General features: G+C 44.4%; 4 protein-coding genes across 11 annotated transcripts; 1 reads left to right on the forward strand and 3 right to left on the reverse strand.

Moving 5' to 3' along the window:
* Positions 1 to 16,232: 16,232 nt before the first annotated feature.
* LOC121298823 (zinc finger protein 664-like) lies at positions 16,233 to 34,690 on the reverse strand. Of its 2 annotated transcripts, none has more exons than XM_041226065.1 (3): positions 34,505 to 34,690; positions 25,649 to 26,156; positions 16,233 to 17,224 (listed from the first exon to the last, which is right to left on the reverse strand). In XM_041226065.1, exons 2-3 carry the CDS (start codon positions 26,112 to 26,114, stop codon positions 16,506 to 16,508), a joined length of 1,185 nt encoding a protein of 394 aa, XP_041081999.1. In that variant the 5' UTR covers positions 26,115 to 26,156; positions 34,505 to 34,690; the 3' UTR covers positions 16,233 to 16,505. The 2 variants fall into 2 exon arrangements, with proteins under 2 accessions (XP_041081999.1, XP_041081997.1); XM_041226063.1 differs by having other exon boundaries at positions 25,649 to 26,159.
* An 18,725-nt stretch (positions 34,691 to 53,415) lies between these two features.
* Positions 53,416 to 92,527, reverse strand: LOC121298840 (ral guanine nucleotide dissociation stimulator-like 2). Its single transcript, XM_041226091.1, has 18 exons — positions 92,277 to 92,527; positions 75,640 to 75,753; positions 75,107 to 75,288; positions 74,259 to 74,330; positions 72,758 to 72,948; positions 71,911 to 72,035; positions 71,291 to 71,506; positions 65,293 to 65,396; positions 64,984 to 65,068; positions 63,399 to 63,443; positions 63,012 to 63,116; positions 60,832 to 60,864; positions 58,679 to 58,800; positions 57,671 to 57,763; positions 57,247 to 57,415; positions 55,297 to 55,536; positions 54,166 to 54,280; positions 53,416 to 53,870 (listed from the first exon to the last, which is right to left on the reverse strand). The coding sequence occupies exons 1-18, from the start codon at positions 92,442 to 92,444 to the stop codon at positions 53,692 to 53,694; spliced, it is 2,358 nt and encodes a 785-aa protein (XP_041082025.1). The 5' UTR covers positions 92,445 to 92,527; the 3' UTR covers positions 53,416 to 53,691.
* Positions 92,528 to 102,480: 9,953 nt separating this feature from the next.
* LOC121298820 (tapasin-like) lies at positions 102,481 to 114,867 on the reverse strand. Of its 6 annotated transcripts, none has more exons than XM_041226056.1 (10): positions 114,796 to 114,867; positions 114,172 to 114,323; positions 112,503 to 112,688; positions 111,882 to 112,130; positions 111,178 to 111,543; positions 110,428 to 110,745; positions 110,136 to 110,237; positions 105,021 to 105,046; positions 104,792 to 104,840; positions 102,481 to 103,474 (listed from the first exon to the last, which is right to left on the reverse strand). In XM_041226056.1, exons 2-9 carry the CDS (start codon positions 114,233 to 114,235, stop codon positions 104,826 to 104,828), a joined length of 1,326 nt encoding a protein of 441 aa, XP_041081990.1. In that variant the 5' UTR covers positions 114,236 to 114,323; positions 114,796 to 114,867; the 3' UTR covers positions 102,481 to 103,474; positions 104,792 to 104,825. The 6 variants fall into 6 exon arrangements, with proteins under 6 accessions (XP_041081990.1, XP_041081991.1, XP_041081989.1 ...); XM_041226057.1 differs by having other exon boundaries at positions 114,172 to 114,326; positions 114,796 to 114,859; XM_041226055.1 differs by lacking the exon at positions 114,796 to 114,867 and having other exon boundaries at positions 114,172 to 114,763.
* Positions 114,868 to 114,986: 119 nt separating this feature from the next.
* LOC121298834 (vesicle-trafficking protein SEC22b-like) lies at positions 114,987 to 121,284 on the forward strand. Of its 2 annotated transcripts, none has more exons than XM_041226083.1 (5): positions 114,987 to 115,270; positions 116,697 to 116,806; positions 119,578 to 119,829; positions 119,925 to 120,071; positions 120,655 to 120,767. In XM_041226083.1, the coding sequence occupies exons 1-5, from the start codon at positions 115,196 to 115,198 to the stop codon at positions 120,674 to 120,676; spliced, it is 606 nt and encodes a 201-aa protein (XP_041082017.1). In that variant the 5' UTR covers positions 114,987 to 115,195; the 3' UTR covers positions 120,677 to 120,767. The 2 variants fall into 2 exon arrangements, with proteins under 2 accessions (XP_041082017.1, XP_041082016.1); XM_041226082.1 differs by having other exon boundaries at positions 114,989 to 115,270; positions 119,578 to 119,738; positions 120,655 to 121,284.
* Positions 121,285 to 135,091: the final 13,807 nt, after the last annotated feature.

Here is a 135,091-nt window from a genome sequence, read left to right on the forward strand (position 1 = left end):
CAAAAATAGCACACGGCACGTGAGGCCAAAATAAACAGACAAACAAAACGAATAGACACTGACAAAACACAGGGTGGACGAACGCTACACAAAACAATTGAGATTTATAATTACGCTTCTCTCTCTCTCTCCCCCCCGTTCTCCACTCCCAAATCACACAACCGCGAGTGGGTGAAAACATGCTGCTTTTATGCAGCTGTACCGAGACTCGACCTCTAATCAATCAATCGTTCTATTGGAGTCTCGGTTCAACTGCACGTGAATTAATAAAGTGCAATTCCCCGTGCTCACATATTACATTTTACTTGCACGGGAAGTGCTGTGCAATTCTCGTGCCTAAATACAAATATATATTTTAAACACTCATGTTACACAGACCCGTTTATATCCCGTGTATCAATGACTATACACCAACATTTTAACACACCACATGCAACATATAACAGAAAATACACACAGTGGTGGGCACTTTGTCACAGTCACTTTGAATAAATGTGCCTAAATAAATTAATAAAATAAAAATCGTTACACTTTCAAATTCTAAGAAGTTACAAGCTTACAAGTGCCATTAATCAATTTTATTCATGTTAGTTCAACTCAGAGTTAGTACTCATCCTCTGGATTGCTCAGAACTGCCAGTCGATCCACTTTGCAGAGGAATGTCGGCTTTTACACACATTTTGTTCTTTGGCAGTTATAACACTGAAATGATCCAAACACTGTGGTCTGTTTCAGTGTTTGATGGCCCTGCTGTTTTGGCTTCCTCTTGTTTGCAATTCCTTTCATTCAATGTATGTTTAGCACTTCCCATGTGTTTTACAATGGTCTGCTTACGAGTGTAATTTACAGCCTTGCTGCATCAAGTACAAAACAACATATTACCATTGACCTGAAATTTGCCCTTGCCAAACTCACTGATCCAAAACTTTAAGGGTGATTGTTATTGTTTTCAGCATCTTTGAACAGCTCTGGATACTGAATGAAGTAAATTGAAGCCTCATTCAACACTGAACTTGAATACCAGAAGTTGTTTTTTTGACAGGTATGTTTATGCAAATTTAAAAGAAAGCAGCCTGTGTTTATATATGATGTGTATTGCTTTGCTTGATATCAAACAGAAAAAGCCTTGTATGTTTTTTGTCCCTCCCCGAAGTGTAAAACAAAAAAAGTCCGACAACATAGAAAATCCAAGTTTTTCCTTGTTATAAAAGAAATTAATTTCCATGTTATTCCTCAGCAAAAGGATTCCTAGGATCCCTGCTCAACAGTAATTATTTTTAGCAGGAATCTAAAGCCAAATGCATACCGTTAGTTTTTATTGACGTTACAGTGACACTGAAATCAAATTTCAATTACAGTTCAGTGAAGTGCAGTGAAGTATTATAAATGTAAAAGTACTGTGCATTTTCTTGACAGTACGGTTGCAAGTGGACTTTTAAAAAGTATACATTGCAAATGAACTGCAGTTGAAATGTTCAGGTCGCAGCTGCTGAGCTCATTTCTCAGGGCTGTGTCTCTCATACCCCTTTCACATAGACGAGTTATGACAGCTCACAACCGGCACTGATGTGGCATTACCTATACCGTCAGAGCCGTCATATTTTATGCCATCTCTAAAGCACCTCGCGAGGAGGTTCAGAGACGGCACTGAACTGCCTCCACTGCTCTGTAAAAGGCTATGCTGGTGTCGTAACCAACACTGTCTCTGCGTATGTCAGTGCCTCCTGGAGGCATTATAATATGGAACTAACCTGTCTGATCGTGCCTCCCGTATGATAGTGCTACCGAATGCATTATAATAGGGAGGCACTATACTACCTGATGCTGCCTCCTGTAGGATAGTGCTGATTTATGCACTGTATTCATTTTATCATATAATAAATATCTTAAGTAGAGGTCTGCAATATAGTTTTCTCTTTTTTTTTTTTTGAGACACTCAACACCTTAATTTAAAAAAATAAGCAAGCAGTGCCATGGCTGAGTTAGCGCTGAATATGCATCTCCTTACTCCTCATCTTTCTCTACTTGTACCTAATATATTGAGGGCTTCAGGTTTTTGTCGTGCTTAACTACTCCCCTTTTAAAATGAGCATAAGCACTAAGTAATGCGTTTTGGTTTCTGAATTAAAACGGAGAAATTTGTTAATTGTGAAATTAATTTGAAGACCAAAAACCACCGAAAACCAAAAGTTCTAAGTAAGTGTGTGTGTGCCCGTGCATTTGTAACTCTCAACACAGAGTGGAGAGAAGTGTCTTGGAGAAAATTAGAGGTAGTCCGTTTTTATCTATTTGTTTTTTGAAAGAAAAAAACTGAATGTACATTAAAAAAAATGCAAAAGCAGCACAGATCGAAAGATCAGTCCATTAATTTTCCCAAAAAACACTACAGTACTGCCTCCAGGGTTGCCAACTATTTTTACAAAAACCCGCCCACTTCTTACCCACCAAATCAGGAGTGTAAGTTATGACATCACAATCCCAGCTGATGTTGTCCCCATTGTAACAAACAGCAACTACACAATTTGCGATTGTAACTTTGTGTTTTATGTGCTTAATTACCTGGGATCCTAGGAATCTGTTTGCTGCAGACACAGCTTGTCAGTGCTGTCTGATAATTTTTTGTTTTACACTTACAAAAAACATACAAGGCTTTTTTGGTTGTTTGATAACCAAATCAATACATCTCTCACATATAATCAATACACCCATCATATATAATCATCTACACAGGCAATTGTGCTTTAACTTTAGTACACATACATGTCCAATAAAAATGCTTCTGGAGTACAGAGGTCAAGGTTAAAACGCAGCTGCAGTTTACTTCAGTCCAGTGCGCTTTTACTACTCAACAAGCTGTTTAAAGATGCCGAATACGATAAAAATCACTCCTAAATATCGGGTCAATGAGTTTGGCAATAGCCATCCAGGTGACAAAGACTAACCCGAGATAAACTAATATAAATACTATTTGTTGGTTTTTATTTTATTAAAGACGACCATCACTACATTGGGTATGGGATATTCCTTCTCTTCGGATAGGTATTGCTGAGCTCTCTACAACAGAGCTGCCGATAGGCCCCTTCCTGGGATGACACACTGTCCTGTCCACCGCGGGAATAAAACCGTCACCTAAAGGAAGCTCTTCCTCTTTTTCCATCAAACCCATGAGGGCGATCGAAGGGACATCGCGGGCGGTGCTCATCTTCTCTTTCAGGGAACCAGGGTTACAGTAAGTAACCTAACATTCCCTTTCAATTCGAAGGTGACCACCACTACATTAGGGATGGGATAATGTATACCAAAGCTGTCGCAAGGAAGAAAGAACGGCAGCATATGAGGGATGCACAACACTGTCCAGCCCAGAGGTTAGCGGTGTGAACTTACACCCTTAATGAACCTTTTGTCCACAAAAGGCAAGGCAGGGTCTACCACATTAAGGCAGTAGAACCTGGAGAAAGTATGCAGTGTAGCCCAGCCAGCTGCAGTACAAATATCAGACATCAAGGCACCTTTGAAAAGGGCCCAAGATGTAGCCAAACCTCTAGTGGAGCGTGCGGCTACCTTACCAGGAGAAGGCAAGCCAGCAGAACAACTGACACTGCTTAGAAAGGGGCTGTCCTAGGGTCCGTGTTCTGTGACAGACAAAGAGCTGGTCAGACTGACACTGCGCTCTTGTCCAATGCACGTAGCATCTCAATGCCTGTACTGGGCAGAGGAAATTCAATCTCTCATCCTCCATCAAAGCAAACGGAGGTGGATGAAAGGACTCCTGTTCCACAGATTGATTAATGTGGAAGGCTGTAATCACCTTGGGGAGGAAAGCAGGGTTGGTCTTCCCAAATATGCATGCAGGAGCTGTGCACAGACAATGCCTGCAGCTCACAGATCCGCTTAGCGGAGGTGATAGCCAAGAGGAAGACTGTCTTCACAGACAGATACTTCAGCTCTATGGAATGTAAGGGCTCAAATGGGGCCTTCGTAAGAGCCGCTAATCCAATATTAACCCTTTGCAGTCCTATGTCGGACCAGGTCCGACATTACAATTTTCCCTTTACAGTCTAATGTCGGACCCTGTCCGACATCATTGAGAAGACGTAAAGCACAGGTCTCTAGTCGTTTTTTCTCCGAAAAAAGCTGAGAAAACCACAAAGGGGCTTGTGAGCAATAGCCTTAGCAGCTGCGCCATACAGAGATAAAGCAAACAAACAAACGAGGTAGCTGCTTCTGCATCCAGCACTCAAAGAATATCAGACATTTGCAGAGCTTTTTGAGATGTTACAGTAATAAAATAATGACTTAGATCGCATTAATGAGAAGTTTGATGATAAAACGAGTGATCAGGAGAGGATTTATCAGTACGCACGTCTATAAAGAGGTATGTGAAAATTCAGTGAACACGGGGTGGGTTTGGCTGGAGATGCAGTACTGATGTTGCTTACAATTGCAATGCCCTTTAAACCGGTTTTACTTGGTGGAAAAAATATATTTTAAACAGTGCGTGTAAAATAAACAGCTTGTGTGAAAATAAATTGGACCTGACGTGCCTGACAGGCGTGAATAAATGGACCGCAGAAGGGTTAAGGCACCATTCGGGGAGAACAGTCCTCCTAGGAGGGCGTAATCACGGTGTGCCTTTAAGAAAATGGGTAGCCAGAAGTAGACCCAGCTGAATGGCCTATGTAGCTGCGGCCATCAGACCCAATAGCTTCTAACACAATCTAAGGGTGACCATCGATCCCTGTTGAAACAGGGAGAGGCAACCCTGGATAGCTGCAACTCTGTTGTCTGACAGGTATGCGCGCATCATAGTGGAGTCCAGCCGGAGCCCCAAGTACGTAGTGCAATGCACTGGTGTAAGCTAACTCTTTGCATCGTTTATGGTGAGGCCCAGCCCAACCAGATGCTGTCACAACTGCCGTGTGGGCCAGTGCTCCCCTCTCGTGACTCGGAACAGATCAACCAGTTATTACTTTACTACTTATTATTACTCCGATCCCCTGCAGCCGCAAGGGAGCCAGGATAGCGTCCACACACTCTAAAAAAGTACGCATAGCTAGGGAGAGGCAGCACAGAAACTCGTACACGCTTCCTTGAAAGGAAAAGCTTAGATACTTTCTGTGCTCTGGATGAATGGGAACATGAAAGTATGCATCCCGTAAGTCCACGATGGAAAACCAGTCGCCCGTCCGGACAGACTGGAGGATGTGACGGTGCGTCAGCATTCGGAACAACCTTTTTTTTAAGAACCCGTTTAGGAGCCTCAGGTCTAAGATGGGGAGAAAGCTGCCTTCTTTCTTGGGTACCAGAAAGTATCTCGAGTAGTACCCTTCTCTGCGGGAGATGGGGTCTACGAGATGATTGGCTTGCTTGCACAGCAAGGCGGCCAATTCTTTCTTAAGGTAGAGGGTCTGTCATGAAAGTATTTGCGAAACCTTGAAAGGAAGGAGGTCCAAAGCGGAACTGAAGCGCATAGCCGTTTTGCTTGGTGGTGAGCACCCAGGAGCCTGAGGTGCAAGCGCTCCAGTACTGCAGCTGTTGTGCCGAAAAGGGGGTCTGAGGCTGCCAGACTTTAGAGGCCCTGCTCGGGCTTCTGAGGCTTGGGCTGGACAGTTGAGTGTTTAGGGCGTTGGCCCTGAAAACACCTCCTGTGACATTGGTGTGTGGACTGGCCACTTCCTGCGTTCCCTCTGCCTGCCGATGTGCCCAGGTCACCCAGCAGAGCTTTGGGGACTGGAACTGTTCTGGTGACAGTTCCAGTCTGGGGAGCTCGCCAGGGGCTCAACCTACCCCCATGCAAAGGCACGGGGTGGGAGCAACACGGCCACTTGACGGGACACCTTGAGTTCCCAGTGGGATTTTTGCAATATGTCCTCCACAGCTTGTCGAAAAGTATGTCCTGCGGAGCCAAGCAGCGCAGCCTTATCCGCAACAGGAACCGAAGCATGCACACATTTTATATATATATATATATATATATATATATATATCGGAATATATATCGGATTGGCCCACTCAGGTGGAAAAGGCCTGTGGAGAATCTTGTATATAAATGACTGATGAGCAACAAATTGTGTTCTCTAACATTGTACACATATACCATTTTGTGAGTGAACAGATTGTCTTATTCACAGTGAATTGTGAAGCAGTCAATAACAACAACATTGGCGTCACACAGGTCAAGTTTTGGTAGGGGTACCACATTTTGACGAACCACTTTCTGCACCAACACCGGTTTTCAGCCACTTCCTGTAGCGTGACACTAAATATCGTTTGTAAAAATGACACAAAGCAACAGCGTCTATATCACTTAAGTTTATGGCACCTGCAGTGAAAAAAAAACAAAAAACAAAACAGTGACAGACGTGTTTATTTCTCAATTCAATGCGATTTCATTTAGTTTATATTCAATATGAATCTTCAATTTTACATTTCGTACAGTAGCTGCTCAGCTCAGTTCAGTTCGGGCGGGATTTAGCCCAGACATTATGAGAGCAGCGAAAGGTTGCAGGCATCCGAGCTCACCAGGGCAAACCACATCAACAAGCACTGAAATTACAAGCTACCCACGGCGAGAACATCACATACCTGCGCAGCACAAAAATCACTGACCGTGCAGAAGAACCCGTGGCTAACATTAATATAGCAGCAGGCAGAGGCTTCCTGTCCCGTTAGATTTTTTGTCACAGGTCTGAGTTGGAATGGAAATTGAATCGGCCTTGTTGAGGAGGCCCGCCATGGCTTGTTCATTCTGGCTGTGCCACACCACTGCGTCTCAAACAACGAAACATACATTTAAAAACAAAACGGAACTTACTTTGTTAATATTATTATCGTCCACGTCTTGTCAACTGATGCGCAACAAAATGTTAAATAAATAAAAAAAACAACTCTGCAGACAACCGGGTTTTTTTTTGTTTGTTTTGTTTTCTCTGGCGTTTTTGTTGTTGTTGTTATTCTCTGTGAAAAGACACTGAGTTATGACACTGGCCCGGTTTTGGGGATGGAACCGCTTAACAGTCTAGCGTTCTGATTTGTTGTTGTATATCGGAAGAATATGACGTCACCACGAGTGTGTGTGTGTGTGTGTGTGTGTGTGTGTGTGTGTGTGTGTGTGTGTGTGTGTGTGTGTGCGTGAGTGTGTGTGTGTGTGTGGGAGAGAGATTTTGAATTTATTAGCACTGTAATTCAATTGGGCTAGCAACGTGCAGGATGTATATATCTATAATCATTTGCGTGATTTATTTTAATTGCTATATATTAATACAGATAAATCAATACCCACAGCAGAGGTGCTGAACATGATCAATGTAGTTTTAGAAAACAGTTATTTTACATTTGTTGATAAAAATTACAAACAAAACGATGGTACAGCAATAGGATCTAAATTAGGAATGCATTTTGCCAGTACATGCATGGGGAAATGGGAAGAACAATTACTTCAGAAAATCAGGACGAGAACCTTTAGAATACATTCGGTTTGTAGATGATATTTTTGGGGTTTGGACACATGGAGAAGAATCTCTTCCAGTTTCATAAAATGGCAAACGAAATACACAGTAATATTAAGGTGGACCTTCGATGGACAAGAAAATAAATATAATTCTTAGATACCGTAGTAAAACTGGAAGAAGGTTCAATTGAGACTGACCTCTTCTATAAACCTACTGACATGCACCAGTATTTACACATGTCCTCTACACATCCAATACACACTAAAAGGGCAATCCCAAAGGGGCTAGGAATAAGAATACGAAGAATATGCTCGTAAGAAAGTGACTATGTAAAACAAAGACATGTACTAAAAACAAAGAGGATACAAAGAAGGAATTATAGAGACAGTTAAGAAAAGTGGATAAACTAAAAAGAGATGATCTACTAGATTATAAAAATAGAGATAAAAAGGTCAAGAGAGTCCCATTAGTAATGACGCACGCTAAACTTTTGCCCAATATTTCTAAGATAGTTTGGAAACACTTGCGTATTCTACATAATTCAGAAAAAAAGTGTTTCTTAAGGCCCCAGTTGTAGCATTCAAAAGAGAAGCTAAGTTCGGTGATATTCTAGTTCACAGTAAACATAAAAGAATAATTGACAGAATAGGTTCTACAAATACTTGCACTAGTACATGTAAAGTCTGTAAATACATAGACAAAAGTAGAAATATAATTAAACATAAGAACACCACATATCCACTAAAAACTAATACCTACTGTAAAAATAGCAATGTTGTTTATGGAATATCCTGTGAAAAATGTGATGAAATAAAATATGTTGGAGAGACTGGAACAACTTTATATAAAATAATTCAGAACAATCATCAGAAAAGAATGAACTTATTAATTCCAATAAATATATAAAAGTTAAAAATAATTAAATAAACAAAAATAATTCAAAAGTTGTGTATGCTGATGCGCTGGGGAGACCATATCAAGGCTGATTCTCAGAGCCAGCATTGCATGATAATATAAAATAAGTTTATATAAAATAACTTTAATTAGAATTAATATAGATTTAAAGATATAAGTAAAAGTGAAGTCACATATAGAACACCATTACATCATGTAAGAATAAATCATGGATTTGAATATAAACAATAACAAGTAGTTGTCATGCTGTCAAACACCTATAAATACCTCCAATGTTTTGATTCAAACACAGGCTCCCTTGAAAAAGATATGTACAACATATCGAAACGTTGGGCAGCTGGCTCTTTGAGCTAATATATATATATATATATATATATATATATATATATATATATATATATATATATATATATATATATATATATATCCTGCCCACTATTACAGTTTTATTACAGGATACATTAGTTTATGTCCAATGTAATTTAATCACAGTTTTAAGGCTACGTCTAAAATTCTGACCCACTCTGCTGTTTGGAATTCAGCCCAGTTTATGGGATGTTCTGCTCTTACAGATGACAGCCCAGTTTCTAGATCTTGCTCAGTTTACCATAATGTACAACAGAACTGGATCATGAATTCAATTAAGAGCAATCCTTAGTACATGAATGAAAGTTAATATATTTTTGACTCTGAAATTAAATTTAAATGTTTATTAACAAAAAAGCTTATGTCTTTATTATAATGAAGAAACTACATTGCACTGATTACATATGACTATATTGCACTGATGATGTAGATATCTTTCTGCCTGGTGTTGATTGCTGAAGTGTAATGCTGGCTCCGGGGATCAAACACACTGCGGTCTCCCCAGCGCATCAGCATGACAACCGTCTGGATTGAGCTAAGTAACGTACTTCTCTGGGGTCTTCAAGTGGGCACCTTCCGTCCTTGGTGTTTTGTCGACTAGCCCACGACATCTCAAGAGGGCTCGACAGTGATTCTGACAAATCAGCATTACCCCCCTCCACCCCCCCCTCCACTATATATATATATATATATATATATATATATATATATATATATATATATATATATATACAGTGCCTTGCAAAAGTATTCAGACCCCTGACCAATTCTCTCATATTACTGAATTACAAATGGTACATTGAAATTTCGTTCAGTTTGATATTTTATTTTAAAACACTTAAACTCAAAATCAATTATTGTAAGGTGACATTGGTTTTATGTTGACATTGGTTTTATGTACGCTTGTGGACCGCAATTTTCAAATAGTGCCACAGATTCTCAATGGGATTGAGATCAGGACTTTGACTGGGCCACTGTAGGACATTCACCTTTTTGTTCTTGAGCCACTCCAATGTTGCTTTGGCCTTGTGCTTGGGATCATTGTCCTGCTGAAAGGTAAATTTCCTCCCAAGCTTCAGTTTTTTAGCGGACTGAAGCAGATTCTCTTGCAGTATTTTCCTGTATTTTGCTCCATCCATTCTTCCTTCAATTGTAAAAGGATGCCCAGTCCCTGCTGATGAGAAGCATCCCCACAGCATAATGATGCCACCACCATACTTCACTGTAGGGATGGTGTGTCTTGAGGCATGGGCAGTGTTAGGTTTGTGCCACACACAGCGCTTTGAGTTTTGGCCAAAAAGCTCTATCTTGGTCTCATCTGACCAAGGTTAGGGTTAGGGTAAGGGTTAGGGTTAGGGTTAGGCAAAAAGCTCTAGCTTGGTCTCATCTGACCACAAAACCTTTTCCCACATCGCAGCTGGGTCACTCTCATGCTTTCTGGCAAACTCCAGACGTGCTTTCAGATGGTACTTTTGGAGTAACGGCTTCTTTCTTGCCACCCTCCCATACAGGCCAGTGTTATGCAGAGCTCTTGATATGGTTGACTGGTGCACCATTACTCCACTCCCAGCCATTGAACTCTGTAGCTCCTTGTGACAAAGTGCCTGCCCCTGTGTATATTATCTGTTATGTGTTGCGTGTGGTGTGTTTAAATGTTGGTGTATAGACATTGGTACATGGGATATAAACGGGTCTGTGTAACACGAGTGTTTAAAATGTATATGTGTATTTAGGCACGAGGATTGCACAGCACTTCACGTGCAAGTAAAATGTAGTAATATGTGAGCACGGGGAATTGCACTTTACTAATTCACGTGCTGGGATTCAAGTGAATAATTAATTGGTAATTGAATCCCAGCACAACAGTATATATAGATGCACGTTGTCACATACTCGCGGTTGGGTGTTCGGTGAGTGGAGAATGGGATTGGAGACGGAGGAAATAATAATAATAATAATAATAATAATAATAATAATAATAATAATAATAATAATAATAATAATATTAACGTAAAGTATCTGTTCACCATATTTTTGTTTAGTATTAGTCCGTTTTTGTTTGTCTTTGTTTTGGCGACGTGTGCCATGTCCTGTGTTTGTGTTTGTTTACACAACCTTTTTATTTTCTGTTCTGTTTATTAAATGCTGAGCGAAACATTCGCTCAGCTCCATCAAACCACACCTCTCTGTCATTCATTCCTTTTCCTGGTTCTGACACCGCCCACTTCGGCTGTCTTTGTGGCAGTGCCTGGGTGGTGTGATGCATCTTCCACTTCCTGATTATTGATCCAACTGTGCTCACTGGGATATCCAAACACTTGGATATTATTTTGTACCCTTTCCCTAATCTATGCATTTGTATTAATTTATCTCTAACTTCTGTAGAATGCTCTTTGGTCTTCATTTTCCTTCAGATTCACAGCCTTACCAATGATCCTTCAACAGTGGGGTTATTATCCAGAAAATGTGACAGCAACTTTAATGGTTCACAGGTGGAGGCCAATGGTAAGGTAATTGTGTCCTCGTTAAGGCAATATCTTTCATCGGTGCAAACTGGGAGCTTCCACAGCACAGGGGTTGAATACTTATGCAAGCAAGATATTTCAGTTTTTTTTTCTTTTCCTTATATTTCCCAATATAAAACCAATGTCATCTGACAATTGAATAGTTTCGGTGTTTTAAAATAAAATATCGAACAGAACGCAATTTCAATGTACCATTTGTAATTCGGTAATATGAGAGAATTGGTTTGGGGTCTAAATACTTTTGCAAGCCACTGTATATATGTAGTGCTGAGAGTTTGTGAAGCCCTTATGATTTTCACATATTTCAAACCTAAAGTGTTGTTAGATCTTAATATAAGTCCTAATAATAGATAATCTAATTAAACAAATGACACAAACATGATACTTTTTCAACATTTATTTATCCACAAATGATTCAACATTCAACATCCATGTGTGAAAAAGTATGTGAACCTTTAGATTCAGTAACTGGTGGCACCTCCTTCAGCAGCAATGAGTTCAACTAAGCGTTTCTTGTAACTGTTGGTCAGTCTCTCATATTGGTTTTGAGGAATTTTGTCCCATTCCTTCTTACAGAACTGCTTCAACTCTGTGACATTTGAGGGCTTCCTTGCATGGACAGCTTGCTTCAGGTCCTGCCACACCATTTCGATGGGGTTTAGGTCCGGACTTTGACTAGGCCATTCTAAAACATGGAATTTCTTCTTCTGCAGCCATTCTTTTGAAGATCTCCTTGTGTGTTTTGGATCATTGTCTTGCTGCATGACCCACTTGTGGTTCAGCTTCAGCTCACGGATGGATGGCCTGACATTCTCCTCTAGAATCTTCTGATACAATGCAGGATTCATGGCTATGTCAATGATGGCAAGCTGTCCAGGTCCTGAGATGGCAAAATAGCCCCAAACCATCACACTCCCACCACCATGCTTGACAATTGGGATGAGGGTCTTCTGTTTGAATGCAGTGTTTGATTTTTCACCAAACATAACATTTCTGATTGAGGCCAAAAAGCTCTACCTTTCACTCGTCTGTCCAGAGAACATTGTTCCAGAAGTCTTGTGGATCATCTATGTGCTTTTTGGCGAACTTCAGACAGGCAACAACTACCTGCCTGACAGTGGATTGGTGGAGCCCCAAATCCTTAGAAATGGTTTTGTAACCCTTTCTAGACTGATGAGCATCAATAACTGTTTTTCTGAGGTACTCAGAGATTTCTTTTGATCGTGGCATGACGTGTTTCCACACACCTGTATGGTGAAGACCAAACTCACAAAGTTTCTGATCTTTATATAGGGTGGGGCCTCCCGAACTCACCTCTGAAGATCTACTTAATTATTTAAACACCTGATTCTAATTATACCCTTAACTGAGCTGATAAAACCAGGGGTTCACTTACTTTTTCACATACCTTCAATCTTATTTACTCATTGTTTGTCTAATTCATACATTGTTTTGTTTCAAAAGACACGGAATTGGTTAATATAAACCCTATTAGATATTTAAGAAAAGCATGGTTTTGATTCAAAAAAGCTATAATGGTAAAACTATGGAATTTCCATAATTATCATTGGGGTTGACAAACTTTTTCTCGGCACTGCGTAAGTTTAAACACAAGCAGGAATAAAACATTTAAAGCAAGAAGGATTCAGTGTGGTTATGTACACATGCAAGCAGGATTCAGTGTGGTTCCATACACTTATAATCAGAATTCCTGCACATTATATACAGTGACGGTGTTTAGCAGTGTCTGTTGTGTTGGTTGAAAATAACATTGCATTTTTGTTTCAACAAGTTCAGTGTGGAAGTAGTTTTAATTGCATTTAGTATTAAGGTTTAAGTTACTTAATCATGTACATCAATGTTGAAATGGTTCTGATGTTTGTAGTTGTTGTTTTCAAATACACACAATATCATCAGTTAAAGTCTTACCTTGTTTCAATTGTTCAAAAGTAGCATTGTTTGTCTTTTTAACCTTAACAAAGTGTTATGCTGTATTAAACATTTTTACTTCTGGTTTGCATGTAGATATTTTTTATCCAAACAAATAGTATTTTACTTAAATCTTAGAGTCTTTGAAACGCCACTCTGGAGATGTGGTCGCTGTTGAAAAACAAAGTTGAAGTGTAGCTGGTCTTCGTAACACAGAGTTGCAGTTGGATGTAGATTCAACATCTTTGGAGGAAGTCGGCATTACGGTGCTGAATGGAGCCCCATTCCAGCATCGGCTCTGAGGTCACTTCATTGTGAGACAAGTCTGGATCCAAGATAAAGATCCCAAGAGAACGACTTCATGCTTGCTTCTACAGGCTTGAAACATACATCAATAGATAGGGGAGGGACTGACATTCACTTCCTGGTAGTTTTTTTTCCCTGTAACAGGACATTTGCAGCGTAAAGGAGTATCTCCTCGAAAGTGTCCTGAGGGCATCAGATGATTCAAGGGCATTTGACATTTACTCCCACCTTTCTCTTCCAGAGCTCAGCAACTCTACGAAATCAAGCTGTCCCTAACCCAACCCCAACCCTAACTTTAAAGAGCCCCTGACCTAAAACCTAACCCTTACCCAATACCTAACCATAAACTTCACCATTAAGAATCATCTGATGCCCTCAGGATACTTTCTAGGGATATTCCTGTGTGCTGCGGGCTTGGTGTCTAAAGGGCGGAGACAGTTTACAGCAGTCCAGAAGAGACAAAACATCACAGGAAGTTGTTTAGAGCGAATAAAAAAAGATGGAAAGATAACTGACCTATAATTATATTAGAGCATTTATTCTATCATGTGTTTTAATAGATATGTTTTTTTTAAAACATTTATAAATATCAAGAAAGGAGTGGATGTAAGCATACACTATTTCATCAGCTAAATGTATCAGGTAGGTTTCTTTCCCTATTACTGATAATAATGAAATGAGTAACTATTATTTTGAGAAAATAAATAGAGAGTAGCGTCCATTATTGCTTATAAAGTCCCTGACAATAAACATGTAGTATGTAACTGCAACCACTGTGAAACAATGTCTTGTAGCATCAATATTTTTCAACAAAACATTCAGGAAGTATTGCAAGGTCCCTCGGGTCATACGTATCTCTAAACAGAATACATAATAAAAATTACTAAAAAAACAAAACAAAAAAAAACTAACAAAAACAATTACGTTGAAAAAAAGGCAAAAAGTTTATATGATTTCTGAAGTACTTTATAATGTTCTCCATAGGACACCCTTTCAAGATGTTTCTGTAAAAAATAGATTTTTAGTGAGTTTTTATAGGAAGAGAGTCAACTAAAGCCAAAAACACCTGGTCCTGAGGGAGCATCCCACTAAAAAATGCTTGGTCCTGAAAGAGTTAAAGAAAAATAATCAAATAATTATTTTCACTTTAAACTTCATTCAAACACAATAAATATTTCAATTTTATTGAGACAATATAATAAACAACTACAAGATTAGTTATTACGTGTGATTCTAAAATCAGTTAAATTGTGACTCGCACTACATTTGAGCCATAGTTTCAGTCATTTCAAAGGAGAGTGTCACAGCACCTTGTATCCACCAGGTGTCGCATTTCTTAACCCTTTATAGGAAGAAAGTTGTAGATTGGCTTTCAGACAGACATTCTTAATTAAAAGAGAAGTGTGGAATAGCTTCCTTTCTGCATATTCCTGCTCCCAGACACTGACTGCACTGACAGCCTGAGTTAAACTGACAGCAGAGAAGCCTCTTGTGACGTGTCTGCGTCACCGCCCACTTTCTGACACAATCAGAGTGCATGAGACTTGAAGAGCATTTTTACCATTTAACCATCCAGCTGCTTGTCCCGTGATTTCCACGTGGAGTGCATGCAAGTCCAAATTTGTCACCCCCATGAGAATAGTGTGCAACCTATTTATTTATTTACACTTCACAGATAATTCATATAACAGCGCTATACATCTGTGTCTCAAACTGGGGGTGATAATGTTTATGACGTGATTGAAAATTTGCAATGCAAGTTTTCCAATGTGAATGTGCTAGATAAAGACATTGGCATTGATGAGGGTTTGAAATGAGTCTGCTTTGAAATCTATCACACAAAAACTAATTTATAAACAGTGATATGCCTGCACAAGTATTATAATGTTATTATAATGCTGCCATTATATATATATATATATATATATATATATATATATATATATATATATATATATATATATATATATATATATATATATATATATATATATATATATATATATATAGATATATCACCCACACCATATACACACATACACTTGTATAATTCTGTCATTGGGAAACAAATAAGATGTTATGTTGTATTTTTAGCTACAATACAACATAAACCCCCGATTCCCCCCCACATTATAACCTTGGGAAATCGGCCAAAATAATTAATATGGAAATAGCCAAAATAAATGGGCGGCTGGCTGGTTAAAACACAATAATCACACAGGGATTCATAATGCACGGCTAACAGTTTTTCTGAATAAACATGGTCCTTAGCGTTTCTCGCCTGTGTGAATTTGCTGGTGTGCTTTCATGGATTGTGTGTGACTTGTAGGAGATGACATCCTGCATAAAGTATTAATTATGTATTTGATTATAAGTTTCTTCTATGTTAAAGTTTTATTTTCATATTTTGATACAGCTTAAAGCACATGTGACTAGCTAAGCAAGACATTGACAGTCTCTCGTATCTAGGCGTCTGGGCAGAGAGCCAAAGTTAGCAGCTGTATAATCAAGATGTGTGGAGGAGTGGAGACACAGTGTAAAAACACAACATCATAAACAAAGGAATAGTTTGAAACTGTTTCTAACAGATCAGGTTAAGATAGTCTGTAAAATGATTAAATGTGACGCACTATAGAATGTTATAGATTTGGGCGAGTTTCCCCCCCTTACCAGGAGGTGTGTTGAAGGTGTGTGATAGCAGGGTGGAGCCATACTGATTGGAAGAGAGTATAAGAAATGGAGTGGAAATGCTAATATATTCACAGTATTTAGTGTAATGTTTTTGTTTGAATGGTCAGTCAATTCTTTGATTTGACTACGGATGTCTGTTATGATACAAACGTATACATTAGGGCATGCTGTGACCTGAGCGTCTTTGCTTGTATCTAGTGTTTATACGACTGTATTAACATTATTTCTTTTAACATACAAAGTATTTGATAAAAAAAAAAAAAAAAAAAAAAAAAAAAAATTGCCAAATTTATTTCCCTACAGAGTGAAACTCTTCCCACAGTCAGAGCTGATATGGTTTCTTGCTTGCATGAATTCGCTGGTGTTTTTTCAGGTGTGCTGATTGACTGAAACTCTTCCCGCAGTCAGAACAGTGACACGGTTTGTCTCCTGTGTGAATTCGCTGGTGTGTTTTCAGGTTTTGTAACACACTGAAACTCTCCCCACAGTCAGTGCAGGGATACGGTTTCTCTCCAGTGTGAATTCGCTGGTGTGTTTTCAGGTGTGCTGACTGACTGAAACTCTTCCCACAGTCAGAACAGTGACACGGTTTATCTCCTGCATGAATTCGCTGGTGTGTTTTCAGGTTTTGTAACACACTGAAGCTCTTGCCACAGTCAGAGCAGTGGTACGGTTTATCTCCAGTGTGAATTCGCTGGTGTGTTTTCAGGTTTTGTAACACACTGAAGCTCTTGCCACAGTCAGAGCAGTGGTACGGTTTATCTCCTGTATGAATTCGCTTGTGTGTTTTCAGGTTTTGTAACACATTGAAACTCTTCCCACAGTCAGTGCAGAGATACGGTTTCTCTCCTGTATGAATTCGCTGGTGTGTTTTCAGATGTCCTGAATAACTGAAACTCTTCCCACAGTCAGAGCAGCAATACTGTTTTTTTCCTGTATGAGTTTGTTGGTGTATTTTTAAATGTCCTAACTGGGTGAACCCTTTCCCACAGTCAGGATATGCTCCACCGCCCGGCCTCGCTTTACCTGCTGGACTGGAACCTGGAAAATATGAACAGGAAAGAAAGTAAGAGGGACTGCTTGTAGGCTTGGTGAAGGTGGTGAAGTGGATTAAAGTATGTGCATTTTAGCTGTGGGGTTTGCTCTGCATTACACAAGTTTAAAAATACAAAGTTAAACTTAAAGCATTTATGTGTGAAAGCAAAGTGAGTAAAGACCGATACTTGTGAAACTGAGTCCTGGGATCAAAATATGAAGTTCTGCTGTAATGTTTCAGGTCTATTTCCCATGACAAACCCTGCAATATATAATTCTCCTCAGCATTAGATTACAATGATATCTTTCTCATCATGGCATTTTGAGTTTTCTCTAATCTTGGGGTCTGTACAGATCATACACAGAACTGTAGTGTAATCTGCATCAGCTGTCAATGATGTGCTTGGAGACTGGAACAGCTCCCTCCCTCTCTCATCTTGTTTATTGTTGTACAGATATACATCACAGTGCATTAGAAATGTGCTGCCCCATGCCATAGTATTACACTACACATATAGGGTTTATGGGCAGGATTTTCAAAAATCAGTGTTATTGTATTAGTATTATGAGGTCGTTAAGGCATTTCTCGTTAAAAAGCTTAATTGTCACAGGTCGCATACTTCACTTCCTGTCTCACCAACTAGACAAGGGAAAGTCGTTAATCAGAATACATGTTAACAAGATCAAGAAAAACGAACAGAAGCAGAATTCGCTGTTATGGAAACTACTAGCGTACAGGGAGACGGCTCTCCCACCAGCGAGCAGCAGCCAAATGGAAATAAAGAATGGGAATATCTGTTCTGTGCATAGTTTGTAATCTTTAAAAGTGTGTATTTTGTCATGCAAAATGTACATTTATTTAGAACATGTCACCTATAAAATGCTGATTTATTATTGTCTGGCATTGCCTTATTGCGTAAGGCCCTGTGAATCACAGCAATTTTCTTTAAAATTCACGGCAGTGTCACAGGTAAAGTATCGTATTTCACGGAATGTGCACGAAACTATTTTACAAATTATGTTTACACATTTATTTATTTATCATTTTTAAACCTCAAATAGAGAAATGCACTGACATAATCAAAATCAACGTCAAAGTTATTCAAGCACTTTACAATAGCTTGTGAAACGGTGTTGTAATTAACAGCCTGTAGGTAAGGACAGCTTTCAGTTCCAGTACATCAGATGCATGTTCATCATTTAGGTCTTGCAAAACAAACGCAATGTGTAACCCATACTGATCTTGGGCATCAGTCGACTCGTCAGTGAGTGACTAGCAACCAGACTGTTTTACCAATTCCATAATCTCCTGCTTGTGATACTCGGCAACTTTAGATAAGTATTCATGTCTCAAGTGTTTCGTGCCCTCATGGTTTTCAGTGGACATTTGGAACATGGAAGTCACAGTTTTTTGTTTCTTTGCAGTAAAGCAGTCACAGTACTGCTCTGGATTTCCGCCTTTCTCTTTCGGCGAATACCTGAATCTAAATGCCTCTCAACAATCGATTCTCTGCAGTGGTCTACAGTAACGTTGCATACAGAAGATACAAAAGAGCTGACCTCCATTGCTGTGCAGAACTCCTGATGGATACTGTTTTACGTGATCTGCTGCAGATTTGATTTTTTTTTATTTTTTTTATTTTTATTTTTTTTAACAGTGTGTAGTGTTTTAGTTTCCCACCTAGATTGCATATAGTCCCATGACATAATCACTGCACAGCACTGTGCATGGTGAATAGTACATGCAAGCACACAGCAGAGCTGTACAGTTTCATAACGTGTTGGTTGTTTTTTTGCATGAAATACAAATAATTATGAAATTTATTTTTATTTAAGAATATTGTAAAAATCACGGTATTTGGCTAATTTCACGATTTACACAGGCCTTATACATGCGGGGGATATTGTGCCACAGCTCACTGTATAGAACTCTTCAATGTGCATTTTGTAACATTTTTGGTTAAAAATGAAAAAAAAAATTGATTGGGCAGGGGTAGGTAAGACATCTATGTATATTGGTTGGAATTTATTATGTATTTTAGTATGTACGATTGTAGGCTATAAATACATACGTTTGATGTGCCATTTGTGTTTGTAGTTGTTAGTCATTATACATGTATACCACATATGTAACACTTCCGTATATATTTAATAAGCTTTTAAAATGATGATAGAACTCTCTATCCAATACAAAATTTGTTTATAATTAACTGTTCAGTTAATTCCTCGAATCATGCATTTTCTCTGGTACTCTTTGCTCGCCTCTGTGATAAATAAGCTCTTTGTTCTGGTGTGGATTAGACACAGTTGTTAAAAAAGGGATGCATTGCAAATCTGCAATCACCCAAGGAAACTTTATTATAATATCTAATAGGCTGTTTTCTATACCAAGATTTCATTATTTACTCTTAGGTTTCTATTTGTATAATTCAAATAAAATCTACAGTAGAGGTCAGCTGTCATGTAATGTACGTATCCAGAGTTCAGATACAGTTGCACTGATAATTTCTTGCTACAGTGGTAACATTACACTGGGTGAAAATAACGGTACATCATTTTAGCAATACAACACACGTTCCATAAGGAACATGTGAATACATTTCATACATAATCACAAGTATAGAAAAGGCTAAAATATCTCTGTATCGTCAGCGTCACCGCTGCAGTCTGTTAAATTTTGTTTCAAGATGAGTTACATTCTCTTTTGTAAATTAAAACCCTCCTTTTCCAAGTGAAAATTAACACCCGATAAATTATGGCAATTAACACAGATTTGGTTTTAAAATTCCCAAGCAAACAAAATAGTCGCAAGAAGCCATGCTCATTAAGATATTAGCATAATTCCAGAAATCACACTAGCACGATTATTTAATAAAGAAATAGTGATAACGACCACGTGAAAATGCCAAAATCAATGGTACATTACCGATTTTGTCGAATGTTAGCATTTACAATCTTTTAAAAATCCTGCCCTATGTGTTTTGTTAATTCAAATCTCTCGATTTATTATTTCTATAGCTGAATCCCAACAATAATTGTTAAACATGATAGTATGTTACTTTTAGGTGACTTTAATGTATGTGCTGATGTCGCTAGAGACCCTCTTGTTAGAGATTTACTAGCATTGCTTGAGTCCTTAGATTTTATTCAACATGTTTCTGGTCCTACTCATATTCATGACCATACATTGATCTCTTGTGGTCTAATTATTCAGAATCTGTCCATCAATGATCTAACATTTCAGATACCTATGCGGTTTGTCTTTGAAATATTAATTTCCCTGACTCTGAAACAGCCACCACGCAGTATTAAAACTAAATCTCTAAATTTATAAACTAAAAAGATCCTGGAAGCTTTGTCAGTTTTAGATTGTACTCATTCTGGAGCGGTCAGATAATTGGTAGATAACTATAATGCCACTCTGACAAATACCTTGGATACTATTGCACCCTATCAAAACTTAAGAAACTATCTACAAAAAGATTCTCTCCTTGGTTCAAAGACACAACACGTATACACAAACGTAGAACGCAGATGAGAGAGCTACAGGACTTTAGGTACATTATTTAACATGAAAAGATAATCTTTCAAAATACAGGGCAGCGTTGTCTCTACTAGATCGGTCTATTACTCTGATCGTATTAACAAAAATAAGAATAACCCAAGATTTATCTTTCAGTCCACAATACATTTAACAAATCCACAATTGTAGTGCGTTACACAAAACACTCCTCCAGTAAGCTGTGATGAGTTTATGAAGAAAAAAAAAGTGACGGACATCAGAAATCACATGAGCAACTGTATAACAAATCGAGATGATCAACTGACAAAAATAACGATGCAAAGACTCTTGGTCTGTCTGAATCTAATCAAACCTTAGAGAATTTTTGTACTGATGGGTGAACAAGAGCTGGGTGTCATTGTTGAAAACAAAACCCACAACATGTACATGAGATCCCATTCCCACTACACTTTTCAAAGAATATCCAAAAATAGATACCACCATTTTAAATATTGTTAACAGCTCTCTTTCATCAGGTATTGTTCCTAATTCTTTCAAGACAGTAGTAATAAAAGAAGCCCACCCTGGATCCCAATGTGCTTAATAAACTACAGGCCTGTATCCAATCTCCCTGTTTTATCCAAGGTGTTAGAGAGAGGGAACTAATTCCAGTGGTAATTGATGTGTTGTTCTCCTCTGATGTGGGCTCGCTCTCTCAAACAGGTTTCAGTTTGTTAAAATTGAGGAGAACTTTTTTTTGTCAAAGGTTACACGTGGGGTCCCACAAAGTTCTTGGCCCATTTCTGTTTTCTCTTTACATGTTACCCTTGGGTAATATTATTCGTAGACGTGGAGTTAATTTTCATTGTTATGCTGATAATGCTCAGTTTCACATGTCCCTCAAGGAGGATGATGTGTCTGCTGCTAATACTTTGAATACAATTGGTCTTGCTGACATCAAAAATTCAATGTTTAAAAACTTCCTAATGCTACATTCAGACAAAACAGAAGTGATGATATTGGAGCCTCAGAAACAATACAATAATATACACTCGTCTGATTTTGTACTTCACGGTCTTTGTACAGATCTTAGAGCAGCAATAAAAAATAAAAATGTAGGTGTCATTTTTGACCAAGGCCTCATCCCTCCCCCCTTTAAGAAACATTGCCAGATTGAGAGGTATTTTTTTCAGACATGATGCTGAGAGATGTTGCATGCTTTTATATCATCAAGAATTGATTACTGCAATGGCCTTTGAATTGGTACTGATAGCAATGCGATATCTCATCTGCAACTTGTAAAAAATGCTGCTGCAAGAGTTTTGACTGGGACTAAGAGACAAGATCAAATCACTCCTGTGCTGGGATCTCTACACTGGCTTCCTGACCAATTTAGGATCGTCTTTAACCCTTTGAGGACTATGAGAATTCTAATAATTCGACACTGTCAATACCTTTTAGAATTTTGCTTGAGTCTTCTTTCTTCAAGACTGAACAGATTAAATTATTTTAACTTGTATGCATATGACATGCCTTTTAAACCCGAAATAATTCTGATCACTCTTCTTTGCACTCTTTCTAGAGCTGCAATATCCTTTTTGTATCGAGGTGACGAGAACTGAACACAATATTGTAGATGAGGTCTTACTAATGCATTGTACAGTTTTAACATTACTTTCCTTGATTTAAATTCAGCACTTTCCACTATATATCAGAGCATTTTGTTGGTTTTTTTATAATTTTCCCACATTGTCTAGATGAAGACATTTCTGAGTCAACATAAACTCCTAAACTACTGGTCAAAAGTTTTAGAACACCTCAATTTCTCCAGTTTTTATTGAAATTTACGCAGTTTAATGTCTCAGTGTACTCTGAAATTAAAGCATAGAACAAATAAACAATTGGAGATAAAAAATAAATCATGGAATCATTTTGTTTAACAAAATTTAATCTAAATTTTTGACTCATCAAAGTAGCCACCTTTTGCAGATATAACAGCCAAACACACTCGTGGCATTCTTTCTACAATGGAAATCAAATATTGTTCGGAAAGTTCTTCCCAACACTGTTGCAGAAGTTCCCACAAATGTGTTGCACTTGTAGGTTGCTTTGCTTTCACCCTTCTGTCCAGTTCATCCCAAACCAGCTCGATGGGGTTTAAGTCTGGAGACTGTGCTGGCCATTCCATGATTTGAAGCCTACCATCTTGTTCTTTTCTTCTAAGGTAGTTCTGACATAGCCTGGAGGTATGTTTTGGGTCATTATCTTGCTGTAGGATGAACCCCTGACCAACTAGGCGTATACCAGAGGGTACTGCATGGTGCTGCAAAATGCTGTGGTAGCCGTTTTAGTTCAGGGTGCTACTCACTCTGTGCAAGTCGCCGATTCTGGATCCAGCAAAAGAGCCCCAGACCATCACGCTTCCACCTCCATGTTTGACAGTTGGCGTCACACACCGAGGAACCATCCTTTCGCCTACTCGACGGTGTATAAAAACCCTGTGTGATGAACCGAAGATTTCAAATTTTGATTCATCGGTCCATAAGACCACCACCTTCTTCAAGTCTTCAGTAGTCCACTGGCGGTGCTTCATGGCCCAGGCAAGCCTCTTTTTCTTATTTTGCCATCTTAGCAACGGCTTTCTTACTGCCACTCGACCTGTCAAACCTGCAGCTCGAAGTCTTCTCTTCACAGTTGAAACTGACACTTGCTTACTTCAACCAGTGTTAAGCTGTTGTCCTGTGAGCTGCCTATCACGCAAGCTGTTGACTCTCAGAAACTTGTCTTCTGATTCTGTTGTGGCTTTGGGTCTGCCAGACCTCATCCTGTCAGAGTTTTCTCCAGTTTCCAAGTGCCTTTTGATGGTGTAGGAAACTGTACTCACTGACAACTTGGCTTTCTTTGCACTTGCTCTAAAGGAAAGACCTACATTTTTAAGGGTTATAATGGTCTGTCTGTCTTCCTTTGTTAATTGCCTTTTTCTCGCCATTATGATAGCAATATACTACTTCCTGCAGTACAGTACTGTCCAAACAGTGCTTAAGAGGGTGTAGTAACACAGTATGTTCCAACACTGCTTTTTATAAAGACAGAGGGTTTGTAAGTAATCAACAAAAGTTGGGACACCTGTAGGAATTGTTTGCATCAACTTTCAAGGCTTAATTTACTTCCATTGCTGCAGAACAGTTGTAAGTTGTTAACCCATTACTAGTTCCCTGAAAAATACCTTTTTGTATAACTCTGAAATGTACATTATTTTTCAGTTTTTGGTAACCTAAACATTTTTTTTTAACCTCTGGAAGTTTACCGCTTACCTTTGTACCATTTCAGGTTATTCATTGGACTTGAACTGCTTACATTTCAATAAAAACTGGAAAAATGGGGGTGTTCTAAAACTTTTGACCGGTAGTGTAGGTCTTTTTCACACCAAATGGTATTTACAATGCACATGCTTATTGCCTGCTTGAAGTACCTTACACTTTTCTACATTAAATGTCAATTGCCATGTTTCTTTTCTAGATTAAATGTCATTTGCAATGGGTATTGTTCTTGTTATTACAATTACTGTTGTTATTAGTTTTTTCTTTTTATCTTTGTGTAAAGTGCTATGAAGATTGATTGATTGACTGACGGGACTCCAGTATACAGTCAGAAACACAACCAGTTTATTTTATACAGTTACACAAAATGAACATGCATCAACAATCAACACCAAGGCCAATAGTTTAACATCACCTAGAGACAGTTATATACTCACGGAGTATTCAACTAAATTTTGGGGGAATTCTCCTAAACTATCGTACTGGACAGCTAAGCTGTTTACCAGTCACAAAATACTTTTTCAGGTTACAACACACACAAAAAGGTTTACCCACTACCTTTTATTTTCTATTCTATTTTTAGCCTCTTGTCTTCACACAGACTGCCCCGTAAAGAGTGACTGCACCTCTTAAATACCCTGCACCTGGTTCTAATTTACAATTACCTCCAGGTGCAGGGGATAATTAACAATAAAATAAATTAAACAATAAAACAAAACGTGCGCACATGTTTTTAGGCAGGGAGGAATCTGACCCTCTCCCTGCTACCTTACGTTATATAAACACACACAACATTTTAAAATGTAACATGGAATACTGTACTACTATTCCGATAGACATTTGCAATATAATTTTGTAGTTTCTTTGATTACATGATGCTAAATAAAAGGTCTAAATTATGTTTATATATTTTTTATTATGCTTCAATCCTACAATTCTAGGAGATGCAAAGCTTTTGGCCCTAGCTGTAGAGCCCTGTCTATCCAGCCCCTCTACAACCATTCTATTTCAGTATGATTTTGGGTCCCGATCAAATCCCTATTGAAATGAATGGTGTGATCCCCTCTACTTCTGCCTGATGTAGTGTATACACTACCATGTCCAGCCAGCGCCATTCTGAATAGTGCAGTTGTTGACCAGCAAATACATGTCTAATCGTCCACATAACAAGCTATCTCTTGAAAGAAAAGCCGAACAAACACCAACTCAAAAGAGCCAACACTGTGAAACCCTGAATGCAGCAGAAAGCACCTGAATCCTCATGCAGGTACAGTACGAGCATGCGAAGGTCTTTCTATGGGAATGGAAACAGGGTTGTGATAATAACAGGTGAAGAGTTTACTGAAGCATCATTGTGTTTATTACACTGTGTATGTACAGTAATAGAGTTGATTTTTAAGTGTTCAGATAGTTTAGTCATTTTACCTTTAGGTCAGTATTCAATGTTTTACAGTAACTCTCTAATGCGGCACCACTTTCCAGTCCCAAGCGATGCCGGATTGGACAGGTTTTAAAGTAATCTAACCAATATGCTCCCTCCCTCTCAACCACACTCTGGATGTCATTCTAGACTGTGTGAAAATGTCACAGCTACTGGGAGTCACTCACCTGCTAGACTGCATTCTGAACGTTGCCGTTCATCTTCCTTTCCATCTCCTTGCGTGCTGTTGGGAGAGCTTTCCTCTCCAGCGCCTTGCTCTCTCACACAGATTCTCTCCAGCACTACGCTACACTCCCGCAGGCATATAGGCTCCAGCTCAGGGATGTTTGGTTTGAAGTCCTCATATTCTTCCTTCACTGGTTCCATGTGGTCAAACTCTACTTCAGGGGGCTCCTGTTTAATACAGACAGTTTCCAGCACCAATTCTTGTTTAACAGGAAGGGGTTCTTCTGTCTGGGGGATCTCCAATTCATTGTGCTCAGCTTTAATCTCAAAGACCTCCGTCTGACTGCTGTCACATTGCATCTCACATTGCTCCTGTTTAATGGGGAGGGAAGCCAGCCCAGAGAACTCCACTCTAATGGGGACAGGTTCAAGTTCAGGAAACTCCTCTTTAATCTGGACAGATTCCATCTTCACACGGTCCACAGCAGCACACAGGATTCTGTTTAGTAGCTGCTGAAAAGAAAATCATTGATTTATTTAAATACAGTGTTATGAAGGACATTCATGAGACAAACACAATCTGGCCTTAACAGCAGGAGTGGCTTTACTATTGAAGGAACACAGAATATCTTATAATAAGTTTATAATACCAAAGGATTTTATCTGTTGAAAAGGTTTACTCCATTTATTTAACCATTCTATATACAGTGTTTCCGCAAATTAAAGCATTTGTACTGAAAAGATAGGAGACAGGAGGCTTCCATAAGACCAGACTGACATATCTAGACTAGACTTTGCATTGTGCTTTCATGTCGACGAACACACGAGGCAGCCAATCAGAATCATGCATGAAAAGGAAATAAACAAATCCTCCCCTCCATCGAAGACTTGCTTTGTTAACAAGCCCAGAACTGCCCAGTCACACACTCATTCGATTGGCTGTGCCTTTAAAGGGCGCAGTCTAGAGGTCCATCACAGACCTATTGCTGCCAGTCAAACTGACGGGCTGTTTCAGTCTCTGCCACTCAACTAACTTTTGAACCCGTCTCACAGGTTTACCAGTTAATGGTAGAATTATACTGTTCTAATATATTTGTTTCAGTTTTGTGACAGTTACTTTTTTTATATATATATATAATTAGTTAACTCTCATGAATATGAACTTCAAGGAACCAGCAAAATAAATAAACAAATAAATCTGATCAGTAATTGTGATTATCAGGGGTCTAAAGCCAAATGCATACTATGACCTTTTATTGGAAGTTAGTGACACTGAAATCAAATTTCAACTACAGTACAATGAAAAGTATTATAAATGTAAAAGAACTGTGCATTTTACTGACAATACGGTTGTAAGTGAACATTTAAAAAGTATACATTGCAAATGAACTGCAGTTGAAATGTTCAGGTCCCTGCTGCTGTGCTCATTCCTCAGGGCTGTGTCTCATAGTGCTCCCAGATTCAGGCACATTCTGATCACAGGCATTTTAAAAGCACAGAAGCAAGGCGTCCTCAACATTAGGTATTGAGCAATTCAGAAACACAGACGACTTGCATCCAGTTTGCTGTTCATAGGCCTGTATTATTGTTATCTGTTATTTCACAGTTGACACAGTGCTTGTGGGAATGTTGAAATCTGCAGCAACATCTTTCTTTTTCTTGTACGGTTTTCCACAGCTTTCAACACCTCAGCTTTTGTCTGCACATATAATGCATGTTTTTTGCTCTGGTCCCTAATTCCGATGCTTCCTGGAAATGTTATTGATGTAGTCCCAAAACAGCACTAAATACAGTACAGCTGAACTGGATGCAAGTTACACATTTCTCCAAAATATGGATTTTTGGGTGACCAATGCACCATTACATACATACACATACATTTTTATATATATATATATATATATATATATATATATATATATATATATATATATACACACACACACACACACATGCGTGTGTGTGTATGTGAGTGCAAGTACTAAAAGCATATAGAAGTGCCGACAATGCCTGAATATTTTCTATTAGTTTCGTTACTAAGAAAATTTACCGACTGTATGAAGTTATTTTTTTTAATTCTGGTTAGTCAATTAGCAATTAGTGAAAATAAATACCAGAGACCGTGGAGTTTTACAATGCAAGAAAATATGGAGTTGATGTTTTGGATCAGTTTTCAAGATAAATTCAGCAGTTCCTGTAAATTCCCTCTGCTGGGTAGTGCATTTGAAAGCAAAGAATCATGAGCACCAAGGCGCTTTCAAAAGAACTCTGGGACAAAGTTGATGAAATGCACAGATCAGGGGATGGGTATAAAAAAAAATATCAAACACCTTGAATATCCCTTGGACCGTGGTCAAGACTATTATTAAGAAGTGGAAGGTGTATGGCACCACCAAGATTAGGCTGTCCCTCCAAACTGGATGACCGAGCAAGAAGAAGCCTGATCGGAGAGGCTACCGAGAGGCCAATGGCAACTTTACAAGAGCTACAGGCTTTTATGGCCAAGACTAGTCAAAGTGTGCATGTGACAACAATATCCAAAGCACTCTACAAATCTGGCCTGTATGGTACGGTGGCAAAAAGGAAGAAAGACTACCTTGAATCCTGTTTGAAGTAAGCAAAACACACAGGAGATTCTGTAGCCATGTGGCAAAAGGTTTTATGGTCTGACAAAACTAAAATGGAACTTTTTGGCTTAAATGCAAAGCATTATGTTTGGTGCAAACCCAACACAGCGCATCACCCAAAGAACGCCATCCCTACTGTGAGGCATGGTGGTGGCAGCATCATGTTATGGGGACGTTTCTCAGGGAGTGGGGTACTTGTCAGGATAGAAGGGAAAACTAATGGAGCAAAATACAGAGAAGTCCTTGAGGAAAACCTGCTGCCCTCTGCAAGAAAGCTGAAACTGGAATGGAAGTTCACCTTTCAGCATGACAATGATCCAAAGCACACAGCCAAAGCTACACTGGAGTAGCTAAGGAACAAAAAGCTAAATGTCTTTGAGTGGTCCAGTCAGTGCCCCGACCTAAATTCAATTGAAAATTTGTAGCATTACTTGAAGATTGCTGTCCATCAACGCTCCCCAAGGAACTTGACAGAGCTTGAACAGTTTTATAAAGAAGAAGGGTCAAATATTGCCAAATCTAGGTGTGCAAAGTTGGTAGAAACCTATCCCAACATACTCACTGCTGCAATTGTTGCCAAAGGTGCTTCCACCAAGTATTAACTCATAGGGGTGGAGACTTAACCAATTATGATCTATCAGTTTAGTATTTTTAATATCTTTTTTTTTTTCATTTATCCAATTATGATCTTTCAGTTTTATGTTTTTAATATATATTTTTTATCAAAAAAACTTTTTTCCCCTTAACAGTGTGGAGTGTGATGTATAGATAAGTGGAAAAAAATCCTCATTTAAATGCATGAAACTCTGAGGAACTGACAACAAAATGTTCAAGGGGGTGTAGACTTTCTATAGGCACTGTGTGTAATATATATATATATATATATATATATATATATATATATATATATATATATATATATATATATATATATATACACACACACACACACACACACACTTTGGTTTTTCTGATGTAAAAACAAATTGCACCCAACTGTTTCTCCTTTCATTATACTATTTACAGTGTTTTGAATGCAGCCGTCAGAAAGACTGCTGCTGGGCTTCTAGGTATGAGTATCTCTCCAGTCCTTCTAGTGTTAAACTGTGCAAAATAATAAATGTGTTGTTGTTCTTCTATTAAACTAATAGATGTAATAAAGTAAAATACCTTATATAGATATCACAGATATGCAACAGACAGCATTAATCTTAAATATGAATACTCCATTGTCTTTTTCTTAAACCTTGCAGAACAAAATATACTTCTTCTATAATACATTTAGCACAGAAATAAAAATAAGGGTCACCAAATTAAAGAGAGATGCCTCTTGCCTCTAAGGCAACTGATTTCAATTTTTTTTAAATTAGAAAAGTAAAATAAAACAAGGCGTTAATTATTTTTCTGTAATTGTTTAAACTACAGTATTTGTATCGCTACTATCAATGTAAATAATTAGATCAATAACATTAATTAAATTGGCATCTGGAGACCTGAAATTATTGCATTTCATTATTGCTAAAAAAAAAAAAAAAAACACACAACAAAATCTATACTGAAAGAAATATTCTGAAACTTTAAGTACAACATGAATTTCACAAATGTGAAAATAACTAGTTCAACATTATTTTGTATTATTCACTAACATATGTTCCCTTTCAATAGAATGACAACCATTACCGAATGGGAAGAGCCCTCTTTGACCGTCAACCACAGAGCATATATAAAAAAGCTGGCCTATCAGGTCCCTGCTATGAGAAGGAAGTCCCTCCCACCTCCTGCTGAAGAGGGACGTCCTCACAGTAGCATATCTCTATTTCCTCTCTCACTTCACTGAGAAAGGTCCCAGATTGCCTCGTGCTTTCTTTGTCCGACTTTGGCTGATTTGTTGGTTTTAAACCTTGTACACGGTAATATTACGCTTTTGAGAGTTAATTGAGTGCTCCTGCCCTATTCTTGCGTCAGTTACTGACTAGAGCTGGTTTCGACCCCTCTCAAGCAGCCATTACTCTCTGTTCCACTACCTCGTGTAGTTTTTCGACCATGTTTTGAGCTGTTGTGGTGCTGTAGGGTGACCCCTCGGACTCGCTGCATCGTCCACTACGCTGATTTACTCTGCCTCAGCTACTTGCAGTTCCGGCCTACGTGCTACTCCCAAGCCTCGGGCTTTCCTAAGCGCGGCTGCACTTTCTGTCGACGGCGACGGCGACGCCAACTGACTTGGCTACATCAGCACGGCATCGACCGCGCTCTCCTCGGCATCGGCATTGACCCCGACGGCGAATTAACTCGCCACCGGCTTGGACAACACTTCGACGCCAACGCCAAGTGCTCGGTGCCGGTGGAAAACATCTTCGGCGCCGCTTCTGATGCCACTGAACTTGGCACTGGTCAGAACACTGACCGCGTATTCTCGACGCCGAAGCCGATATACTTGGTGCTTATTAGCCTGGCTTCGTCTGCGCTCTCTGGGCATCGACACCGATCGGTGCATGCTCGACGCCGACACAGATGACGATTAATCGGCGCCAGTTTATTACACTCGGCACCAACGCGTCGCTCGGCCCAGCCCGCGCCATGTCAGTGCGCTCCACTGGATCCTCTGCCGGCTTCCACCAGTGCGACCAGTGCACGGCAAAGCTCCCCAAGCAGGACGAGCATTCGACCTGCGCCAGATGCCTATGGCCAGACCACGCGGCCAGGGCACTGGCGGGAGAGCTGGACTGCTCTCCCTGCCGCAAGTTCAAGAAGAACTAAGCGCAGGGGGGCAGCCCTCTCCCCAGCAGAGTTTCTCTCCCCAGAGCAAGGAAGAATGAGATCAGTGGTTCAGGGCCCCACCCAAAAGTCCCCAAGAACCCTGCCTTCCACAGTGACCAGGGACACTCCTGGATCACCATCACCTTCTCCAGTGCAGAGGCTCAGATATCTGTTCAGAGGCGAGATGGTCGCCGCCCAGACGACACCGCTCAAGGGGACGTTCCCCAGGAGGTATGCAGTCACCCAGGAGGTACTGCTCTCCTTCCCCATGGAGGCGCAGGCGCTCTCCGTCGAGGTCACCACAGAAACGTCATAGCTCGGCTGAGCGGCGTTTCCAGGAGCTGGCGGACACAGTGTGGGCTCTGCAGACCATGTTGGAGACCCTGTTAAGGACAGACTGCCCCATACCACCGGGCAGCCCCAACCACCCCAGTCCCGATCTCCACCTCCGGCACAAGGACCTCCGAGCCCAGATGAGCTGTCTTTCACAGCCTCAAGGTCGAACGTGTCCAAACCCGCCACATCAGTTGGGCAGGCCACAGCTGGGGCCTATATACTGCCCCTTCCGTGTACCACAGAGGAGTTCTGGGCCTTGGAGCATGCAGCTACTGCTACGGACGTTCCCTGGTCAGCTGAGCAGGAGGGAAAGGAGAACCATTTCTTGAAACAGAAGGGGAACCCCACAGCATGCCCTCCCATTGTGCTAGGACTTTCTTGAGCCGGTGCACTGGAGCAACCTCAGGATCCGCCCCCTCACCCTCAAGAACAGCAGAGGCCCTGCTACATACCACAGGAGCCCAAGAAGCAGGTCTAGGAACGTTCCCCACCATCGGGGACACAGTCACAGTACTGGTGGAGGGGTCCACCTTCACCAAAGGGGACAAAGACCCTACCTGCCCTTCCAAGCCATGCAGAACAACAGATACAATGCTAAAAAAAGGCATACGCGTCAACGGCACTGTCAACTATAGCGGCCAAAGCTATAGCCACACTGGTCTTGTACCAGACACAGCTGGCTGAGAGGCTGCAGGACAGGGCAATGGAGAGGGCAATGGAGATGGCAATGGAGATGGCAATGGAGACGAACACAGGGGAGCTATTGGCGGTAACAAGGGCGACGACCGACCTAATGGGGGAGTTAGGTCAGGCATCAGGCAGGTCTCTAGCGGTACTGGTAGCCCAAGGTGGTAACTCAGGCCAAGGTGGTAGAGGCCGAAAAGGTGGCAAAAGAGCCTGAACACCACCCTCCACCCCAGAGCAGACAAGCAGGCAGAGGCAGAGCTGGCGGTAATGGACCACCGCCGGCCAGGGGTAACCAGTTCTCCGGCTGGAAACTGTGGACCAGGGCCTAAGAAAGACCCGCCCTCTCCCAAGCCCAAGGGAGACCACTCCTGAGGGGCCCTGGCTGCAACCAACCCCCCTCACAACCAGAACGAACCAAGGAAATGACCCATGGCAAGGCTGCACTCAGGTGGGTGCACTGCACTGAGTGCTATCGACAATGAGACACGGATACGCTTTACAATTCCACTTAGGTCCACCACCCTTCAAGGGTGTGCTCCTCACCACCGTCGAACCAGCAAGCACGATACTCCTTCAACAGGAGATCGACAATCTTCAACAGACGAATGGTGTGCTCTTGGTAAACCCAATCAATGCCCTCAGCGGCTTTTACTCCAGGTACTTCCTGTTGCTCAAGAGAGATGGCAGTTTCAGACCTATTCTACCTCAGGGTCCTCAACTTGTTCCTCAAACAGAGGAAGTTCAACATGTTGACAGCACATCGTATCCTCTAATCGGTCCAGCCGGGCGACCGGTTCATCCACCATCCAGTGGTTTTGGAAACTTTCAGACCTCTCCCGCAAAAGTCAGAGCAGGACCGTACAGAGCACACACTTTGCCCAGTTCGGGCTCTGCACTGTTACCTGGATAGAACGGCATCCTGGAGACAGTCCAACCAGCTGTTTGTCTGCTATGGGTCCCGCCCTCGAGGTCAGGCCCTATCGAAGCAATGTCTAACACACCGGGTTGCAGATGCTATATGCTTGGCGTATGAACAGACGGACTTCCCCTTACTGGGGGACATTATGGCCTATTCTACCAGGGGCCAGGCAACTTCGTGGGCTTTCCTTCATGGTGCTTCCTTAGATGAGCTAAGCAATGCTGTTACATGGACAGGTAGTCAAAAATTTGCACATTTTTATCGCATTGATGTTGCAAACCGAGCGAGACCCTCTCTAGGCTCTAGGGCGTTGAAGGCGGCATGCCCTTAGGTGTCATGTGGGCTCAGAGGCTATCGCCGTGAGGCTGTACTGTCAGAAATCTGGAGCCACAACAGCTTTGGTACAGCTTCACATTCAGTAATGGTTGTCATTCCATTGAAATGGAACGTTAGGTTATTACCATAACCCTGGTTCCCTGAAAAAGAATGACAACCATTACCCTTCGAGATCGTGTCCCCAGCTGACCTCTGATTTCGAAAGAAAATGGCGATATGGTACTGTGAGGATGTCCCTCTACTGGTGGTTCAACCTTTCCTTTAGTCGCATCAAGTGTCATTGTACTGTAATAAGTAAGACATGGTAGTGACACAGCAGCCTGCATGAAAATACAATATTCTGTTACCAGCGCGACGATGCTCTAGGGAAAGAAAAAAAGAGCGTCGCAAGAAAAGTTCTGGGGACACTGGGATGTGCGTTCCAAAAGTGGGACTGTCCCGTTCAAAACGGGACGTCTGGTCACCTTATCAAAATAACGTAGTTTATGGCACCTGCAGTTAAAACAAAACAACTTTTTAAGTACTAGGGTAATCAAGAACATTATTTTTTATAAAGACAGGTGTGTTTATTTCTCGGGGGCAACGCATTTTCATTTAGTTTATATTCAATATGAATCTACAATTACGTGTAAATTTCGTACAGAAGCTGTTCAGCTCTGTTCAGTTTAGCCCAGCCCAAGACACTATGAGAGCAGCGAGAGGTTTCAAGCATCCGAGTTCACCAGGTTAAACCACATCAGCAACGCAGTGAAATTACTAACTGCTTAAAACAAAACGAACATAATACTAACAGGATGGCTACTTAAATAACCACCAGATAGTGTGTGTGTGTGTGTGTGTGTGTATATATGTATATATATATATATATATATATATATATATATATATATATATATATATATATATATATATATATATACACACACACACACACACACACACACACACACACACACCGTGTGTATATAAATTCGTCGTTATCAATGCCCTGGTTTTCAGCTTTGGAAATCTGGTCACCCATAGCGAGAATATCAGCTGTGTTGACAAAAAGCATCAACCACGCTGAAAAACCTGTGATAACAGTATAATAGCAGACAGAGGCTTCCTGTGTTTTTTGTCACAGAGCTGAGTTGGAATGGAAATTGAATCGGCCTCGCAAACAACTAAATGTGAATTCAAAACAAAATGGAACTTACTTTTTTTTTGTCTGTTTTATCGTCCACGCCTTGTCAGCGGATGCCCGACACTATTTAAATAAAAACTCAAATACAACCCGGGGTGCTCGACCGGTTTTTTTTTTTGTTTTGTTTTTTTAACTTATGACGTTTGTTGTTCTTATTCTCTTTGAAACGACGCGAGTCTTTAATGACTGCAGCAGGCACTCCTTTAATACGTCACCTATGAGCAGACTCGGTCACATGACAAGTTTGTATTCTGCAGTGAAGCATCTGCGTGAACATGTACTTTGTTGGGAGGGAGTACTCTTTCTTTTTCTTGGTGGGAGGAAGCAGTTCAGTCTCTGTTCCTCAAGCCTGCCCTGGACTAACCTGGGGGAATGCTGAAGCCACTGGTTTTAGATGTATAGTCATTAAATGTATTTTGTTTAGTTTTATTTAGTTTTTATTTGTTTTGTTTTTACTCTTAACTGTATTAATATACATGTTTGGCTGGGGGCAGCAAATCGTTAGTTTACCTACCGTAAACCTGGTTCCCTGAAAGCGAAGATGGCCACCAAGCAACGTTATGGGATACATTCCTGCCTATTGGTAGGTGTCACTGAGCTCCTATATCAAAGCTGCCGATAGGCCCCCTTCCCCCAGTGACCTCCTACGTCCCTCCTCCCGAAGGTACTTAACCATCATGCAGGAGAAGGGACATCCTCTTTCGCGACAAAACTGTGATGTCAACCGAAGCGACCTCGTGGTTGGTGTCCATCTTCTCTTTCAGGGAACCAAGTTTACGGAAGGTTAAACTAACGTTCCCTTTCAATTTGAAGATGGCCACCAAACTTCGTTTTTGGAAACATGTACCAGAACCGTCGCAAGGGAAGAAACAACGGCAGCATATGAGGGACGCTAAGTCCTGCCTGACCAAGGTCAGCGGCGTGAGCATGCAACCTCAAGGACCCTAATGCCCACAGAGGGCAGTGAGGGATCTACCACATTCAGGCGGTAGAACCTGGCAAAGGTATGCGGGGTAGCCCAGTTAGCTGCATCACAAATTTCAGCCATGGAGGCACCTCGGAAGAGGGCCCATGACGTAGCCACACCTCTCGCGGAATGTGCGGCTATCCGGGCCAGCACCATCATACGCAGTCGAGACTGTGTCCGCAATCCAATGCAACAGACACTGCTTGGAGAGGGGCTGTCCCAGGGTCCGTGTTCCATGGCAGTCAAATTGCTGGTCAGACTGACGCAGCACTCTTGTCTTCTCCACATAATATCTCAATGCCCGAACTGGGCAGAGAAGGTTCAACTTTCTATCCTCTTCCATCCCAAATATGCATACAGGAGCTATGCACAGATAGTGCCTGCAGCTCACTAACCTGCTTTGCGGAGGCGATGGCCAAGAGGAAGGCTGTCTTCATGGACAGGTGCTTCAACTCGATGGTATATAGGCTCAAACGGGGCCTGCGTGAGAGCCTCCAATACAATCTCAAGGCTTTATGTGGGGAGAGTGGCCCTCCAAGGAGGGCGCAATCGCCGAGTGCCTTGGAGAAATCAGATAGCCAAAAAATGCGCGCCCGGGGACACTGAGTCAATGGGGGCATGGAAAGCAGAGCTAGCCGCTAGGTAAAGCTTCAGTGTGGAAGGTGATCTACCAGCCTCAAGCAGATCTTGCAGAAACTGCAAGATGGTGGGCATGGGACAGGAGATTGGATCATGACCGTAGAACGGCACCAATCTTGAAACGTTTCCACTAGGCATACAATGACCTAGTGGAATGTGCGCTAGCATTCTACAGCATACCCATGACCGTGTCTGACAGCCCTAAGGCTGACCAGCGGTCCCTTTCAGGGGCCAGACCCATAGCTGGAGCCTGCCCGGCTCCTGGTGCCAAAGTGTGCCTCTTGTCTGACTGAGAAAATCCCGACGAAGCAGGATTTCCCAGGGCGGGCCGTTCAATAGCTGGCACAGGGATGAGAACCAGATTCTCCTGGGCCACCTAGGGGCCACGAGGAGAACTGAAGCCTTCTACGACCGGACCTTTTCAAGAAAGGCCGGGAGCATTGGCCAAGGTGGGAATGCGTAAAGGAGCGCTCTGGGTCATACGTGGGCTATGGTGTCGACGCCAAGTGGAGAGCCGCAGCGTACCATAGGGGGCAGTGTGTCATCTCTGCCGAGGCGAAGAGATCGACCTGCGCCTTCCCGAAATGTTCCCAAATGCGCTCCTCCACCTGAGGGTGGAGCTGCCACTGCGATGGGTGCGGGCCTTCCCTCGAGAGGAGGTCCACTGCCCGATTCTCCACGCCTGGAACATGCGTCGCCCGAAGGGACAGCAAGTTCTGTTGGGCCCAAATCGACAGCCTGAAGGCTAGGCTGAAGGCCACCCTGGTGGTTGAAATATGCCACCACTGATGTCTGTGCGGATCAGCACATGTCAGTTCCGCACCACGGGTAGGAAGTACTGGAGGGCAAGGAACATTGCTTGCAGCTCCAACTCGTTGATATGCGGGGATACCCAAGTTGATGGCATCCATCGTCACTATCCTGCGGGTGTAAATCGCCCCCGTTTGGACTCCTTGGCGCAGGGGAGAGGTAACCCTCCACCAGCGCAGGGCTGCCAAGCAAACAAGGCACACTGTCAGCCGACGGTGTCTGTCGCGCTTGGGTTGCAGATGGAATGCATCGAGCCACGCTTGCAGCGGGCGCATGCACAGTAAACCCATCCCGATGCTGATATTGCTATGGCACAAGATAAGAGGCACCCTCGATCCATGTCGAAACAGGAAAAGTTGGTGCTGGAGAGCTGCTACTCTGTCGTCTGATAGGTGAGCTTACTATTAATTGGCTCTAGCATTGTTAAGGGGAGACACAGTCTCAACCAGATGCTTCATCATAAATAGCTGTGTGGGCCACTGCTCCTTCCTGTGACTGGGTAGATCAACCAGTCGTACAAGCAATCCATCACCCTGATCACTTGCCGCTGCAAGGGAGTGAGGGTGGCATCCATGCACTTGAAACATGCAGAGGAAAGGAGCCAACGGCCTGGCGAGCCACCATTCGGCTCAACCGTGTATTGAAGCACTTAGGCCCCAAGGACACCAAGTGTTATTAACATGTTGTGGCCCAAAGCACCGAGGCATGGACGTGAAGTCAACACAACCCGGGGTAGCGCATAGCAGACACTGGGGTGAATACATAGCTTGAGTGACTGCAGTCAGGAGAGCAGTACAGGGGAGCGTAGGGTACTGCACCAAGGTGCAGGGCAGCGATAACCTGGTCCTGTACCGCGTGCAATCACACCAATTGGCAGCGCATAGTGTATGCCAGAGTGGAGCACAGGCTCAAGGAGCTGCGGCATGTTATGCAGGAACAAAATGACACATTTCCCATGCCAGGAGGGTGACTAAGCATGCCATTGGCACCTGGTCCCGGTAGAGGAATCACGCTGCTATTACTTTTTCTTTTCAAACTGCAAGGCAGTAAAGAAAAACATATATACACACACAATAGCAGTTGTAACAGTCACATATACACAACAACAGTTACACTGCTACTTTTTCTTTTCAACTGCAAGGAAGTAAAGAAAAACATATACAGGGCCTTGCAAATGTATTCAGACCCCTGACCAATTCTTTCATATTACCGAAATACAAATGGTACATTGAAATTTCGTTCTGTTTGATATTTTATTTTTAAACACTGAAACTCAGAATCAATTATTGTAAGGTGACATTGGTTTTATATTGGGAAATATTTTTAAGAAAAATAAAAAACTGAAATATCTTGCTTGCATAAGTATTCAACCCCTGTGCTGTGGAAGCTCCCAGTTTGCACCGATGAAAGAAATTGCCCAAACGAGGACACAATTACCTTACAATTGGCCTCCACCTGTGAACCATTAAAGTTGCTGTCACATTTTCTGGATAAAAACCCCACTGTTGAAGGATCATTGGTAAGGCTACGAATCTGAAGGAAAATGAAGACCAAAGAGCATTCTACAGAAGTTAGAGATAAAGTAATACAAATGCATAGATTAGGGAAAGGGTACAAAATAATATCCAAGTGTTTGGATATCCCAGTGAACACAGTTGGATCAATAATCAGGAAGTGGAAGCTGCATCACACCACCCAGGCACTGCCAAAAAAAGACTGTCCCTCAAAACTCAGCACTCAAACAAAAAGGAGACTTGCGAGAGAAGCCACAGAGAGGCCAACAATCATTTTGAAGGCGCTACAGAGATCAGTGGCTGGGAGTGGAGTAATGGTGCACCAGTCAACCATATCAAGAGCTCTGCATAACACTGGCATGTATGGGAGGGTGGCAAGAAAGAAGCCGTTACTCAAAAAGTACCATCTGAAAGCACGTCTGGAGTTTGCCAGAAAGCATGAGAGTGACCCAGCTGTGATGTGGGAAAAGGTTTTGTGGTCAGATGAGACCAAGATAGAGCTTTTTGGCCAAAACTCAAAGCGCTATGTGTGGCGCAAACCTAACACTGCCCATGCCTCAAGACACACCATCCCTAGCAGCATCATGCTGTGGGGATGCATCTCATCAGCAGGGACTGGACATCTTGTTACAATTGAAGGAAGAATGGATGGAGCAAAATACAGGAAAATACTGCAAGAGAATCTACTTCAGTCTGCTAAAAAACTGAAGCTTGGGAGGAAATTCACCTTTCAGCAGGACAATGATCCCAAGCACAAGGCCAAAGCAACATTGGAGTGGCTCAAGAACAAAAAGGTGAATGTCCTACAGTGGCTCAGTCAAAGTCCTGATCTCAATCCCATTGAGAATCTGTGGCACTATTTGAAAATTGTGGTCCACAAGCATTCTCCAACCAACCTGAACAACCTGGAGCAAATCTGCCAAGAAGAATGGGCCAAAATCACTCCGACACTGTGTGCAAAGCTGGTACATTCTTACTCCAAAAGACTTAAAGCTATTATTGCAGCGAAAGGTGGCTCTACCAAATATTAATGTGTGGGGGTTGAATACTTATGCAAGCAAGATATTTCAGTTTTTTTATTTTTCTTAAAAACATTTCCTAACATAAAACCAATGTCACCTTGCAATAACTGATTTTGAGTTTAAGTGTTTTAAAATAAAATATCGAACAGAACGAAATTTCAGTGTAACATTTGTAATTCAGTAACATGAGAGAATTGGTCAGGGGTCTGAATACTTTTGCAAGGAACTGTATACCCAACAACAATTGTGAGTGCAAAAGTGTAGACAGAGCACCAAGTAGGCGGGCTGAAAAAGCTGGCGGATTCAACTCAATAGCGGGAACACAGCAGAGCTGGGTCCCGGTACAAGAGTCAAGCCGCTACTTTTTCTTTTTAAACTGCAAGGTAGTAAGGAAAAACACATATACACGAGCAATTGTAAGTGTAAAATCACAGTCACCATGGCGGTGTGACACAAGCTGGCGGATTCAGCTCAAAAGCGGAACACAGTAGAGCTGGGTTCCCGTGGAGGAATCCCACTTGTTATTACTTATTTCTAACTGCACGGCAGTAAGAAACAAATACACATGCATACAGGTGGGCTGACCAAGCCGGCGCATGCAACACAACAACGGGTGCAGCAAAGCTGGATCCCGATAGAAATCACACGACATTTTCTCTTTAAACTGCAAGGCAGTAAAGAAAACACATATACACACACTCAATTAGAAACGGCGCGCCGAGTAGGCGGCTAAGGCAGTCCTGCAGAGTCAACTCTACAGCGGAACATGGCAGAGCCGGGGTCCGATGGAGAATCACGCGTCTCTTTCTTTTAAACTGCAATAGCAGAGGAAACATCAAACAACTAGCGCTGTGAGGTTTAAGTAGGCTGCAATCGCAAAGCTATGCAGGCTGTTACACAGAAAAAGAGTAAACACAGCGTAGTGGCTGGACAGGGGTGTCTAGTCTGGACTACGTGCAGTCACACGACTGGGGCAGCGTGCAGCCTACAGCGGAGTGGAGCACCGTCACAGGTAGAGGCAACGAGGCACTGTTGTGCTAAGTGTGAAGCAGTGGTCAAGCACTGTGTGCACTGCGAGCATCGTGCGACCCTAGCATCGTGCGCAGAGTACCGTGCACTATGTGCAATGTGTATCATGCAGCACTGCGCCCCCAGACTAGCGCCAGATACCATGCGCACCATTGCACCGAGCACCGTGCACACCGCGTGCACCAAGCTCCGGGCTACCGCTTCCACCGAGTATTGTGTGCACAGAAGCACCGAGTACTGTGCAGCGCCAGGCACAGAGTACCGTGCAGCACCGGCGCGCTAGCGTTTATCGGTACAGCGAGACAACGGGCACCGTGCGCACTGTGGTACCGAAGTAGCACGGGCAAAGTCTTACGCACCGCAATATTAAAAAACACCAGGGCAGCTATGCACGGTGCCTACCCTGACCGCGTGGTCACACACCTGAGCAACGTGTTGGGTACAACAGGGGGTCAGGGCTGAAGCCGAGGCGGGCGATTGACTTACACACACAGTAATACAAAACAGTATTTAATACAAAAAACAGTTAAAATATTACAGGACAGATGGGGGAGAGTACACTGTCTGCAGATTGAGTGACCTACACCAGAGGTGAAGGCCCACGCAGCACGCCTACGTCTCAACCCAACAACAAGGGAAGACTCAGCGAGGAGTATACGGCTGGCCTGGCTGGAGCAGCCGTGTTGTGGCTAGTCCTCTGTGTGAGCACGGGGATGCGTAGCTACAATCAAAACAAGGCCCAACGGGAACAAGGCAAGCTCCGAAGTAAGAAAGGGTGAAAAACAGACACAATTCCTAACAATCTTACTTACCGTACTAAGATGCTGAGAGTCAGGTGCTGATAATCAGTAACAGAATAAAAAGGCTACGAATTTTTAAACTACTGATTCCAGGAAAGCGGCGATGCCAGCTTTCAGCACAGTGCAGGGGGAACTAGCAATAGCTTACGCAGCACTTTCTATAAGAAGACAGGGCTCAATGCAACACAGAGGTCTTACCTTACCAATGTAAGAAGCGAAAGAGGATGTTCCTTCCCCTCCGTGACGGTTAAGTACCCTCAGGAAGCAGGACCGAGGAGGTCACTGGGGGAAGGGGGCCTATCGGCAGCTTTGATATAGGAGCTCAGTGACATCTACCAATAGGCAGGAGTGTATCCCATAACGATGTTTGATGGCCATCTTCGTATTGAAAGGGAACTAAACATAATGATGGTTTTTTATATATTGGCTGTTTTGTGTTGTATTTTTTGTGATATTAAAGTCAATGCATTTGTTTTGTGTGTTTTTAATTAATTCTAAATGCCATCAGTGACAACTCCTAAAAACCAGGGACCGGTTACTTAAAAGAGTCTGCCCAGCACGTCATCACGTTCTTGCTTGAGTTGGAAGTCACGGGAGTGAGCTAAAAAATCAGCTCCCATGGCTTCCAGCTCGGGATCAGGTCTGTCCTGAGAGGAGGCAACTGAGCCAGACACAGGACTCTTCACCAATCACTCACACCTGAAACTTCTTGGACTCCCTCCATTGCCAGCTCTCATTCTTAGTGGCCCGGTGATCTCTCCAATTACCTCCTCCTCTAATAGGGAGGACAGGGCCACCACAGCAGCTAACCAACCTTTCAACTGCTCACAGTCCTGCCCCAGAAATACCAGCACTGGCAACTGCAAACCAAGCCCACTTGTACTCGCATCACCTGCTAGCCAATGTTTTAATTTACACTAATCTTGGGATAAGTGTGCAAATCCCCATGAACACATTTAATATGCACCTGTCCCAATATCTGCTTATATCCTGGTGAGATTAAGCTCTCCTTTATTAGGGACTGACTACACCCTGAATCCAAGAAAGCCTGGGTTTGTGTACCATCCACTGTTACAGGAATAACAAAACCCATCTGCTGGAGTGACTGAGGTAATTAAACACTCATACCTGGTTGGATGATGTCACATACTGTGGAGGGGCAATCCCGACTAATGTGACCCACCTCCCGGCATGTCCAACACCACGGTGGACTGGTTTCTTGCCTGGAGCTTCAGTATGCGGTCGAAAGACCTGAGCCATCAAAGGGGCGTAGCGTGGCCGCACAAGACCCTGGTCCGACCCCGCAGCAGCCCATGGGTATCCCCACCCTGCCCCGGGTCCCGGGTCGGGTTCTCTCACTGCCACACTCCGTCCAAAGACCTGGCTACCCCTCCCCCCAGTCCCTTCGCCCTCCCTGGGGGACAGCAGTGAGGGTAATGTTAGAGTAGCGACCTTCAAAGGCAACCTAGCTGGCGTTGGTTCTGCTGCCCGGAACTGTTCTGCCAATAGCACTGCTTGATCCAAAGTGGTGGGGGCATGCCGTTTCACCCAAACACGTGGTTCTGGGGCCAAGCACTCCATGAATCGCTCAAACACAATCACTTCCACCAGCCTAATTTTGGTGGTTGCGTCCAGGTTCAGCCAGCCCATAGCATAATCTCTCAGGCGATGCGCAATGGTCAGAGGATGTTCTTCTGCCGCAAAGACCACTTTCCGTGGTAGCCCTCCAGAGTCACCCCCATGCAGTTAAGGATGGCCGCATTCAGCGTGGGGTAATCAGCCATCGTCGTGGGATCCAAGGTCCTCGTGGCTGCCTGCGCCTCCCCCGTCAGCTGTGACAGGAGGTATCCAGCCCACTGAGCCTGGGGCCACCCAGCAGAGGCCACCATAGCCTCCAACACTTCCAAATAAGCTTTTAGACAATCCTCTGCTGTCATTTTTGTTGGCCTCTGTAGCCTCGGGTCTGGCCTGGCACCTCCCTCTATTGCTGCCATCAGAGTTTAGCGCAGAAGGTCCATCGTGGCCGTGAATTGTATGCATCCGTGGTTTGCACTGCTGTAGGTGAGCAGTGCCAGTGAATCCCACTCTGACACCACATATTGGAGGGTGTGGGAATTCACTGGACACAAGACAGAAAGTGGAGTTGAAGCACACTGCTAGAGTGCACCATAGAGCGTGCCTTTAGGGGGAAAAAAGTATAATGTGGAGAAGCCTCTATTAGTGAAATGTTATCATCCATACCCAATCAAGTTTCACTTAGGCATTAAAAGTCAAGATTGTCATTCATTCAGACAAATGCACTTGCTTATCACAATCTACAACCTTAAAATGTGTTTTAAATCTACAGTGAAACACCACCAGCTCTCTCATACCACACATACATTTTAAAATTAATTGAATTAAACACACACACTTGTTTATTTAATGATAGTTAAATGATGTTTGTCTTTCCCCCATTTTAGAACTAAAATACCCGTCAACCACCAGGAGAGAACTACAATACCCATCAACCACCGGGAGGGTTCAGTGGGCTCTGTTGTTCACGTGACCAGGCAGTTCCCTCAGTGAATGAAAAGCTGGGACTGCCTTATACATTAACACTGTACACGGTGTCACTGTTTATAATGGGATGACCGTTGCTTCCGGTAACCCTTTACTGCACAGAGCACCCAGCAACAGTCTTCTGTTATCTCTTATTACACTGAACACTGCATCCATATTTTAATAATGGTGCAGTGAGCCTCCAGCATGAGTCAGTGCAGCTCCATTGCAACACATCCTCACTGCTGCATTGGGAGACAGTGGACACAACCTTTCTGTCATGATTGGTCCACACAGAAAAAAAAAAGAAAGACTTGCATCCAAGGCAGCAAAGGTTTCGCCTTGGTAGCATTGTGTTCATATAGCAATTACAATGTGTGGAAGAAGCATTGTGTTCATATAGCAATTACAATGTGTGGAAGAAGCATGGTGTTCATATAGCAATTACAATGTGTGCATTGTGTTCATATAGCAATTACAATGTGTGGAAGAAGCATTGTGTTCATATAGCAATTACAATGTGTGGAAGAAGCATTGTGTTCATATAGCAATTACAATGTGTGGAAGAAGCATTGTGTTCATATAGCAATTACAATGTGTGGAAGAAGCATTGTGTTCATATAGCAATTACAATGTGTGGAAGAATCATTGTGTTCATATAGCAATTACAATGTGTGGAAGAAGTTTAAGCCTAAACTAAACATTTGTTATGTGGCTCACTAGAGTGAGTCTCTGGAATGAATTCATGCAGAATGATGCACTCAATACAAAAGCTTAATACAAACACTTTATTAAACTTAGAGAACAGCAAGCAATGCAGGAAGGTACTGAAATGCACACTGCTTACAAATCCTGCTGATACAGAGCGGTCCTGTATTCTAGTCTTTCTTTAGCATGGTCTAGTATTCTGTTGTATATTAATCAACTCGTTCAATCAGCGCACACCAGGTTTAATTGTACAGTTAAGTCTCATTAGAACTCAGATCACACACATTTCCTCATAACACAGCTTTAACAAGGTCCCAGCCTGATCGTAATAATCTCACACAATACTCCTTATAAAACACAAACTCACTCAGAAAATACGTAATCTTATATAAAGTACTTGGTTAACTTGAGAACAACTCAGAAGAGGCAGAGCGCTAGAATTCAATTTTATACAACAAGCTTTAAAAAATACATGTTGCTCATTTAAATACAATTTAGACATCAGGATTGTTTTTAGTATTGCTTATTATTTTGCTGTATATTTAATCATACATTAAATTGGCACAAACCAGGTATAATTATACAGTCAGTTGCCATTACAACTCAGACACAATTTGACTTTCGGTACCTAACATCCATGCACATGCTTGCTACACTGCTATTAATTGGGACAGTTTACAAAAGCAGCACAAATACATGCATGGACAAAGCACATTGCAAAGCTACATGTCACTCAATATTAAGCCATTCATGTCATAATACAGCCTTGGGAAAGACAAATCCTCCAGGCGGTTGCCAGTAAGGACGGTGCAGTCTTGTCTCTGGGATGCTACATACTGGGGTCAGGATACTCGTTTCCATCAATTTATTTATTTTCAAGTTAATGAAGTTTAAATGCTAAACTCTGAAACTCATTTCCCACACTGAGTTATCCATTTCTCCTGACTCGTCCATCAGATGAGGTGTGGAAAAGTTTCCTTTCTGCATATTCCCTGCATATTTCTTTCTCACACATGACATCTGAGTGACCTGTCACAATTTCACTTTCTGAGTTTTTGTTATAAAATGAGAAACTTGGGGGTAATTTTTGACCCTAGCTTAATCTTTGAGCTGCATGTTTGGAATATTACCAAGTTGTCCTTTTTCCATCTAAAGAAGATTGCTAGGCTGCGCCCTGTCTTGTTGCTGTCTGCTGCAGAAAAGCTTCTTGCGTTTGTATCCTCCAGGCTTGACTATTGTAATGCCTTACTTACTGGGGTGTCAAAGAATACCCTTCAAAAGCTCTAGTATGTTCAGAATTCTGCAGCTAAGGTGTTGAAGAGGTCTCGCTCTGCTGGTCCCATAACCCCCATACTGAAATCATTACACTGGCTACCAGTCAAATACCGAATTGACTACAAAGTACTGCTGCTGACTTTTAAAGCCAATAGAGGAACCTCTCCCTCTTACATTTCTGAGTTAGTTACCACCTACACTCCTAATAGTGCTTTGCGGTCCTCCGATGCTGGCCTTATGGTTGTTCCCCTGACTAAACTGCGTACAATGGGTGACAGGGCTTTTTCCTCCTATGCTCCTAAGCTGGGGAATCCACTTCCTTCTGAGATCCGTGATTAAGAGTCTTTGTCTATTTTTAAATCCCGCCTCAAAACTCATTTATTTAAATTGGCATTCTTATGACTTTTACTGTCATTGCATTTTTAATTATAACTGTTTTAATTTATATGTTTGTTTTATCTTTTTCTGTTTTCACTTTTGTTAAGAGCTTTGCGATATTTATTTATGAAAGGCGCTATATAAAATAAAGATTACTATTATTATTATTATTATTATTATTGTTATTCTGTATCTAAGCTTCGTACACATGCTTGCTACATTGTTATTATCCGGGGCAGTTTACAAAAGCAGGCAAAAATGCAAGCATGAACAATGCACACTGCAAAGCTACACGCGTGTAATATTCAGTCATCGGATTCACACCAAAGCTGTAGCTACTCATATGCATACAACATGCCCTGCTAAAGCTTACAGGGAATTATATTACATTTTCCACACAGTCAGGTTTACAGGAGGTGAAAGTGGGCTTCAACCAGGTTGTTGGCTTCCCCAATGTGATGGGTGCTTGTGGCAGAGCAAAGCTCTGCCCTTTTTAAATTGGCAGGGATGGAGTTATTTTCCCCTACCTGCCTGGGTTTATTGTGTTCAGGTGGCTGGGGTTGATTGTTTGATTAGGTTAATTAATGATCAATCAGCGCCCAGCCACCTGACATAAAAGGAAGCCTCTGCTTCTCATTTAGGGGAGGGAGCTGAGGAAGTGGGTTGGTGTTTTGTCTGTATGTTTGAAAGTTTGAATCCAGTGAAGGCATTGCCCAGCCTGGAAATTGTTATTTTTGTTATTTTTGCTTTTTGTCTTGCTTTATTTGTGTTTCAATCCCTTTGTTTTGGCCCTTGTGCGTTTTTATTTTTGTATCTATTTATAATAAAAGTATATTTTTTTGAACTGCAGTCTGTCTCTAGGCCTCTATCCACTCGCCAGCCTGCAACATTTGGTGTCAGGGTGGTATAGTGCCACCTAGAGGCTTAGAGCAGTATTTTTTTTTTTTTTTTGGGGGGGGAATTTTTGGGAAGCAGACAGCGGCAAAGGCAGGACAAGCAGCAGCTGAAGAAATGTAAGCTGCTGCAGCCACCACTGGAGGACCCGGCCAGCCTCTTCCCTTGGTGTTCCTGGTGCGGGAAGGAGGACCATGGTTGGCGGTCCTGCCCAGATGTGCCACTGGCAAACTGGTGTGGCTGGTGTGAGGAGGATGGTTACAACTGGGCAGGATGCCCGTACAACCAGGCCCAGGAAGAGGTGCAGTATTCACCCCGGGCATCAGGGGCCACCCCACTACCTCCAGCACCACCACCTTCACCACCAGTCCCAGGAGATCTGGGACTGGTTGATGCACCCTGAGGCAGACCTCGTCCACGATCTCCCCATAGTTATCAACACGCTGTGGCGTCGAGATGGGGAGAGGTGGGAACAGTGGGAGGAACAACACCACCCGGCCTCCTTCCCAGAGGTTGCCCTCATGGTGGTTAATTACCTGGCGGTAGACATGGGAGATAGCCCCGGTCACTCCAATAAAGAAGGGTGAGCAGCCTTCCTGAGAGCCAGAGAGGGAGGAGGAGCCGCCGTCGTCCCGAGAGCCAGAGAGGGAGGAGGAGCCGCCGCCGTCCCCAGAGCCAGAGAGGGAGGAGGAGCCGCCGTCGCTCCCAGAGCCAGAGAGGGAGGAGGAGCCGCCGTCGCTCCCCAGAGCCAGAGAGGGGGGAGGAGCCGCCGTCGTCCCCAGAGCCAGAGAGGGGGAGGAGCCGCCGTCGTCCCCAGAGCCAGAGAGGGAGGAGGAGCCGCCGTCGCTCCCAGAGCCAGAGAGGGAGGAGGAGCTGCCGTCGCTCCCCAGAGCCAGAGAGGGAGGAGGAGCCGCCGTCGCTCCCAGAGCCAGAGAGGGGAGGAGGAGCCGTCGCCCCAGAGCCAGAGAGGGAGGAGGAGCTGCCGTCGCTCCCAGAGCCAGAGAGGGAGGAGGAGCCGCCGCCGCTCCCAGAGCCAGAGAGGGAGGAGGAGCCGCCGTCGCTCCCAGAGCCAGAGAGGGAGGAGGAGCCGCCGCCGTCCCCAGAGCCAGAGAGGGGGAGGAGCCGCCGCCCCCAGAGCCAGAGAGGGAGGAGGAGCTGCCGTCGTCCCCAGAGCCAGAGAGGGAGGAGGAGCTGCCGTCGCTCCCAGAGCCAGAGAGGGAGGAGGAGCCGCCGTCGCTCCCGAGAGCCAGAGAGGGAGGAGGAGCCGCCGTCGTCCCCAGAGCCAGAGAGGGAGGAGGAGCCGCCGTCGCTCCCAGAGCCAGAGAGGGAGGAGGAGCCGCCGTCGTCCCCAGAGCCAGAGAGGGGGGAGGAGCCGCCGTCGCTCCCAGAGCCAGAGAGGGAGGAGGAGCCGCCGTCGTCCCCAGAGCCAGAGAGGGAGGAGGAGCCGCCGCCGTCCCCAGAGCCAGAGAGGGAGGAGGAGCCGCCGTCGCTCCCAGAGCCAGAGAGGGGAGGAGGAGCCGCCGTCCCCAGAGCCAGAGAGGGAGGAGGAGCCGCCGTCGCCCCAGAGCCAGAGAGGGAGGAGGAGCCGCCGCCCCCAGAGCCAGAGAGGGAGGAGGAGCCGCCGCCGTCCCGAGAGCCAGAGAGGGAGGAGGAGCCGCCGTCGTCCCGAGAGCCAGAGAGGGAGGAGGAGCCGCCGTCGTCCCCAGAGCCAGAGAGGGAGGAGGAGCCGCCGTCGTCCCGAGAGCCAGAGAGGGAGGAGGAGCCGCCGCCGTCCCCAGAGCCAGAGAGGGAGGAGGAGCTGCCCGTCCCCAGAGCCAGAGAGGGAGGAGGAGCCGCCGTCGTCCCCAGAGCCAGAGAGGGAGGAGGAGCCGCCGCCGTCCCCAGAGCCAGAGAGGGAGGAGGAGCCGCCGTCCCGAGAGCCAGAGAGGGAGGAGGAGCCACCGTCGTCCCCAGAGCCAGAGAGGGAGGAGGAGCCGCCGCCGTCCCCAGAGCCAGAGAGGGAGGAGGAGCCGCCGCCGTCCCGAGAGCCAGAGAGGGGGGAGGAGCCGCCGTCGTCCCCAGAGCCAGAGAGGGGGGAGGAGCCGCCGTCGTCCCCAGAGCCAGAGAGGGGGGAGGAGCCGCCGTCGTCCCCAGAGCCAGAGAGGGGGGAGGAGCCGCCGTCGTCCCCAGAGCCAGAGAGGGAGGAGCTATGGCCCAAGGATGCCTCGCCCACTCTGCTCAGGGATGACTCATTTGCATCGCCTGGGGTTGCCTGCTGCTCTGCATTGCTTGGGACTGCTCGTGTCTCCTTTTTGCTTTCTAGGGTTGCAGAGGGTCTGCCACCAGAGGGAGCCGGGCAGCCATCGCCGCCTCCGCCACCAGAAGGAGCCGGGCCGCCATCGCCGTACTACCTTGGAGATCCGGGGCCCCCTCAACCAAAGAAGGCTTGGGGGCTCCGACATCAACCCCGCCCACCACCACCCACCACAGCCCATCCAAGGGACATAATTGGACTCTTGGGTGGGGGGGGGGGTGGGGGGAACGAGGGAGTTGGCCGATTGCGGCCAGTGTATGTTGTACATGGGGGGAGGTGTGTGGCAGAGCAAAGCTCTGCCCTTTTTAAATTGGCAGGGATGGGGTTAATTTCCCCTACCTGCCTGGGTTTATTATGTTCAGGTGGCTGGGGTTGATTATTTGATTAGGTTAATTAACGATCAATCAGTGCCCAGCCACCTGACATAAAAGGAGGCCTCTGCTTCTCATTTGGGGGAGAAGGGAGCTGAGGAAGCAGGTTGGTGTTTTGTTTGTATGTTTGAATCCAGTGAAGGCATTGCCCAGCCTGGAAATTGTTATTTTTGCTTTTTGTCTTGCTTTATTTGTGTTTCAATCCCTTTGTTTTGGCCCTTGTGCCTTTTTTATTTTTGTATCTATTTATATAAAAGTATATTTTTTTGAACTGCAGTCTGTCTCTGGGCCTCTATCCACTCGCAGCCTGCCACAGTGCTGTTGGTTGTAGTTTCATCAGCACTGTCAACCCGATCCATGGAGCATGCTCTGCAGGGTGACAATCCTGATAAGGAAGAGAATTGAGGCTACGTCTCATCAATCAAAATAAGCAGAGTAAGCAGAACAAAAAGAAAAATATGCCATTGAGCAACATGACTTTTATTGTATATGCATTAAAGAAGAAAGGAATACATGTTAAAATTAAAAGGTAAGCAGTGCAGTTTCACTTTACGTTGCCTCTGCCGGTCCCCTGCTGCTGAGTGCTGAGTCTGCTGATCACTCATTTTCGGTCAATGTAAGCCACCTCCACCTTCACAATAAGCTACTGACCAGAAGATATGTCCAGACTGCTGGGGCTTTTTATATCACCATGGTCACGGGTAAGACATTATCATGCACATTAAATTATCGCTCACTATACACAGTATGGCACGTAAATTAGCCAAATACTGTGCATGTTAGGCTCATTACTTTACATGCACCCTAACTCCAAATGTAGTGCCCTTTTGTAAATGAGGCCCATAGAACTACCAAGGTATGAAAATTTGACAGCTTATCTACCTCTGCATTCAATTTTCCTAACTTCAATAAAGAACATTATCCAACTTTTGAATAAACTGAATAATTAAAAATGTAAAAGGCAGGAAATAGTGGAACTGCTCCAGAACCTCAGCTCCAGCTCCATTGTCTTCGTTATTGATCGCCTTGCTATAGCAACACAAAGCACCCGGACTCTCCAAACACAGAATATTGCATTTATGATATGGATTTACCTTCCAAAAATGAGGCTGACACATCTGTAAACTGATAGGTTACATTGAGGGAGACTAACAACACAGAGAAATCCTGAAGATCAAGAATCCAGTTGCTTATTCACCAGTCACAAACACACATTGCAACCCAGTCCAGTTTATGTACCTTAGCCATGATGTCAGGCTGTGTCAGTGTGATGTCACACTGTGTCAGGATGATTTGAGGCAGTGTGATATCAAGCTGTGTCAAGGTGATGTGTCAGTATGATGTCAGGCTGTGTCAGTCTGATGTCAGGATTTCAGTGTGATGTCACTCTGCGTTAGTGTGATGTCAGACTGTGTCAGTGTGTATGTCATGCTGTGTCAGTGTGATGTAAGGCTTTCAGTGTGATGTAACGCTGTGTCAGTGTGATGTCAGGGTCTGTCAGGGTGATATGCAGTTGACAATAGAGAGGTGTATGATTGTGAAGGGGTTCACACAGCAGGTTTTTAATGGACCAGAACTTAATTCTGAATTCTCAAAGAACATAGTGAGCTCACACCAGACCCACGACACTGGTGGCAGCAACGCAAACATACATGGTCAATACTATCATGCAGACAGGGCAGGGCATGTTCAGAACTCCCCTCAATGAAGTCTGTTATTGCAATGATCAGGAGTTTGAGCAGGGTTAGAAACTCACACTAGCCCTGCTGCACCCAGTCCTGGGGTTCAGAACTCCCCTCAATGCAATGATCAGGAGCTGCATGAAAATTCCTATTAGTAACCCTCCAGACTCACAGGTGAGACATATTGATGCTGTGATGAGGATCAGTTCATTCAGAGCAGATTTATCAGGGGCTAATTGTTCATACTCCTACTATTAATCCCCCAGACTCAAAGGTGAGACATATTGATGCTGTGATGAAAATCAATATTCATTCAGAAAGGATTTACCAGGGGCCTTGTTCTTCACACTCCTGCAACTACCTGCTCATTTCAATAACACACCTGAACAATATTATACAGAAGAATTACTGTAGTGCCACTGGCTGTCTGCGTTGCGATTGAAGACCATTTAGGAAGAGTATCCCTGTTGGAGAAAAATTTACGAGAAACTATAGTTTACAAAATTAAGATTTTTAGATTTAGTTAGTCAGCTAGCTAGACAATTTTGTGTTTAATATTGATTGCTGGAGCAGGAAAGACAGGAGAAATGACAAGGAGAAAGCTTTAAAGTGCACCATATGGCAATTTAAAGGGGACCCTGTGCTTTCTCACAGATAACATTCTGGGGCTCAAACCTTCAAAAGAATTAATTTCCTTCTTTACATTATGGTTTCCTGTGGAAAACATCAAAGAGGCTTTGATGTTACACTCACTTAAGGACAATAGAGTACCCAGCTGCACTACTGTGTCTAATAAAATATATTTGTTCAAATATGTTGGAATCACAATTACTTCTACTCATGGGTGTATAAACAGAAGTCAAATAACAAACTTTAACTTTTTTAATTCTACAATCGCTAGCATAGTCCCATTCTACCAGCCTCATCCTATTGCAGCTGGCCTATCCTTGTGCTGCCATTGCCCCTTTGTATAACCCACAACCATTATTGCCATTGTAGTGCCACTGTCTGCATTACCTTTGAAGATCATTTGGGAAGGGTGTGGTTAAGGTACTGTGGTACTCCTCCCATTGTAGCTGCCCTGCACTACCATTGCCCCTCAATAATATACAGACATTGTGACAGTGTAGTGCACCAGTCTGTCTGTCTGCATTGCACATTATTTGGTAAACAGAAGCAAACATTGTCATTATTAATAAACACACAGTCCTCAAGCATTCTCATATAATGTTCTTTGTTTAGTTTTAGTGTGTGACGTTTGAAGTGCCTCGATGCAGCTCATCACTGTGACAGCCACAGCCAGGTGCATCAACTTCTCTTAACAAATTGCACAGTCCAGCTAACTACTGCAGACTAGAAGGCTCTGTTCCTGTGGGGTTCTGACCCAGAGTCACTCCAATTGCATAGAGGCAGAGCGGCAAGACTCGTCCGCTCGTTATTGCAAATTCTGTGTGTGTGTGTGTGTGTGTGTGTGTGTGTGTGTCTGTAAGAATCTGTGCATCAGTTTGCGTCTGTGTGTGTGCATCTGTGTCTGTGTGTGTATGTGTCTCTGTGTATCAGTGTGTCTGTGTGTGCATCTGTGTGTCTCTGTGTATCAGTATGTGTCTCTGTGTATCGGTGTGCCTGTGTGTGTATCTGTGTGTCCGTGTATCAGTATGTGTTTTAGTGTGTGTGTGGATCTGTCTCAGTGTATGTGTATGTATCAGTGTGTGTGTATCTGTGACCATGTATCAGTATGTGTTTCAGTGTGTATCAGTGTGTGTGTGTGTGTGTGTATCAGTGTGTGTGTGTGCGTCAGTGTGTGTGTGTGTGTGTGTGTGTGTGTGTCTCAGTGTGTGTATCAGTGTGTGTGTGTATGTGTGTGTATCAGTGTGTGTGCGTGTGTCAGTGTGTGTGTGTGTCAGTGTGTCTCAGTGTGTGTATCAGTGTGTGTGTGCGTCAGTGTGTGTGTGTCTCAGTGTGTGTATCAGTGTGTGCGTGCCTCAGTCTGTGTGTGTGTGTCTCAGTGTGTGTATCAGTGTGTGTGTGTATCAGTGTGTGTGTGTGTCAGTGTGTGTCTGTGTTTCTTGGATTGTGATAGGCTCTGATCTCATGAAGCTCAGCAGCAGTCTCAGGGTCAGGCCTGCACAGCACTGCTTCTTCTTCTTCTTGCAGTGAATCTGTGACTCCTCCTCCTCCTCCACTTGCTGGGTCAGTCAGGTACTGTCAATATGGACTGGAGGTCAGAGTTCACAGATTACATGCCTGTGATGATGGCTCAGCAGACAGGAAGTGAGGTCAGAAGAACGCACGCGCGATTTTCAGCCCCTTGGATTTGATTCGCGGGAAGGTGGCGCTCACATCCGAGCTCATTGGTCGAACCTGGGGTGAGGTCATGCCCTTCTTACGCAACAGGAAGTCCACGCTTGATGATGTCATCGCGTAGAAAACGTTTCCTGTACTGGGTATCTTCAATTCTGGTGAGAGAAGGATGGAAGGGGAAAGAGAGATAGGAAGGGAGAGAGTGGAGAGAGGGGGCAGAGAGAGAGAGAGGGGAAAGAGGAGAAGAGGGAAAGGAAGAAATGATATATTAAAACAATAGAGACAGCAGTCATTTTCATTGTATTCATTTGAAATAAAAGTAAAACTGAAAATAAACTTTGGAAGAATGCAGTAAACTAGCCAAGGAACTCTGCTGTCGTGTAAAACTGAACAGGATTGCTGACCGGTTCATGGATACACTCAGCTGTACTTGGGGATTGGAAGGCTCACCTTTCCCCTCTGGCAGCACCTGGACCAGTTCATACTGGGATGCTTTACTGGGATCCTGGTTGTGTTTCTCCAGGGCTTTACTGATCACTGTGGGGGCCTTGTCATTACTGGAGACCTGGGGGTAACAAACAAGAAGAATAGAAATAGAATATCAACAACAATAACACATGATCCCTCTCCTCTCCTCACTCCTCCCCTTCTTCCCTCTCTCCTCCCCCTCCCTTCTCCTCATCTCTCCTTCCCTCCTCTCTCGCCTCCTCCCCCTCTCTCTCCTATTTCCTCCCCTACTCCCCCTCTCCTCTCCCTCTCTCTCTCTCTCTCCCTCCCCCCCCCCCCCCCCCCTCTCTCTTTCTCCAGGATGCTGGAAGAGGGGGCTGAGGGGTGGCAGACAGATGGGCTTGGGAGGGGGATTACTTTAGTTTTTTAAAGGATAAGGGGAAAGGGACCCATAGAAAATACTTTAATAAGCTGTAAGAAAGGACTGTAGTAGTATTTTTTGTGCTTTGCAATCTAATATCATATACTCATTGCCAATACATTGGGCAAGAGATACCAATTGTTACCACAGCTTATTGTACTGTAATGTGCACACTCACACACACACACACACACATGGAGACTGTCACACACACAATATCATGAAAGAAAAGCACTAACCCGGATGTGACTACTTCACAAAAAACATACTTCTGTCTGATACATAGCTCTATTACTTACTACACTGTCTACAATACAAGCTAATATTAATGCACAAGGTCTACTTTTTAAATAGTTTGTCCTTACAGATAACAGATAAGCAGAACTTCTCTAAACGCACTGCAGCCTCAAATAGAACAGTTAGAACAAGAAGTATCCAGCAAATCCATACAATTAAGGGTCAGTCTACGTGTTCAAGAATTAACATACATTTATTTTAAATTGCTTTGGGGTTGCTATGGAGTCATTGAATTGAAGAAAAAAAATATGTAAAAAATACAAGTCGCAGGTCAGACAATACAAGTCGCAGGTCCAGTTTAGTATTATAGGCATCATTTTCTACCACCAGGGGGTCCAAATGGCAACCGCCACCCCCCGTCTCACCAGACATTGACACTGCTCCTCTCTCCTCTCCTCTCCCCTGTCCTCTCTCACCAGTATGCTCCGGTACATGTTCCCATCCTCCAGGCCCATCTCCACTCTGATGATGCGCATGTCTGACTCTGTTTTCGCAGTGTCAGGATGTGGGGTCGAGCCACAGGAGGCGGAGCGACGATGTGACTTCACAAAGCCCGGAGGAGGAGTCAGAGTAGAAGGTGGGGATGAAGGTGTGTGGTTAGAACCAGGGGCAGAGGCTACAGCATCAAGACAGGAAACTGAGGGAGATTTCATGTGCTGAGAGGAGAGACGAGATCAGATAATATTATATAGCTACACATGTACTAATAGAATCATATCAAATTGATGTACTACAGCAGAACCTCAGAGTTAGGCACACCTTGGCAATGGAGGCTGTCCGTAAGTCTGAAATGGCACTAAACTCTGAAAATGAGTTTTCAGTGGTTTTAATAAATGTACACACCTGCTACCCTCACCCTTGATCTGGAGAATAATACAGCGGTGCTCTCAATAAGCACAGCGCTTTCTTGTGGCGCACCATATGTTAGCAGTTATAGCAGTTCCACAATAGCAGGCAAGATATACCGCTGTGGATTAAAACAATTGTTTTAAAAGACTTTTGCAATTTCTGTATATTTAAAAAAAAAATGTAATTACCAGCAGTAGTAGTAAAGTTTTGGTTTGGCATCGAGAGGCGTGGATTTGTCAGATTTGTCAAGTTATATATAGTGCATGTTTCCTATTCTAATACAAGCATCCTTAAAAAATATCATAATCAGTTTTAAAAAGCCAAAATGACAACAAAAATATTAGTTATTATCACACATGTGTTGGTCATATAAATCTCTGTTTGAAAAAATCAATATGCAGCCACCGCAATGATAACACCGTGTAACAAAATTTTTATTTTTTTTTGTTCCTGGGTAGTAAGTGTTATTTCCTAATTGCTTATGCCTCAAAAGTACAGAAAATGGCTATTATTCCCCACAAATGATTATACTGTAAATACAGTATAATCGTAAATCTCGAAAAACTACTCACTTCTAAATCTTTTGTAGTCATTTTTGTATTACTTTACTATAAATACATGTTAATTTGGATTCATATGTTGTTTTTTTCTGACTTTATGTGAACGAAAAGACACACATTTGCCCGTTTTCCCATTGGAAATATTGATATTTTGAAATATCACTGTCCTGGTCACAAAAGCAAAGTTTGTGGGGAATAATAGCCATTTTCTATACTTTTGAGGCATAAGCAATTAGGAAATAACACTTACTACCCAGGAACAAAAATTGTGTTACATAGTGTAATGCAGGTCGGCCATTTCAAACCTCCAGTGTTGCAGCTCTGAGCTCGACACGCTGCTGTTAGGAAGCGATCTCGACTGCTCATCATTCAATAGGAAACGTCACCTAATGCACTAGAGCACTCTGCTCAGTGAACACACTCCAGGATACAGCACAGCAATGCAATACTCACATTGTTATGGTTCTAAACCCCATTCTGTTAAAGTCCAGGATTTTACTCCAAGCAGGTTCTAATGTAGTTACTTGAAGCTGCTAAGAGGCAATTAACTCATTGAGGACCTGGTTGAAATAAAGACCAGGACTGGACTAGATCTTGAGGGCCAAGTTTGAGTACCACTATTCTAAAGCCTATAAACAGCACTATACATGGAAAAAGGCCACAATGACGTTACCACTGAGATTGCAATAGTAGCAAGAACACAGATTTAAACATCCATGAAAACCTGGGACCACGCTGTGTGTTTGAACTAAAGCATTCCTCGTAAAGCACAGAGAAGCATAGCAAAGCACAGAGAAGCATGGCAAAGCATAGAGAATTATGGAAAAGCACAAAGAAGTATGGAAAAGCATATATAAAACAAAAAACATGGTAAACAATGGTAAGCTGTGATAAATGCACAGTATAACACATTTACTGTGGTAAACTTTCATAAGTGAACAGACGGAAGCCAGTTACCTTAGTGAGTCTGGACAGCAAGGGGTTAACTGGCTTGAGCTGGCTGTCCGGCCCCTCGAGATACTCTGAACACTCTTCACCTGCACCCTGCGGGGACCCCAGAGGGAGGAGCCTGTCCCAGGCCTTGAACCCACTCGTTCCACCAGGACTAGCGATGGAGGAGAGGAGGCTACCAACAGAGAGAGAGAGGGGGCTAGTGAGAGAGGAGAGGAGGCTACCAACGCAGAGAGAGAGGGGGCTACCAACACAGAGAGAGAGAGAGAGAGAGAGAGAGAGAGAGAGAGAGAGAGAGAGAGAGAGAGAGAGAGAGAGGGCTAGCAACACAGGCTGGTCTCACACACACACTCAGTGTTAGTATTATCATGCTAGTCTCTCACACACATACAGTCACTCAGTATTCTTGTTGTATTTTAGTTTCTCTCACTCAGTGCAGTGTGTGATGATCACGGCTGGTTTCACAGTCCTGGTGGGAGTGGTTAGTTCCCCAGGAGGCTCGATTTCACAGGAGAGCCGATAGCTGTCAACAAAATTACAAGAACATAGGGGAGGGTGAGTGAATCAGAAATCAACCAATCACACACTCACAGTCACTTTAATGACACAATCACAGCAATAAGACAAGCACAGCAACAACATAATTGCAGCAACAAGACACTCACAGTCACAACATGACACTGACAATCACAACATTACACTCACAATCACAGCAACGAGACACAATCACAGCATCGAGACACAATCACAGCATCGAGACACAATCACAGCAACGAGACACAATCACAGCATCGAGACACAATCACAGCAACGAGACACAATCACAGCAACAAGACCGCTGTACTGAGTGTCTGATGGTGCAGTGTGTAGCTGTATTGTGTGTATGGTGCAGTGTGCAGTATGGAGCATTACTGTGTGTGTGTGGTACAGTGTGGATCTGTATTGAGTGTGTGGTGCAGTGTGGAGCTGTACCGTGTGTGTATGGTACAGTGTGGAGCTGTACTGTGTGTCTATGGTACAGTGTGGAGCTGTACTGTGTGTCTATGCTGCAGTGTGGAGCTGTATTGTGTGTGTATGGTGCAGTGTGCAGTGTGTAGCTGTACTGTGCATGTGTGGTACAGTGTGGGGCTGTACTGTGTGTGTGTGGTGCAGTGTGGGGCTGTACTGTGTGTGTATGGTGCAGTGTGCAGTGTGGGGCTGTACTGTGTCTATGATGCAGTGTGGAGCGGTACTGTCTGTATGGTGCAGTGTGGAGCTGTACTGTGTCTATGGTTCAGTGTGGAGCTGTACTGTGTGTGTATGGTGCAGTGTGGAACTGTACCGTGTGTCTATGGTGCAGTGTGGAGCTGTACTGTGTGTCTATGGTGCAGTGTGGAGCTGTACTATGTGTATGTGTGCAGTGTGCAGTGTGCAGATGATTGCAGCAGTATAGTGTTACCTCTCTGCCTCACTGAGTCTGGGTAGGCTGCTGTACCAGTGCATGAAGCTATCATCAGTCTGGAAGGTGCTGTTTTTGCAGGATGACTGAAGCAGTCGGATCTGAGCGATGATCTCAAACTCCTGAAACACAAAAATTCCACTTGAACTTTACTGATCTTACAATGTAAATTTCAGGTAGGTTCCAAGGTTAACAGTTTAGCTCAGTCATTTTGCACAGTAAATGCTGTGTCTGAATTTTAAACATAATGTAGGTTTTTAAGTCCAGCAATCCTTTTAGGTAGAATAATAGAGCAACTTTATTGCAGAAATATTGTTACAGAACCTTCTCCTTACTTAGCCAAGTCAAGACTATGCTGCAAGCGTGGGAGCCACATACATATTATCAGCCTGCGAACCAATCACAACAAGACTCACTCTGATTACGTACGTCATGGAATAATATCTTAACACCCTTTATGCTATTTGTATTTAACGTGTGGAGTACCAGACACCACAGTAAACTTCCCCCCATGCTTTTTCCATGGTTATAATCTGCATTTACCCTGGTTTACCATGGTTTGTTTTTGAATATGCTTTACCATACCTCTCTGTGCTTTACAATGCTTGCCTATGCTTTACCATACTGCTCTGTGCTTTGCAATGCTTACCTATGCTTTACCAAACCTCTGTGCGTTACCATACCTCTCTGTGCTTTACTACACTTTATGCTGAATTATCCTTACCAAATGTTAATGGGCAAAAGAGGTTCTTTAGATATACACTACCCGGTCAGTTAATTAGGACCTGTCCCTAATATCGGATTCCACTTCCTTGATCACAGCTTGATGTGGCCCAGACTGCACAAGGTGCTGGCAGGTGTCTCGAAGGATCCGTTCACTCAGTAATGTTTCAGTCGCTGCAGAGAGGCAGGCACATGATTCAAGCTCATCCCAGACATGCTTGTTGGATTGAGATCACTGTGGGGCTGGAGTCTCTCTGTCTCACTGAGATCACTGTGGGGTTGCGGAGTCTCTCTGTCATTGAGATCACTGTGGGGCTGCAGAGTCTCTCTGTCTCATTGAGATCACTGTGGGGCTGCAGAGTCTCTCTGTCTCATTGAGATCACTGTGGGGCTGCAGAGTCTCTCTGTCTCACTGAGATCACTGTGGGGCTGCAGAGTCTCTCTGTCATTGAGATCACTGCGGGGCTGTGGAGTCTCTCTGGGATCAGAGTCTCTCTGTCTGATCAGGGCTGCAGAGTCTCTCTGTCATTGAGATCACTGCGGGGCTGTGGAGTCTCTCTGTCTCACTGAGATCACTGCGGGGCTGTGGAGTCTGTCTGTCTCATTGAGATCACTGCGGGGCTGTGGAGTCTCTCTGTCTCATTGAGATCACTCAGGGCTGCAGAGTCTCTCTGTCTCATTGAGATCACTGCAGAGTCTCTCTGTCTCACTGAGATCACTGTGGGGCTGTGGAGTCTCTCTGTCTCACTGAGATCACTGTGGGGCTGCAGAGTCTCTCTGTCTCAGTGAGATCACTGTGGGGCTGCAGAGTCTTTCTGTCTCACTGAGATCACTGTGGGGCTGCGGAGTCTCTCTGTCTCATTGAGATCACTGTGGAGCTGCAGAGTCTCTCTGTCTTGCTCCTCTAACTTCACAATTCTGGCTCGGTGTCGTCCTGAAAGTAGCCTGGAGGGTTGCTAGTAGTAATCTATTCACTCACCTTCCAGAGTAATCAAGGGACCGAGGGTATACAAGGTGAACACACACAGACAGACAGGTCCTAATAGAGTGGCCAGGCAGTGTGTATGTAAAAGTGCACTAGAGTCCTGTCAACAAGGACATGCAGCTCTTATATATTCCATTAGCAACACTGATGAGCCAATCATGTGAGCAATGAAAGACAAGTGTGAGCTACACCATTATGAAAGTTCGCCACAGTAAATTTGCAGTAATTTAGAATTTTGCCACCATGTTTTTTATGCTGTGCTTTTGCAATAATACATTTACATAATATACCGTGTCTCTCTGCTTTACAATGCTTGTCTCTGTTTTACCATGTTTTCACTGTACATTATTACACTTTGCTGTGTTGTTACTGAGGGACACTTTTATAAGAGTCATGTGGCAGGCGTGGTAGTATGAGTTGCAATGATCCAAAATGAAAAAGTCACCTTTCTGCGTTTGTCGAAGTTGATGTAGCCATTCTGAAAGAGAGCACACAAACTGTGAGATCTGGAACATGGAACACAGTCCAACAGACAAGCTAAAGTTATTGAGCAACTTAAATACCAAAGACATCTCATCTCATGGATTAGGCTCTGCTCAGATAACAGAGCGATAAACTCAGGAGCAGCAGCAGAGTCAGCTCTGATCAATACTGTGACATCACCACGACCCCGACCCCAACCCCGACACGAACCCAACTCCAACCCCAATGCTAACCCTTACTGCAGCCCCAACCCCAATACTAACCTTTACCCCAACCCGAACCCCAACACTAACCCTTACCCCAACTCCAACCCAAACCTCAAGACTAACCCTTACCCCAACTCCAACCCAAACCCTAACCCCAACCCCAATGCTAACCCTTACCCCAACCTGAACCCCAACGCTAACCCTTACCACAACTCCAACCCAAGCCCCAAGACTAACCCTTACCCTAACTCCAACTCAAACCCCAACCCCAACCTCAATCCCAACCAAAACACTAACCCTTACCCCAACTCCAACCCCAACCTCAATCCCAACCAAAACACTAAACCTTACCCCAACTCCAACCCAAACCCCAATTCCAAACCCAATGCTAATCATTGCCCCAACTCCAACCCAAACCCCAACCCCAACCCCAATGCTAACCCTTACCCCAACTCCAACTAAAACCCCAACCCCAACTCAAACCCCAACCCAAACTCCAACCACAACGCTAACCATTACCCCAACTCCAACCCTAACGATAACCCTTACCCCAACCCTAACCACAACCCCAAGGTTAACCCTTATCCCAACCACAACCCTTACCCCAACCCCAACCACAAACCCAATGCTAACCCTTACCCCAGCCCCACCCCAACCCCAAAGCTAACCCTTACCCCAACCCCAACCCCAACCCCAACCCCAACCCCAATGCTAACCCATACCCAAGCCCCAACCCCAACCGCCCTCTTGTAAATAACGTTTATTTGTGTGTTTATTTTGAGTTCACCTATTTTGTACTTGTGCTTGTTTTCCTTCACCAATGTTCTGCAGTAGAAATGTGCTTAATTCCACAGCTACACCAGCAACAGTATTATATCTATCATCATGTTTAAATGTGTTAAATGTACTACTTTATAAATGTTCCCAGTAAAAATGTTAAGCCTTAATGATCTGTTAATGTTCATGTGAAAGCAGCTGGTCAGGCTGAATTGCTTAATTGACTGTTAATTGAGTCTGCTCCTCCCGTATTGAAGCCTGGCCCTTTGCATTACAGTTAGTTCTGTTTTGCACTTGAGGGAGAGGCTGGCTAACTGTGCACTCTCTTGCTCTGCTACAGAGAGCTATTGTGTTAGAAGCCATGTTCTATGTTAGGCCTGGTTACCACTGGGACCTAACCCAAACGCCTAATAATAATGTGCTTGGGACACTCGAGCAGCTACTATACACTGTCGTGTGCACTGGGGGAGGTATGGACACCAACCCCATTTTCTGTGCCAGTTGTCACATCCTGGAGACTTTGAACCCGTGTTTCAGGGGGAGGGGGGAGGTTGTTAAAGTTTCCACTGTGGTGTACCTGACACAGAGTGTAGACATGATTCTGAGAGCTCTAGTGAGACACCGGGGAACTTTAAACTTCTTAAAAACACTCCTGAAGACTTGTATGTTTCATGCCTGTAGTGAGCTCCCCTTTAAGAGCACAGTCTCCTCCCCCACCCTCCCCTCTGACCCTCACCCAGACCCCAAACAGTCAGCCCCTCTCACTCCTCCCCTCATCAACCCCCCTGGCCCTCACTCCCATTCTCTCACTCCTCCCCTCATTATCCCCCCTGAACCTCACTCCCATCCCCTCACTCCCCTCAACATCCCCCCTGGCCCTCACTCTCATCCTCTTGCTCCTCCCATCCCCACCCTCCTCCCTGGCCCTCACTCCCATAACTGTCAACCCCTCTCACTCCTCCCCTCATTATCCCTCCCTGCCCCTCACTTGCATCCTCTCATTCCTCCCATCCTCCACCCTCCCCCTGGCCCTCACTCCCCTAACCGTCACCCCCTCCTACTCCTCACCTCATTATCAATCCCTGGCCCTCACTACCATCATCTCACTCCTCCCGTAGTGAGGAGTCAGTGCTTGGGGGGGTTGTGGTTGGAGGTCCACAGGTCTCCCTGGTCCCAGGTCAGTCTGGTCCTTCACTGCAGTGTCCAGCATGACCAGGTCAGTCAGAAAGGTACCGAGATAGGGGACCGTCCCACGAACTGGGATCTGGGGGGGGGGGGGTATTTAGAAGAGCCTTTAACACATGCACACACACACACAGACAGAGATAGTCAGTCTGACACACACACACACATACACAGTCACACACACACATACACACACACACAACACACACACAGAGACTCAGACAGACACACACAACACACACAGACTCTAGACAGACAGGCAGACACACACACACACACACATACACACAGACTCAGACAGACACTCACACATACTTAGACAAACAGACAGACAGACAGGCACATACTCAGACAGACTCACCTCCGGATGTTTCTTTCCCACATTGGCAAATTTGGAGGTCCCCTCCTGAGAGAGAGAAAGAGAGGCATTAGTCAAACATTTTTTTACTTGTGCGGTAAGAGGGGAGGGGTGGGGCATGAGGGGGGAGGGATGAGGAGAGGGTAAGGGTCAGGAGTTAGATTAGAGATGAGGGGTGAGGGGTAAGGGGTGAAGGGTGGAGTGAGTGTGAGGAATGAGGAGATGAGGGGTAAGGGGTGAGGGGGTGGAGTGAGGTGTGAGGGGTGAGGGATTTGAGATGAGGGGTGTAGGAGTAAGGGGTGTAGGGTAAGGGGTGAAGGGTGGAGTGAGGTGTGAGGAATGAGGGATTTGAGATGAGGGGAGTAGGGTAAGGGGTGAAGGGTAAGGGGTGAAGGGTGGAGTGATGTGTGAGGAGTGAGGGATTTGAGATGAGGGGAGTAGGGTAAGGGGTGAAGGGTGTAGTGGCGGAGTGCTGGGTGTGAGGCATCCATCAGGATTTTGAGATCCCCTCTGTGAGTGTCTTGTGTTTCCCTAACTGCACCAGGTTGTGCGGAGTTCCCCTGACTCCCTTGTGAGATGCCGGGGTGCCCCATTCCCGGTGGTGTGGGTGTAGTCACTAACAATTTGTGGCTGAAACTACCTCCCCGGTGCGGGGTTGAATGGGTGGAGTGACTTGGGTATGTCTTAATCCCCCCCCCGGGGGGGTCGGGTCCCCAAACCGGGGTGACATAGGTCGACCCCTGAGGTAAAAGATCCCTAGACTTTTTCTGTGATTCTATGATGGGTGTCAACCCCTACCACTCCTCACTCCCAACCCCTAGGGGCCACAGCCCATTTCCCCACGTTCACACTGTCAACCTTCCACCCTCCCCGTTAACCTCCCTTGCCGATTGAGGGGTGAGGGTCAGGGGTGAAGGGTGGGTGAGGACCACCTGTGAACTCCATCTACTTCCCCACTCCCTCGGTGGTGAAGGGTGCCCTGTCCCCAATTTCCCCAGCTTCCCCCGCCCTCCTTCACTCCAAACGCTAGGGGGTGACTAAGGCGTGAAGTGGAGGCCCCCACTTTCAGGATTAGGGGTGGAGGGTAAGGGGTGAGGGTGGAGTGATGTGTGAGGAATGAGGGATTTGAGATGAGGGGTGTAGGGTAAGGGGTGAAGGGTGGAGTGAGGTGTGAGGAGTGAGGGATTTGAGATGAGGGGTGTAGGGTAAGGGGTGAAGGGTGGAGTGAGGTGTGAGGAGTGAGGGATTTGAGATGAGGGGTGAAGGGTGGAGTGAGGTGTGAGGAGTGAGGGATTTGAGATGAGGGGTGTAGGGTAAGGGGTGAAGTGAGTGAGGTGTGAGGAGTGAGGGATTTGAGATGAGGGGTGTAGGGTAAGGGGTGAAGGGTGGAGTGAGGTGTGAGGAGTGAGGGATTTGAGATGAGGGGTGTAGGGTAAGGGGTGAAGGGTGGAGTGAGGTGTGAGGAGTGAGGGATTTGAGATGAGGGGTGAAGGGTAAGGGGTGAAGAGTAGAGTGAGGTGTGAGGAGTGAGGGATTTGAGAAGAGGGGTGAAGGATGGAGTCAGTGGTGAGGGGTGAGGGGCCATTGCCTCTTTGAGCAGCTCGCGGCTGTGTGAGTAGTTATCCTCCTCAGAGAAAATCTCAGACAGCTCCTCGTAGCTTCGCACTGCATCCCTGCAGAGAAACACACAGACAGTGAGACAAAGAGACAGACACAGACACAGTATGTATTGCACTTTACAGAATCACTATGCCCTATGATAAGTAATTAAAACGTGTACCATTCTTATACTGAAAAACAAATAAGAATGACTGTGTGCAGGCATGAGTGTAATATGCAGTTCAGTGCAGTGCCGTGCAGTTCAGTGCAGTGCAGTGGAGTGTGTATGTAGAGTCACCTCGATGTTTCCTCCCAGGTTCTCTTCAGGCGGTGTACCCCGTTGGACTGCAGAGCTGAGATAATCGCATAGAGACTGGAGAAGTTCTTCCGAGCGCGGCACTCCTGAAAACGACAAACACTATGAGACAATGAGACACAGACACACAGAGACACACACAAAGACACATATATACACACAGAAACAGAGACACACAGAGACACATAGAGACACAGAGACTTCTACCACTCTCTCCCCCGCCCCTTCACCTCAGTGGCTCTGATCCACGTGTCGAACAGCCGGGCTCTCCCCCCCCCCCGCCCCCTTTCTCTCTCTCTCTCTCTCTCTCTCTCTCTCTCTCTCTCTCTCTCTCTCTCTCTCTCTCTCTCTCTCTCTCTCTCTCCCTCACCTCGATGGATCTGATCCACTTCTTGATCAGCTGGGCTCTCTCCCCCTTCAATCACTCTCTCTCTCGCAGAGGATTGTGGGAAGAGCTTGCAGGGAGGCGGTAGCATTTGAACGCTGGTGCGGTAGGAGGGTGTTTTTTTGCTACCATTTTTTGCAATATTCCATAATTATTTGTTAGTCGTTTAGTTTGTTTATATATATATATATATATTTGTTTAGTTTGTTTTGGTTTGCATTTTACTGTTTACTGAGTAGTGTTGTGTGTGTGTGTGTAGATCCCGTTATGGGATCGCACTCTGGAGGGCTGGGGTCTCTCAGCCACCGACACGGGGTTAGCTGCTTGCCAGATAACGGTGTGTCGGTGGAGGAGTGCCTGCTGGCAGTAGGAGAGTTAGTCGGCTATGAAAACATCGTGTCGGCTTCCCGCATGAATAAGAGATTTGTTATCTTTTTAAAAGAGGTATCGCTGGTCAATCAACTGGTGGAGGAAGGATTTTCAGTGAAAGGGGATTTTATTCAAGTGTCCCCCTTAGTAACCCCTGTTACCAAAGTTATTATGTCTAACGTGCTGCCGTTTTTAAAAAATGAGATCTTGGATAATGAACTTCCCCGGTATGGCAGGCTGGTGCCCCCAATTAAAAACATTCCATTAGGGTGTAAAAATGCCAATGTTAAGCATGTCCTGTCTTTTCAGAGACAGGCATTTTTACTGCTGGATAACCCGGGGCAGGTGATTGATGTCGCTTGGAGCTTCAGTGTAGAGGGTACGGGCTGTGTTGTATTTGTCAGCTCAGACACAATGCGGTGCTTTAACTGTGGGGAACAGGGACACCAAAGGAGAGCCTGCCCGAGAAAAAATCGAAATGAGTTAAGGCAGGAGCAGGGTACTAATGACAAGGAGGAGGCTGAGGATGTTGGGGGTGAGCGGGAGGGTGAGTCGGCTCCCCCGTCGCAGCGGCAGTCGGAGTCTGCAGAGACCAGGGAGCTACCAACACCACAGCCGAGACTGAAGAGACTCAGCCGCGGTCCTGCCTAATAGCGAACAGGGAACGGAGCAGAGCCCCGAGTCTGTGCTGGAGGGGAGCCTGCATTTTCAGGCAGGAGTGTCTGACCCTCCAGATATGGAGGGAGAGGGGAGTGGCACGGTGACGGGCTCCAAACCTGGTGCTGTGCAGCGCTCTTCTCTCTCTGAACCCTAGCAAGCGCAGACAGAGGCAGAAGCAGCAAAAAACATACTGTCTTAAAAAATATGTTCAAATAATTAAGAAAAAGATCGCTAATGTTGCCAAATAATAATATTTTTAAAATGGATACTTCTTTTAAGAATTTTTTTATTGTTGCTTGTTTTACTCAGTTTTATTATTTTTAGCCGCTATGGGAAAGTGCGTTTTTATTTCTTTTAACGTGAATGGCTGCAGACAAGTCTTTTAAAAGAGAGCAGCTGTGTGAGTTTTTAGAGCAGAAGCGGGCGGGGGTAGCGCTGCTGCAGGAGATGCACTCAGACAGTGAGAATGAGGCGGCGTGGCTGGCAGAATGGAAGGGGCCATGTGTACTGAGCCACGGCTCAAGCACTAGCGCAGGAGTGGCAATTTTATTTAAGCCCAGCCTAGGAGCAACAATTTTAGATATTGAAGAGATTGAAAAGGGGAGGTTATTAAAAGTGAGAGCAAGGTTGGGTGGCACTGTATTTGTTTTTATTAATATTTATGCACCAAATAAGGGGAGGGAACATATTTTAATTTTTACCAAACTAAAGCAAGCTCTTTCAAGTGTTGATAATGATGATGTGGTGGTAGTGAGAGGAGATTTTAACTGCACTATTGATTTTACTATGGATAGAAACAATGAGGAGCCCAATCCCCAATCCTCCAGTGAATTAGCTGCAGTTCTTCAGTTCAGTGGCCTGGTTGATGTCTGGAGGTGTCTGCACCCTAATGCAAGGCAATACACCTGGTCTCATTGTCGCTCACAGCAAATATATAGAGCAAGGTTAGACCGCTTCTACACGTCACACACTCATTTGAATAAATTCATTAAAGCCAACATCATTCCCAGTAGCCTTTCTGACCACCACTGCCTGTTAGTTACAGTAATAACTACCACTGACTCTCACAGCACCTCCTACTGGCATTTTAATGTAAAGTTATTACAGGACACAATAATAGAATAAAATTTCAGTTTTTGTAAAGCAATTCAAGCAATTCTGGAACATATGGAAAAAAGAAAAAACACTCTATAAATATATGAGGCAGTAGTGGGACATTGTCAAAACACAGATTAAAATCTTCTGCCAGCAATAAACACTCAATTCAACTGGGTCACTGAACGCAGCGGTGAGAGAGTTGGAGCTTAAAATTCTCCAGTTAGAGAGCAGCCTGGACACAGACCACCAGGAGCAGACCCTACAAACCCTGAGGGAGCAGAAACACATGCTGGGCAGCCTGCTGAAGGAGAGCTCTCCTGGTGCGTTCTCGCTTCATGGAACTGAAAGACATGGACACCCCCCTCCAGTTTCTTTTTTGGCTTGGAAAGGAGGAGAGCAGACAGCTGGCAGATGTATTGCATCCGGATACCTTGCGGCAGGGAGCTGTACAGCTGGGAGGAGATTAGCAGGGAGGCAGTAAAATTTTATACTGAATTATATAGTAAACAGCCATGTGACCAACAGGATATGGAGCTGCTGCTTCAGGATTTAACCACCCTTAGCGAAGAAGAACAACATCAATTAGATAAGCCGCTAACATATCAGGAGCTGACCACTGTTGTTACACAGCTTTCAAACAGAAAAGCTCCTGGCATTGACGGACTGCCCGCTGAATTTTAAAAAAAATTCTGGACTGTGATTGGAGAGGACTTTTTGCAGGTGCTGGGAGAGAGCCTCCGGGATAAAGAATGACCCCTCAGTTGCAGGAGGGCAGTAATCACACTGCTGACCAAGAAAGGAGACCTGTGTTTGTTAAAAAACTGGAGACCTGTTTCGCTTTTATGTTCTAATTTTAAAATAATTTCAAAATGTCTGGCCAATAGATTAAAAAAAGCTATAATTCACATGGACCAAACCTACTGTATACTGGGACGCTCCATTTTTGATAATTTGTTTTTAATTAGAGACTTTTTATCAATGGCTAATACATGAGATTTGAATGTTAGGCTGGTGTCTTTAGATCAGGAAAAGGCGTTTGACAGGGTCGACCACACATATCTTTTTAAGACCCTGGGAGCCTTCGGGTTTGGACCTGTTTTTATTTCTTACATTCAGCTTTTATACTTAAATGTTTTTAGCATTTTAAAGATCAACAATGGAATGAGTCAACCCTTCCCAGTGTGCAGGGGTAGTAGGCAGGGATGCTCCCTGTCTGGAATGCTTTATTCACTGGCCATAGAGCCCCTGCTGCACCTACTGAGGGGTAGGCTGTTTGGCTGGGCAGTGGCCTCCTCACCCTCCCCTGTCACAGTGAAGGTGTCTGCATATGCAGATGATGTGAATGTGTTTGTGTGCAGTGACGGAGACATCGAGGCACTACAACAGAGCCTGCACACATTCCAGAGAGTATCTACGGCAAGAGTTAACTGGACAAAGTGTGATACCTTCCTGACAGGCAGTTGGCATGATTGCACACCCCCTGTCCTGCCCGAGGCACTGAAATGGGACAGAACAGGTATAAAAGTGTTGAGTGTATTTTTTGGAGTGTATACTTATGTGCAGAAAAACTGGGAGGGTCTGGCGGACAGGGTGAGGGGGCGGCTGCAGAGATGGAGGGGACTGCTGGCCCAGCTGTCCTTTAGGGGAAGGGTCCTGGTGATTAATAATCTGGTGGCCTCAATGCTGTGGCACAGGCTGGCGTGTCTGGACCCTCCCCGCGGTATGGTGCAAGAGATCCAGAGAATACTGCTGCAGTTCTTCTGGAGCGGGAGACATTGGTTGCGGCCAGCAGTCCTGTATCTCCCCACTGATGAAGGGGGGCAGGGGCTGGTCAGCATTGCCAGCAGGGTAGCAGCCTTCAGACTGTAGGCGGTTCTGAGGCTCCTGTATGCTGGGGAGGAGGCTCATTGGAAGAGGCTGGCTTGTTTTTCTCAGCAGAGTAGGGGTGCTGGTGATAGGCAAACACCTGTTTTTAATTGGGAGTACTGGATTAGCTAAAATAGGTCTCCCTTGTTTTTACTTGAGTGTTTTAGATGCCTGTAGGGCAGTGAGGGTGGAGAGAGATGAGGGGTCTCTGATAGGCAGGGTCCTGCTGGAGGAGCCCCTATTCTTCAATCCGCTATTCTCTGTGCGTTTCTTTCAGTAAATGACGCTCTGTGTCGGTTTTGTGAGGGCAGAAGTGACCAGGCTGAGCCATTTGATCAACCTTGACCTTGACCTCTCCTGCTGGTTGACTGCTACACAGTTGGCCGGGCGGCTGGGCTGGCACTCTGAGAAGCTGGCAGAGAAAATAGTTAGTGAGCTGAGAAGCTCTCTCTCCCCCAAGCTCAGACAGGCTTTGATGGAGGAGATGTCCAGCGGCACAGGGCAGAGACAAGACTTCATCTTTCCAGGGTTGCTAGTGTGTCCAGCAGTAGGTGAAGGAGAGGGGGATGGAGGGAATGAGGGAACACAGTTAAAGACTTAACTCTTCACACAACAGGGAGTAAGAAAATCCACCAGTTATGTGTAAAGATATCACATTTTCACCAGTTGAAGGGTTTGGTAAATTCAAGGTGGAGGGCATGTCTGGAGTTAGAGGAGGAGCACAGGCCCGTAGGGAGGGTGCTGTATAAACTGCCTCTCACCAAGAGAGCGGGGAACCTGAAGTGGAGGATCATGCACTGTATTGTGTCCACCGGCAGGTTTCTCCACAGAGTTGATTCCAGTAATAGCTCAGAGTGCTGTTTCTGCTCTGCAGAGGAGACAGTGTTCCACATGTACAACAAGTGTGTTAGGCTAGGACCACTCTTCCATCTCTTACAGGAGCTCCTGCAGGGCCTGGGTGAGGAGTTCAGTAGACAGCTTTTTATCTTTGGGATTCCCTACAGTTTTCAAAAGAGAAGCAGGTGTGTTTTAATTAATTTTATAATGGGTCAGGGAAAACTAGCCATTTTAAAGTGGGACCGGGCTGACTGATGCCGTGCTGTAGTTCAGGGTGTTGGTGGTCAGCTGGATAAAAGTGGATTTTGAATTTTTTTAAGTAAATAATAACCTGGAGGACTTCCAGGAGAAGTGGTGTGTGGGAGACGCATTGAGTGATGTGAGTGAGGAGGGGGAGCTCCAGTTTTTGTTCTAATTTTAATTTAATTTTAATTTATTTTTTGTTAAGTGTTTACAGTGTTTTTATTAATTTTCTTTAATCTGTTTTTAACAGAAAGAAAACACTGTGTTTTTTATTATTTTTTTTTTCTGATCCTTTTTATTCTGTTTAAAATCTGTTTTTAAGGAGAACATGATGTATTTTAGGATTTTTTAATTGTGCTGTGGCAATAGGAATCTTAATTTTTGTTGTGTTTTACCCTTATTGAATTTTAATGGATTTTATTTGGAATTTTTAAATAAAGGATCTTAAAAGTCTCTCTCTCTCTCTGTTGTTCTCCCTCCCCCCCCCCCCCCCCCCCACTCTCTCTCCCCCCCCCCCCTCACCTCGGCGGCTCTGATCCACTTCTCGATCAGCCGGGCTCTCTGCTGGCTGCGCAGGGCGGTGTTTCCGAGGCAGGAGGTCATGACCGCGCTGGTCAGCTGGTTGAACTGCCTCACCGTGGCTCTCACCGAGGGGCAGAGCTGCTCCTTCCCCTTCTTATCCCTCTGAGACCAGAGGGAGCCCAGGCAGTGATAGGGAACCACCCTGAGGAACAGGGTCTGCGAGGCACAGACAGCACCACTTACTACTACTATTAGTACTGTTACTATTAGTGCTGTTACTAACACTGTTACTATTAGTACTGTCAATGCTGCTCAACTGTTCCGCTATGATGCTCGCGGGGGGAGGGAGAGGTTAGGGGAAGGGCTAGGGGAGGAGTTAGGGGAGGGTGTCACACTCACAGTCTCACTGCTGCTCAGCTATGATGCTCGTGGGGGGGACACACTCCCCCTTCCCGGGCTAGGGGGGGAGTAGGGGAGGATATGTGAAGGGAGAGGTTAGGGGAGGAGTTAGGGGAAGGGTGTCACACTCACAGTCTCGAAGCTGCTCAGCTGTTCTGCTATGACGCTCACAGGGGGGGTGTGTGTGAGGGGGAGGGTCTAGGGGAGGGTGTAACACTCACAGTCTCGATGCTGGTCAGCTGCTCCGCTATGACACTCGCGGGGAAGCCCAGCACGTCAGTCGGCTCGACTCTGCTGAGACCAGAGTCTGAGAGATCCATCGGAGAGGAGAGAGCCGAGTCTGAGTCTGGAGAGGAGAGGGAGGGGAGAGAGAGTGTTAAAAAGTATTCCATACCACTGCAACTACAGAATCAGAGCTCTCAGTACAATAGAAAATAACTCAAAGAGACAGCAATGAGGGCAGTGTGACTGACAGACAACACAATACAATACAATACAATACAACACAATTCGCATTTCTATAGCACCTTTCATCCCAAGGTTCCCAAAGCATTTCACATACAAAACAAAAAATATTAAATGAAAAACAGTCTAATACGAAATGTAATACAATTAAAATTTTAATTGTTTTAATTGAAACAATGCTGCATTCTGCGGTCTATGCTTGTAATTTGGAATGTATGGGGTCAGCAATTCCTTTGAATGAATAGGCGCTAGTCCAGTCAAGGCCTTGTAAGTTAAAAGCAGAATCTTGAAATCAACTCTAAATTGACAGGGAGTCAGTGCAAGGAGGCCAGCACAGGGGTGATGAGTTCTCTGTTCTTAGTTCTACTCAGAACTCTAGCAGCAGCATTCTGAACGAGTTGCAAGCGAGACACAGACACAAAACAGAGCACTGCAAAAATCAATCCTAGACAACACAAAGGCATGCACTAGTCTTGCAGTAGCAGCTACACAGATAATAGCTACACAGATAATATTATTGCAAAACTCATAAAAAGATGATTTAGTAATGTTCCTAATATGAGTCTCACACAGACACAAACACTCAGCATCTCTCCCCCTCACCTCTCCTCTCCTGTGTTTGCTGCTCCTCCCTGACCTCTCTGAGCAGCATGTGGGCGCGCCCCTTTACTTCTGATCCCGGCAGCCTGGTTCTCAGCACCTCCACCAAGCGTTCGAGCAGGGAGTGGTCTCCCAGGGCGCGGAAATCCTCGGGGTACCCCTCAAGCCAGGTCGAGAACACTGATGACACAGTGCTGGGAAGGGTGGGGGGCAATATTAATCAAACAACACAGAGAGACAGAACCCCCAAACCCCCAGATCTGAAACGCTCAATAAATAATCTGAATGTCTCATGACATTGGGATGAGTGGGTTATTGAAGTCACAACAATAATATGGTTATCTAACTGGATACAGAACTGGTTAAAAGCAGAGATCAGAGTGTAACTGTGAGATGTGTGAATCAGATTCAGGAGGATGTACTTAGTTGGGTACCACAAGGGTCTGTACTTGGCTCATTGAAAAACACAGCTAACACTGAGAGGACAGGCTCACTGAAACACACAGCTAACACTGAGAGGACAGTTTCATTGAAACACACAGCTAACACTGAGAGAACAGGCTCACTGAAACACACAGCTAACACTGAGAGGACAGGCTCACTGAAACACACAGCTAACACTGAGAGGACAGTTTCATTGAAACACACAGCTAACACTGAGAGAACAGGCTCACTGAAACACACAGCTAGCACTGAGAGGACAGGCTCACTGAAACACAGCTAACACTGAGAGGACAGGCTCACTGAAACACACAGCTAACACTGAGAGGACAGGCTCACTGAAACACACAGTTAACACTGAGAGGACAGACTCACTGAAATACACAGCTAACACTGAGAGGACAGTCTCACTGAAACACACAGCTAACACTGAAACACACAGCTAACACTGAGAGGACAGACTCACTGAAATATCAGGTGAAATTTGAGTTTAGGGATCAGTTTCTGCGTTTATATAATATCTATCTATAATCACCCTTGTTTATATACTTATTAAAGTAGACTCAGGACAAAGGGAAGGAGACACTTCTTCACACGAAAGTGATGAGGGTATGGAAAGCATTACCAACGGTTACCCAGTCATGTTGTTGATGCTGAAACACTTGGATCCTGTCAGACCCGATTTGACAGAGTTTTGAGATCAATCAGCTGCTCGGAACCTGACGAGTGCTGACAGGCTGAATGGCTGTTTATTGTTTGGAAACGTTCATGTTCTTCTGCATATTGTCATAGTTAAGGCTGGATTTTTTTCACGGTTATCACAGATTTCACAATTTCTGTGAAATGCACCCATAGTATCAATTTACATATTTTTTATCACTGCATTAGGAACCTGCTGCGAATCTGAAGAGGGTGACTATCTGTTCAGGGACAGTGAAAGGAGAGCAAGGAAGCAAGGAAGGGGTCTGGGGGTAAAACAGCCCCCCCCCCCCCCCCCCCCCCGGTTGTGCATTAGTGAATACATGATATTGTGACATTGTAGCCATGTTCAACAATCACTCACTTGTTAAACTCCAGTCTCTCTCGAGCGCTCCTCTCTGCACTACCAGCCGAGCCCACAGGGGGGAACTCTAACCTAGGACAGGAGAAATACAATAAGATCAGACAAACCCTGAACACAGAGACACACCCTCAATACAGAGACTCACATAAATACAGAGACACACCCTGAATACAGACACACATAAACACAGAGACATACAGAAACACACTGACACACACAAACAGAAACAGACTCACACTGAACCCAGATACACACATAAACACAGAGACAGATGCACACACATAAACACTGACAGACACACACTGAACACAGAGACACACATAAACACAGACATACACTGAACAAAGAGACACACAAACACAGAGACACACAGAAACAGATACCCACACAAAAACATAGACATAGACACACAATGAACACAGAGACACACATAAACAAACATACAGAGAGACATAGACACACAGAGACAAATGTAAACAAACATACAGAGACACAGACACACACTGAACACAAAAACAGAGACACACAGAAACAGATAAACACACATAAACATAGACACGACGCACACAGAAACACACATAAACACAGACACAGACACACACTGAACACAGAGACACACATAAACAAACATACAGAGACACAGACACACACTGAAAACAGAGACACACAAACACAGACAGACAGAAACAGATACACACACACACTGGACACAGAGATACATAAACATAGAGACACACACACACTGACACACACACACAGACACTGAACACAGAGACACACATCAACACACACTGACACATACACACAAAAATATACAAACAGATGCAAACACACACACAGAAACTGACCTATCCAGCAGGATCCTCAGCGCCTGTCCTGGAGAGCTGAACGTCCTGTAGGTGGACAGGAAGACGGACACGTAGGACAAATCCCCGAGACGGTAGCAGTCCAGCAGGTGAAGGACGAGTCTGTCCACTGTCCCCGCCTTGATGGAGCGCACCAGACATGTCTCGCTGTGTCCAGTGCCGTCCTGAGAGAAGGGAGAGACAGACAGAGGGACATAAGGAATTACTTAGAGGGCAAGGAATAGAGATAGAAAGGGACAAAAGAGAATCCATTAATTTGTCCAGAACAGTCCCAAGCGAGGACAAAGTGTCCAACACCACCCTGAGAGGGTGGACAAAGGACAGACAGAGATAGACACAGACAATATTGTCCTAAGCAGGGACAAAGAAACACACAAGGACCAAATATGTCCAACACTACTGAGAAGGGGCAGACATACAGGAGGGACAGTGAGGGACAAAGAGAGACAACGCGTCCTGAAAATAGTGCTTGAATTCCTGGCCACTCCTCTGCCTGGGCCTGCCAGCTCACTCACCCCGTGCCATGGCTGCCCCCTGGTGGCGCTGTGCTGGGACTGCTGCTGCCTGCGCATGACGGTGTAGAGAGCACCCTCCTCCTCACACTCCTCCAGGACAGGAGCAGGGGGCGGCTGAGGGGCAGAGGGAAGCAGGGATCCTGTCAGCACAACAGCTTCTAGTCTCATTGTTTTTCATTTATTTTTATTTAAAATATTTAACTCACTGAGATGAGTCATATGATTTAAACAGGATGCTTATTTGCTTATAACCTGCACAAACCCACACTGACAGACACACATTCAAACACATACACACAGACACACACACAGACACATACACACACATAGAGACTCAAACACACTCACACAAGCGTTCAGGGCTTCTGTTAATATAACATTATCACTAAAACAGCTGAGCTTGAAGAATTACTTTCCTTAGACCAAACTGTGTCATTTACACTGGATTTCAGTGAACGAATGTGAAAAAAGAAAAATATCTACTCTGGACAGCTGAACATGAAAACATTAACACTTATTGTATAAGATCGCCTCACGCTGCTCAGTAACGTACACAGGGACAAAGAGGCAAACAAACAGACAAGCAGGCAGGCAGACAGACAGACAGACAGGCAGTCAGGTTCTTGTTCTGGTTCTGATTCACCCCAGTTTGGTTCATACCGTTTCCAGCGCGCAGTACCATTTCATCTTCATTAGTCCTGAGCCAAGTCTCAGTCCAACCTTATGGACCCAACAGAACTCGGGTCAGAATCAGAACCGCACACACACACCACACACACACACACACACACACACACACACACACACACACACACACAGCACACATGATCCTGCCAATCAGAACCCGGGTCAGAATCAGAACCACATACACACAGCGATCCTGTCAATCAGAACCCGGGTCAGAATCAGAACTGCATACACACAGCGATCCTGCCAATAAGAACCCCGGTCAGAATCAGAACCGCATACACACACAATGATCCTGCAAATCAGAACCCGGGTGAGAATCAGAACCGCATACATACAGCAATCCTGCCAATAAGAACCCGGGTGAGAATCAGAACCGCACACACACACACAGCGATCCTGCCAATCAGAACCCAGGTCAGAATCAGAACCGCATACACACAGCGATCCTGCCAATCAGAACCAGCTGGACCTTCTTCTGATGAGTGAGGCGTTCAGAGCCACTGATCAGAATTTCTGCCAGACTGAAATGGTTTTCAGATTTATATTTGAACAAATATAAGTAAGTATCAGTTGAATGGAACCCACACAGAGACAGAGCAGTAAGTGCTGCATAGTCTCCTCTCAGAGCTATGATACTACAGCTGCTGTCAGCCTGCATTTCACTGTGAGAGTCTGCTGTAACCCTATTAACAGTAAGACACTGTGGGCCTCATGCACTAAACAGCGGTAACCAGTTTACCGCTCAGTAAGCCTGTTACTGTGTGCTTTGTACACCTGCTATATTAACTAACATGCGGCAAATGACTTTGCATGTGAAATGAATCGCATGGTAAAAGATACCGCGTGCGAGTCATTTACATACAATTAATAATGGTAATCCATGGAAATGTATTCAAAATCTCTCCCCTAATACCGTGAGGGAGGGACTTGGTATAAAAACCATATTTACTTAAAGTTGTTAACTTTCCTAAGTGTCTCAGTGCGTGTTTACCGCTTATTGAAACCAGGCGGTGTCTGTCTAAATCACAAGTAGTGCTGTGTGGGAAACATGATAAACGCTTATATTTGCTTTCAGGTACCGTATTAATTTTTTTCCAGGCTAAACGAGTGCTTGTGTTCCACAGAACACTACAAATAAAATGTAAAATATAGATATAGATATAGTCTACATAGGATGTATTTTGTTGGTTTTGTGGATTGAGGGCAATATTTTAACATATAGTGTTGTAAAACTGTACATAGTGATATGATTCTGAAAATGCAACTTTCCAAAAGATGTATTACATAATAATTCCCTTTCCTTTTCATGGAAAACACAACAGTGAGTACTGCACAAATTGTGACTAGCCTGTGCAGCACGTCAAAATCGTCAGATAAGCAGCTGGAAGGTTAAAGTTTCTTAAAAGAAAAAGAAATAAATAAACAGCACACTTGCAATCCCTTTAAAAGAAACACATTTATATTGAGCCAACTTTTCAGTACCGGAGTACCTTCAAAATAAACCAGAGGGGGATAAAGGTGAACAAACAAATACTTGTTTTCAGTTAATTATTTTCTGTTTCTCCGCTTTGACCGTCTCAAATCTAGACATTCCCGGTGTTACGCAGAATTCTGTATCCCCACATGATACCGATTTACTACAGTACGCTCAGCCTCCTGCGTTGCTCAATACACAAAACCCTTGATTAAAAGTAATCTTATAAAACTGTAGTTTTCTTTTAAAACACCTTTGCAGGCATCAAATCTAAGGAGATACAGAATTCTATGGAGATACAGAAATCTGCGTAACACCGGGCCGCCTCCCCTCATCCTACGAAGACCCACTGAAGATGTAGCTGGTGCTGGCTGCTGCCTCCTTGGTTACTGTCATTCTGACAAAGTGAGAACCGGACTACCTGTCCTTTGGAGTGCCCATATACAAATAAATAATTTATTTGTGCACATTATTATCTTAGTGAATAGAGCGGTCACGTCTTCCTTTTTGCACGCAGTATGGGTTTCTCTTACCATGCAGTATGTCAGGTAATTTACCAGCGTTTAGTGCAATAATACACTATGATACCATGATATCAATAATACACTGCAATACAATACTAGCAATAATACACTATAGTAGCAATTCTACACGATACTAGCAATAATACACTATAGTAGCAATTTTACAGGATAATAGCAATAATACACTGACTGCCAGCCTGCATGTCACTGTGAGAGCAGCATGGTTTAGAATAGGTCAGTCAGGACCAGCTACAGTCTGTTGTAGATGAGGAGAGCCTGGGTTTCATTCATGCTCCTCTGGGTCTGATTCTCTGAAAGCTTGTGGCTCTTGTAACTTGTGACCAGATTGTTGATTTGATTTGAGAATTTCACCCAGAGTTGTGAGCTGCTTCTAATGGTACATGCAGCAATAATACATGAACTAATGTAAAGAACTCTGTGAAAAACCACCGTCTGTTTTCATGTTAGGATATTCAGAAAGACTTCTAGCGGAAATGTTTGTCATTAAATTTACACTAGGGTGGCACAGTGGCGCAGTGGTTAGCACTTCTGCCTCACAGCTCCAGGGTCCTGGGTTCAATTCTGGACTCTATCTGTATGGCGTTTACATGTTCTCCCTGTGTTCACATGGGTTTTCTTTGGGTACTCTGGTTTCCTCCCACAGTCCAAAGACATGCTGGTTAGGTGGATTGGCCTCTCTAAATTGCTCCTTAGTTGCCCTGTGTCTGCCAGTTAGCTCACCACAACCCTCTATAGGATTAAGCAGTTACAGATAATGGATGGATGAATTTACATGAAGACACTAAGAAAGACTTTTAATATAAATGTTTGTCACAGAATTTACTCTGAAGACACTGAGAAAGACTGGCTCTGGCTACCTGTAAAGTTATGGATTACTTTCAAAATTCTCCTGCTTGCCTACAAGGCCCTTCATCACATAGGTTCAGAGTATATCTCCAACCTGCTGACCCGCTATATCCCTGCATGCAAGCTGACACAAGCAAAAGCGCACCACACTTGGAGAGCGCTCGTTTAGCTTCATGGCCCCGTCTCTCTGGAACTCTCTCCCAGCTTTAGTGCGTGCAGCTCCCGCAATTGCTCGCTTCAAATCAACTCTCAAGACCCGCTTGTTCTCTCTTGCTTTGAATGCTCTCTAAGCCTGGTATCTGTAGCTGTTGTCTAAATTTCTATTTCAGGTTTTTCACACCATCTTATTCTTACAATTCTGCTTGACACAGACATCCAAAATGTTTAGAATTCACATCCAAGCCTTTTATTTAATGTATTATGGCTACATTTAATGTATTTGCATATATTTTTTAAGCTGTTGTATGTAATGTATTATGCATTGTTCCTCAATATCTTGTAAAGCACTTTGTGATGGTGGTCCACTATGAAAGGCACTACATAAAATAAACGTGGAATGATTGATTGTTTGATTGATTGATTGGAAACATTTGTCACAGAATTTATACTGAAGACACTGTGAAATACTTCTAATGGAAACGTCTGTCATACAAAAGTGTGTGTGTGAGTGTGCGTGTAGGAGCATGTGTGCGCATCTGTTTGAGTGTGCATGTGTATGTATGTGTGTTTGCAAGCATGCGTGTGTGCAGGCGCGCGCATGTGTGTGCAGAATCACTACGATCCTTTAAAACACGACTTGACAAAGTTTTGAGATCATTCAGCTGCTAGAAACCCAATGCGCGCTGATAGGCTGAATGCCTCCTCTCATTTGGAAATGTTCTAATTTAGAGACAAACAAAAAACTAAACAATAATAATTCTATTTGAAGCAGCTGTTGCTTTCAAACAGAATTTCTTTTTGGTGTGAGTTAGTTTACTGCATGATACACGTCAGTTTGGCCACAGTTATGTCTTTTATTTTAATGTTTCAGAGTTTTCTTGAACAAATCAGACACCTTTCTTAATTGTATTTCTTTACCCAATTGAATGAGCGGAAGCTAATCTCCTGGGAAGAACTGAAGATCTGGGGCCTCAGGCACTGAATGAGCGTGCAACAAAGAGTCACCACCGCAGACACTGTGAGCTGCCAGGTGTGTGTTTAAACATTCAGGTTCTGCAACTCTGAGGAGAGGCACTACAATGAGTGTGTGTGTGTGTGTGTGTGTGTGTCAGAGTCTGTGTGATGTGGGCAGGTATTAGTATCAATCCAAATTTGAGAAAATGTCCCCACAAAAATAGCAACTCCTGAAAAAATGATATCCCCACTTTGTAAAACACAGTTTTAAGAACTAAATATGCCTTCCAAATATATATATATATATATATAGAGAGAGAGAGAGAGAGAGAGAGAGAGAGAGAGAGAGAGAGAGAGAGAGAGAGAGAGGTATGGTAAAGCACATTAAAAAACAAACCTTATAAAAGTGTCCCACGGTAAAAGGACAGCAAAGTGTAATAAAACACAGGTAAGCATTGCACATCAGAGAGGTATGGTAAAGCCTATTTAAAGACATGGCAAACCAGGGTAAGCTATGGGAAATGAATAGTCTATCATGGGCAAAGCATGCCGGGAAAATTGCAAAATGACTGTGTGAACTGTTATAACAGTTCTGCAGCGAACACAGTAAATCCACTGCGCTTTGTACTGCCAAAAACTACAAACGATCTCACATGTGCAGAAAGACACACATGCAGTGGCACAAGTGTGTTTCTATTGCAATGATCTGGCATGACAGAGTTCAGCTTCATTGTAATGCTCTGATATACAGTGGCTCTCAAAAGTATTCACCCCTTGGACATTTCCACATTTTATTGTGTTACAACATGGAATCAAAATGGATTTAATTTTTTTGCCACTGAACAATAAAAATAAATAAAAACAATAAAAAGACAATAATGTCTAAGTGAAAAATGTCAAATAATGCAGTCCATAATGCCAAAGTGAAAAATAAAATCGACAAATTGTTCTAAATTAATAACAAATACACACCCTTGAGTCAATATTTGGTAGAGGCACCTTTGGCAGCAATTACAGCCCTGAGTCTATTTGGATAAGTCTCTCCCAGCTTTGCACATCTGGACACTGCAATTTTGCCCATTCTTCTTTGCAAAATTGCTCAAGCTCCGTCAAGTTGGATGGGGACCTTTGGTGAACAGCAATTTTCAACTCTTTCCACATATTCTCAATTGGATTGAGGTCCGGGCTTTGACTGGGCCACTCCAGGACATTGACCTTTTTGTTTGGCTGTATGTTTGGGGTCATTGTCCTGCTGGAAGATGAATCTTCTCCCAAGTCCCAGGTCTCTTGCTGACTTCAGCAGGTTTTCCTCCAGGATTTCTCTGTACTTTGCTGCATCCATTTTGCCCTCTATCTTCACTAGCTTTCCAGGCCCTGACGCAGAGAAGCATCCCCATAGCATGACGCTGCCACCACCATGCTTCATGGTATAGATGGTGTTCTCAGGATGATGTGCGGTGTTAGGCTTGCGCCAAACATAGCGCTTAGCGTCGAGTCTCCCACATGCCTAGCCGAGATTTGATGTGAGTTTTTTCCAACAATGGCTTTCTATTTACCACTCTCCCATAAATGCAAGTTTTGTGAAGCACCCGGGCTATTGTTGCCGTATGCACAATGTCTCAGAGCTCAGCTGTGGAAGACTGTAACTCCTTTAGAGTTGCCATAGGCCTCTTGGTGGCCTCCCCCACTAGTGCCTTTCTCATCAGGATACTCAGTTTTTGAGGACGGCCTGTTCTAGACAGATTCACAGTTGTGCCATATTCTCTCCATTTCTTAATAATGGACTTTACTGTGCTCTGGGGGATATTCAATACCTTGGAAATGTTCTTCTATCCTACCTCTGACTGGTGCTTTTGAAAACCTTATTCCGGATTTGCTTTGAATGTTCCTTTGTCTTTATGATGTAGTTTTTGTTAGGAAATGTACTAACCAACTGTGTGACCTCCCAGAGACAGGTGTATTTAACCTGAACTCATGTGAAACACCTTAATTGCACACAGGTGGACTCCATTCAACTAGTTATGTGACTTCTAAAGATAATTGGTTGCACCAGAGCTTATTCAGGTGTGTCATAGCAAAGGGGGTGGTAAATACTTATGTAATCAATTATTTTCTGTTTTATATTTGTAATTAATTTTGAACAATTTATGGATTTTATTTTTCATAACATTATGGACTTTTTTGTGTTGATCAGTGGCAAAAACTCCTAATTAAATCCATTTTGATTCCATGTTGTAACACAATAAAATGTGGAAAGGTCCAAGGGGGGTGAATACTTTTGAGAGCCACTGGGGTGAATACTGTTTGAGTGTTTAGTTTCATTGTAATGTTCTGATATAACACCGAGTTTAGTTTCATTGTAATGTTCTGATATAACACTGTGTTTAGTTTCATTGTAATGTTCTGATATAACACTGTGTTTAGTTTCATTGTAATGTTCTGATATGACACCGAGTTTAGTTTCATTGTAATGTTCTGGTAAGACATGGAGTTCAAGAACGTTCAATGAAATCAGTGACTCTTGCACTTCCTATTTCCACAGAAATGATGTGACTGCACAGCTCTGCACAGGCAGAGACCACAAGCACAACAGCAGCTCTGCACAGGCACAGACCACAAGCACAACAGCAGCTCTGCACAGGCAGAGACCACAAGCACAACAGCAGCTCTGCACAGGCACAGACCACAAGCACAACAGCAGCTCTGCACAGGCACAGACCACAAGCACAACAGCAGCTCTGCACAGGCAGAGACCACAAGCACAACAGCAGCTCTGCACAGGCAGAGACCACAAGCACAACAGCAGCTCTGCACAGGCACAGACCACAAGCACAACAGCAGCTCTGCACAGGCACAGACCACAAGCACAACAGCAGCTCTGCACAGGCACAGACCAGAAGCACAACAGCAGCTCTGCACAGGCACAGACCAGAAGCACAACAGCAGCTCTGCACAGGCACAGACCACAAGCACAACAGCAGCTCTGCACAGGCACAGACCACAAGCACAACAGCAGCTCTGCACAGGCAGAGACCACAAGCACAACAGCAGCTCTGCACAGGCACAGACCAGAAGCACAACAGCAGCTCTGCACAGGCACAGACCAGAAGCACAACAGCAGCTCTGCACAGGCAGAGACCACAAGCACAACAGCAGCTCTGCACAGGCACAAACCAGAAGCACAACAGCCGCTCTGCACAGGCACAGACCACAAGCACAACAGCAGCTCTGCACAGGCAGAGACCACAAGCACAACAGCAGCTCTGCACAGGCACAGACCACAAGCACAACAGCAGCTCTGCACAGGCACAGACCACAAGCACAACAGCAGCTCTGCACAGGCACAGACCACAAGCACAACAGCAGCTCTGCACAGGCACAGACCACAAGCACAACAGCAGCTCTGCACAGGCACAGACCACAAGCACAACAGCAGCTCTGCACAGGCACAGACCAGAAGCACAACAGCAGCTCTGCACAGGCACAGACCAGAAGCACAACAGCAGCTCTGCACAGGCACAGACCACAAGCACAACAGCAGCTCTGCACAGGCACAGACCAGAAGCACAACAGCAGCTCTGCACAGGCACAGACCACAAGCACAACAGCAGCTCTGCACAGGCACAGACCACAAGCACAACAGCAGCTCTGCACAGGCACAGACCACAAGCACAACAGCAGCTCTGCACAGGCACAGACCACAAGCACAACAGCAGCTCTGCACAGGCACAGACCACAAGCACAACAGCAGCTCTGCACAGGCACACAACCACAAGCACAACAGCAGCTCTGCACAGGCACAGACCACAAGCACAACAGCAGCTCTGCACAGGCACAGACCACAAGCACAACAGCAGCTCTGCACAGGCACAGACCACAAGCACAACAGCAGCTCTGCACAGGCACAGACCACAAGCACAACAGCAGCTCTGCACAGGCACAGACCACAAGCACAACAGCAGCTCTGCACAGGCACAGACCACAAGCACAACAGCAGCTCTGCACAGGCAGAGACCACAAGCACAACAGCAGCTCTGCACAGGCACAGACCACAAGCACAACAGCACTGCACAGGCACAGACCACAGCACAACAGAGACTGCACACAAGACCACAAGCACAAGCAGCTCTGCACAGGCACAGACCACAAGCACAACAGCAACAGACAAATACCTTGCACAGGCACAGACTAAACAAGCACAATTAGCAGCTCTTCACAGGTGAAATGTAAACATCAATCTCTCTTTCCTACTTTCACCTGAAGAGACCTTTGAGGTACTGAAAGCTTGTAATTAATTATTAAGTTAGTCCAACAAATAGTATCAATCCCCTTCTCTTTGTCTTGTAGTGTTCTGAAATTCAGCACTACAGAATGCCTCGTAGTTCAAATGGATACAATGTGATCTCCAATGCTTTTGCAAAAATTATCCTTCTACATTTTACCATAGTGTTTCTGCATGATATTTTTTTTTCCATGGCTATACTATGTTTTTCCCATAGCATATCCTGGTTTGCCATCTGTTTAATATGCTTTATCATACCTCTCTGTGCTTTGCAATGCTTACTTTGCTGTGCTTTTACTATGGGACACTTGTAAGGGTATCAAATATACTCTCACATTGTCAACTGTATAACATATTTTTTTAACAATTATGAAAAATCTGTTTAAAAAAATGTTGATTAGATTTTTTAAAAATCCATCACAATATATTTTTATATATTTTTAGCTTTTAAATTATAAATAAAAATATAACCTTATGGATTGTTTGAAACCAGAAATGTACATGCCTTTTCTTAAATTGTGTATAATTATGTATGAGGGATATTCCAATATCTCATTGATATATATATATTGAGGCAGTAGAGCTGCCCAGTCCTGATCTCCCTGCAGAGTTCAGTAGCTCTGCTCTTGTATAAACTCTGCTGTGTGAATCTGCACTGTGCTCAGTAGCTCTGCTCCTGTATAAACTCTGCTGTGTGAATCTGCACTGTGCTCGGTAGCTCTGCTCCTGTATAAACTCTGCTGTGTGAATCTGCACTGTGCTCAGTAGCTCTGCTCCTGTATAAACTCTGCTGTGTGAATCTGCACTGTGCTCAGTAGCTCTGCTCCTGTATAAACTCTGCTGTGTGAATCTGCACTGTTATCAGTAGCTCTGCTCCTGTATAAACTCTGCTGTGTGAATCTGCACTGTTATCAGTAGCTCTGCTCCTGTATAAACTCTGCTGTGTGAATCTGCACTGTTATCAGTAGCTCTACTCCTGTATAAACCCTGCTGTGTGAATCTGCACTGTGCTCAGTAGCTCTGCTCCTGTATAAACTCTGCTGTGTGAATCTGCACTGTGCTCAGTAGCTCTGCTCCTGTATAAACTCTGCTGTGTGAATCTGCACTGTTATCAGTAGCTCTGCTCCTGTATAAACTCTGCTGTGTGAATCTGCACTGTTATCAGTAGCTCTGCTCCTGTATAAACCCTGCTGTGTGAATCAGCACTGTTATCAGTAGCTCTGCTCCTGTATAAACCCTGCTGTGTGAATCAGCACTGTGCTCAGTAGCTCTGCTCCTGTATAAACTCTGCTGTGTGAATCTGCACTGTGCTCAGTAGCTCTACTCCTGTATAAACTCTGCTGTGTAAATCTGCACTGTTATCAGTAGCTCTGCTCCTGTATAAACTCTGCTGTGTGAATCTGCACTGTGCTCAGTAGCTCTGCTCCTGTATAAACTCTGCTGTGTGAATCTGCACTGTTATCAGTAGCTCTGCTCCTGTATAAACTCTGTTGTGTGAATCAGCACTGTTATCAGTAGCTCTGCTCCTGTATAAACCCTGCTCTGTGAATCAAGACCCAGGAAGTGCGAGACAGACAATCCTGGTATCTTTGCACCCTGGACACTGCATAGGGAGGCTGCTGCTGGTAATCTCTTCGCTTCTCTCTCCCTTTTTTCTTGTTTTATTCCTCTCTTTCTCAGTGCATACCCGTAGAGTCTGTGCTGTCTGATTCCTTTGTTTCCAAACACTCCCTCTCTCCTTCTCCCTCCACTCCTCCCTCTCTTTATCTCACTCTCGACTCCTCCCTCTCTACCTGTCTTCACTACTCCCTCCCACCTGTATCTTGACCCCTCCCTTTTCTCTCTCTCTTTTCTTTCTCTCTCTACTCCTCCCTCTCTTTTTATTTCTCTTTCAAATAAATTCAGTTTTAATTCAAATAGCCTTTATTGGCAATGCAAATCATACAAGTAATGTCAAAGTTATGGTTGCTCCCTCTCCCTCTCCCTCTCCCTCTCCCTCCTATTGAGTAATAAAGTCACACAGACTGTGCTCTGCAGTCATGCTCAGTATTGCAATGTAGTTCTTCTGGGTGTCATTTAGGTTTCTTCTAGTTTACCCATCTGTGCACTTTGATTTCAATCTATCTATCTATCGATCAAATATCTTTCTTTCTTTCTCTCTTCTTTCATATTCTTGCTCACACTTTCTCTCTTTTTTCCTGTCAGTGTGTCATGGGTTATGTGAGTGAGGGGGGAGGGACGAGGGTGAAAAGAGGAACCTCGATCACAATAAACTCACTTCAACAGGAAATTAAAGCCTGGTTGTGTCTCACTGGCCTGCTTTAGTCACACTGCACCCCCAGAGTGTCAGAGTGTGTTTCGTGGTTGCTATGTATTACCAAGCCATTGACAAACCTATTGAAGAACAACATTTGGCATTAAGTTAGTCAGCTAGTTGTTGAAATCCATTCTCTTACATATTATTAGCACTGGCAACATTATCACTGCCACCCCACCATTTAACAGGTCAAACCTAGGCTCTACAATCGTATCAAAAGGGCAGCAGGAATGTGAATAAAGCTAAATGTATCACAACTGGGCAGGCAGCTCTCTAGACAAATTCAAACCTCTGTGACAATATGTTCACATCAACCAACTGAACAGCCCCTACCCCACACATGTGTTAGTGCCTTTCCACAGTGTCTCCCCTCCCTGACTCACTCACACACACTGACACTCACACACACACACACACACTGGCACTCACACACACTGACACTGACACACTCACACACACACACACTGACACTGACACATTAGTTGATTAGGTTGATTAACGACACACACACACACTGCCCAGCCTGGAAACACTGAGACTGTCTCTGGGCCTCACACTGACACACACACCTAGAGGCTCAGAGCAGTATTTTTTTTTTTTATTTATTTTTTTTTTTTTGAAAAAAAAAAAAATGGGAAAGAAGAGCAGACAGCGGCAAAGGCAGGAGGAAATGAAGCAGCTGAAGAAATGTAACACTCACACACACACACACACACACACTGGTGTCCACACATTCACACACTGACACTCACACACACTCATACATTCATTCACTCACAGACACTCACACACACAAACATTCTCACACACACACACTGACATACACACACTCACACACACACTCACACACACACTCATACAGGGGTTCAGGAGCTTCACTCACAGACACTCACACACACAAACATTCGTCACAGCCACACACACTGATGTCCCCAGACAAGAGAGGGGTGAGACACACACACACGCGTCCCATACAGAGAGGGACATGAGGACTCACCCACCCACACACACAGACATCTGCTGTCTCTTGTGTGACTATGGTTTGTGAGCGTGAGTGACTGTGACGCCCCGTCACTCCCAGAGCCAGAGAGGAGTGAGGAGCTGCCGTCGCACACAGAGAGGAGGAGGATGTGCCGTCGCTCCCAGCCAGAGAGAGGGAGGAGGACAGAGCCAGAGAGGGGGAGGAACGTCGCTCCCAGACACACAGAACACACTCCGTCACTACAGAGCCAGAGAGGTGTGAGGAGCTGCCGTCGCTCCCAGACATCTGCTGTCACTCCCACAGAGAGGGGTGAGGACACTCCCAGAGCCACTCACCAGAGAGGGGTGAGGACACTGCCGCCGCCTCCGGCACCAGACGGGTCGCCGCCGCCGCCTCCGGCACCAGAGGCAGCCGGGCCGCCGCCGCCTCCGCCACCAGAGGGAGCCAGGCCGCCGCCGCCGCCTCAGCCAGCCGGGCCGCCGCCTCCGCCTCCGCCACAGAGGGAGCCGGGCCGCCGCACACAGCCGGGCCGCCGCCGCCGCCTCCGCCAACAGAACACACCGCCTCCGCCGCCAGAGGGAGCCGGGCCGCGGGCGTGTGCTGCCGCCACCAGAGGGAGCGGGGCCGCCGCCGCCCCCGCCTCCGCCACCAGAGGGAGCCGGGCCGCCGTCGCCATGCTACCTTGGACATTTCGGGGCCCCCTCAACCAAAGAAGGCTTGGGGGCTCCGACATCAACCCCTCCCACCACCACCCACCATAACAGCCCACCCAAGGGACATAATTGGACTCTTGGGGGGAGGACTGGCCGATTGCGGCTGGTGTACGTTGTACATGGGGGGAGGTGTGTGGCAGAGCACAGCTCTGCCTCTTTAGAATTGGCAGGGATGGGGTTAAATTCCCCTACCTGCCTGGGTTTATTATGTTCAGGTGGCTGGGGTTGATTAGTTGATTAGGTTAATTAACGATCAATCAGCGCCCAGCCACCTGATATAAAAGGAGGCCTCTGCCTCTCATTTGGGGAGAGGGAGCTGAGGAAGCAGGTTGGTTTTTTTGGTTGTTTGGAAAGTTTGAATCCAGTGAAGGCATTGCCCAGCCTGGAAACTTTATTTTTGTGAGTTTTGTTTTTGCTTTATTTGTGTTTGAGTATCTGTTATTTTGCACTTGTGCACTTATTTTGTGCCAGTTTATTTATATAAAATAGAATGAGGATATTTTTTTGAACTGCAGTCTCGTCTCTGGGCCTCTATCCACTCGCCTCCGGACGGGTGACTTTTATGTGTGACTGAGTGTTGTGTGTGACTGTCTAGAAAGGTGTGTAGTGTGTCACACAGTGAGTGTGATTGGCCGTTGTGAGTGTTCCTGTGACTCGCTGACCTCCTGTCCGGTGTCCTGTAAGTGTGGTGTACTCTTGATGAGTCACGCTGTATGGTGAGAGGGAGACTGCCACTCTGACACTACACAATTCTCACACACACACACTGACACTCCCCACCACATGAGCACACACACACACACCGACACACACACACTCACACTCACACACATACTCACACACACACACACACTGACATTCACCACACACACACACACATGGGGGCTCTGACATCACAGACACACACACACACACTTGTTCCGCTACTTGTGGTGTGTGTGTTAGGTGGAGTGTATTTGTTCGGTGTGTAAGCCTCATGGTACTGTAATTGCGTCATTCACACACTGACACTCACACACACACTCACACGTTGAAGGCATTCACTCACACACTCACACACACAAACACTCACACACACACACTGCCACTCACACACACACACACACACAAAAACAAAACACACACACACAGACACACATATGTCCGTGAGGGTATGAGTTGCTGGACTGTGACGAACATTAACACTGACACACACACTGACACTCACACACACTCACACACTCATACTCACACTAACACACACACTCACACTGACACTCATTCTGATTAGCTGCTCCATTACTCATTAACCTGAGAATATCAGCTACTTGACCATCATGAGTATTTGTAATAACCAGCAATTCTCAATGTAGTGACAGTAAAGCACTAACAACAGACAGGCATGTGCGGACGCACACACTCACACACACACGCAGGCATGCACACACACACACAGCCATGCAAGCACACACACGGCTAGAAATTAATTGCAAACAGACTTAATACAGAGCCCCCGAGGAGACACTTCTTCACACAAAGAGCAGTGAGGGGATGGAATGGACTGCCTAGTCACGTTGTTGCGGCAGACACACACAAGGCCCAACTTGACAATGTTCTGAGATTTGAAGCAGCTCTTTCTTGGTGTGTATTTAGTTAAACTCCTTGACAGAACTAAATGTCAAGGACCTGAGACTGACAGAGGAAAGGAGCAGTGAATGAGGTTACACACAAATAGGAAGTGGGTATTAATAGAGCTGTGCACGGGAAGTAGTTTCCTGTGTTTGTTCCTGACAGACAGGCGTTTCCTGTCTGAGTCAGAGATGCCAACACGTGAGCGAGCGACTTCCAAACCTTCAACAAGCGAGCGAGCGACTTCCAAACCTTCAACAAGCGAGTGAGCGAATTCCAAACCTTCAATATGCGAGCGAGCGACTTCCAAACCTTCAACAAGCGAGTGAGCGAATTCCAAACCTTCAACAAGCGAGCGAGCGACTTCCAAACCTTCAACAAGCGAGTGAGCGAATTCCAAACCTTCAACATGCGAGCAAGCGACTTCCAAACCTTCAACAAGCGAGCGAGCGACTTCCAAACCTTCAACAAGCGAGTGAGCGAATTCCAAACCTTCAACATGCGAGCGAGCGACTTCCAAACCTTCAACAAGCGAGTGAGCGAATTCCAAACCTTCAACAAGCGAGCGAGCGACTTCCAAACCTTCAACAAGCGAGTGAGCGAATTCCAAACCTTCAACATGCGAGCGAGCGACTTCCAAACCTTCAACAAGCGAGTGAGCGACTTCCAAACCTTCAACATGCGAGCGAGCGACTTCCAAACCTTCAACATGCGAGCGAGCGACTTCCAAACCTTCAACAAGCGAGCGAGCGAATTCCAAACCTTCAACATGCGAGCGAGCGACTCCCAAACTTTCAACAAGCGAGTGAGCGACTTCCAAACCTTCAACACGCGAGTGAGCGAGCAACTTCCAAACCTTCAACATGCGAGCGAGCGACTTCCAAACCTTCAACATGCGAGCGAGCGACTTCCAAACCTTCAACATGCGAGCAAGCGACTTCCAAACTTTCAACAAGCGAGTGAGCGACTTCCAAACCTTCAATACGCGAGTGAGCGACTTCCAAAACTTCAACATGCGAGTGAGCGAATTCCAAACCTTCAACAAGCGAGTGAGCGACTTCCAAACCTTCAACAAGCGAGGGAGCGGAATGGACTGCCTAGTCACGTTGTTGCGGCAGACACACACAAGGCCCAACTTGACAATGTTCTGAGATTTGAAGCAGCTCTTTCTTGGTGTGTATTTAGTTAAACTCCTTGACAGAACTAAATGTCAAGGACCTGAGACTGACAGAGGAAAGGAGCAGTGAATGAGGTTACACACAAATAGGAAGTGGGTATTAATAGAGCTGTGCACGGGAAGTAGTTTCCTGTGTTTGTTCCTGACAGACAGGCGTTTCCTGTCTGAGTCAGAGATGCCAACACGTGAGCAAGCGACTTCCAAACCTTCAACATGCAAGCGAGTGACTTCCAAACCTTCAACAAGCGAGTGAGCGAATTCCAAACCTTCAACATGCGAGCAAGCGACTTCCAAACCTTCAACAAGCGAGCGAGCGACTTCCAAACCTTCAACATGCGAGCGAGCGACTTCCAAACCTTCAACAAGCGAGCGAGCGACTTCCAAACCTTCAACAAGCGAGTGAGCGAATTCCAAACCTTCAACAAGCGAGTGAGCGAATTCCAAACCTTCAATATGCGAGCGAGCGACTTCCAAACCTTCAACATGCGAGTGAGCGACTTCCAAACCTTCAACATGCGAGTGAGCGAGCAACTTCCAAACCTTCAACATGCGAGCGAGCGACTTCCAAACCTTCAACATGCGAGCGAGCGACTTCCAAACTTTCAACAAGCGAGTGAGCGACTTCCAAACCTTCAATACGCGAGTGAGCGAGCAACTTCCAAAACTTCAACATGAGAGCAAGCGACTTGCAAACCTTCAACATGCGAGCGAGTGACTTCCAAACCTTCAACATGCGAGCGAGCAACTTCCAAACCTTCAACATGCGAGCGAGCGACTGACAAACCTTCAACACTGCACTTCAGCTCTAGTGCCTTCATCAGTGTTACTGTAACTAAACTATACTAACACTATTGAAGGCTTGGTCTATAACCCGTCTCTGCTGTACGTACCTGCGGTGATGCTGCATGCTGTGATGAGTGTGAAGCAGTGATGTCATCATTCTGGGAGGGTGTGGCTTTGTTGTCGGGGTCACGGGGTCGGAAGCTGCTCAGGATCACGCTAGGCTCCTCCCCACCAGGCAGGTCCAAACCACTATAATACATTCCACGGGGGAGCATGGTCCAAACCAACCATTCATAGAAACGTGGGGGGGGGGAAGGGGCAGAGAGATGGAGAGACCCAAACCACACACACACACACACACACACACACACACACACACACACAGACAGACTCAGACACAAAGACACAGACACAGACAGGCACAATCAATCAATTAGTACAATCAGCCATGGACTATTGCTTGCACTGAATAAATTAATCCACAAACTGAAAAATCTAAGAAAAAAAAAATCGAAAAACAAAGTAAAGTTACTATAAGAAAAATATTCTACATTACAATTAAAATATGTGATTTTATAAAAAAAGAAAGCAGATGTATTTTCACTAATGCATGTGGTGCTTATATTAGTAACAGAAATAAACCCACAAACTCATCTATCAAACCAAGCTGTTTAAATCCCCCAGTGTTACTGTTCATAAATATCAACGACTTTCAATAAATAGGAGTTACTTGGATAGAATATCAGAATTATTGACTTAAAACAAAAAAAAGCATTGGAGTTTTCAATAATAAGTATATTTATATTTATATATATATACAAATTGGCTCACTTCATATGTATACACACCACTAGGAACTATTCCACTTCAATTCCATTCAATGAAGCCACATGAGTTCTACTGTTAATAACTTTTACTCCTTTAATCCAAGTCAGTTCTCCTTAGCTGAAAATTTTGCAGTAGTTTTGTTTCTCCAAACTGTCACCAAGCTATCCCACACAAACAGGAATGGAAGTATAAAGTCAAACTAATTCATACCAACAAACATTTCACCAAACAGCATCTGGCATCACCCTGAACTGCAACAACACAGTGACGGTTACTCTTTCACTCAAACACTCACTCGCACTCACACACAGCGACTCACTCTCCCACTCAAACACTCACTCGCACTCACACACAGCGACTGACTCTCCCACTCAAACACTCACTCGCACTCACACACAGCGACTGACTCTCCCACTCAAACACTCACTCGCACTCACACACAGCGACTCACTCTCCCACTCAAACACTCACTCGCACTCACACACAGCGACTCACTCTCCCACTCAAACACTCACTCGCACTCACACAGCGACTCACTCTCCCACTCAAACACTCACTCGCACTCACACACAGCGACTCACTCTCCCACTCAAACTCTCACTCGCACTCACACACAGCGACTGACTCTCCCACTCAAACTCTCACTCGCACTCACACACAGCGACTCACTCTCCCACTCAAACTCTCACTCGCACTCACACACAGCGACTGACTCTCCCACTCAAACTCTCACTCGCACTCACACACAGCGACTCACTCTCACTCACTAAGCAAGACAGCTTCTTTAAGGGTGTTTAAATTGATACGCCTGTTTTCAGACAGACAGACAGACAGACAGACAGACCGCACCAGCATCTCTCCATTCCCCTCTCTCTCCGTTCCTCGCTCCCTCTCCACCTCTTTTTAATCATGGATTAAATGTCCAATCCGATCATGCCCAGCATGTAAGTCCAATCCATGTCTGTCCAAGCTCTTGTGAAGACGGGGTGCTGTGAGGTCTGTACCCCTCGGAGTTCCACGCAGCCTCCCTGCTTTTGATCAGTGTGCACAGTGAGTCTCCAGTTCAGTGGAGTGACAGACAGGCAGGCAGGCAGGCAGGCAGACTTGATCCAATAATATTCCTCTGTAAAACACAGACCATGTAAAACACAAGCCAAGAAACACTGTGTTCATATCACACTGTACAAAACAGCATGATAGGACATCATACAGACACCATGCTGGGGAGCTGCTATACCTCTATACAGGGTTTTATATCAGTGTTATACAGTGTGGTCCCGCCAGCATTGCCCTGTGTACAGTACAGCACAGCCAGGCTCTGCCAGCACACAGCAGGCAATGTCAGCACACTAGATCAGAACTTTATATAGACACCATGCTGGGTAGCTGCTGTAGTTCTGTACAGGGTTTATAGTGTTATATAGTATCTTTATGTGAGCATTGCCAAGCACAAACAAAGAAACACACACACGCATACAAAGGCTATGCAAATACTGTAACCAAAACACCTCCACCTAGTTTTGCATTGCACTCCCCTCCCTCCCTGCTGTAAAGATGCAAAAATTAAACAAAGGTGTTCAACCAAGGAGATTAACTTATAAACCAGGAAGAACAAGACAGTATGCAAAGAAAGGAGGAGGGAGGGGAGAGAGAGATGGAGAGAGTGAGAGGGAACAGGAGAGGGGGAGGAAGGGATGGAGGGAGGGGAGAGAGGGGAGAGAGAGAGAGGGAACAAGAGGGAGGGAGGGAGGGAGGGAGGGAGAGGAGAGAGGGAGAGAGAGAGGGAGGGAGGGAGGGAAGAAGGGAGGGAGAGGGGGAGGGGGAGAGAGAGGGAGAGAGTGAGAGGGAACAAGAGAGAGGGAGGAAGGGAGGGGAGAGGGGAAGAGTGAGAGGGAACAAGAGAGGGGGAGGAAGGGAGGGAGGGGAGAGGGAGAGAGAGGGAATTAGAGGAGGAGGAAGGGAAGGAGGGAGAGGAGAGAGAGAGTGGGAGAGTGAGAGGGAACAAGAGAGGGGGAGGAAGGGAGGGAGGGGAGAGGGAGAGAGGGAAAGAGGGAGAGAGGGAAAGAGGGAGAGGGAACAGGAGAGGGGGAGTAACAGGAGAGGGAGGTGAGAGAGAGGGGGCAGCCTATTCATTAGGAACTCCCTTTCCTAATAAAATGGCCACTTCCTGTGTAGTAATGAGATTGGAGCTAATCTACTACACAGGGTGGCCTGCTGTCTGTCTGTCTGTCTGTCTGTTTGTCACTGATACAGCAGTGTTCCTGTGCAGTACCATAGCACACTATCAGCACCAGACAGACAGGCAGACAAACAGTGAGCTAGCTAGGCAACGCATTGCAGGACTCAGTCCAGAATCAGACCTGTGAGATAAAAGGGGTTTCATATGACCAGCTGGGTGAGCAAGAGAACTGTGAAGTGCAGGGAAGAGAGGAGAGGAGGGAGGAGGGGGGAGGGGAGAGAGGGAGAGAGGGGATAGGGGAGGAAAGAGGAGAGAGAGGAGAGAGGAGAGTAGAGGGGAGATAGAGAGTAGTAGAGGGTAGAGAAGAGAGAGATGAGAGAGAGTAAAGGGGAGAAGAGAGAGAGTAGAGGAGATAGGGGAATGAAGAGGGGCAAGAGAGGAGAGAGGGGAGACAGAAGAGAGAGGAGGGGAGAGGAGAGAGTGGAGAGGAGAAAGATGAATGGAGAGGGGAGAGAGAAGAGGGGGAGAGAGAGGGGAGAGAGCAGAGGAGACAAAAATGGAGAGGAGAGGAGAGTGGACAGAGCATAGGAGACAGGGGAATGGAGAGGGGAGAGAGAAGAGGGGGAGAGGAGAGGGGAGAGAGCAGAGGAGACAAAAATGGAGAGGGGAAGAGGAGAGTGGAGAGAGCATAGGAGATGGGGGAATGGAGAGGGGAGAGAGGAGGAAAGGTTTGTAGAAAGCTGGGTTAATGATACTTGGGGGAAGTCTGAGTCTCTGGACACTGGGAATGAGAAAGAAACAAAAAAAAGGAAGTACAAAAATAGCAGGAAATTGGCTATTTCTGTAAAGCTTAACTTCCTGTCTCTGTGTGTGTGTGTTTGTTTAAGAGAGAGAGGAGAGAGAGAGAGAGAGAGAGAGAGAGAGAGAGAGAGAGAGGGGGTGAGGGAGGAGAGGGAAAGGTTAAGGTCAAAGAAGGGATGGAGTAGGTCTGTGTGAGACAAAGAGAAAAGGAGATAGGGACAGGAAAGAACAAGAGATTCTATCTATGCAAACTATCCCTCTATCTCTCTATCTGTATCATGCTAGGATAAGTCACGGAAAAGCTTTATAAATAAACACTAAATAAATATGCACTTAGGATCAAGACTTTCATTTCTGTCACAAAACTTTTGTTACATTACAACTGTTTTCAATAGAAGTAATCTACACATGAATCTAATACATTATTACAATAATAATAATAATAATAATAATAATAATAATAATAAAATCTTGGTGTACCTGTGTCACCTGTTCGGTCGGCAGTCCTGCAGCTCGACAGGTGTATTCGCTTTGATACGGGTGAGTCTGACTCTCACGGCAGGTGTAACAATCTCAGCCAATAGGAAAGTACAACGTCATTCTACCGAATCTAAGTACAGCACGGATTGTGAGCCGGGCTTTAGAATGGCGAGAGCACCAGCAATGACGTCTACATTGTTCGAATTCGGTTCCCTGACTTTCAATAACTCCAAAATGCAAAAACAAACCTTGCATTTTATTTATTAATGCGTAATTTTAAAATGCCAACGTGTCTGTCTGTTTTAAATGGAATTTCAGAGAGCTGGAATTCTTGCTAATGTGTTCACGTGTATTTACAGTACAGTTATATTAGGCGATACTATTCATATACAGAGAGAGAGAGAGAGAGAGAGAGAGAGAGAGAGAGAGAGAGAGAGAGAGAGAGAGAGAGAGAGAGAGAGAGAGAGAGGAACCGTACTGCCGTACATTAATTAACCGAGGCAGCACTGCGGTCTTGTACTAGCCGCCGGTATCAATAAAGCACACGTGAAGAGACCAGCTATGAGTGCGTACACACACACACACACACACAAATTATATATAGATAGATAGATAGATAGATAGCTAGATAGATAGATAGATATTGCTTATTGTTCAAAGTAAATGACAGTGACATTACCGTATTCCGTTTAGCTGCTGTGCGAGTCTCTGTGTGTTTTAAATAAAACCAGACTCATGCGCTGTAATTCTCCCGTCTTTGCTTGCAGGGGTCTTACACCTGTCGTCCCCGCTTCAACCTTCATGCGCTTCTTAAACGAAAACAAATTCATACATAATATAGCTTCATTAAATCTACACATGCGCAGATCCGTGTTCCCCTTCCTTCCTGTGGTCTTTGGTGTTTAGTATTTGTTTAAATTCCTATCACAAGACGCCCTTTCCTCGGTCAATACTTGGCAGGCTACCCAGACAGCCTCCGGTATAGCGACGCGCAGTACTGTACTGTCCGGCGGTCTAGCTGTCATTGGAATACAGCAGTAACGCGGCGTCACTCACGATGACACACCCACAGCACCCTGTTAGACTCGGTCGGCCGCTGCTTAGATACAGTATGCTATTATAAGCGGCGACTCAGCTTGACTTCATGCAAAGAAAGCAGAAGGATGGCGTGAAAACGCGGAATGGAGTTTTCAGAAGGTATTTTCTTTACCGCTTATTAAGACTCCACTCCAGTTGAGTGTGTGTGTGTGTGTGTGTGTGTGTGTGTCTATATATATATATATATATATTATATATATATATATATATATATATATATATATATATATATATATATATATATATATATATATTCAGCTATGACTTTGACTTTATGCTGGGAAATTTTCAAAGGGTGTCAAATTTAAATTTATGTTGTATAATTGTATTAAAATTTATGTCACAGTTTTCAAGATTGGTACTTTTTTTTTTTTACTGTAATGACACAATTTTGTACTCCTTTTAAAAGGTTCCTGTCCACAGGTGTATTATATAAAATATTTTATTTTTATTTTTAGTCTACTTTAATGTAACATATATATAAATATATATTATATATATATATTAATATATATATATATAACCTATATTATATATATATATATATAGACAGACAGATAGATACTTATGGCTTATTGTTTAAAGTAAATGTTAGTGACATTACCAAAACACAAACACACATTTTCAGTGTGAAACAAAAAAAGCCAAGTTATAAAACGAGGCAAGCCAGTTAAGGTAGACATCAAAAACACAAGTCAAGTTTCAAGAAACCACTTGTGCAACCTTGCCCAGCACCAAGCAGATAGACACAACTGTCAAAGCGATGCGTTGTACCAATTGTTTCTACCAACTTGGCTTGTGTTTTTCACACAGCTTAGAACAAACATGTTCCTTCTAGTGTCAGAACAATCCTCTAAGCACTTGCTAATTAAGAGAAAGTACAAATAAACTTGCCATCAAGTATGGCTGTATTAGTATTATTGTAAACTGTTATTATTATTATTATTATTATTATTATATTATTATTATTATTATTATTATTGCTGATAGTGCAGCTCAAATACTGCTACATCAAATTCATGTTTTCAAGTAACTCGGTAAACTGGTCAGACAACACAGCCAGCACTGACCGTACTGGTCGTTCTGGGAATTACATGCAGCTGGACTTTAATGTACATTAACTTTAATGTATAAGCTAGGATTTTATCTTTGCTGGACTTTGATGTGTATATTGGGTACCCCTCTGAAACCACATGGCACTATACCAACTTGTACTGTATAGTTATCCTTCAAGATTTGCACAATACATTACTTTTGTAACACTACCAAAGACTTGCTGTTGTCCCCTTTACCGTCCTTCCATTATACACACACACACACACACACACACACACACAGTGGTTTGCAGAAGTATTCACCCCCCTACCAATAATGTCACATTTTGTTGAATTAGATATAATTTATGCAGTTTTTCAAATAAACTTTTTTTTTTGAAAGCTCTAGTGGTTAAACTGAACACTGTTATATGAGGAGGAGGAGATTAAATGTCAGCAAAACTTGCAATGAAAATGTACAAAGTATTGTATTGCAGAAGTATTGTACATAGGATGGTGAAATTTTTGCCCATTCTTCAAGGGAAAATTGCTCCAGTTCTGATAAGTTTGTTGGGGATTGTCGATGGACTGCAATCTTCAAGTCCGCCATGAATTTGATTGGATTCAAGTCAGGACTTTGACTGGGCCACTTAAGAACATTAATTATCCTCTTGTTCAACCACTCCAGTGTGGCTTTGGCTTTGTGCTTTGGGTCATTGTCCTGCTGAAGTGTGAATTTCCTCCCCAGTTTCAGAGTCTTGGCTGACTCACAGGTTTTCCTCAAGGATTTGCCTGCACTTTTCATTATCCATTCTCCCCTCTATCCCAACAAGCTTCCCAGTCCCTGCTGAAAAGAAGAATCCCCATAACATGATGCTGCCACCACCATGCTTGACAGTTGGGATGGTGTTGACTGGGTGATGTGCAGTGTTGGGCTTGCACCAGAAATAACTCTTGGAATTCAGACCGAAAAGTTAAATTTTTATCTCACCTGACCACAAAACCTTTTTCTACATAGCTGCAGTATCATCTACATGCTTTTTCGCAAACACCATACATGCTTTAAGATGAGGCTTTTTGAGTAATGGCTTCTTTCTTGCCACCCGTCCATACAGGCCAGCTTTGTGCAGGACCGGCTTATTGTTGATGTGTGAACACTGACTCCCATCTCAAACACAGAACTTTGCAGATCTCTCAAGGTCATTGATGGATTCAAAGTGATATCCTGCTTGCCTGGCTGCTCAGTTTGGAAGGGCAACCTGATCTGGGTAGAGTCTGGGTGGTATGATGCATCTTCCACTTCTTAATGATGGACTTCACTGTGCTGAGAGGGATAATCAGTGCCTTTGAAATGTTCTTGTACCCTTCTCCTGCTCTGTGCCTCTCTACCACTTTATCCCTGTCTTGTTTCGAAAGCTCCTTGGTCTTCATGTTTGCTTTGCTGGATCACTATGTGAGCTGCAGCTTGAAAGTCTTTATATACCTGAGGGAAATTATCTACAAGTTAAACTACTTTGAGTGCACACAGGCTGAAACCATTTCACTGATGTTGTGACCTTTCAAACAAATCATTTACACCTCATCTGATTTAGGCTGCAGTAGCAAAGGGGTTGAATACTTGATAACTGAGATTAATCTGTTTTTATCTGTAAATCTTATTTATATTCTATATGCATTTTTTAACTTTATCTATCTATCTATCTATCTATCTATCTATCTATCTATCTATCTATATATATATATATATATATATATATATATATATATATATATATATATATATACACACACACACACACACACACAGTGCTTTGCAAAAGTATTCAGCTCCTCTCAGTTTTCACATTTTGTTGCTTTAAGGCTTGCAGTCATGACACTTTGAATTAATATGTGTTATATACACAACCTACTCCACACATTCAAAGCAAAAACAAGAAGTAAATAGATAATTAATATGAAATAAAAATGGGAAAGTCATGATTGCATAAGTATTCAAACTCTTTGCTGTGGCAAACCTAAATTAATTCAGGTGCACAAAATGACCATAATGAGCTACACAATTAGTTGAATTGCCTCTGTCTATGTGCAATATTAGTGGTTCCCATGATTTCAGAATAAAAACGCCTGACTCTGTGAGGTTCCTTGATCAGGTAGTGAATTTCAAGCAAAGACTCAACCATAAAGACCAAAGCAAGTCAGGGATAAAGTCATTGAAAAGCACAGATCAGGAGAAGGCTACAAAAAAATACTGAAGTCTCTGAAAATCCCTGTGAGCACAGCCTACTCAATCATCAAGAAATGGAAGGTGCATTGTACCACCCAGACACTGCCTAGATCAGGCAGTCCCTCCAAACTGAGCAGCTGGGCAAAGAAGAAACTGATGGGGGATGCCACTGTGAGGCCAAAGACAACTTTGAAAGCGCTACAGAGTTCAGTGTTTGAGAAGGGAGAAAATGTGCATCAATCAACAATATCCAGAACACTTCACAAAAGTAGCCTGTATGGCAGGGTGGCAAGAAGGAAGCCATTACGAAAAATAAGCCATCTCAAAGCCTGCATGGAGTTTGCAACAAAGCACCCGAGTGATCCTGAAAAATGTAGCAAAAAGTGTTGTGGTCAGACGAGACCAAATTAGAACTTTTTGGTCTAAATGCCAAGCGTTACGTTTGGCGCAGACCCAACACAGCACACCTCCCAGTCAACACCATCCCTACAGTCAAGCATGGGTGTGGCAGCATCATGCTATGGGGATGCTTCTCCTTAACAGGGACTGGAAAGCTTGTTAGGATTGAAGGAAAAATGGATGGAGCAAACTACAGTACTAGAGGAAAACCTGCTAAAGACTTAAAACTGGGGCGAAAATTCACCTTTCAGCAGGATAACGATCCAAAGCAAAAGGCCATAGCTACGCTGGAGTGGCTTTAGAACAGGAAAGCGACTGTCCTTGAGTGGCCCAGTCAAAGTCCTGACTTGAATCCTATTGAAAATCTGTGGAAAGACTTAAACTGCTGCCCATAAGCGATCCCCAAGCAACTTGAGACAGCTTGAGCAAATCTGCCAAGAAGAATGGGCACAAACTGCACCAAACCGGTGTGCAAAGTTGGTAGAGCCTTAACCAAAAAGACTTGCGGCTGCAATTGCTGCCAAAGGTGCTTCCACCAAATATTGAGTTGACGGGTCTGAATACTAATGCAATCAACATATTTCAGTTTTTTCTCTTTGATTTTATATTCTAGAAATTTATACATATTTTTTTCACTTGGAAGTTTTGGGGTAGGATATGTAGATAAATGAAATTACTATTTTAATTCCAGGCTATAAGGCAACAAAAGGTGAATATTTTGAAAGGGGGTGTAGACTTTCTATAGGCACCGTGTGTGTGTGTGTGTGTGTGTGTGTGTGTATGTGTATGTGTATGTGTGTGTGTGTGTGTGTGTGTATATATATATATATATATATATATATATATAGTTTTACGATCTAAATCTTTTGCATATGTGTGTGTGTGTGTGTGTGTGTGTGTGTGTGTGTAATTTGTACTTCTGCATCCTTCTCGTTGATCCAGGCCGGGTTTTGTGTGTTGCTGTGGGCGATAGCAGTGAGCGACTCTATTGAGGAAGTGACCAGCCTAATATTGAACAATAGCCAGATATCCTGTTGGAAGCTCAGCAATGCCTAATACTCAGGGTACTGTAGAGCTGGTGTGTTTAGCAAAGCAATGCTGTACCCATGCTTTGTTGCAGTGTATTATACTGAGCAAAACCTCAGGGGTACGCATTGGGAAGTGACTGCATTCAAAATAGCATCAGTAACTGTGTCAATTAATTAATTAATGCATAGTGTATTAATAAAAAGGTTCATCTTTTAACATTAGAAATAATACAAATGTAATAGCAAGTAAGACAGCGTTGTTTTAATATATTGAGATTCACAGCTTTGGCCTAATGATCATTTTTTTAGTATAGCTGTATCAAACACTGTGTTCTAGTCTAGCTGCTATAGTTAGCAATCCTCAAACACTGTGTTCTAGTCTAGCTGCTATAGTCAGCAATCCCAAACACCATGTTCTAGTCTATAGTTACGCTGTGTTTTATAGTAAAAATCAAACACAACACCATCTTTTATAAAATATGTTTTAGCAGCAAGTAAAGCTTAACAATGTTTACATTTTTTTTAAATTTCTCAAACAGATTTTTAAAACACAGTGGCAAAAAAACAAGCCCACAGTTCTAAATGTAAAGACACCTTTCTGCACCAGTGTTTAAACTGTTACTATTTGTAAAGCAGATCTAAAATAGTGCTGTGTCTGTGTGGCTATGTGTGTGTCTGTGTGCACCTGCGTGTGTCTGTGTGTGCGTGTGTGAGTTCCAAATGGTAGGTCTGTGTGTCTTTACCACAAGAGTCAACTGGAGAGATTCACTGTTAGCTTGTGCTCAAGTGCACAGATGTCTGGTATTAATGAGAAGACTCTCAATAAATAATGAACAGTATGTTGGTTTGCTGCCTTTTAAACCCAGATGTCCTGATTTGCTGAGAGAGTTCAACAATATTAAATATATATATATATATATATATATATATATATATATATATATATATATATATATATATTTCTTTATACAATACCAGTAGAATTAACATCTTAACAAACAATATCATGTGTACAGATTAAATTATTCTAGGCATGCATTTCTTCTATCGTAAAACTTACATCTAACATGCACACAATCTCACGCACACACACACACACAATCACATGGGCACACACACAGTGCAAAGCTGAATTGCCTATTATCAGCACTAAACCAAATAGCAGGCTTTCTAAAGAAAAAGAAAAAAATTCTTCTTCGACCCAAAACTTCAGAAATGGAACAACTTCAACCACCTGCGATTCAAATAAAAAACACATTTATTATTATTATTATTATTATTATTATTATTAACTAAAAATACGGTTAGTAGTATTGAACCTGGTGTTTACAAAAATAACACTGCAGGGGACCTAGAGAACTCTTTTCTTAAATTTATCTCTATGTTATTTTTGTATTTAAAAATAAACCCTGTTGAGTAAAACTTCAAACCTCCTACCATGTTTCCGATGGTAGGTTTACTTCACTAACATGTTAATACGGTGTACAGTGTGTACAGTGTACATATTGCCACTGCAATCTCTTATTTTATTTGAGGTCATCATCATTCTGTACTATACATAGGGGTTCTAGTTTTCAGTTTTTATTTTCCCTCTCTCTCTCTCCCTCCATTAAACCTTAATTAATAGTTTTTCGCCTTAACCGAATACCAAATTGTTTAAATTAGCGACCCACCACTAGACACTAACGCAGTGAAAATTAATAAGCTGAATTTGGCGATTAGAGCCACAACGAAATGCAGGTTCAAATACAATCAGGTGAGGTCAATGCATGTCGTTTGTTAACTCAATGAAGATATGAGGTTGAAAAGAAACAACTTCCTTTGGTAATTTGTGTTTGATTAAGAAAGAAAATCAGCTTTAAAACGTGATTACAATTAGGAATACAGGCTGGTTAGCAGGATTTAAAGCTGTATTACAGTTAAGATACAGAGGATTTTAAACAGAATTGCAAATTGTGGCGAAATGTAAAAAATGTCTACACACAAAAACCCCCAAAGAATGTGCCTGTGACCATAAGGATTTCGTTGTAGAAGACAGCAAAGGAAAGAAGGTACAACTTAAGTGTGCAAGTACTGTCCAGTTACTACTATACATGTTTTGACAGAAACAAACACACAAGCATTTTGGAAAGTAACAGAACAATAATGTCATACAGTATATAAAAGCGAAAAGCCCCAGAAAAATCTGATTTACATAAAACTCACAAATAGCTATAAAAAAGTACAGAAAACTAAAAATAATAAAAACCAAAAAACAGAAGCCTAACTAGAAGTAAGTTGCCCTTACCAAATTAAAACAACAATGACTGCTAGAATCAAGCAAGACATGCAAGCCTGTGAACCTGCCTCTCTGAGGCTCTGACAGCACAGAGCTGCTCACCGATCTGAACCTCTCTCTCAGGCTCTGCTGCACTGACAGCACGGAGCTGCTCACTGATCTGAACCTCTCTCTCAGGCTCTGCTGCACTGACAGCACGGAGCTGCTCACTGATCTGAACCTCTCTCTCAGGCTCTGCTGCACTGACAGCACGAAGCTGCTCACTGATCTTACCAGGGCACTCTGCTGCACAGGGGAAGACACCAACTCACTCTGCCTTCTGCTGAGAAAAGGAGAGAGAGAGAGAAAACTGAGTAGGAGTGAGAACTGAGTTAGAATGAGGTGAAACGTGAATGCGAAAGTATGTCTGTGTGTCTCAGTCTGTCTCAGTGTCTGTGTGTGTGTGTCTCAGTGTGTGTGTGTGCAGATTGAATGATTAATATACTCAGATAAACACACTCACCTTGTCTGTTTCAACTGCAGGAAAAACTGTAGAGAAAAGAAAAAGAAAAAATGAATTCAGCAGCATGGGTCCTGGGTAATAATAATAATAATAATAATAATAATAACACAGTGCACTCTGTTTATAAGAATCACATCTGTCTTGGATGATTTGATTTTTATAAGTGATTGATTCTTAAAAGCTGACCAATATCATTACAATTAGAAAAAGCGTGACTTCATGCATCAGCAGTTTAAAAATACAGTACAAATTTCAATGGTGCTCAATCATGGGCAAGCAGCTTGTTATATGATCACGATTGTTTACTCAAGGCTGCAGAATCCTATTTTACTGTAGTATACTTGAGAAGAGATCGTCTCGTGAGGGTGCCTAGCTTAACTGCTGTGCGGTGTTACGTGTAATGGCCTTTGAATTAAAATGACATTACAGTACAGTATTTTACTGTCAGGACTATCACTACATTTAAGCATCTGTGGCTTATTTTTTTCAGTTGCGATGCAAATCTCAGTTTTTCACTAAGCAGAGATGTAAAGCACTGCAATCCCTCCTCCTCCTCACCGCATCTTGCTGTCTACATGCATATCACACAATATATAAGAACATAAGAAAGTTTACAAACGAGAGGAGGCCATTCGGCCCATCTTGCTCGTTTGGTTGTTAGTAGCTTATTGATCCCAAAATCTCATCAAGCAACTTCTTGAAGGATCCCAGGGTGTCAGCTTCAACAACATTACTGGGGAGTTGATTCCAGACCCTGACAATTCTCTGTGTAAAAAAGTGTCTCCTATTTTCTGTTCTGAATGCCCCTTTGTCTAATCTCCATTTGTGACCCCTGGTCCTTGTTTCTTTTTTCAGGTCGAAAAAGTCCCTTGGGTCGACACTGTCAATACCTTTTAGGATTTTGAATGCTTGAATTAGGTCGCCACGTAGTCTTCTTTGTTCAAGACTGAACAGATTCAATTCTTTTAGCCTGTCTGTATATGACATGCCTTTTAAACCAGGAATAATTCTGGTCGCTCTTCTTTGCACTCTTTCTAGAGCAGCAATATCCTTTTTGTAGTGAGGTGACCAGAACTGAACACAATATTCAAGATGAGGTCTTACTAATGCATTGTACAGTTTTAACATTACTTCCCTTGATTTAAATTCAACACTTTTCACAATGTATCCGAGCATCTTGTTGGCCTTTTTTATAGCTTCCCCACACTGTCTAGATGAAGACATTTCTGAGTCAACAAAAACTCCTAGGTCTTTTTCATAGAGTCCTTCTTTAATTTCAGTATCTCCCATATGATATTTATAATGCACATTTTTATTTCCTGTGTGTAGTACCTTACACTTCTCTCTATTAAATGTCATTTGCCATGTGTCTGCCCAGTTCTGAATCTTGTCTAGATCATTTTGAATGACCTTTGCTTCTGCAACAGTGTTTGCCACTCCTCCTACTTTTTGTGTCGTCTGCGAATTTAACAAGTTTGTTTACTATACCAGAATCTAAATCATTAATGTAGATTAGGAATAGCAGAGGACCTAATACTGATCCCTGTGGTACACCACTGGTTACCACACTCCATTCTGAGGTTTTTCCTCTAATAAGTACTTTCTGTTTTCTACATGTTAACCACTCCCTAATCCATGTACATGTGTTTCCTTGAATCCCAACTGCGTTCAGTTTGAGAATTAATCTTTTGTGCGGGACTTTGTCAAAAGCTTTCTGGAAATCTAAATAAACCATGTCATATGCTTTGCAATTATCCATTATCGATGTTGCATCCTCAAAAAAATCAAGCAAGTTAGTTAGACACGATCTCCCGTTCCTAAAACCATGTTGACTGTCTCCCAGGACCCTGTTACCATATAGGTAATTTTGGATCTTATTATAGTTTCCATAAGTTTGCATATAATAGAAGTCAGGCTTACTGGTCTGTAGTTACCTGGTTCAGTTTTGTTTCCCTTTTTGTGGATCGGTATTACGTTTGCAATTTTCCAGTCTGTCGGTACCACCCCTGTGTCAAGAGACTGCTGCATGATCTTGGTTAGCGGTTTGTAAATTACTTCTTTCATTTCTTTGAGTACTACTGGGAGGATCTCATCCGGCCCAGGGGATTTGTTTATTTTAAGAGCTCCTAGTCCCTTTAACACTTCTGCCTCAGTTATGCTAAAGTTATTTAAAACTGGATAGGAACTGGATGACATGTGGGGCATGTTGTCAGTATCTTCCTTTGTAAAAACTTGTGAAAAGTAATCATTTAATATATTTGCTATTTTTTTTTTCTTCAGCTACGATTTTGCAATTTGTATCTCTTAAACATTTAATCTCCTCTTTGAATGTTCTCTTGCTGTTGTAATATTGGAAAAACATTTTGGAATTGGTTTTAGCTCCCTTAGCAATGTTCATTTCTATTTCTCTCTTGGCCTTTCTAACTTCCTTTTTGACTTGCGTTTGCAGTTCTGTGTACTCTTTCTGCGTACTTTCTTTTTGGTCCTTTTTTAATGCTCTGTAAAGTGCCTTTTTTCGCTGAATATTTTTTTTAATTGATCTATTACACCATTTTGGCAATTTAGTTTTACATTTAGATTTGTCTACTTTAGGGATGTAATTGTTTTGCGCCTCTAGTACTACATTTTTGAAGAACAACCATCCTTCTTCTGTGGGTGTTTTCTCTATTTTACTCCAATCTACTTCTGTTAGTCTCTGTTTCATACCTTCATAGTTTGCTTTTCTAAAATTGTAAACCTTAGCTTTAGTCATTACTTTTGGGGTTTTAAAAAACACTTCAAATGAGACCATGTTGTGGTCTGAGTTTGCCAGTGGTTCTCTGACCTCTGTTTTAGTTATTCTATCTTCGTTATTTGAAAAGACTAAATCAAGGCATGCCTCCCCTCTAGTCGGTGCCTTGACAAATTGTGTTAGGAAGCAGTCATTTGTCATTTCCACCATTTCTATTTCATCCTTCGTGCTACCCACCGGGTTTTCCCATTTTATATGGGGGAAGTTGAAATCCCCCATTAGTATGGCTTCTCCTTTGCTACACGCATTTCTAATGTCATTGTATAACAGATTATTGTGCTCACCATCTGAATCTGGCGGTCTATAGCATGCTCCTATTATTATGCCCTTTGAATTTTTGTCTGTTATTCTGACCCATATTGATTCGGCTTTATTTTCTTTGTCCAGGTTTAACACCTGGGCTTCAAGACTGTTTCTTATGTATAGCGCTACCCCTCCTCCTCTTCTGTCCTGCCTGTCTTTCCTATACAGTGTATACCCACAAATATTATATTCGTCCCCATCACTCTCAGACAACCAAGTTTCTGTAACACCTATCACATCATAGTTACCTGTTAGTGCAGTAGCTTCAAGTTCTAGAATTTTGTTTCTGATACTTCTAGCATTTAGATAAATACATTTAATGGTTGTCTTACCTGAGTTGTTGTTCTTGTTTTGATGCGGTCTCCCTTCTGTTTTTTTGTTGATTTCTCCCCCCTTCCTTTCTAGTTTAAATGTTTCTGAACCTGCTCGAGGATCTTTTCTCCAAGTAGACTAGTTCCCTTGTTATTTAAATGCAGTCCATCCCGTCTATACAGATAGTCCTCGTTGTAGAATGTGGTCCAATGATCAAGATAAGTGAAGCCTTCCCGTGTGCACCACATCTTCAGCCATGCGTTTTGATTAATTATTTCCAGCTGTCCATATGGTCCTTTGCAAGGTGCCGGTAGTATACCAGAAAATACCACAGTTTTGGTTTTCTCTTTTAATTTCCTTCCTAGCTCTCTGAATTTGTTTTGCAGGGATTTTGGTCTGTCTCTTCCAATGTTGTTTGTACCGATGTGGACGACTACTACCGGGTCGTCTCCTGTTCGTTCTAGGAGCCTGTCCACGTTCTCAGTGATGTGCTTGACCGAGGCTCCCGGAAGGCAGCACACTGTTGTAGTAAGGGGGTCCAAACTGCGAATTGAACTTGCTGTGTTTCTCAATATGGAGTCCCCAACAATCATGACCTCCCTTCTTTTCACCGTCTGGTCACCACTGTCAATGGGATCCTGGATGTTGTTCCTTTCATTCTCTTGTTGTTGGTTCTGCTCATCAAAATTCTGAAGTGACTCAAATTTGTTGGTTGTTTTGATTTCTGGTGGTTGTGTTTGACAAAGTTTCTTTTTTTCCCTGCTTCTGCCTACCTGAACCCAGCTGTTCTGACCTTCTATCTCCCTGGTGGCTTTCAGTCTGTTAGGGGTGATGCAGACTTCCATGAATTGTGGGTGTGCCAGTTCCTCCAGATTCTGTTGCTGTCTCACTTCTTCCAGCTCCATTTCTAGCATACTTACTAGTTTATGCAAATCCTGGATCACGCGGCACTTTACGCACACTTGGTTTAGCTCCGCTGGGTTTCTCGGATTTCCCACATCAAGCAGGTGTCACAGATTACTGGCTTGAAGACCATGTTGAGGGTTTTTTTTTTTTAAGTTTAGTTTCTTCTGCAGCTGTCAACCTGCTTTCATACTGCTTCTAAACTGCTCTGTACTTTTCCACACCTGTACTTCTCCCACTCGCTGTCGCTGGGAAGACTGCCTCGTTTAACTGCGTTGTTCTGCTGTGCTGTTGGCTCCTCCCCTCGCCCTGCTTTACTCCATATGTATTCAATGAACATGTACTCACTTTATTGAAACACATTTTCACTAACAGGATTCATTTGGGTCGATGGGACGATTGAGTCTGTCTTTTTCCTCTCATGTCGACTCACATGTAAACTGCACGACTTGCTTTTTTTCTCCTGGGAGTCGCTGCTGACCAGGCATACTGTATACAAGCTGCATGTCTAATCACACGAGATGTGATCAAATTCAATTAAAAAACAGCTTTATTGGCTGTACACGTCATTGCACTTGATCAAGTACTGTATTGCATGTAGTCAGTTTGCCCACGAAATTATTCTTCTGAGCTGACTGCTTGACTCTTACAAGCACAGTATTTCAGCATGGTTAGTATAGGAATGATTTTGTTCCAGTGGTTTTGATCACTATATGCGGCTGGTTCTTATATCAGTGATTCTTATAAACTGAGTGCACTGTAATAATAATACTAATACTGTTAATATCAGTACAGGTGTGCAGTACCTTTAGCACAGAACAGCCAGCTCCCCAGCTTCAGCAGCCCGTACAGAAGAAAAGCCACAACAAACAAACTGATCGCATCCTCAATAGAGGGGCCTGATGCACCTGGGGGGTTGGAGAGAGAGACACACAATTTATATGTGTCAGTGTGTGTGTGTCTCTGGGACTCCATGTCAGTGTGTCGCAGTGTCTCAGTATCTCTCAGTGTGTGTATGTCTCAGTGTAAGTGTGTCTCAGTGTCTCTGTATGTGTGTGTATGCGTATCTCAGCATGTCTCCATGTCTCAGCTTGTTACCTGCAATGTGCAGGGTGGCTGTCTTCCTGTAGCTGGCCCCCAGATGAGTCACTATGCAGGAGTACTGGCCATGGTGGTCCCCTGACTCCGGGGTGACTCTCAGGAAGCTGGTTTGGCTGTACGTCCCGTCGGGGTTCTGGGTGTGTCCGGACAGCTGAGCCTCCGGGAGGTAGCGCACCCTGGCGCCCCCTGCAGGCCTCCACAGCCACTGCACCCCCACATCCAGGGGGTAGAACCCAGAGATCTCACAGGAGAGCTCAACCAGGTGGCCGGGGTGGGACCAGAGAGGGGAGGGGAAGAGGGATAGGCGTGGGGGCTCTGCAGGGCGAGACAGGAAAGGCTTTTACAGAGTGAGCGGCTTCCAAAGTCATTTTATAATCATTCACTACAAAACACTCCATCACAATTCTGAGCAAGTAAAACTAGAAGAAAGTGCCACCAACAGACTGGCCATGCACACTAGATCAGCCAGGATCTGCATGTCAGTAAGAGACAATAGACAGGCAATGCAGACTAGATCAGCCAGCATCTGCATGTCAGCAAGAGGCAGAGCCAGCCATGGCACAGCTACTGCCCTGCCAGCAAAACTAAAGCAGACCCTATCCGAAGTGGCGCAGCCTCCGAGTAGATATAGGTGAGATATCCACCTGTGACCTCCAGCTCCATTGCTACCTGTACCAGTATACATGGCTGGCAGACAGACAGTACTGACACAAGTGTGCAGACGTGTATTACAGGTGAGATATTTACCTATGACCTCCAACTCCATTGCTACCTGTGCCAAGATGTAGGGCAGGTACACAGTGCAGATGTATGTGCCCCTGTGGTGCACGCTTACACTGTGCAGCACCAATGATGCATTTCGTGTCTGGTGCAGTGCCTCTATGTCCATGTCCGCCTCTTTCTGCTGGGCGCTGCGCTCCTCCAGTCTGTCTGTCTGTCCGTTGTACGCATAGACCAGCCTGCCCTCCCCACGGTACTGGTACCGCCACTCCACCGCAAACTCAGAACCAGGATCCTGCCAACCCGGCAGCACCGAGAACCCACAGTCCAGACGAGCCGACTGCCCGAGACGAGAGCGCAGGACCGGGGTGTGAGAGAACACGCTGAGAACCGCTGAGAGTGAGGAGAGAGACAGGAGAGAACACAGTGAGAGAGAGGAGAGAGAGAGAGAGAGAGGAGAAACACAGAGAGAGCTCCGAAACTCTCTCTCTCACACTAAGAGAGGAGAACTCTCCTCTTGGAGAGAGAACACTCTTGAGAGAGACTCTCTGAGAACACACTGACACTTGAGATAGAGAGAGAGAGAGAGAGAGAGAGAGAGAGAGAGAGAGAGAGAGAGAGAGAGAGAGAGAGAGAGAGAGAGAGAGAGAGAGAGAGAGAAGAGCAAGCAAAGACAGAGTACAAAGAGAGAGGAGAGAGAGAGGGAGACACTGTGACCTCATTATGATTACCTGTGGCCTGCCTGGTTGCCGTGGGAACCCTCAAGATGCTGGACACAACTATGTCCACATTGTGGGCGGTGATGGAGGAGGAAAGCCAATCAGCTCCCAGGCGGACTGGGCTGACCCCACCACTGGTCAGAGAGAGGCTCCAGACCACCTGGGCAGGCTGAGGAGTGAAGGGGTTAATCTCACACTGCGGCTTCTCCATAGCACCCTCTACCGACACCAGAGAGGAACTGCACAGAGGCCCCGCTGGATCTGAGAGAAAAAGAGGTGGGGGTAAAAGAGAGAGAAATCGTAAGAGAGGGAGAGAGAGAGAGAGAGAGAGAGAAGGGGGAAACTGACCCTTATAAAAGTTTCCCACAGTATAAACACAGCAAAGTGTAATAAAGCACAGTGAAACACAGGTAAGCATTGTAAAACACAGAGAGGCATGGTAAAGCACATTAAAAAACAAACCATGTTGTAGGGAGTCAGTGTTAGCTGTTCAGGTGTGTGACCATTCAATGTGCTGTAGGGAGTCTTATGTCTCTGAACAGTGGGTGAGTGTCTCTGTGTTACCGGTATACAGGTGTGTGGATGCCTGTGTATTGTTACCTGTACTCAGGTGTGTCAGTGCTGTGCAGTTACCTGAGACGTAGTAGACCCTCTTGGGGTCGATGTCAGAGGGGTGGTTCTGCTCCGGCCCAGTCTGGTCAGCGGTGGTTCTGATGTACAGGAGGGATTTCTCCTGTTTCACGGCGGAGGCGAAACTGCCCGGCTTTTCCTCCACATACCAGCAGTCGAGCATGGGGCACACGCTGAGAACAGGGTGGGCTGGGGGGGGAGGAAGTGGTAGAGAGGGGAGAGGAGTAGACAATGAGAAGAGGCAGGAGAGGGGTAGGGGAGAGAGTGAGGGAGGGGAGAGGGGTAGGGGAGAGGGTTAGGGAGGAAGTAGAGGTGGGAGATGGGTAGAGGAGAGGGTGAGGGAGGGAGTAGATGTGGGAGAGAGTTAGCGTAGAGGGTAGAGGTGGGAGAGGGGTAGGGGAGAGGGTGAGGAAGGGAGTAGAGATGGGAGAGCGGTAGGGGAGAGGGTGAGGGATGGAGTACAGGTGGGAGAGTGGTAGGGGAGCGGGTAGAGGTGGGAGAGGAGTAAGGGAGAGGGTGAGGGAGGGAGTAGAGGTGGGAGATGGTGAGGGAGGTAGTGGTGGTTGGAGAGGGTAAGGGGAGAGGGTGAGGGAGGGAGTAGAGGTGGGAGAGTGGTAGGGGAGAGGGTAGAGGTGGGAGAGGGTAGAGGTGGGAGAGGGTGAGAGAGATAGTGGTGGTTGGAGATGGTATGGGGAGAGGGGGGGGGGGGGTTAATGTTGGACACATCATTGGTCCAAAACAAACACCGACACACACCCCCAGTCTGACTGGCTCAATAAATTGTGGTGAAGACAAAACCAAGTGTCATCACAACTTAAGAGGATCTCTTGTACATTTACACAAGAGTTAAGTGTGACTGACTGACGGAGACAGAGGCCTGTATTCATCAAGCGTTTTCCGCAAATTCGCTGTTTATGACACTTTTTCTAAATTGAATAAAATACCAAGAAAAGTTAAAACGCAGTAAGTCAACGTGCAAATGGTTTATTTTATGGATGCCGCGTATGAGCAAATCGTTCCTGATACATTGTATGGCTTATATGGACGTCTGTAGCCTTCAGACAAAAATAATGCTAACACCGAATCTGCGGTAAACGCTTGATGGATATAGGCCAGAGATATAGAGCTTCGATCCATCCCGTCGAGATGCCACCGAGTGAGCGAATCACCTCTGCGAGGGAAAGTCCAGCACTTACGAAAGTAAAAAATAAAAGCTAGAGGAGGGGGGCTGACTATAACCTGTATAAAAACATGTCTTCAACACGAAGAACGAACGGCTGGTGTCGGCGCTGCAATCAAAGTCGCGCACACAGGCAGTGCAGCAAAATCGAAAGTAATAAATAAATAAATAAATAAATAAATAATACACAAACAAAACGACATTTGTTTCCCTTAACCTAAGCGTTCACAAACAACACGAATATTAAATACAAATAAACATGGTCAATCTTTGTCAACTCAAAACTTCGTGTGTGTGTTTCTAAATAAACAGACTAGAAATAATCACTGCAGTTAGGCTACATCCTTTTTTAAATGTAATGTTAAATGCAAACAGTATCAAACTAAAGCACGTTCTTGTCATTTTATCAAGTCGTGCCTTGCAAAGCTTTATGGATCTCGATACCGAATATTATGAACAATATTGAAATGTTATATTGAAATATTCACTTACCCCTATATGTGCTGCATATCAGCGCAATAGCGGTTAGTTTGTAAATAGTTAAGATCCCTGGCATTGTGCGTTCGCTCCTGTGACTGGGTTTGCAAGGGGCTGTGATGAGAGGCAGACAGCACTGTTCTGCTGGAGATCCAGTCTGCTTTTCCCTGCTGACAGCAAAGCAACCGAGAATGCAAGTATACTGGGTTAGTTTCACTTTCACTGGTCGCGCTTGCTCTGTGTGTGTGTGCTTGTCTGTAGTACTCGGGACACACGAGCTCCAGTGTGTAATGCATTCTTATTCGTATATGTTTGATGATGTAGATTGAAAATATTATTAACATGTTATGAAATTGTTCATTTTCTGTAAAGCGATACAGTGTCTGGGAGTCTATAAGCCGCGGAATGACGCCTTCTAGGTCCACAGCGCGGTGCTAGTTACAACGCGCAACGCCTATCGCTATTATATAACATCAGTTAAAATAAAACCCGAAATGCCAACAGAAAAAAGTAGCTTCATGCGACAACGTTGCTGCGCTAATTACCAGCTGTAAGAAAATTGACTTGATAGCTGTTATAGTTAAGTTTGTTGTTTTAAACTAGTTCTAACGGTGTTTCCCGAAGTTTCTCGAGTCTTACTTCGTCTTTACGCCTCCACACAACCCTCCCCTAGCTCTACCCGGACGGCCGAAGCTTGTCGAAGTATAACAAAAAGTCAAACCAAAGATTCGGCATTCTCCGTCGCGGTTTCCGAAATTTGACGAAAAATAATACTTCAACGCTTGTGTAGCCGAAATTGTCCGAAAAAAAAAAAAAAAAAAAGTTTACAGAGATAATTTGCAAACTGCTGAGCTGGATTGAGCCACGTCAGTACTCCAGCGAGACAGAGCAGCGAACTACCGGAGTAGGAGCCGGGACACCGGGCAGAGAAATGAACAGATAAACACACTGACCGGGCTGCACGGAGAGAGACAACAGCGCGACACGTCTTTTCTGTTTTTGTTATACGCGTATAAGGAATAATTACTAAATTATCGACATGACTACTCTCACTATGATAGCACGAATCCAGGACGGACTGCTGCTGGCCGCATCCATGCAGGAGAGCGAACAGGTAATATAATCCATAATTTCAGTTTGTTTCTATGCTTCTTCATTGTTATTATTATTCTTCATAATAATAATAATAATAATAATAATAATAATAATAATAATAATAATAATAATAAATTATTTTTAATCAGTACTTTTTAGTCGTAAAGTGTCGGGCTCTGTGTTGTAAGGTCAGTGGTACCAGACACACTTGTGTTAGTTTATATCAGCGATATTTAAAACTCTGTGCTTCTCGTTTGAGTTCCTGTCCGTCTGCATAGCAGCGCTAAGACTATGATGATGTCATCATGCTTAACATGCCGTAATGTATTTGTATTTGCACTGAGGGGCAGAGAGATGATGTCACTATAAGCTTTTATGACACATCAAGAGCTAAATGAAAATGTAAGGGTGAAACCATTAGTTGCTAATCAGGATTTTCAGGCATGGAAATAAGGCTCCCGTTGCAGAGCAGTTTGAGCCATTCCTGGCACACTTGGACTAACCAAGCTCATTTACATCACTGTATAGGATATTAAACGAGAGAGAGAGAGAGAGAGAAGGAGAGAGACTATAGCAAGGATGGGAACAGGACTTTCATTGCGTAGCTGTGTGATCCATTCCTGGTTTTTGTAAGGGTTTAATCAGACACATCTGAGTTTGTTTTCTACACATCATGGCTAGTCAAGCTTGTAGTAAAACCAGGAGTGGGTGAAGCTGCTATGCGATGGGAGTCTTATTTCCATCCCTGTTTTTTACCCCCTCTCTTGCTTTCTGTGTATTTGTTGTATTTTTATTCATTTATTTAATCTCTGCTGTCTTCTTGACGCCTGTGTGAAGCAGGGTCTGCAGATCAGAAAGCAGGATCACTGCTGACCCTCTCAGAGTTATGTGCACACAAAAAAAAAAGAAAAATAATACAAAAGTATTAAACTAGAGTTACCGGACTCCATTCTCAGAGATTAGCTCCAGAGGATTTTTTTTGTCTGTTTTTATTAATAAAATCAAGTTCGATTTTCCTGAACCTGTTCTTCACTGTTGTTAATGAAACCGCCAGTAATCCCAGTTGCAGGAAAAGCAAACTTAAAACATTCATAAATCGGCTTGTGAGAGTGAGCTTTGTGAATACAGTCCACAGCCTGACTCCACACAGAGCACTGCCATTGCATTCACACATGGACCCCTCCCTGGTCTGTGACTGCACTGCGGAGATGTGTCAGTGCTTGACTTCACTCTGGGGAATCCATCTGGATCACATCGAAGTATGTTTGCTACATTCTTCCAGAGTTTCGTTTCATTAAATCTGCAGGCAGACTGACAGACTGAGAACCACAATCCTGTCAGATGGACACTGCAATATCATCCCTTCGCAGTTTCTGTTTGTTCACCATGTGCTGCACATTGTATCAGAAAGCTTTGTTGACAGTCCAGTTTGTTGTCGTCCTCAGTCGGGTCGGAACCTGCAGGAGTATCAGAACCAGGCCAAGCAGCTCTTCAGGAAGCTGAACGAGAACTCTCCCCACCGCTGCTCGCTGGAGACCGGGCCAATGGTGTTCCAGTAAGATCTCCCAGTGTGTGTGTCAGTGTCTGACTCCATTGCTCTGAGTGTCAGTCTTCATGTGTCAGAGACACACACTTCAACTTAACGTTAGGACTTTAAAGGTAAGGAGTATAACTTAACTTAACACAAGAGGATGAACGACTAACAAGTTCTGACATTAGGACAGGACAGAAGAGAGAGAGAGCGAGAGAGAGAGTTTCAGTTTATCCGAAATAACTGTACTGTTATCTTTATTAAAACAACGGTTTTCGTTGGTATGTACCGTATCGGTTGATTTTTATGTATCTGTTTCTTTTTGTAGATATATATATATATATATATATGCGTGTGATTTGTCATATCCGCACCTCTCTCCCTCCGTCCCTCCCTCCCTCCCTCTATAATAAACACAATACCTCTCTCCCTCTCCCTCTTTCTCTCTCATTGTATTCACGGTTTGTCCCTCAGGCTATGACAGGTCTCCATGTATTGACCAGCCAGTCTGGCTAGGTGTTTGTCTTCCCCCAGCAGGACTGACAGCTTCTGGATGTCGTGCATATTGAGGAATTCTGGGACTAAATCACAGAATTTGGGGAATTAAATGTCCCTTATGTTTTTATATTTTTCACAGTGTGTTAGGAAGTGAATCTCTGACCTCTCCTGTCTCACAGTGACCACAGAGTCTGTTCTCCGTGGCCAGACTGGCCAGGTTGTGGTCACTGAGCCGGAATTTGGTCAGGATCTGCCTCTGCTTTGTGTTTCTCACAGTTACCAGGTATTCTGCCAGGGTGTCATTTCTATTTAGGGTCCGATAGCACTCTAGTTTGCTTTATGTTTTAGTGTTTGTGTCCCAGTGGTCCAGATAGGAGTGTTTCAGGTGTTTTAGAATTTGGTTGGCACTAAATGGAATTGTTTTTGCAGTTGTCCTGAAACTGGCTGATGTCAGTGTGGCTCAGCTTGGTGAGCTTCAGGACCAGCTGGCTGAGGGGACTCTTTTATGGGTTGAGCTCTTGGTATTGCAGGATTTTATGATGGAGTGAGTTTGGGTCACTCTTTTTTGGATATTAATCAATGGATAAAGGCCTAATTCAGCCCTGCTTGCATTGTTCTGTGTTTTTCTTTGTAATTACATGACGTTTTTGTTACAGAACTCTGCATGCAAGGTTTCTGTGGGGTGTTTGTCCCATTTTGTGTAGTCCTGGTTGGTGATTAGACCCCACATTTCACAGCCATAGAGGGCAATTGACTGAATCACACAATTTTGAGCCAAATTTTGACTGGGGGATTTATATTATAGAGCCTCCGCTTTATGGCATAAAAAGCCCTGTGTGATTCTTCTTTAATGCGTTCACTGCCAGGTTAAAGCTCCCTGAGGCGCTGATGGTCAGACCCAGGTATGTGTAGCTGCTGGTGTGCTCTAGGGTGGTGTTGTCTAGAGTGAAGTGCTACTTATTTACCTGAGATCTGGCTTTCTTCTGGAATATCATGACTCTGGTCTTGTTCATGTTTACTGCCAGGGCCCAGGTCTGACAGTACTGCTCTAGCAGTGCCAGGCTCTACTGCAGCCCCTGTTCTGTGGGTGACAGCAGGAGCAGGTCATCTGCGAAGAGCAGGAATTTTATTTCAGTGTCATGTAGAGTGAGGTCAGGGACTGCAGACTGCTCTAGCACTGTGGCAAGCTCGTTGATTTAGATGTTGAATAGCGTTGGACAGACTGTAGCCCCGTCTCACCCCACGCCCCTGTGTGAAGAATTATTTTCTTTTGTTGCCAGTGTTCACACCACACTTATTTTCTGAGTACATCGATTTTATGATGTCGTATACTTTACCCCCCTACACCACTTTGAAGAAGTTTAAGAAATAGTCCTTTATGTCAAATGGAATCAAATGCCTTTTTAACGTCTATAAAGCAGGAGAATATTTTTCCTTTATTTTTTTGATGGACGTGCTTGTTTATTAGGGTGTTTAGGGTGTAAATATGTCCGGTGTTTAAATTCCGGTGTTTTGGTAGAAATCCGATCTGACTCTTACTCAAGACACTGTGCTCAGTAAGGAAGGCCAGTATCAGGTGTAAATAGTACTGCAAAACACCTTCCCCAGGTTACTGCTCACGCAGATGCCCCAGTAGTTATTGGGGTCGAATTTGTCTCCACTATATATGGGTGTTATATAGTGGAGTTCCAGGTCTCAGGGGAATTTTTACCTAGCTCTTAGTATGAGATTGAGGAGTTTGTGTAGGCTTCACACAGGTAGATATCTGTTTGGCAGGTGACAATGCTATTATTAATTTTTAGCCACAGGTGGGTCTCTCCTGTTCTTATTGGCCTAATAGAGTCGGTGAGAGTAGAGTCTGAGTCTGTACCTCACAGCCACGCTTTACGTGTGAGTGTTTCAGGGAAGGCACTATACTCCCTGTAGCCTGAGGGACAGTGAGTGGACACATCATCACGACGTCTCGTGGAGAATAATTATATCTATAGTATTTATATTTCTGATGAACTCAGGGTCTGTGCTTTTCAGCCCAAACACTGAACAACACAAACCCTGAATATTCCAGGAGCTAATTTTAAGCGACCTCATATTTATAATTTAAGCTATTTATAATTATTATCTAGAATAAAATATAATGTCAGAAACATTGAACACAAATCAGTAACGTGTTGTACACTGTTAGGTATTTTCTTATTGTTCATATTATTATTATTTTTTATTCTAATTCTTATTAGTTGTACATTTATTTTCTAATATATTTGTGTACTTAGCTCTCTCTCTCTCTCCCTCTCTCTCAGCCTCCTCCTTGCTCAGGGGGTGTGTTACCTGGTGCTGTGTGAGGGCTCCTACTCCAAGAGGCTGGCGTTCTCCTACCTGGAGGAGCTGCAGGCTGAGTTCAGCGAGCTGTACGGCAAGAGGCTGGCATCCGTGTCGAGGCCGTACGCGTTTATAGAGTTTGGTGAGAAGGCAGGACTGCAGTGCATATTCTACTACTGTCATCTATACCAGGGCTGTGCTGAGTGTGGGCGTGTGGGTGTCTCTGTAGTTAAGTATGAAAAGAGATGTTTATTTTCTCAGTTTGTTTCAGATGTGTGTTAAGAAGCTGTTAGATTTTGTTATGTCTGATTTGATTTCTGTTTTGCAGACACATTCATTCAAAAGCTGAAGAAGAACTACCAGGACTCCTGGTCTCGCCGGCACCTGAGCTCGGTCAACACAGAGCTGCAAGACGTGCAGAGGATCATGGTGACCAACATCGAGGAAGTGCTGCAGAGAGGAGAGGCGCTGTCAGGTACAGAGAGACACAGATACTGAGACCCACATTAAGACACAAATGCACACTGATTCACAGACAAACTGAGACACACTGACACAGACACACACACTGAGCAGCAGGACCTGCAAAGGATCATGGTCTGCAGAGAGATGCTGTCAGTTACACACACTGTGTCAGATACACCATCACAAAAACACACACACACCAACACACACCCCATCACAAACACACTCGCACACCAACACACCATAACAAACATACACACACACCAACATACCATCACTAACACACCATCACTAACACACAAACACACACACCAACACACCTTAACAAACAAACACTCACAGACTGACAAACCAGTGATCGGTTTGAAAAAAGTGTTCTTTAAATAACTAAATTTATTTTTGTGAATGCTGGCTTTGTGTAACTGATGTGCATAACAAGATGCCTTTGCTCTCAGCCTGTATGGTCCAGATTCCTAGAGGCCTTGCACCTTGCACTCACCTATTTACAGACAGCACAGAGAGGGAATGCTGCTTTTGAACAGGAACAGACTCACTGAAACCTTTAATAATGTGCCTCTGTCTGTCTATTTCAGCGCTGGACTCAAAAGCCAGTAACCTGTCTGCCCTGTCGAAGAAGTACAGGCAGGATGCCAAATACCTGAACACTCGTTCTCTGTACGCCAAGATAGGAGCGGCAAGCGCGGTGTGCATAATCTTATTCCTCTACGCACGCTTCTGGTGGCTGGTTTGATCAGACTGAGGCACTGCAGCCACAGTAGCGTCACCTCTCCAGAGCCCTCATTTTGAGGGCTTCTGATTGTACATACACAGCTGCTGTATGTTTGTAAGGTGTTTTGACTGTGAGTTCAGGAGCTGCTCTTCAGTTCTGGTTGTCTGTCAGACATTTGTAATGAAGGCTTAAGAGTCTTGATATTAGTGGGCTCCCTCTAGTGCGCAGGAAATTGATCCAGAGTGGCAGATCGCTTGATGGCGCTGGCTCTTAGTTCTGTAAAGACAGATGTTTGCAGCAGACAACTAGAACTGAAGAGCAGCTCCTGAACTCGTAGTCACAGCACCTTAAATATAGCGTTACCCGTCCCCATGGGCAGCTGCAACTGTGTAAATAACAGACCTGTCGTTTTGTCTCTTCATTGTTAATATCCTGACAACTTTTTACACTTAATTTTAAAGTCTGCTTCAAAGCTCTTTTCACAATGTCTGCTCTAGTGCACTGATAGTGTAAGGATTATTGCCCACATTGTCAAACAGGTAACAGCAATAACGATACATTTTTTGGTACGGAACAGAAAAACCAGAGCACTTGTGATGTTCTTCCTAGACAGACCTCAAACATCAGTGCAGTAGAGCAGACATTTTGAAAAGAGCTTTAAAACAGACTTAAGTGCAACCAGAGTGAAAAGTTGTCAAATGGTGTATAAGTTATAAGTGTAAAAAATTGTCAGGATGTCAACAGTGAAAAGAAAAACGCCAGGTATGTTATTTAAACAGTTGTAGCAACACGTGGGGATGGGTAACGCTATATTTTTCTGAACCCCGCTACTTACTCCTTAACACAGTCTTATCAAATAGAAATAAAGAACCAGTATTTGTTGCATTTTGGATCCCTCACTACAGTAACATAGACAGGAAGGGGGCAGTGATTCAATCAAAAAGAATTCAGCTTGAAGCACAGCACAGCAACAGCAGCACACATTCCTCAAGAACACTCATCCGCTTCACACACATTTCTTTTTAGTTGGTCTTGAAATCTACAGGGAGAAGGTGTTTTCACAAATTTGCCCTACTTTATTTTAACAACCCCACCTCCTCCTTCCCCAGAGAATGTATGCAGGACCAATCATAAACCCAGAGTGAACCCGTTTAGGACAACATTCTCTGGAACATAACTATATTACTCTTCACACAAACATTTCAGAGTCTTTATCAAGGTGTTCCTGAAATTGAGTGTGTAAGATGTATTTGTAGTACTCTTTTTAAATCCACTGGATTAAGAAGTGTCTTTGTCTGAAATCCTGAGGGTAAACAATCTCATTATTGCAAGAATCAGTGGCAAAGGTTAACCTTTCGTAAGACTTTCGCCACCTTCAGGGGCTTTATATTGTTATTCGTGTATTTGGCAGACACCAGCATTGCCCTGTGTACAGAACAGCAAGGCTCGGCCCAACGCATAGCAAGCAATACCAGCGCACTAGATTACAGCTTTATACAGACACCATGTTGGGTAGCTGCTGTAGCTCTGTGGAGGGTTTTGGTGTGATCCCTGCAGCACTGTCCTGTATACAGGAGATTACATCGAGGTTCTGCCCAGCACACAGCAGGCAATGCCAGTAGACCTGAACGGATTGCTAATTGTGTGATGACAGACAGAATGAGGTTTGGCAGTCTGTTTCAGGTTTATGTATTTTTTAGAGAACTCTACTGTCTTGCACCAAACAATTGTGCTTAACAGCTTATGAATGACTTGAAGCCGCCATCCTCATTGGAAGAACCGACAGCATTCCACACACTGTACATGTTGAAAACGTTATTGCTATGAAACTGGACAGGTATTGTTTAAAATAATTTTAAAAATAAAGTATTTATGTTTTAGTGTTGCTGCCCTTGTGTGTGATGTGATTCCAAAAGTGTCAAAGGTTCCCTTATAAAGTTTACTGCAGTACAGCTCTACAGTAATGCTTATCCCATGGTTATACTATGAATTTACCCTGTTTTACCGTATCTCTCTGTGCTTTACATTGCTTGCCTATGCATTACCATACATACCTCTCTGTGCTTTACAGTGCTTCCCTAAGCTTTACCATACCTCTCTCTGGTTTACAATGCTTACCTGTGCTTTACCACACCTCCCTCTGCTTAACAATGCTTCCCTATGCTTTACAATGCTTCAATATGCTTCACCACACCTCCCTGTGCTTTACAATGCTTTCACTGTGATGTTCACGTGGGACACTTTTCTCAGGGCTGTTCTCACAGCCATCACATCTGGACCTTGAGTATTTATGTGAAATAAGCTATTTGTCTATTTTAAGCTACAGCATGATTCTCAAAGATCCCCACAAGAACTGTATTAACTAGCATGGTCTCACTGTACCCTACCTACCCCACAAGAACTGTATTAACTAACAGAGTCTCACTATACCCTACCTACCCCATGAGAACTGCATTAACTAGCATGGTCTCACTATACCCTACCTACCCCATGAGAACTGCATTAACTAGCATGGTCTCACTATACCCTACCTACCCCATGAGAACTGCATTAACTAGCAGGGTCTCATTGTACCCTACCTATCCCATGAGAACTGCATTAACAAGTAGGGTCTCACTGTACCCTACCTGCCCCATGAGAACTGCATTAACTAGCGGGGTCTCACTGTACCTACCCCATGAAAACTGCATTAACTAGCATAGCCTCACTGTACCCTACTATCCCATGAGAACTGCATTAACTAGCAGGGTCTCACTGTACTCTACCTACCCCATGAAAACTGCATTAACTAGCATGGTCTCATTGTACCCTACTATACCATGAGAACTGCATTAACTAGCAGGGTTTCACTGTACCCTACCTACCCCATGAGAACTGAATTAACTAGCAGGGTCTCACTGTACCCTACTTACCTACTACTTTATCTACCCGACATAAAATTGCAGCTGGTGCCTTTTCAGGTTGAAGAAAGCTCTCTGTTTCAATGCAGGCAATCTTGCACTTTTTGGGTCATTTACCCTGGACTGGCCTGAGATGAACCAGCTGCTGCTTGCCCTATTGACTGAGATGAACCAGCAGCTGCTTGCACTGTTGACTGAGATGAACCAGCTGTCCTTGCACCACCCAAGGATGGCTGCCTCGCACCGCCCAGGGATGCCATGTCCGCATCGCCTGGGGCTGCCTGCTGCTCTGAATCAATTGGGGCTGCCTGCTGCTCTGCATCGCCTGGGGCAGCCTGTGTTGCCTTTGTTTCTCCTAGGGTTGTTGAGGGCTTTGCTTTGCCTGAGGTCGCTGAGGGCTCTGCTTTGCTTGGGGTCACTGAGGATTCTGCTTCTCCTGGGGTCACTGAGTGCTCTGTTTTGCCTGGGGTCTCTGCAGCTCTGCTTTTCCTGGGATCGCTGTTGGCTCTGCTTAGCCTGGGGTCGCTGCCAGTCTTGCTTCAATTGGGGTCGCTGCTAGTCCTGCAGGACCTCAGGAAGCACCAGGGCTGGCGTGTCAGAAAAGGGGGCTGCCGGCTACAAAGAAGGGGGGAGAGGTTAGGAGACCAGACCAGCTCCCCCTACGACAGCATGGCCGGAGGCCCAACAGAGGGCGCTGCCAACCACAAAGGGGGGAGAGGTCAGTAGACCAGATCCCTGTATTGCAGTGCGGCCGGACGCCCACCAGAGGATGCTGCCGGCCACGAAGAAGGGGAAGGTAAGGAGACCAGTTCCCCCTTCTACAGTCTGGCTGGAGCCCCGGAAGAGGGATCTTCCAACCAGGAAGACATGAGGGGAGGAGGACCTCCCACCATGGCCACCCCCATGGATTATTCCAGACCCCTCTTCTGGGACTTTGAGAATGAGGGGGGAGGTGGCCGTGGGGCCATGTGTGCTTCGCACAAGAGGTGGGGGTGGGGATATTTAACAGGGCGAGCAGCCCTGTACAGTATTCATTTTTAGAACAGGGTTTCCCCCTCCGCCCCTGTGCAGTTTATTTTGTGTTTTGTATTATCATTTATTTATTTGTGTTTATTATGTATATAAATGTCAACAAATGCTGTGGGTTTTGTTATTGTATTTATGACGGCGTAGCCATGTTTGTTTTATTTTTGTGTTTTGTAGCGTGAATGGGAAGTCCCATTCACAATTAAAAACCTTGTGCAGAAGGGGCCATCTCCCTTTTAATTAAGTGATTAATTTATTGCTAATCGGGAGATGGTCACCTGCATAAAAGCCTGCAGCTCTCTGCTGTAGGCATGGCTGTGTACAGAGGAGAGTATGGGAGAGCGAGAGGTGAGTAAAAACGAAACTAAAGCAAAGCATAGGATCAGTGAAGGCGATTGCCCAGCCTGACCAGTTTGTTAGTGTTTGTGATTTCTTTTGTTTAATTATTTATTTTTGCTCTGTGAGCAGTTTTTGTTTTGTTAAAATATTGTATTTATTATTGTCTTTGAAAAAACGGCGCACCAGTGCATCTTTTCATTGCAGTACTGCCTTTGTGTGTCTCTTCCTGCTTCTGGCTTGACGTCACCACTTAGCCATCCTGTAACATCCCCACACAAATAAATTTCAACACTGTAATTCTTACCACCACATCATGCACAATCCTCACCACAGCCATCACATCATGCACAATCCTCACCACAGCCATCACATCATGCACAATCCTCACCACAGCCATCACATCATGCACAATCCTCACCACAGTCCCCGCCACAGCCATCACATCATGCACAATCCTCACCACAGCCATCACATCATGCACAATCCTCACCACAGCCATCACATCATGCACAATCCTCACCACAGTCCCCATCACATCATGCACAATCCTCGCCACAGCCATCACATCATTCACAATCCTCATTACAGCCATCACATCATGCACAATCCTCACCACAGCCATCACATCATGCACAATCCTCACCACAGCCATCACATCATGCACAATCCTCACCACAGCCATCACATCATGCACAATCCTCACCACAGTCCCCATCACATCATGCACAATCCTCACCACAGCCATCACATCATTCACAATCCTCACCACAGTCCCCATCACATCATGCACAATCCTCACCACAGCCATCACATCATTCACAATCCTCACCACAGTCCCCATCACATCATGCACAATCCTCACCACAGTCCCCATCACATCATGCACAATCCTCACCACAGCCATCACATCATGCACAATCCTCACCACAGCCATCACATCATGCACAATCCTCACCACAGCCATCACATCATGCACAATCCTCACCACAGTCCCCATCACATCATTCACAATCCTCACCACAGCCATCACATCATTCACAATCCTCACCACAGCCATCACATCATGCACAATCCTCACCACAGCCATCACATCATGCACAATCCTCACCACAGCCATCACATCATGCACAATCCTCACCACAGTCCCCATCACATCATGCACAATCCTCACCACAGCCATCACATCATGCACAATCCTCACCACAGCCATCACATCATGCACAATCCTCACCACAGCCATCACATCATGCACAATCCTCACCACAGTCCCCATCACATCATGCACAATCCTCACCACAGTCATCACATCATGCACAATCCTCACCACAGTCCCCATCACATCATGTACAATCCTCACCACAGTCATCACATCATGCACAATCCTCACCACAGCCATCACATCATTCACAATCCTCACCACAGTCCCCATCACATCATTCACAATCCTCACCACAGCCATCACATCATGCACAATCCTCACCACAGCCATCACATCATGCACAATCCTCACCACAGCCATCACATCATGCACAATCCTCACCACAGTCCCCATCACATCATGTACAATCCTCACCACAGTCCCCATCACATCATGTACAATCCTCACCACAGTCCCCATCACATCATTCACAATCCTCACCACAGCCATCACATCATACACAATCCTCACCACAGCCATCACATCATGCACAATCCTCACCACAGTCCCCATCACATCATTCACAATCCTCACCACAGCCATCACATCATGCACAATCCTCACCACAGCCATCACATCATTCACAATCCTCACCACAGTCCCCATCACATCATTCACAATCCTCACCACAGCCATCACATCATGCACAATCCTCACCACAGCCATCACATCATGCACAATCCTCACCACAGTCCCCATCACATCATTCACAATCCTCACCACAGCCCCCATCACATCATTCACAATCCTCACCACAGCCATCACATCATTCACAATCCTCACCACAGTCCCCATCACATCATTCACAATCCTCACCACAGCCATCACATCATTCACAATCCTCACCACAGCCATCACATCATGCACAATCCTCACCACAGTCCCCATCACATCATGCACAATCCTCACCACAGCCATCACATCATGCACAATCCTCACCACAGTCCCCATCACATCATGCACAATCCTCACCACAGCCATCACATCATGCACAATCCTCACCACAGCCATCACATCATCCACAATCCTCACCACAGCCATCACATCATTCACAATCCTCACCACAGTCCCCATCACATCATGCACAATCCTCACCACAGCCATCACATCATTCACAATCCTCACCACAGTCCCCATCACATCATGCACAATCCTCACCACAGTCCCCATCACATCATGCACAATCCTCACCACAGTCCCCATCACATCATGCACAATCCTCACCACAGCCATCACATCATTCACAATCCTCACCACAGCCATCACATCATGCACAATCCTCACCACAGCCATCACATCATGCACAATCCTCACCACAGCCATCACATCATTCACAATCCTCACCACAGTCCCCATCACATCATGCACAATCCTCACCACAGTCCCCATCACATCATGCACAATCCTCACCACAGTCCCCATCACATCATGCACAATCCTCACCACAGTCCCCATCACATCATGCACAATCCTCACCACAGTCCCCATCACATCATGCACAATCCTCACCACAGCCATCACATCATGCACAATCCTCACCACAGCCATCACATCATGCACAATCCTCACCACAGCCATCACATCATGCACAATCCTCACCACAGCCATCACATCATGCACAATCCTCACCACAGCCATCACATCATGCACAATCCTCACCACAGCCATCACATCATGCACAATCCTCACCACAGTCCCCATCACATCATTTACAATCCTCACCACAGCCATCACATCATGCACAATCCTCACCACAGCCATCACATCATTCACAATCCTCACCACAGTCCCCATCACATCATTCACAATCCTCACCACAGTCCCCATCACATCATGCACAATCCTCACCACAGCCATCACATCATGCACAGTCCTCACCACTTTAAACAAACACTGCTTTTATCTACTCCCCATCTACAAAAGGCTTGTCGTGCATTGTAATCTTGTAACTCCCTTCTATAGCTTGATTTTGACCATTTTGCTTTTTTATTGCCAGACATTTTTTATGATCGCTTGCTGTCTCACGCTTTCTTTCTTGTTTTTCACTTCTGGAAAATCCTGTGCAGTATTAACAGGAGCATGTTGCATATACATTGTATGTTGAAAACACTTAGAACACCAAATTCAAATTATATGCTTCCATATGAGATATGTATAAAATGTATTAAACGTAAAACTATGGAAACACGTGCAAAATGTTAAAGAAATGTTTGTACATTTAAACCATCAGGACAAATTGAAGTGCATTCCAGAACATAATCCTGATTGTATTACCTGCTTGTGTGCATAACCTGTGCCACCTAGCCCCTAGATTGGAATCCAGGCCTCCATATGAAGGCGAAAGGCTGGTCTAGTGCATTAATATTAACCAACTGCACCACCTAGCACCCAGATTGGAATCCAGGCCTCCAGAGGAAGGTGAAAGGCTGGTCTGGTACGTTAACACTAACCCAATGCACCACCTATCCTCCCAGATTGGAAGCCAGGCCTCCAGAGCCAGGTGAGAGGCTGGTGAGTCAGCTTGCTGGTTGCTCCTTGTTTCACCCTGATGTTTTCTCTCTACAGGGTTCTAGACGCTGCTGACATTTTCTTGACCAAGAGAGACAAGCTTCACTCAGTGCTTTGAAACGTAGATATTGAAGAGGCAGATGCAGGAGCCTAGGCAGGATGTGGATAACCAAACAAACATACAGCTGCTTTCTGTTAATAAAACCTTTGTGCACAAGCCTTGCTTTCAGTTATTCTGTTTCACCTCTGCATTTTCTCCAGGCCAGGTTACCAACTGTGCAGCATCTCAGTCAATAGAACAAACAGCAACTGGTTCATCTCAGTCAATAGGGCAAGCAGCAGCTGGTTCATCTCAGTCAATAGAGCAAGAAGGCACTGTTGCGCTAGATCTGAAGCAGTGCCCAAGCACTGTGTGCACTGAGTGCACCGTGTGATCCGAGCGCCATGCGCAGGGTACTGTGCAACATGTACTGTGCAGCACTGCATTCCCACACTAGCGCCAGATACTGCACTGCGTGCACCGAGCACTGTGCAGCACCGGGTCTAAGGCGCACGAGAACCGCGTGCACAGAGTCCCGTGCGCACCGCGTGCACTAAGCACGGGGCAACAAATACTGTGCACCGAGCACCATGTGCTGTGCAGCACTGGGTATAATGTGCACCGAGTGCACCAGGCTACTGCTTGCACTGAGTACTGCGTGCACACCTGCACCTGCACCGCGTGCACTGAGTATCGTGCAGCACCGACGTGCTAGCCTGTATTGGTATAGCAAGTCGGTAAGCACCATGCGCACCATGGTACCGAAGTAGCACGGGCTGAGTTTCATGCACTGCTTTATTAAAAATCACCAGGGCAGCAATGCACAGTCCCTACCCTGACCGCATGGTCACACATCTGAGCATCGCATAGCGTACAACAAGGGGACAGGGCCGAAGCCGCGGCGGATGATTGACTTTACAACATGGTAATACATAAACAGTTTTTAAAATAAAAAAACAGTTAAATACTACAGTACAGATGGGGGACAGCACACTGTCTATTTGATTGTAAGACCTACACACAGTGTGAAGACCAACGCAGCCCGCCTACGTCTCAACTCAACAACGAGGGAGCCTCAGTGAGGAGTATATGGCTGATCCGGCTGTAAGCAGCCGCGCTGCAGCTAGTCCTCTACGCAAGCATGGGGACGCACAGCTACAATCAAAACAAGGCCCAACCTGCGGCCCACAGGGGGCTGGTGGGCTAACTCGACAGCGGGGACAAGCCAGGCCCAGCCCCGTGGAGTAACAGTGCTCTCCCAAGTAAGAAAAGGTGAAAAACACATACAGTCATAAACAATAATACTTACCGTACTAAGACATACAGCCAGAGAGAAGCAGCCTGACACGTGGAGAGAGCAGGTGCTCATAGTTAGAAACAGAATAAAAATGCTACGAATTAAAGCTACTGACTCCGGGAAAAGCGACGAAGCCGGCTTTCAGCACGACGTGCAAGGGAACTAGCAGTAACTTACACAGTGCTTTTTAAGAAGAAAAAAGGGCTCAATGCAACACAGAGAGGTCTTACCATACCAAACTTGAGAAACAAAAAGACTGTGAGGCTCCCCTGCGTGACGGTTATGTACCCTCGGTAGGCGGGACCGAGGGGAGTGGGCCTATCGGCAGCTTTGATAGAAAGAGCTCAGTGACACCTACCAATAGGCAGGCGTCTATCCCATAACGATGTTTCGGTGGCCATCTTCGAATTGAAAGGGAACAAACACTCACAGTTATTCACCAAACAAATACAGGTCCTTCCAGGTCACTTATTAATAACCAAAAAAAAAGGAACAGATACATTGCTTCGCCCCCTTTTTATACCATCACTCATGACCCCTTGGTAAACGATTGCAGCTGCTTTTTATTAACCCTCTGGGTCAATGAGTTAGTGTACCGAAGCTCTGTCTCTTTTCTACATGACGACTTCCCTTTAACCCTCGGAACGAAGTGTCAGGTCACACATAGAGTATTCTGTTCCCATTACTTAGCACCCTCGCAGGTCGAGAGGGAGATTTACCACAGTGAATCAGTGTCTTTCTGTCACAATGCCCGTCTGATCAAATGACTGGCGCCTGAACTGGATTAGGCTGAGCGGACAGTTGAATTATGTATAGATAATCTACACATGCAACAACAATCGTTTTGACGCAAGGAAGACATAAACTAGTTTTGTCCCAGTGGAAAAGGACATTAAAACATTAAAGGACTGGGAGTTTAAAGAGACAAGATACACAAATAACCCCATGAAAGTAGCTACTCAGCAGAGTGAAAAAGACTATAAATATCTAAGCAAAATTTAACATTTTGAGCTCCAAATCGAATGCTGAACATGGAGCTGTCACTCTGCTAAGCAAAGCTGCAACTTCAGGACTCTGCCTAAAAGCAGAATCAAGACTGAATTCTTCATGAAAACAGAACCAACATGAGGAAGAAAATTGCAAGCGAGTCAACGACCACAAGCAACGATACTGAAGCCCGGCTGAAGGACTGCCGTAAAACTTACAGCGACTGTTATCAGACAAACCAGTCTGGGTCTGCATACGCTTAAAACCACAGTATCCAAAATAAACTGTGCCCTGCTACCTGCATAGCTAAAAAGATTCAGTGAAGAGGACAGAGCGGACGGGTGCAGTTGTGGATCCTATACCGATTACTGGAGACCTTGTTGCAGCTGTTTTTTTTAATCTATCGAGAATTGAAAGCTTTGTTGACAGTTTTGATCCAACATGGGATTGAAGACTTTGTTGTAGAGAAATGGGTTTTTGTATGGGACACAATTTAATTAATTAATTGCTACACATTCACATAGAATTGAACTGTTAATTATTTATTTTGCACAGTTTGCGTGTGAAATAACTTTTGGTGAAACTTGATGAAGTAGCTATAAGTAATCTACCTCATATTGTTGTTTGAAGAATGTCTTTAAAAGTAAACTTGCCATATACTTAATTTATTTACCATTAATAAGCTTAAAGTGATATATTCTAAGATTGTCTGCATCATCCCAGTTGAGGCTGTGTGCTTGGATGTGGCCGTGTGAGTGTCAGCAAGCTACTATGTCACAGTCTGCTTGCTTGCTTGCTTGCTGGTGTGTGAGGAGACAGGCAGTGTCATATTTCAATTGCCTGCTAGTCAAGTTAAGGCAGTGAGAGTTTATGGATTGTGTTTGTGCTTAGAGACAAAGAGATTTACTTTATGACTTTTCTGATTTCTGTTTATTATCTGTGTACTTAATAAAATACTACTATTGATATAAACATATAAACATTCCTTGTGTCTGCGCTGGAATGTATGTTCATAGTAAATCCTCGATCTTTGTAACACGTCAATTTAAATGTTGCTAGTAAGAGAACTAATCAACCCAGATAAATATTAAATTAGCAATTACTGAATTGTCCCTACAAAACACAATCAAGGGGCATTCCACACATGCAAGAATGGACAAACCACAGCTCTTTAATCTAAATCTATTTCTATCAACAACTGTTTTAAATATTATGAAGTGAATTAGCCGACATTTATTAGGGTGGTGAATGTTGTATTTAACTACAGTATGTTAATTAGCAGGTAGAGGTATAATCAGACAGCATCTCTTTATTTAGATTAACTGGAACATAACCAACCAGATGCCTCTGCAATCCCATAATAACCTAAGCTTGCCAAGGACGACAAGCCACATAGAACACACCTAATACATAACAGTCAATTATTTAATTTTTTTGTAATTACACATACTGTTAGATTATTACCATAACACTGATTCCCTGAAAGAGAATGACAACCATTACTGAATGGAACAGCCCTCTCTGACCGCCAATCACTGAGCATATATAAAAAAGCTGCCCTATCAGGGCCCTACTGTGAGGGGGAAGTCCCTCCCACCTCCTGCTGAAGAGGGACGTCTCATAGGAGCATATCGCTATTTTCTTTCAAAAACAGAGGTCAACTGGGGACACGACCTCGAAGGGTAATTGTTGTCATTCTCTTTCAGGGAACCAGGGTTATGGTAATAACCTAACATTCCCTTTCAATGGAATGACAACCATTACCGAATGGGAAGCTGTACCAAAGCTGTCATGGCTTCAGATTACCGACAGCACAGCCTCATAGCGATAGCCTCAGAGCCCACATGATGCCTAAGGGCATGTCGTCCGCAACACCCTAGAGCCCAGAGAACTCCAGGACGAGCGAACTAGCTCAAGGAAATCCTGACACAAAGGGAAGGGCATGCTGTGGGTACCCTTTCTTCTGCAGGAAGTGGTTCCCCTTTACCTCCTGTTCTGCCGGTCAGAGAACATCCATGGCTGCAGCTGCACGCTGCATGAGTGCCCGGAACTCTTCCCTTTGCAACACATGCAGCAAGGACAGTAAGGAGCCCCCCGCTGTGGCTTGCCCGATGGACGTGGCTTGGTCAGACACGTCTGACCTCGACGCTGTAAAAGACAACTCGCCTGGGCTCGGAGGTCTATGCATTGGGGATGGGGAGCGAGACTGGGGAAGTTGGGGCTGCCTGGTGGTAGGGGGCAATCTGCCCTGAGATTAAGCAGCATTGTCTGCTGAGCCCTCACACTCTCTGCCAGCTGCCAAAAACATCACTCAGCCAAGCTTGGGCATCTCTGAGGCAACTCCAATGGCGATTGTCTGCGCAGTGAAAGAAAGCGGCACCTGCGCGGTGACTGCCTGTCCCCTGGTGAACGCCCCCTCGAGTGGTACCACCTTGGCTTTGACCATCTCGCTTCTCCTGATGGGCGCCTGCGCCTCTGCACCGGTGGTGGAGAAGGGGAGGGTGACCCAGGTGTGCAGGGGAGCTCCCTAGTCACTGTGGTGGTGGAGTCCTAGAGGACCTCTGCAGAGGATCTTGGACCACAGACCTCATTCTTCCCTGGCTCGGGGAAGGAGACTCTGTTGGGGATAGGGCTGCTCTCCTGCGCTTAGTTCTATTGGAGAACTTTCTGCATGGAGAGCAGTCCAACTCACCCGCCAGTGCTTTGGCTGCGTGGTCTGGCCCAAAGCATCTGGCACAGGACAAGTGCTCGTTCTGTCTAGGCAGCTTCACCGCACACTGGTCGCACTGGTGAAAGCCAGCGAAGGACCCAGTTGACTGCACTGACATGGCGTCTAAGGTGGGGCTGCTGCGCTCGGTGCCGAGATTGAGTGGTCGGTGTTGAGTCAATCGATGCCAAGGTCAGTGCCGATAGTAGCGCAGTCGGTGCCGGGTTGTAGATGGCTACGAAGCTATTCACCTGTGCTGAATCAGTCAGTGCCGGGATCGGCGTCGAGGAGAGCGCTATCGGTGCCGAGTCAATTGGCGCCGGGGTCGGTCCCGAATGGTAGCGCGGTTGATGCCGGGCTGTAGATGGCTTCAAAGCTATTCACTGGTGCTGAATCAGTCAGTAGCTAGTCAGAAGCTAGTCACCAGTGCAGAGTCAATCGGCGTCGAGGAAAGCACTGTCAGTGCCAAACAGTCGTGCTGAGTCAGGCGGTTCCGAGGTCGGTGCCAATGGTAGGCACGGTCAGCGCCGGGATGTAGGTGGTGCTGAAGATGGTTACACCGGTGCCAAGTCAATTGGGGCAGGGTAGGGTTTCTTCAAGCCTGAAGATCGGCGGGAAAACCGCGGTTGATGCCGGGGTATGCAGCCAATTCAGTCAGCGTGGTCGCCGAGGACAAGTGCAGCCGCGCTAGGTGAGCCCTAGGTTTAAGAGGGGTGCTAGGCCCAAGCTGTTTTTTTTTTTTTGCGGTCGCTGTGGCCGATTAAATCGGCGTAGAGGACTACACCGCGAGCACACAAGGTCTCCTTACAGCACCAGAACAGCTCTCCACACGGTATTTGAAAACTACACAAATCCTTGTGTAGTGAAAGAGAGTAATGGCCGCTTACCAATCTCAAAAAGAGGGGTCAAAACCAGCTCTAGTCAGTAAACCGAGAATTAGGTAGGAGCAGTCTCAAAAACGCTTGAAAGTGTGATTCTACCGTGGATAACCAATGTGCCAATGTGCCTCCTGCCTCAACCTCATATGAACTAAACTTGGAATTAGAATGCACAATAACATCATTACAGTACTATTGTCTATTACATTTATAATAAAGCTATGAGGAATGTACATGGCTAGTGTTTAGGCTTCCCTAGACATATTCCAAAAGATGTGTGGTCAACCATGGCAATAACACATAGCGTAATCCAAAATGTGTAATAAGTGCATGTATCCCGCCTCACTCCACTCTAGCGGTCCAACTATACCTACTCCAACACGGAGCTTCCACGAGTGGCAACAGCACCAGTGGGGCCTG

Source organism: Polyodon spathula, chromosome 24 (assembly GCF_017654505.1).
Source record: "Polyodon spathula isolate WHYD16114869_AA chromosome 24, ASM1765450v1, whole genome shotgun sequence".
Classification (NCBI taxonomy): domain Eukaryota; kingdom Metazoa; phylum Chordata; class Actinopteri; order Acipenseriformes; family Polyodontidae; genus Polyodon; species Polyodon spathula.

Excerpts from the sequence above, each read along its gene's own strand:
- LOC121298834 (XM_041226082.1), top strand. The coding sequence starts at position 115,196 with ATGACTACTCTCACTATGATAGCACGAATCCAGGACGGACTGCTGCTG. Across the intron at positions 115,271-116,696 it reads CCATGCAGGAGAGCGAACAG|TCGGGTCGGAACCTGCAGGA; the intron begins GTAATATAATCC and ends TGTCGTCCTCAG. Across the intron at positions 116,807-119,577 it reads ACCGGGCCAATGGTGTTCCA|CCTCCTCCTTGCTCAGGGGG; the intron begins GTAAGATCTCCC and ends CCTCTCTCTCAG.
- LOC121298840 (XM_041226091.1), bottom strand. The coding sequence starts at position 92,444 with ATGCTCCCCCGTGGAATGTATTATAGTGGTTTGGACCTGCCTGGTGGG. Across the intron at positions 74,331-75,106 it reads CTGAGGATCCTGCTGGATAG|GTTAGAGTTCCCCCCTGTGG; the intron begins GTCAGTTTCTGT and ends CTCCTGTCCTAG. Across the intron at positions 72,949-74,258 it reads GAGAGACTGGAGTTTAACAA|CACTGTGTCATCAGTGTTCT; the intron begins GTGAGTGATTGT and ends CACCCTTCCCAG.
- LOC121298820 (XM_041226056.1), bottom strand. The coding sequence starts at position 114,235 with ATGCCAGGGATCTTAACTATTTACAAACTAACCGCTATTGCGCTGATA. Across the intron at positions 110,238-110,427 it reads AGCCACCCTGCACATTGCAG|GTGCATCAGGCCCCTCTATT; the intron begins GTAACAAGCTGA and ends CCAACCCCCCAG. Across the intron at positions 105,047-110,135 it reads CTGGCTGTTCTGTGCTAAAG|TTTTTCCTGCAGTTGAAACA; the intron begins GTACTGCACACC and ends TTTTCTCTACAG.
- LOC121298823 (XM_041226065.1), bottom strand. The coding sequence starts at position 26,114 with ATGGAATCTGTCCAGATTAAAGAGGAGTTTCCTGAACTTGAACCTGTC. Across the intron at positions 17,225-25,648 it reads TTCAGAATGCAGTCTAGCAG|GTTCCAGTCCAGCAGGTAAA; the intron begins GTGAGTGACTCC and ends CATATTTTCCAG.